General features: G+C 27.6%; 2 protein-coding genes and 1 long non-coding RNA gene across 7 annotated transcripts; all 3 read left to right on the top strand.

The window, feature by feature from the left end:
- Positions 1-8,931: 8,931 nt before the first annotated feature.
- On the top strand, positions 8,932-49,130 carry LOC135928884 (mitogen-activated protein kinase kinase kinase kinase 5-like). 4 transcript variants are annotated; one of them, XM_065465343.1, is made up of 28 exons: positions 8,932-9,063; positions 12,244-12,301; positions 14,201-14,291; positions 17,599-17,663; positions 18,621-18,724; positions 19,257-19,299; positions 20,066-20,138; positions 21,705-21,836; positions 22,634-22,696; positions 23,332-23,413; positions 24,006-24,263; positions 24,364-24,457; positions 25,121-25,179; positions 27,110-27,150; positions 27,355-27,402; positions 27,725-28,257; positions 28,630-28,875; positions 29,737-30,143; positions 30,917-31,046; positions 34,316-34,456; positions 41,057-41,165; positions 41,276-41,441; positions 41,683-41,780; positions 45,784-45,869; positions 46,521-46,604; positions 47,049-47,162; positions 47,517-47,587; positions 47,828-49,130. In XM_065465343.1, the coding sequence occupies exons 1-28, from the start codon at positions 8,971-8,973 to the stop codon at positions 47,969-47,971; spliced, it is 3,633 nt and encodes a 1,210-aa protein (XP_065321415.1). In that variant the 5' UTR covers positions 8,932-8,970; the 3' UTR covers positions 47,972-49,130. The 4 variants fall into 4 exon arrangements, with proteins under 4 accessions (XP_065321415.1, XP_065321414.1, XP_065321413.1 ...); XM_065465342.1 differs by having other exon boundaries at positions 27,358-27,402; positions 28,630-29,028; positions 47,828-49,129; XM_065465341.1 differs by having other exon boundaries at positions 28,630-29,028; positions 47,828-49,129.
- A 14,938-nt stretch (positions 49,131-64,068) lies between these two features.
- LOC135928921 (uncharacterized) lies at positions 64,069-114,149 on the top strand. Of its 2 annotated transcripts, none has more exons than XM_065465373.1 (17): positions 64,069-64,168; positions 86,162-86,271; positions 96,627-96,681; positions 97,275-97,631; positions 97,939-98,033; positions 100,039-100,315; positions 100,513-100,665; positions 100,960-101,192; positions 101,907-102,117; positions 102,255-102,394; positions 102,462-102,776; positions 110,836-111,035; positions 111,620-111,957; positions 112,071-112,238; positions 112,358-112,560; positions 112,864-112,974; positions 113,310-114,149. In XM_065465373.1, the coding sequence occupies exons 1-17, from the start codon at positions 64,102-64,104 to the stop codon at positions 113,748-113,750; spliced, it is 3,474 nt and encodes a 1,157-aa protein (XP_065321445.1). In that variant the 5' UTR covers positions 64,069-64,101; the 3' UTR covers positions 113,751-114,149. The 2 variants fall into 2 exon arrangements, with proteins under 2 accessions (XP_065321445.1, XP_065321444.1); XM_065465372.1 differs by having other exon boundaries at positions 101,907-102,129.
- A 17,785-nt stretch (positions 114,150-131,934) lies between these two features.
- Positions 131,935-132,377, top strand: LOC135929073 (uncharacterized). Its single transcript, XR_010572477.1, has 3 exons — positions 131,935-132,063; positions 132,160-132,228; positions 132,325-132,377. It is a non-coding gene; the product is annotated as an uncharacterized LOC135929073 (long non-coding RNA).
- The last annotated feature ends 11,802 nt before the right edge of the window (positions 132,378-144,179 follow it).

The raw sequence follows: 144,179 nt of genomic DNA, 5'->3' as shown, positions 1-144,179 counted from the left end.
TAGTGTTATCCTGGGGAGGGTAATTTCTTCTAAAAAATAATATAAATTTTTTAAATCTAAAATGTCAATGGTTTTTAAAATGTTTAAACAAATATTAAAACATATTTATAGATTCAATTTTTTTGAGCATCTGCACAAATATGGGGGTTTAGACAATCTGATACAACCATTATACCTAAAAAAGAAACTTCTACTTATTTCCACTGGATCCCCTGTTATTTAATTTGTTATGTTTTATCTGATAACAAATAAAAGAAGGGGATTTTATACAATTAGCGGCCGTACAATATAAGGTAATTTGGAAAATATTCAAAATAATCATTATTAAAAATAAAAACTTCCCCCCCCCCCATCCCCCCTATATTTTAAAATTTGATAAAAGATTGTGCAACCAGTATTCAGTAATAGCATAATTTTTGCCTGGAACTTATTATAATATAAAACAAAATATTTGCCAAAAACTTTGTTGATTTTTTATTTGTTCTATAGCGTTAATGACGTATAATTTGTATTTTATTTGATATTTTAAAAATTTTTTATTTTATTTTCGTTATAATTTTTTTCAATATTTTTTTATATAAATTTTAACTTCCGGGGGGGGGGGGGTTACCTATTCTTTTTTATTCTAATTTTTTTAGGTTACTGCCACTCTCGGGGGGTATATTATTTTTATTTTTTTTGTTATTTTTTTATGTTTATTTTTTTATGTTATTATTTTATGATATTTTTTTACGATATTTTTTTTTATCAATTTTTTATTTTTATGATATTTTTTTTTATCAATTTTTTATTTTTAAGTTATATTTTTGAAAATTTTGCATACAAATTTAATTTTTTTTGTGGTAAAATATAGGAATTATTAATTCCGCATATTTAAGTTATATTTAAGAGAATTTTGCATACAAATTTAATTTTTTTGTGGTAAAATATAGGAATTATTAATTCACGTATATTTAAGTTATATTTAGGAGAATTTTGCATTAAAATTTAATTTTTTTTGTGGTAAAATATAGGAATTTATTAATTCCGCATATTTAATAATTTATATTTAGGAGAATTTTGCATACCAATTTAATTTTTTTTGTGGTAAAATATTTAAATTATTTTTATAGGAGAATTTTGCCTATAAATTATATTTTTTATTTAGGTCTACAAATTTTTATTGACCCCACCTTTGAAGTTTAAGTGATTTTTAGGAAAATTTTGCCTACAAATTTAATTTTTTATTTAAGATATTTAAAAAAGTTTTTTCTATAAATTTTTATTTAAGATATTTTGAAAAATTTTTTCTACAAAATGTTGTATTCGGGGTAAAAAAAATATAGAAATTCTTAATTTCGCATCGTTTATATATAAGGGAGAGAGGGCGTAGGTAATGGGTCAATCATTATCGAAATTTTGTTGATCCTAATGACAGATCCATCCACACCCAAAAAGTCGAAAGGCTGGGCGGGATCTAAAAACAAACTATAAAAGACATGGGGATCGCGATAATATTCATGAACTTCTTGAATATAGATATTTTAGAAAATATAAATTGTTAAATCGTTCTGACATTTTCATTCATTTTATAAATGATTGTATTAACTTTAATAATATATTTATTCAATGAATAAAATTGAGTATTTAATTTAATACTATATATCGTGTATAAATTTGAATACTATATTTAATTGATTCATTTAATACTATATTTCGATTTAACCCTTCATTAGAAAGGTTAAAATCACTTAAACTTCATAGGTGGGGTCAATTAAAATTTGTAGACCTAAATAAAAAATATAATTTGTAGGCAAAATTCTCCTATAAAAATATTTTAAATATTTTACCACAAAAAAAAAATTCTCCTAAATATAACTTAAATATGCGGAATTAATAATTCCTATATTTTACCACAATAAAAATTAAATTTGTATGCAAAATTCTCCTAAATATAACTTAAATATACGTGAATTAATAATTCCTATATTTTACCACAAAAAAATTAAATTTGTATGCAAAATTCTCAAAAATATAACTTAAAAATAAAAAATTGATAAAAAAAAATATCATAAAAAAATAACAAAAAAAAATAATATACCCCCCGAGAGTGGCAGTAACCTTTTTTTAATGTTATTTCTTTTCTATGTATTTTTTTTAATGTTATTTCTTTTCTGTGTATTTTTTTTAATATTGGATTCTGATTGGTTAATTATTTTATTTTAAAAATAAATATATCTTTTTATAGATATTTTAAAATAATTATTTTCTAAAATTTGTATACGGCGTTTATATATGGAAGGTGAAAGGGGGATGGGGCTGGGGGTTATCAATTACATTTTTAAATGAATGTATTTGATCAGTCAAATATCACATTCAAATCAATGTTTTTTAAGACAATATTACCTATATTATTTACATAAAAGTAAAAATAAATCTAAAAATTTATTGTAATTCGATAACTAATATTTCGCTCTCCCTGGCAGCCTTGTTCTGATTCAATATTATCATTTTTTAACATTTTTTAAGCAATCTGTTTGTCGAGATCTTTATTCGATTTCTGTTTTAGTAAAGATATTAACCCAATCTAGTAGTTTTTAGTAAAATGTCACTTCTAATGAACATGGTGAGCAAATCCCATTCCACACTAACTTGAGCCCGGAATCTAATAGCTTCTTATGGAAAATACTGCTTTCCACATAATTTGCTATTAAACTTATAAAATGCCTAATTCTTGTATTATATCATGTATTTTATTATATTCACTACTAGTAATTGCTTCCCTTTATATGGGACCCAATAAATAAGCGGGATTGTGATCATTCGATCGTGCATTGGTGCCGAAGAGCGAAAACAAAGTTGGACCAGATTCTCCTAATTATTCAATGCAAATCAATGGTTACAGGGAGACAAGGAATGGTGTCAAACTGCATTCGAATACAAAAATTCCAAAAATAAAAAGGTAAGAAAAATATTTAGAGAAATGTAATTAAGAAGGACATATATTTTTTAAAAAAAAATATAAGAAGAAAATTTATCGTTTGAAATTAAATTTACTTTGGGTATGAACGATTATTTAGAGTTATTTAAATCAAGTTTTAAAGACGTATGTTGAAAAGTAAGAAATTATTTTATGGCAGCTCATATAGATATCGGTAGTGTTGTTAAACGGCTCGATTTGAGCCGATTTTTAAAAACGGCTAACTCAATATTTTAGCCAGTAAAATATTGTTTAAGCCTCGATATTTCGTTAATAGATATTCAAACCTTTGTGCTACCTATGCGCAAAATCTTAAGGCTTCTTACTAATAAAATATTGAGTTAGCCTATTTAAAAATCGGCTAAAAAATGAGCCGTTTAACAACTAGATATCGGACTATTTTTACGGTTAAGATACAAAATAGCAATAAAATAAAAAAAGATAAAAAAAATATAAAGGTATCATTTATAGTAGATAGGATACTAAGAAGTTTGAGTTATAGTTACTTAAAGGTGATAATTTATGAAATTAACAGAGAATTTACTGGTAAACTTAGAAACTTACTGAATCTAATTGAGACTATAAAATGTTTTAGATTTTAAAAATTATTATAAGTTATTAAATAATTGATCACGAGATAACTATAACAAAGAAAAAGGAACATAAATTGTGGAGATTAAATAAATTTATTTGTAAAAACATAGTAAAATTTAAATGCGAAGATTAGGATTAAAGACTGAAACTAATACAAATAGTTTGGTTAAAAGATACTGTAATTTAAAAGTTTTGGAGAATAAGATTTTGTTAGAAAATGGTTGATGTTGAAATTAAATTCTTATTAAAGATTTAGGTTTAATTTTTATTTAAGTTAATAGTTTATAGTGAAATTAGGTTGTTTAACAAAAATCTTCAGGAAGAGAAACGACTTTCATCATTATAAAATTTATGCCGCAATCGAGTTCATTTAGAGATCACATCTTTATTTTTGATCATTAATAAGATTTGAGATTAATTATGCAACATTATTCTCTAATAATAACAGAAAGAAAAACATGCCTTAGAAAAATATGTTAGCTACTTTTCAATAACGGGTGTATGAAAAACTATAATGATTAGAGTCGAGTGGTAGTTCAACAACGTGCGAAAACCATAATGATTAGATTTCATTGATTTTTCAACAACGTATGTGCGAAAAGAGATATATTTTTTAATAGTTTTTTTTTCACAACGGGTGTTAGCTGCGTAGAGGAGAAAAAAATAAATAAATATTATGTTTATTCTTAAAAACTTGAGCGTCCAAAAGTGCATAAAGTATGAGGAAATTTGGTATATAGATTTAGAATTTAGAAATTTTTTTTATTTTAATTCAGCTGTAATGAAGATAAGGGGCTAAGCTAATTGTGGGTAAGGGGTGGTAGGATTTGACATAATTATATAATTTATTTAGTATATTTTGAAAGGGAGCAAATATTTCAGGAAGTAAGAGAGGAGTTAAGCAGAATTAGATTTAAAGGTGATAACCTTATACATTAAGGTGAATTTGTCATATTTATATATTTTATTTGTATATTGGACCATGTATTGTAAATTTAAGAATGAATGTGAGATAAAATGATAAAATTTTTCAGAAGTTATGATGATTTTAATAGAATATTTTAGGTAGAAATTTAGGAAACGACTTAGATATTAAGACTAAGATCAAGTTAGGATAGGCAAACAACAGAATCGATATATCGGCAAAGGCAAACTCTAGTATAAGATCCAGAAGTCAGCGATCACAGGTACAAGAATTCGTGAAAACAATAATTAATAGCTCAATTATCGCCAATCGCTTACAGAATAGATAAAGAGCTAATCGTTTACCAGGGGTTGGCAAGCAACAGAAGATGGGATTCAAAAATCAAGCTTTTACTAAAAGAAATAAACTTTGCAAAGATAGAACGGTTATCAGATACAAACAGTCGTTAAACCTAAGAATACTAGACAAGGGACAGCCGCCGTTAGAACTTAGAAGACATAAAAATTAAGAAGACTAATTGGGTGGTAAAGCCAAAATCGAAAGGAAAGTTGGTCGTTTACAGAATGTTCGGCCTAATTTAAGTGGAAGGGTGTTGTGATATTCAAATGAATACCTTTATTTAAAAAAAGATGGTTTAAAATAGACTATGTAAATGAGTATATTTCGAAAATATTAATTTTAAAATAAAATGATATATATATATAGATTGTTGATAGAATTCAGTCGTTATTTTTTTGTTGAGTAAAGAATATTTTTACTTTACTTTATTTTAATTTTTTTTAACTTATTGCACCCCATTTTTTTTGAATTTCGAATTTCCCGTCTGAATTTCGAATTCTTGCGCTTCCGGTGGAAAATTTGAAGTGATAGAACGGTAAATATTATTTTATTTTAATCATATTTATTTACAGATTCTATGAACATTATATCTCAATATATAACTTACACTAAAGAAATTAAGCTTAAAATCAACCATCACCCACCTTTAAAGTAATTAAATTATACTGTAGTTTTAGGGTATAGGCTTTTTCTTTATCCCACTCCTTTTAAATTAAAGCCTATAGAGGTTTAAGCAACATTTTTCGAAATGTTGTGCCTACAAGTACGTGCGACTTGCCCACAAACGTGTGGAGGGCTCCTCATATTTTTACTTTTATACCCAAATTAAATTGTTCCAATTAGATGGAAATGAGGAAAACCTAGCGTAGCTCTGTTGAATCTTCAACGTTAGAGGGCAAAAGCGCTATATATCACGTATCACGTAATATATTTTACTTTATAATTTATTAATTTATATTTAATGGAGATGAATACCATAAATATTTTATTGTTTCAATTTTCATATCCTTCATTATTTAATCTATATATATATTTTTTTTTATTTAGATTCAACTTTTTATCTTCTACAATGGAGTTAAAACTTTTCAATTATAATTTTTTTTTTAAACTTGGTGTTCCTCGGAAAAATTTTTCAGGGCTCATCTTTATAACGGACCAATTGAGAGTAAATATTAAAAAAGCGTTGGAAGGGCAAATTTAATTTATCGATTAGGTAGATATTATAATAATTTTTGAGAGATTTTGTATATATCTAAATGTAAAACATTCATATTTGGAAAACTATATTTTCGGTTTATTTTTTTAAATATTAGATTTAATAAACTAAACTGTTCAACACATATGTTGAACACGATACTTCGCAATGCATTCCAGTCAAATTTTATTTTGGGAAATTCTCCAGAGATTAATAATATTTTGGCAACTGCAAAGTTGACCACATATTTCAAACAAAGTGGCAACGAAAAATATCTAAGCAAGTCGTTACAATAACATATTTATATGAATCAGAATACAAAGCATAAGATGCTACAAAGTATTTAAATAATGTATGTATGACAAGATTATTTTGTTTCACAATCTCGTGATATGAATGAAAAAATTGAATCTATGGGTAAGGAATTTTTAAAAGATTATTTGAAGCCATATAAAGATGCAACTAATGCTCTTGAGGGCGACTACAAGCCTGCTCTACTTAATAAATATATATTTTGCGATTTATGCATATTTTTTCTTTATAAGAAAAATTAAGTATAATCTGCTTCTACATGAGCATAATCAAATAAATATAGATATAATGGAGAGAAAAACAAACTTCGAAAAAGAAATAGATTCAATAAAGAAGAGCTAAAAATTTTTATAATTGAGAAATTTAAAATCCATATGCAGCATAAATTTTCAACATTTTTAATACCAAAGTTCCGACAAATGAGGATGCTGTCGTCGAAAACCTACTTATTAAATGCTATGTTTGAAATAAATAGCACCCGCGTCAAAACCAAAACAGATGGGAGGATAAGATTGTTAAGAGGAGAGTACCGTACCTAATGACATAATATAATATTTAAATTTTAAAGTAACTAGTTTTGATATGCATAATTTGGCAAAATTTTTGGCTGTATATTACAATTAATTTAAATTTAAATTATCTTTAAAATTTATTATTATTGGTTTAACTTATATTTAATGATCTCACGTGAGGAAGAGGATATACTTCAAACGGATTTCCAATGACTGGAAAAAGATTTACCAAAGTTATCAAGATTAGCAAGAAAAATATAGCCAGTTCCTACAACGAGTGCTTCGTCTGAACTAGGATTTAGCATTGCTGGAAGGTTATTAGAACAAAGAAAAACGTGTTTAAATCCAGAAAATGTCGGTTTTTTTAAATTATTATTTTTGCATTATAATTATATAATATAAATTTAATATTTATATTTTTTTTCATAAATATTTTATTTGAACAAATAAATTATTCAAAATTTAAATTGAATATTTTATTATGCTTAATATAGTAATTTACTAAATTATAAAACTTTTTATAGAGGTGTAATACTGAAACTGAATTATTTTTTCTATTAGATGGTTAAAAAATTATAAAAATGGTCATAATTAAATTTTATAATAGCGAGTTTGGGTAAAACTTTTTAAAAATAATGGCCGGGTGGGTATTTTATTAAAAACTATGGGCGGGCGGGGGTGTTAAATTTGTTTAAAACATTCGTGGGCCGGCTAATGAGTTAAAAACCCGCCAAATGACCTCTAATATATAAAATTACCAGGCCTTAAACGCTTTTCGAAAAGAACAATTTATTTTTACATAAGGATGAATTACTCCTCCAAAATTTTAATAAAAACACATTAAAAAAAATAATTATTTAAAGATATACTAACATATTACCCTAAAACACGATTTCTTTAATGCTAAACGTTACTAGAATGTATACTCGATAATATTTTATTTTTTATTCTAAACATTTTATCGATGGATTGATAGAATTAGGGGGTGCAGGTTAGTTAAGCCGAAGCGAGTGGCTCAGAGGTGAGAAAGAGTTGACGGGATAGAAATTAAAGATCTGCGAGGCCCATTTGACCCGTTAAGAATGTTTGTATATGTTTTCGGGCCTGACACGGCCCGCTAGATTTTTTGCTCCATCCGGTCCAAAGCTTATTGAAAAATCTGCTCGGAGCCAGGCGCAGCCCAAAATTTCTTGTGTGCATTTTCTATTAGATGATTAAAAAAACACATGTCATTCATGTGAATTTTTAAAAACACTTTCTTAAAAATTAGAAAAAATGGGCATGAAACATTTAAATATTGCTCTGATTTAAAAATGTGGTGGCTCGATAATTCGCATAAAAATATAACAAGATATATTATTTTAATTTAAATGATATAATCCTATAATATAAATCTATAAATGAAATTTTCCAAGCACCAAAAGATATTTGAAAACCACAAACTATTGAATGAAATTAAAATAATACTCCATATATTAAGCTACTAAAAAATCTAGACAAAAGTCTTTACCTTGATTTTTTAAAGTCTTTTATGAATATGAAATATTAGTTTAACAAGGTAGCGACGTGGTCATAATTCAATATATTTTTTTAAAATAATTTAATAAGAATAAAACCCATATACAAAAGTTTTTATGCAGATTATAAATAACTCTCTATTTATACTGTTTCGAAATATTTGTTGTTAAGTTTTTCAACAATCACGAAACTTAAAAATCTCCCCAAAAGTGATATATAATGTGACCTCTGCAATATTGACCGTTTTCAATCACCATAATAGAGCCACATCCCATTCGCCTCATTTTTTATTCTATTTTTTAAAAGACCTTTTAGTCGCGTTTGCTTAAGAAAGATAATAAGCTTAAAATAACGACTAGGGTCAGATATTAAAGAATGGATAAATAAAATTTGATGGTTATGTACGAAATCTGAATGTGTTATTAACATTAGTTTTTATATCTTATTAAAATATCCTTTTTTATTTGGAAATAAATATATAAATAAAAATATAATTAATTATATTTTTATTTACTAATACTTTATAAACTTTCATATGTTTTTAATTCAATTGTTTTTTGTGGAAGCTTATTTTATTATCAGATGGAATTTTATCATTAAAAGATGAGCTTTTTAAATGGCTCATAGTGAGTTGCATAAGAAAAACCCTCATGAAGATTTTGAATTAATTCAAAAAGTAGGTAGTGGGACATATGGTGAAGTCTATAAGGTAATTTTTTTAAATTTAATTTTTATAAAACTAATCTCATTAACAATAAAAATTACGTGATACTGATATTAAACGCTTAACCCTAAGCATCACATATATATAACAGTTATATATGCAACAGGGTAAAGCTTGGTTCTCTCATTAAAGCCCATCAGACTGGGATAAAAAATAGAAATAATGAGAGGACCATCCATGTTTTTTGGGCAGGTCGCAATTACCTGTGCACGCAAGAGGCAAGGCCACTTAATTGCCCATGGGAAATAAGAGGGGGTAAAAAGCCCATGCCTGATTAAATAAAATTTTATTATGGAAGAGTTATGTTGGCTATGTTAATTTTACTTTTGTTTAGCATTGTGAGAACCTAGAAGTAAACATACATAGATTAAATAAAATAGGAAAACTGATATAAATATCACAATAAAAGCTAATTAATATGAATTATTGTTTTGATATGTCACATTCAATTATTTTAATAATAATATATTAAAAAATACAATAAACCACAACATATAGTTATATCTTTAAATTTTTAATTTAAAAAACAGATTAATACTCTATATTGTTATACTTGTTAATAAAATGTTGCCTTAATTAAGTTATCCTAGATTTATCAGTATAAATCTAAAAAAATTAGTTAAGAAAATGACATTAAATTAAGTACACTAAAATCGATTGTATATCTAATATAAATTGCACTATGTTTTTGTATATAAATCATTTTTTTATAGGGCTGTGCTAATATAAAAATGATATGGTATAAATGTATATATATTGAAATTGGCAATAGACAGTAGAATGTTAAACAAAAATTATTTTAAGGATAATATTGACAAATCAAATCTGAATATTTTTTTGCCAGTACAATCCTAAACAAATTGATTTTTACCAATTATTGCCTCCTTATAATAATTTTGTTTTATAACCAGTTTTAATGTTATACATTATTCCAAGATATATTTATGCATAATTAGATACAAACCTGATGCCAATTCTGTAATTTAAACATTTATGACCAAGCTATTTTAATATTGGCTTAACCCTAATTATTATTTTATCTTTTTAATTCTTACAATACTCTTGATATTTGTTAAAATTAATTTTGTTGTATAATTTTATTGAACTTGATATTTTATTTAAGTTATTACCTTGATAAAAATAATAAGATTTTATTAAATTTAGAACAAAGAGAAGAAAATATTGTTTTATTTCGACTTATATTTTGTAATAAAAAAAAATTAGAGTAATGTCAATTCTTGTGGAATAAATATTGTATCACTATAATAATAAGACAAGACCTATCTGAAAAAATAAAATTAATCAAGTTTTGTCCAACCAACCCTTACAAAAAATCAAATTGGAACTCATATTTCTATAAAAATAAGTATTTTATGAATAAGAAAAATACAATTTTTGAGGAAAGTCAAACAATTATAGCTGAGCTCATGGAAAAAATTTTTATTCGTGAAACGAATATTTTATAAATCACATTTAGGAAAATAAAATATTAAAAATGGTGGGCAAGGTTTGAGTCTGTAGTTCATTAAGGGCAAATTGGAAATACCAAAAGTGAATGAATGTTTAAATGATCGATCATCTGATTACTGGCTAATTTTTTAAAATACTTTAGGCTCAGCCAACCTATTTATTTATTTTTTTTTAAAAAAAAAATTCTAATTTTGTCGAGTTTAAGGCGTTAGGCCAATTATCTTTATTTACCTTATATAACATTACGTATATTTATTACCCTCGAATAAAAATTTACAAATTTAAAAAGGGGGGAAAAAAAAATCAAATTAAATTAAAGAAAAAAATAAAGTAACAAAATTTTAGAGAAGATAATTTATTTAAGTTAATATAATATAAATAATTGTAATGTAATAATCTAATATTTAAAAAAAAATATAAATAAAATTGAAAACATTTTTGTAAAACTTAAATAGGTTATTATTTCTGTTGTATTTATTCATTATAGATTTTAAAATTAAGCACAAACCTTTATTTTCCTTTTATAAAACTATTTCTAATAAATTAATGATAATAATCTCATTTTCTATATCGCGTAAGCTAAACAAAGAAATTTTGCGTTTTTAAAAAAGAATTATAATATAAAATTTCGACTTTTTTGAAAATAAAATTATAAACAGTATATAATTACTACAATAAGAACAAATTAGTAATCTTATGGACCAATCAAATAATCAATCAATATTTGAGATTTGAAAGAAATAATTTTATATCTGAAATATTCGGATTTTAATCGATATTCGCGAATCTCGAATAATGAAATATTCGATTTTTTTTTAAAAAAAATCCCTTATAAGCAAGCACTCCTGTTTTTATATTAATTTGTTCACAAATTCTCATTATTTTCTTATTTTTTATATCGATTATCGTATAGTATTTACAAGGGCTATGCCGATCCACAAATTTTTCACCGATCCGATATTTTGACAAAACCAATCACATGACCGCTACCGATTCCATATATAAATTGATTTTATTTACCATATGCCTTTCAAATCAAATGTCATTTAAAAAAATAATTGATATATAACTTTTCACCAATCATTTTTTAAGTGTATTTAATTTAAATTAAAGTAATTTAATTTAGGGCTATGTTTATGGCCGAAATGTGCTTTGTTAAACAAATTGCTCAATTTAGGCGATTTATACAAAAAAAAGACCATCAAGGTTTATAATTTAGAATATTATTAACTAAGCCTCAAAATTTCAACAGATGCCCAAATCTTTATACCAACTGTGGAAAGAATTTTCCAAGCTGGATTATTGACTTTTTTCTAAAATTACTAGTTAGCCGTTTAAAAAAAAATTCTGTCGAAATTAAGTCGCTGATAATACTGGCGTAATGTGACTCAATCCTTTTCTCGTTGTAGATATAACAAAAAAATTAATTAAATTTTTGCTTTCTATTTTTTTTTCAAACATTATACGAATAAATTGAATTTTAATGTCTTTTATGAATTTAATGTATAAAAGATATTGATTGTATAATTATACTTATACACAATAAAAATATAACCAATAGCAATGAAAATATTGGTGGATCGAAGCTGTTTTATCGTTCCTATCCTATTTATCACAGCCCTTATGTATCCACTTTATATATATATATATTATTTTATATATATACATTATTTTATATATAATAAACCAATAAAGGGTATCAATATGCATAGTTCGGAATTGGCTGCCATCAAAATAGTTAAATTGGAGCAAAGTAATTTTAAAAATTGAAAAATTTTCATTTTTATATTTATTTATTATTATATTTTTCAAAACCATAATTTCAATATTATAATAAAATTTTTTATATTATATTTTATGGAGAAAAAAAAATAAAATAATTGAATTAAATTCTACTTTTCTGGGGGAAAAATTGTAATAAGATAAACAGGTGAGAATTGTGTAACATATTCTCGTTACTTTTTTATAATGCCATTGCCAGGCCCATTTTTTAGATAATTCAATTTTAAAAACATATTAAAGAATTAAAATATAAATTGCCGAAAGCTTTTTCGTCTATCCAATTATTTTTGGGCAGATGGTGGTGGGAGGGGGGGTGTGGTAATTTTTATAATTTAATTAGAATATTGTTTAAACTTTAAATTAAAATTTTAAAATCATTCTAACTGAGTGCTATTTTAAAATAAAAATATGATTTGACCGAAAATGAATATAAAAATGAATTGTGAATTTTTTGAACTTTTAACTTATGCGAATTATTTTATGTCCAAAGTCGTTATTAAAAAATTCGAAAAGTCAAAATTTTCGCAAAATTTAAAATTTTTTGAAATTTATAAAATTTTCTAGAATTAAGTTTTGAACATGTTTTTATTTTTATATTTAAAGATAGCTTTATTTATTTATTTTCATTAAGCTTCGAAAGTTTGAGAATTAAATTTTTTGATATTACTGAATTCCGTAGGGTAGGTACTCTTCACCAATGACAACTGACGATTCATCTATTAAAACATTTTGAAACGTCATTAAATACACGTCAACACGTGACACGCCATTTTGGTTTCCCATATAATTTTAAATGAATGAATCGTCAATCTAGCCACCTATGACACGTGCTAAAATACATTTCCGGTTCCGGTTGAATCATACTGTTTTAAAGATTAAAAATGGCTATCATAAAATTGGGAGATATCGAAATTCTTGTAGAAATTGGATATCCCAATTGCTAAAATATAATTAAAAAATCCATATTAAAAAAAAACACTTTGATTTAAAAACGAATTTTTTTTTTTTATAAAAATAATGTTTTTTTTAATTGGCAAAAATTTAATCAATAATTATTCAACTAAGTATTAAATCATACACGCTAAAAAATTTTTTTTTTATGAAAGAATGAAAGAAAGAGTAAAAATAAAACGCCTGTTTATTTCATAGCAGAATAGAAGACGTAAAACTTTGCAGAAATATTTAATTTGTTAATAATTTTTTAAAATTATGGGTTTGTAGCTATGACCCGCTCCTTTAAAATTCAAAAAAATAAAAATATAAATGTAATCAAATGACGTAGTTTTCTTTTAAACGTTTCCTTTTTTTTTCATTTGTGACAAGATTAGAAATTACATCCTCCCCCCTTTAACAAGGCAATATTTATGACCTCCCCCCTCTCATTCACAGCAATAGATAGGATTAAACTTTTTACATTTACAATAGCGAAGATCTACTCGACCGATTTAGGCTGCAGATTTTTTTGCGAAATAATTAGATTCTATCTGGTTTCTAAACTCGACTTGAATGCTGCCGAACATTTACAAAAAAATGGATTCTGTAGTGACCTGAACCGGGTTCGATTGACGTTGACACCTTCCGCTACCGCTACTCCTTTACTCTCGTTATAGATATATTTGTCTATCAGAATAAAAAAAAGGGGTTAACTTATTCTAGAACACACTATTTATTGTTAAAAAAAACCCATCATCTTGTGACAAGTGGTCTCACTAACCTTTTCAGTTTACCGGGGCTCAATGAGCTCTTTTGTGAGGGGTGGGGTCCAAATTGTTGTTATGGGGCTAGAACAGCTGATTACTCTTCTTTGGTGAATCGTGAACTTTAATATTATATTATTTGTATAACATTTAAAAAAATATATATAAATAAGGCGATGACCTTAGAACTATACAGCAAGAGATTTTGATGATGAAGGAGTGCAAGCATCCCAACATCGTCGCCTATTTAGAGAGTTACATAAGGTTTAAACAATTAATATTTATTTTTTAATGATTCTTATTTTTTTCTCCAATAATAAAAAATTGTATTTTTCAGTATTTTTCGGTAAATTTAAACTGATTTTCAGTTGTTTTTAAAAAAATTTTTGCCAGTTAATATATGCTAGCGGCTGTATGCGTTTTTTTCCCGGCAATGTGCTATTTTATTTTCTAAATCGTTTTTTAAAAAGCAAAATCTTAGCGAAAATGTATTCCATCCTGTTTGAAAGAATACCCAATTTTAGACAATTTTGCCATGTACGAAAATAATATAATTTATATTCGTTTTTTCCCATAGATTTTTTTAAAAATATAAACTATAAATGACTCAAAGGTTAATGGTAAAATTGTCTACAATGCAAAAAAAAAATGTATTTCTAAACATGCTGGAATACAATTCCGTTGAAATCAGATTTTTAAAAATAATAAAAACGCGCTCAAAATATGATTTTAAAAGTCAAAAAAAATATTACATTGCCGGAAAAAAACATAATATTTTCTTTTCAGTCTTTTAATTTATTTGCCCTCTAAAAACATTTTTTTTTTCTCCATTATTTTAATCATTTTTTTACGAGTAAAAAAGTATACATCATTAATTTTTATTAAATTTACTTTGCCAGACTATCATAATTAGTTATTATTTATAATATGAAAATTTTGAGATTTTTTATCTGAAAGATAGAAATTGCATAATTCCCATAAAATTTTAAATTGGCCAGTGTTGTTTAAAAAGCCCGATTTTGGGTCGATTTTTCAAAACGGCCCGATTAAGATTATTCAAAGAGTTAGATGGAGAGAATTCATCGTTAATCGTATTTCCAAAATTGGACACTTTTTCCTTAATTGAGTCAGATAAGTTATTTATTTTATTTTTGGGTTTAACTAGGACTCTAAAACAAAAACTAACCAGGTCTAACCAGAAGGGTAGTGAGGAGAAATCTGAATTCAAATTATTTATAAGTGACGTGAGGAACCTTGAGATAGACTCTCGAGCGGCTATAGAGATCCTAGAAAGAACTGGGGGCTTATGAGAATTAAGGAATAAATCAACAGATTTCTCCCTTTCAAAGCCATCCCATGGTTAACTCTTGTTGTCAAGTATGCTTAAAAATAATTTCGCTTAATTTAAATGGCGTGTTTAGGAAGCATGGTTCACCCGCTTGCCACAATTCTGGAAAATTTTCCCTCTCTTACGGCCCAGATCCTTTTCGCTCCTCACTCGTATGACCCCAGTCCACCTTGTTCCTCAAGCTCTGTTGATTTATTCCTTAATTCGCATAAGCCCCCAGTTCTTTCTAGGATCCCTATAGCCGCTCGAGAGTCTATCTCAAGGTTCCTCGCGTCACTTATAAATAATTTGAATTCAGATTTCTCCTCACTACCCTTATGGTTAGACCTGGTTAGTTTTTGTTTTCGAGTCCTAGTTAAACCCAAAAATAAAATAAATAACTTATCTGCCTCAATTAAGGAAAAAGTGTCCAATTTTGGAAATACGATTATCGATGAATTCTCTCCATCTAACTCTTTAAATCCCAACTCCTTCCGTTGCAAATTGATCTCTGAAAAATTAGATCTTGGAGATATTAGCAGTGCTGCCCGAATATTGTCTTCCGATGATTCTATTTCACCTATCAACGTTACTATATTTAAACAACTTCTTGAAAAACATCCACTAGCGTCCCCTTTTAACATTCACCCTGCCTCTTCCCCTATTCCTTTTACCTGTGATGAAGTACTTAAGAGCTTAAAGTCCTTTAAAAAAGAGACGACAGGTGGGTTGGACGGCTTCAGACCTGGTTTTTTTGTGGATTTAATTCAATGCTCTGATAGTGGCTTCATTGACCCTTTGCTGAAAGCATTAACCGAACTTTGCAATAATATCCTCGTATGCGAAGTTCCTCTCTTTGTATTCGTCCTATTATTTTTGGCGCACGTCTTGTTTCTTTAACCAAACCGAATGGTGGCGTTAGACCCATAGCCATAGGGCCATTCTTTCGTCGTTTAGTCGCCAAGGCTATTGTAAATATGATTCGGCCTAAGACTAGTTCCTAAAAATTTTTTTTTTCCAGTTGTACTGCAAGTGCGCCATGTTCCGTCCAGTTGCGGGCGATGATCTAATATTAGATTAAATGAAGAAGATTTTTATTGGGGTTGTGTATTTATTTAACCGGTCAAATATGATTCGGTAAAATGACCGATATTTGAACGATTATATATGGTCATTGAAATAATTGTTTTTAAGACAATTTACTCCTTTTTTTATATATATAATAGCAAACTGAATCTATAATATTAATTTTTTAATATTTTTTAAATTCATTGTCATTTAATAACTAAATTTTCACTCTCCTTGACAGAGTCTTGTTCTTATTCATATTCAACAATATTATCATTTTCTTCAATATTTTTAATCAGTTTTCCTGTTGTCGAAATCTTTGTGTTAGTAAGAATATTAACCCAATCTCGGCCAATTTATTTCTGGAGAAGATGTAGAAATAGGAATTGCTAGTAAAATGCCACTTCTATTCATGGGCATTAAAGCCCATTCCACTAACTTGTGGTAAGAATTTCTAAAGGAAGTTACTCATGCCGCTCTTACTTCTGAAATTTATTATCAATTGAAATATTTTGATCATCACCACCTTGTAAAATGCCTAATTCTTGTATTATATCACCTACTTCATTAAATTCACTTCTAGTAAGATATTCCACTTGGGGACCCAATGAATAAGCAGAATTGTGATCACATGTATTTATATCGTTTTTTCATTTTTATCAAAAATATTGTTAATTTTTTAGAGTATTTGACCGTATTTGATCAGGTCAAATACTCTTCCGGTCAGTTGACTGAATTTGACCGATTTGCCAACCCTTAATATTATACCTTTAAAACTTAAATTATAAAGGCTAAAGAGTGCATAAATTTTCGGTTTATCTCGGGCATTTATAGTTAAAAAATCTCTCTTACCTTTTAATTTAACCTGCCCTAACCTCGTTCAAAAGATATGTTTAAGAGCATTTCCTTGTTCCTCTTCTGGGCATCAAACGCCATGAGATATTTGCGGAAAAGGAAAATTGTTTTTAGGATAATCAACGACTTCTATCACTACACTAGCCAAATTCCAATTATAAAAAAAAATCTAACTGATCAAGAAAAATAATGATATAACGAATATTAATTTTATTTTTACTTTTACTGGTAAAAAAATAATATTATTCACACTCTTGTTTTAAAGTTACTTCTCTCAAATTATATATATATATATCTCTTTACTATTATTATTATTAATAGACGCGATAAATTGTGGATTTGTATGGAATATTGCGGGGGTGGATCGCTGCAGGACATTTACCATTGTATGCACAATTTTTTTTTTATATAAAAGATTTTTCAACTTTGAAAATTAACCCGATTCAACAAATGATTTCTAAGTTTAAATGAAAATTGTAACCCATTTGCCGGAGAAATTACTGTTTATTGTATATTATATTAAATATTAAAATTTTAATTATCAATTGAGAAGAGACTATTTAATTATCAAAATACACTCGTTTATACTAATGGTAATGTGTTGTTAAAGGACCCTCGAATTTAGTCGATTTTTTAAAAAATGGTTAACTCAAGATTTTAGAGCCTAGAGATTTTGTTTACAGAGAAAATCTATTAACGGGAATTAACGTAGCTAAGATGATATAATTTTTTGCGAAAATCTCGAATTAACCCGTTTTTAAAAATCGGCGACATCGAGCCGCTCGTTTAATCAACACCACTAACTAATGGTAATTTTATTTTTCTTTCTATTTTCTCCACTTTTGGTTTTAACTTAAGTCGTAATAAAGAAAGAAAGAAAGAAAGCTTTTACCTCTTTGCTATTTTACTTTATAAATACATTAAAACAAAACTCAATATAGTGTATAATGATAAAAATTATACTTCTTACCAGTGTTGTTAAACGGTTCATAGCCAGAAATATATTACCTAAACCTCGAGATTTCGATAATATATTCCTAGACCTTTGTTCCATCTATGAGCAAAATCTTCTGGATTGCGTAATATTTTTCTGGATGAAATATGGAGTTCGCCGTTTTTTTTAAATCGGTTCAAAACGAGCCGTTTAACAACACCACTTCTTACTTTCTTACAGTGTTAGCCTGATCGCAATAGTGTTTTTTTAAAAAAAATCTCTCCTGTAAAAATTGATGGAATTGGAATATTATTGCTTTTTAAATCTAGAAAGTTTAAAATAAATGCAATATATATGCCTAAAATCTATTATATTCTTTCTTTTTTTTTCTCTCCATTAAATTTTAAAGTGATCGGACATTTAAACGAATTACAGATAGCTTACGTTTGTAGAGAAACTCTTAAGGGGCTAAATTATTTGCACAATCGGGGTAAAATGCACCGGGATATAAAGGTTTGCTCGGATATTTTAAATTACTTTTTTCTTCCTTCCTTTTTACTATATCTACGTTATAATATTATATTAATAAACACTCTTACTATTTTAAATATTATAATGATTAGTTTGACATTGTTGCCATCTCTACCTCTAACCATAAATTTAAAAAAAAATTTGCTCTCAATGATGAGCTGTTAAAAGTCGTCCATGCAGTGTTATTAAACAGCTCGAATTTTAAAAAAAAACGGCGCGCCCAATTATTTTAGCCAAGAATATTTACCTCAAGCCTGGAATTGCGCTCACAGATGGTAGAAAGATAGCAAAATCTAGAAGCATGCCTACTATTTTTTGGCTAAAATCTTAGCTTAAAATCGGTTAAATCTAAACCATTTAATAACACTGCATCCACGATCAGTTTATTAATATTATTAAAATTGCTGAATTCCTAGTGGAATATTTTAATTTTAATTAATTTATTTTTTTATAAAAAAAAACAAAAACAAATTACTCGGTTTTTGCGATTCGTGAAAACAATTGAATAATGAAGGGAGCCAATATATTGTTAACCGACGATGGGGAAATTAAACTAGGTATTTTTTTATGAACGCAAATTTTATATATAATCGGTTGAGTATTAAAGTGTTCTATATTCACTTTTTTTTTGATAAATGAATTATTCAGGCTGTCTCCTAGGTCGACTTATTTACCAAATAGCCAAAAAAAGAAAATAAATTACGGAAAATAAAAACGCCTTTAAATACTTAAAATAAACTAAAATAGGGTGTCCTAGTTCAAAAGTCTTTTAGTTTACCCTAAAAAGCGATTTGGTATCAAAATTAAGTCTACCCAGAACACGGCATACCTATATTCTTATAGGAAAAAATTGTTAAAATATAATTGAGGATAAGTAATTTATTTAACATTGTATAATGCAAGTAATCCATTTAAAAAAAAAAAAAATTACTCACTTGAATAATTTTTCTAAAAAAAAATGGAGGTAGAACACTCTAAAACTTTGCCGTCAATATGTATATCGAAAGGCTCGCGTCTAATTTATTGCGTGATTAGTTATATATTTAATAATGTTATGAGAAATATGGGTAGAGATAATTGATCATAATTGTAAAGTTATTCTAAACCTAAACATTTGTCCCAAATAATATTATATTAATTTAAGTATGACTAATTTATCGCTTATTGAACAAATATTTTTAAAATAAAAAAATTAATCCCTTTTTTATGTTTAAATTAAACTAGATTTAGATATCGATGATTTTACCTTCTATTATTTTTTTTGCAAATTGATTATTATCTAAATTTATTCTAATATTTCAAAAAATCTACAAACATCTTTAGCCGACTTCGGGGTCTCCGCTCAGATAACCCAAACTCTGTGCAAACGAAAATCCTTTATAGGCACTCCTTATTGGTTAGTAAAAAAAATAATATTGTTTTTTCAAATATCAACAATATGTAGATTTTATATAAAATCTAAAAGAAAACAATTTAAAAAGTCAAAATAACAAATATTATTTTTTAAAAAATATACATATTTATAAATTGAGTTCCTTAAAAATAAGCGATAATTTAATCTAGAAATTCTACTCGGATCTCTTTACATATGATATAAAAATTCCCTGGAATCATTTTGTTGAGGTTCCTTATTTTTGATGGTGTAAAAGTTCTTGAAGTAGATATGATTGTTGGAGGAGTGAATTAATAATTTGTTAATTTTTTGATATTTAATTTTTCTAGATTCTCTGCTAAAGTAAAGATTGCTCTTAATATTTAATGACGAAAGATGATATACGAAAGTAAAATAAAATCCCCATTAGGAAATTTTCCTAGAATCAATGGGACTGTGATTAACCCATCTGTTTTTAATGCGTCATTCATCTGTAGAGAAATTAGTTGGCTTGATGAAAGTTGAAACACATTTCGTGACTTTCCCAACATTATTATCAATTAATCCGTTTACTTTAACGGAATCTAAAAAAAAATTAATAGAAAAATTAAGATACTTATTTACTCCTTTAGTCATTATAATATTACCTAGACTGACGATGCATTCATAATAATGCATTTGAAAGCAGCTGGACCCGCCATTTTGGTAACCTATATAGTAATTATTCTCATGTTAAAAACTACTATTAAATTGACAACTTGCTTCCTTATTATCTCGATGGTCAGACAATTCTTTAATAAAGTTTGGGTCAGACATAGGAATAAATTGGCCTCTCGTTTAAATTTTTTAATAATGATATGGGTAATCAAAATGACATCCCCGGCTGTTTTCATTGGTATATACTTTTAATGAATGCAGCATCAGTCTAGGTATATATGATATGTCATTGTATATACTTTAGAAATTTTTTCAACTTTATAATTCAAAGTTAAAAAATTAGGGACCTCACAAATGAATCCCAAAAAATTTTACGTATTCTAATTGGGCGTAAGAACAAAATTTAAAATTTGATTGTGGGAACTCAATTATAATACAGTGAAACTTTCATAATATATTGATAATTCTGGCAGTTCCCTAATTTGACTAAAATTTAGAGTTCCAATCAAATTCCTATTGCTACTATGTATTAAAAAAAATGCCTTGATAAATTGTGCAACTACCTAATTTGGGCAAAAACTTCTGTAGCAAACGGTGCCGAAATAAGACAGATTTCACTCCACCATCTTCCTTGTTGATTATAAACTATATATATTTTAATTTTAAGTTTTATTTAGTTTTAGCCACCCGATCCTAAACGGGATCTCTAAAATTGTCGTCGAATTTATAAGCCATTTATTCGCTTAATTTTCACCCATCGTAATTTTCTCATTTTTTTTTCCTATCACATAATTTAACATGGCGGATTAGGGGGAGAGCGATTCGTCCAAAACACGTGTTTTTAATTTTTATACATATTGAACAAATATATATTTTTTTTAAAAATGAAATGTTTATTAGTTAAATTATTTCTTATAACACGCACATGTACAGGATGGCTCCAGAGGTGGCCGCGGTGGAAAGGAAAGGTGGTTATAACCAGCAATGCGATATTTGGGCGGTCGGTATCACTGCCATCGAATTGGCGGAACTGCAACCCCCTATGTTCGATTTACATCCCATGAGGTTTTTTTATATATATAAATTATATATCCCTTTTCATTTTCATGACGAATCGTTTAAATCTTCGCATTTTTTTTTATGAGAAATTATTTTTCGTTATTTTGACAAATTTTTTCCCTGTTTTACATATATATTACAAATTTTATTTTAAACGAATTTACATATTTTTTCAAAAATTTGGACTTTTTTACAGTCAATGAAATGGTTTCAAAAATAAAATATAAATTTTTTTTGACTTACTTTTTTTTTTAAAAATGATTTGATTTGTTTATATAAAATAAAATTCCTGATAGATCTCTAACATATTAAACGAATGTTGTATATAATTTTTGGCGCATTGTGGGAAAATATATTTTATTCATATACTTTACAATGATATCAAAAGTAGTTATGATATACTGATGAGACCTAACAAAGGTTTGCCGAACTCGCAATTAACGCAAAATTCGCGGCGAAGTACACAAAATTAGTTTCGAAGAATACAAAAATACAGCTTTGTATAATTCGCCGCTAACTCTGAATTTAGGGTAAACCGGTCAATAGTTACGAGATTAATAACTCATCTTTATAAGAATTATTTAAGCACCTAATTTCTAGCCAATTAAATCGTTTGCCTCCCTATTATATGTATAAGAGATCCAATGGCTGGAATATAGGCGAATAGTATATATAACTGGTATTCGCTAAGGTAACCCCAACACTTTTGAACCTCAAATAAAAACCCTGATTATAAAGCAAGAGAATTAATTATTATTCAACAATAACATATAAAATATTTTTTTTTGTTAAACAATATTTAGAGCGTTATTCATTATGTCCAAAAGCGGATTTAAGCCACCCTGCCTGAAAGACAAAATAAGATGGTAAGAATATTTACATTTTGGAAATTTTTTTTTTAATGCTTAATTATTATTTTTTTTAGAATATAATAAACTTTTAGTCGCAACCAATTTAATGCGTCGCAACCAATTTAATGCGTCGCAACCAATTTAATGCATAAATGTTTTATTTTTTCAAATATTTTTTAACCTAATTTTTGTCTAAAATAGTATACAAGTATTAATATATTTTTTTATATAACATTTATATATATATTTTAACGACTTTCTTATTAAATTGTTTAATTTATCCATGATTATTGTTAAAAATATGATATAATTTTTTTTAAAAAAAAAATGAAGAAAGGTTAAAATTATATTGAAATTTTTTTTACAGGCTAACTCGATATTTTAGCCAGGAAAATTTTGCTTAAGCCTCGAGACTTCGCTAATAGATGTATAAACATTTGAGCTATTTATGACCAAAATCTTCAGTCTTTGCGTAACATTTTTCTGGCTAAAATATTGAGTTAGCCGTTTTTAAAAATCGGCTCAAATCGTTTAACAACACTACTATTATGCTTAAAGAGAATGTTTAAATTATTTTTTCATTAAAAACAAAATGACTTGAGATTAGTTTAAATGTGTTTTTTTTTTAAAAAATTTTGATAATTTCATAGGTCTGCTGTATTTCAAAACTTCGTCAAAATAGCCCTCACTAAAAATCCGAGAAAAAGACCAGCGGCTGACAAATTATTAATGGTAAGGTTTCGTGTATAAGATTTCACTATATTATAGCATTTTTAAATTTTTTCAATCTTGCAGGGTTATTTATTAAGGAAGAAAGGGAATAAAGGAAAAGGAAAAGTTATCAGATCGTCAAGGTCTCTTCCAATATTCTAAAACGACATAGAAAGAAAGAATGAAGAATGAAAAAAAGAATGAATGAAAGAAAGAAAGTGCTTAGTTGTATGAAAATTAACCTTAAACCTGTTTAAATCATCAAGTTATCTTAGTTACATCTGCATAAATTAAAAGTATAATAATATATATTTAAAATAGTCTAAAATTTATTTACCCAAGTTAATGTAATCGTAATGTTCAATATATTTTTTATGTAACGTAGCAACCACAATGAAATGTTATAAATACATTAAACTATGCCTTCATCAAGTTTTGGGAAAAGTTGGCATCTTTTGTTACCCTGAGATTAAGAGATAATAAACGCGCGAAGGATAAATATGTGGGAGTGTTGGGTAGGGAGATTATTATTATAGGATAACCTTTAATCTAATTTTAATTTGTCCCTAGGAAAGGGAAATACCTATTTAGATTTTATTTTTCCATAAAAAAGCATTCATTTGTCAGGAACCCTAGCTTGAGCAAAAAATTGGGTAAAGATCTCCTGGACAAAGTCAACAACCCAGTCTCTATCACTAACAATCGCCGCAATTCTAGTGTGCCCCATCCTTCCGACCAACCTTCGAATAACGAGAACGGGAGCAAAAATGATAGCGCATCCCTGAAAGCGGGTGAGGAGCATGTTAAAGATCGAATTTGTGGCAAAATCACGTACTCCGACATTAGGGAGGAGGGTGACACCGACGAAGATGTAAATGCTAATAATTAAATAATTAATGGCGGGCTTTAGAATTATTATTCTTACTATTCATTTAAATTTGTTCCTTCTTCTTCTTCTTTTTATTCTTAAGTATTCGCCCAATTTAAGCGTACCAAGGCGTATAACTTCTCATCAAGCGCCGAACGGATTGTGCAGGGAACTCAGAACCAAGTCTGAAGCTGAAAGTTTGCCATTTTTTTTTCTTCTTAATAATCATTTAATTGTCATTCATCTCTATTTTTTTTTGCGTGGATTGATTTTACCTCATCATGACTTTTTTCTTATTAAGATAGATATTTTCCAGTCACCCCCCCCCCATCTATTCTTTTCCTCATAATTAGACAATCCTGAACATCGCCTTTATAACTTTTTTAAAACATTTCATGTCCCTTTACAACCTTCAAATAATTTTTCTTTGGCAACTTCTGGGTATTGATTCTGTACACCTTTTATATTATAAATATATTAATTTATCCCATTTAATATTTCTTCACTTCGATAGTATAGGGTTCTAACCATACCTAGATCAATTTTACAGCAAACCATCTTTTAAAAAAAATTCGTCGTGTCATTTGCTTGAAATGAATACATTGAAAAAGAAAATTGATATTAATTTTGTTTTATTAAAATGAAAAGTTGATAAGGTTTTGATCCTAATTCAGTTCTCAACTACAACCGGTGCTTGAGTTGGAACCTTATAATATTATGAGCTATGATTTTTTATAAATATTCCTTTTATTTGGTTCATTTTTTAAATCCTTATATCTCATTAATTCAATAAATTAAAATCGTATTAAGTTTATACAGCGTTTTAATTGTATTTTTTATTTTTTTGCATCGCCTAAAAGTGGAAAATTTGAAGTTTTGTCCCCCTTTGCAGAAACAAACGGATGTTGAATTCGAAGAGGTTATTTTATTTTTTAAAAAATAAAATATATTATTTTAATATTAAATAATGCCAATTTTCAATGCTGCTAACTAACGATATTTGATAAAAAAAAAGTTTGCTAATCTAAAAAATAACTTTGCTATAATATAGCTTGAGACAACTGCCTACTTTTTTAAAAAATAAGTGTCTCCGCTACTTCAGTTAGTTATAATTTTAAATTTAACTTCCTGGTTTGCCCTTTAAAGGCAAATAAATTGAAATACTGTAACCGCTGTGATATATATAAGTCTATTCTAATATATTCAGATTGATCTAAAGTCGGTTTAAGTTTGAAGTGTAAAGAGAAGTCCAATTTTACACAAAATAAAAGATTTTTAATAAATATTGATTCATTAATTAATTTTTTTAAAGAATGAAAGTTGTATTGAACCTTATATTTTAGAAGTAAGTTTTTTTCAATCAACAATAACTAAACATTAATTAAGTCATTCTCTTTAATAATTTTTTTACCTTTTAAGGAATTTGTGCTGAATATTCCATTACATATAGTTATAATTTCTTTTTATTTTGGCCAGTTCTTCAAATCATTTATTTGGGTAAAATAATAAAATAAGAGCATTTCAAATGTTTTATTTATAAATTAAAAGCAGACGGTATTTTAAAATGATAAAAATTTTTTATCGTTTGCCCAAATTTGAGAATTTAAAAAAAAAATTTATTAAAATTTTTAAGAGATTTTGATGGGATTTTATTGATGCACAAATAAAAACCTTTAATGCATCTGGATTTCCTCCTCATGAAATATTTTTATCACATTTTACTAAAGGTTCTGTGCACTTGTAAAAATTTTAACAAGGAAATCTTAGAATCGTTTTATAAGATATATTTAATTTATGTCTTACCACCCTAAGTATGTTCGTTAATATACTTGTTTTCACCTGATGAAATAGAAAAGTTGAAATTTGATTTTTTTATATATTATTTCCCCCTATAGTACTTGCTACTTTTTAAATCGATTGTGTTGCGTTTTTTGGATTAAGTTTTTCACCCCATTTTGGCGATGATATATATAAATGATTTTTTTTGCATATTTGACAAATTTTTAGTGGGAAACCTTTATTTGAATCTTTAGATTCTATGAGATTTAATGGGTAACAACTACAGCTTCCTAATTATCCATAATCTATTTTTACCAAGAGGTATGAAAACAGAGCTGTAGCCATGTCACCCTAAACAGGTGCTTATGAAGAGATTACTAGCGCGATATATTATCCATCCTAACCCAACAAGTTAGAACTCAACATAAAATCCTGGTCAATTGATACAGAGCATATTGTTTAAAGAATAAAGTTAATGAAATGTGTGTGGGGACTTACATACCCCACCCCCACCCCTTTTAGCAAATGAACCCACAGATTCAATTTTTTTCATCTGTTTAACACTTTTATAGAAGTGGAACTCTTAGCGAATGCCCTAAATATAGATATCATCTAAGGGATAATCATAGATGCATGAGTTCTTATTACGATTCAATAATATTTCGGATTAGGGAGAAATGCAAACTTCCGAATACTGTTAACCCCCCCCCCCTTATTATCTAACATCTCAGATTTCACTGATTATTAAAACTATACGCGCTAAATAAAGTACATAGATAGATGTTGGTTAAACGGCCCGATTAAGATTTTGACCAGAATAATATTATATCAGGAGATTTTGTTTATAGATGGGCAGAAAGGGTTGGACATTTATTTGTCAAACCTCGAAGCATACATAATATTATTTGGCTAAAATTTTGATCAAGCCTCCGATTCGATCCGTTTAACGACACTAGACAATAAGATTTAATTTGTCGTTTAAAATAAATAGCTATTTGCTAAAAATTATTGGTAGGCGTACTACTCACCAATCTCAATTTAAATGTAATTTATTATATGATTTTATTAAGATAATATCCCCATGTCAAATGCGGGTAATTTCTGACGAAAGGTAAAGAAAAGTATTTTTTTTTTTTAAAAATCATTTTATTTAAAATTTATCAATTTTGCCTATCGCTAAGGAAAAAAAATAGATAGAAACATAAAAAAGAAAGTAAGAAAAAAGAGAAAGGAAGGATGGAAGGAAGGGAAAAAAAAGTAAGAAAGAAATGTTTATCATTTTAGCATTAATATGACTCTATTAAATTTTTAAAAGCAGCCTCACTAATGGTATCAAAACGTTAACGACCAAAGAACCTGAAAGGTATTTATTATAAAGTTTTAATCCCCCCCCCCACTTCTATTGTAAACCTAGATGATTTTTCTTATTATATATTTAAATATTCGTTCATTAAAGTTTTTTTTAAACCGTGTTTAATAACCTCTTAATTTCTCACTTCCTTCAAAAAAAAATAAAATAAATAATATAGATCAATCCATGTCATTCATTCATCTAGGGGCCTTTATTTTGTTTTCTACCATCCCAAAATTTTGCATAACTTATCTTCCTATCCATTTTTTAGTCATGATATCAAATAAATACATAAACTGGGCAAATTTTTTTTTTTGAAAATTATATTTAACAGCTCAATATCCAAATCATCGACCTCGTCCGCCTCGGTCCTATCTTCCTCGGGTAGCGAAGAGATTCGTTCCCCGGGTCTTAAACATAAATCTAACGACAATCATCACCACCCTCTTCTCGTCAACGATCTCCGTAAAAATAATTCGCAAAATTCGCAGCCGCAAAATTTGCAAAAAACGCGCGTCTCTATCTCAAGCAACGCCAATAATCCCGGAAACAAGATCATATCATTCTCCAATTACCCGGACCTTTCGTTCGACTCCTTTTCCGCTTACCTCAGCAAAATACTGCCCAACAATCGGAAAAATCAATCGAAGTTGCTCTTGAATATCGAAAGAGAGGCGCTCAATGGGCGCGACGGATCCAACGTGCGCAAGAACGACTACGTGAACTGGAAGCTACCTTGTCAGCTTAGCGTCGTCGATAAAGAAAATGATGACATTCTATCATCCGCAGAGCCTAAAGAAGTTAGAATAAGCAAATCCGTAAGATTTACTCCGCTTACCTCATCGAGTGCAGAAAATGGCGAACAAAGTATATTTTGGGAGAATCTTTAGGATTTCTTATTATTCTTGGGGTTTCTAGTTAGCCTTAAATATTAGGGTTATTGAAGGCTGTGTCCGAAATATCAAAAATTTAAACTCTCAAACTTTCGAAACCTTAAATGAATTTAAATAAATAAGCTATTTTAAATATACAAATAACATAATTTATAAATTTCAGAAGTTTAACATATGATTTCATCGAATTTTTAAAATTTGCTAAAGCTTTAAAACTTTTGAAAAAGATTTTGGACATAAAAAGTTTTTTTTATGAGGAATCGCATTTTAAATAGTTTTTACCTTTGAGTTTTTGAAAAATCGAATATTGATTTTTTTTAAATAAAAATCCTTTTTTTATATTCAGCCTCGCATATAGAGAATAATTTTCCAGCCGCGATTCGTGCTAAAGTCGAAACAAACGGTTGTTTGATCCCACCGCGACCCTCCCGCCTAGTCAAAAAGAAGAATTTATCCAATTTTTCTCGGGTCAACCCTAACCAGGTTAAAACTAGCAACAACCCTCATATAATATGTAGTCAAGCGCCGCCTAGATTACCGCCCCCGCCTCCGCCACCTCCCATCGTTACGCTTTCCTCGTTACCGGAAGAGGGTAATATTTCGCCTATAGCCAAATTGAATGGTTCTTCGAACCCTTCTTTAAATGAGTCCGAAGAAATGGGTAAAATGAATTCCACGCTGGAAGGCTTTAATAACGTCAGGAGAATGATCGGGATGTTAGAGGGTTCCAAGAAATTTAATTTTAGTAAGCCAATTTATTTTATAATATTATAACAAAAAAAAATTAACCTCGTTAAAGTTACCACTGGAGGTTTTTCTAGTTTGAATTCGACACCTTCATCGGTCCTTGATTTTCTGATCAGGCCGGTCAGGCCCGCAGTAAAAAAAAATTTATAGATCCGGCCCTGCTCATATTTAATATTTAAAAAAATGCCGATCCAAATTTCAAAATTTTTTTATTAGCCCCACACAATCCCATATATTTGTTGTGTTCATTGAAAATAAACAATATTTCTGTATATTTAGCCGATAATTTTGTTTTGCCAATACCGAATTTTTTTTCGGATTTTTTAAGCCCCTAGACTATTACATTTTTTTTTCAAAATCCAGGGCCTTACACAGGCCCGCTAGAAAATATAATATTAGGTCTATGGGCCACAGGTCGACATGGCTCATGAAGGTCTTATGGTTTGGATAAATATAATTTATTTTTTTTAATAAACAGCCCGCTATTTTTAAAAATAAACAAATAACCAAAAAAATTCACTTTTCAATTTTCTTTGTTTTGTTAGTCATCATTTTTTTTTAAAAAAAGGGTGTGCACTTATCAACTCAACATAATATTAAAATATTTTGAAAATGTTATAAACAAGAGATAGTGTTAAAATGTATACTCCACAAATTTATGGTGTAAAATTATATTCTTTTAACGCGCCTTCTTTTGGCTGATTAGGTAAGGAGATGAAAAAAGATTTTTTCGCAGCTGACCATTCCATCAACACCATCTTGTACAATAATCACGAATCCTACTCCGGATTCAATCTCTCCGAGAGCACGGAACCTACCGAAGATAACAAAGCAATTCTCGATTCCCTATCAAACGGTTACGAAAGTTCGTGCCTATCTAACCCTTATACGCTTCCCGACCACGTTCTCGCCCTAACGACCCCTTACAGCGCGGAATTAAAATTCTCGGAAGCGTGTTCTCAAAATTCGAAAGCTACCGGAAACGCTTCGAATTTACTAAACTCTCACCCCGTCGAGAACCATAAGCCTGAATACGATTCGGATATAGATCTCAATGCAATTCCTCCCCCTGTCCCACCTCGCAGAAAAAAAATGGATAGAAATCGTTCCCAAGTAATAATTACAACTTCTATATGAAAGAAAGAATATAACAAATATAAAAAAATATTATAGAAAGAAAGAAAGAAGGAAGGAAGGAAGGAAGGAAGGAAGGAAGGAAGGAAGGAAGGAAAGAAAGAAAAAAGAAAGAAAGAAAGAATTATATATGTTTTGAAGTATTTTACGGTTAGATATTCATTAATGAACATTGACATTAGGATGTTGCGTATATCTAAGTGATAAGTTACCAACTATTTTAATCAACATCAAAAATAGAAATTTCATATTAAAATTTTAACATTTCTTCGATCAATCTATCTCCTCAATATTATTTATTTGCCGGCTTTTCTAACATTGGTGCATCATTCTGGCTGCGCGATCTTCCCATTCGCAACTTACTTTTCATACAATGGGGCGATAGTTTAATGCGATCGTGGTTCTAAATTTTGCGAAGAAAGAATTTATTTAGTCATTTCTTAAAAATCGGCTCAAATCAAGCCGTATAACAATAACTGTACTCCACAATATCATTTTTTTTCGCCAAAATATTTGAACTATCGAATGAGACGTGAATCGAAATTTGTTTTTATCTACTGATACAGTTTTGCCTGGAAAAATAATTCCAATTACTCAGTAAAGCTAAGAAAATTTTTATTGAGAGGTGGGTGGAGAGGGTGGGGAGTGATGCAATATCCCAAAGTTTTTTTGCATAGGGGAACTACATTATATTCTAGAAAATTCCTAATGTTAATGTTAAATAATAATAATAAATATATTTTTTTGGTTAGGTGGCGGCGGAATATAACGGTTTACCGCCTACGCCCAAGGTCCACATGGGAGCTTGTTTTTCGAAAGTTTTTAATGGGTGCCCATTGAATCTCAATTGCACGTCGACATGGATCCACCCTGAAACAAGAGGTGTTTTTTTTTGCAGATATTACGATTATAATACGTTTGTTATAAATAGTCTGGAACAAGGACTTCTGGACTTCCGTTCTAGTTACGGGCGAACTGTTCCGTTAATATTTTTAGGAATATTCCTATAGATTCTTTTTTTACATTTTACGTTGTGAATCTTAGAACCCGCTCTCTGGGTAAATACCTCAGACCCTCTCTCTCCATAATTGTACCATTTTTTTTGACACGGGCTCCAAGGAAAAATCCTTGTTACTGAAGTAAGGAATAATAAGTGCTCAGGTGATATTAATAAATCTTGACCTGATCAGTTTTTTTTGCTAAATATTGTATAATAATATCAGTTTTTGTAAAGGAACAGAGAAAAATATATTTATAAAATATGGTAAAATGTAAGCGCATTTATAGTGAAATTCCTTTTTTTTTTCACACAATTTTTTTAGGCTTTTTTTTGCCTTTGATAGCATTTAAATAAAATAATTATGCTACATTTTTTATAAGTTAAATGGATTGATCAATTAAAGATCTTGATCCATTAATAAAATCAATTTCCCCCGACGCGTATTATATGCATAATACACTTGCACAGAAACATCTTAGATTATTTGAGGAAACTGAGGCAAAAACAAATGCCGCCGACATTTTTCGAGTCCTCTTCAATACTTTTCCCCAAAGAACTTAAAAAATTCAATAATTTTTGATAGAATTATATTTATAATTATTTACTCAAGGCTATTATCGATTTCCTAAATCTCCATAGGCTTTTGGAAGTAACTAAATTTAGAGAATGCTCTTCACATTGCACATAGACTAAGGGCACTCTTGATTATTTTAACTATTGTTCCTTTTTAGGATTCCTAATTATATTTTCTTTTTCTTATGTTGCGTTGCCCTGTAACATCTTTGAGCGGAATAATGTAGTAAAAATTCATTAATTTTTTATATCCAATCCAGGTCTAATAAATCTTATGGCCAAAGACATTTGCTGTTGGCTCTCAAATATCGGTTGTTTCGTCTGCCATTGCAAAGATTAAATCTAATTTTTGAATTATATAATTGTTGCGCATGTTTGAATATCTAGAGAAATATACGAGGCATTTGTTACCCACATTGTCGAATATTATTTTGGTAGCATCACTACCTAGATGACAATTAGGATTATAGTAGCTCTTTTAAGTTATCCTCATTAACTAAAAATTTTACTACTGAGTTTCCCACTATTTTTTTTTTGGTGGCCTCTTAATGGCATTCCCTACCTTTCTACGTGTAAATACTTGCCATTATTTATGGCCGCTATCGCTTTTAGATTGGATAGTTATGTGAGCATCTGAATTTCCCCTTTGAAAGTTTGAGCTGACTCAGTCATTTTTTGATATTTTATGATAACTGACATTTTTGGTAGTTAATTTCTTTATTTAATTATTTTATTGACAAAAAAAGGATAATAAAATATTAACCAAATACATGATTATCATTGTAGAAATCGATGAAAATTCAATAGTATTTTTTTTTTTTACAAAAATATAAACACCGGAATGTAGTATATGGACGCTATTTTATTTTGTATGATTATTTTAATACATTTTTAGAACATGTATTAACAATTTTAATAATAATTTGAAAGAGTATTACCAATGGCTTTAATAAAATGATTGAATTTAATAAATTTTCGGATACTTTATACAGAATAATTGGTATAAATTCATTAATGATGTCTTTCCTTCCAGTAATATAAACATCAAAAAAATTTTAATATTCATTTTCAACAAACACCTTATATCTAAAATGTATTTTTTTTGAGCTACTAATTTGAATATTGAATAGTTACTTAATCTCCCCCCCCCCCGGTGGCTACCCCACTGCTTAGATAAATTTAGTTTGATTGGCTATTTTTAAATTGGGCTTGTATAGTGTTGTTAAACGGCTCATTTTGAGCCGATTTTTAAAAACTGCTAACTCAATATTTTGGCCAGAAAAATATTGCCTAAGCCTCGATATTTCGCTAATAGATGTCCAAACCTTTGTTCCTTCTACAAACAAAATCTTCAGGTTTGAGTAATATCATTCTAGATGAAATATTGAGTTAGCCGTTTTTAAAAATCGGTTCAAAACGAGCCGTTTAACAACACTAAGCTTGTAAAAGGCATATTTATGGGATACGATCGCCTATTTCATCAATAATATTCACCATCTATTAACAAAATTTCAAAGATTGCATAATATTATTTTGGCTAAGATATTTGGGTTAGCCGTTTTTGAAAATTCGACCAGTTTAATAACACTTAGGTCGGGTAATGCTTTTTTTTTCCCTACTGGTCCTTGTATCAAAAAAATTTGTCTTTCACAATTCTCAATTATTCCACCTAATTTTAAACTTAAATGACCACGGATAAGGGTTTCCTCAAAACGAAGATATAAAATAATTAAACTTACTTTTTTTTTTATACATACATGAATATATTTATCGAAAAATACTTTTAATTATTGAATGGTAATGTATCGGAAGAAAATAATGGTTTAATCTAGAAATTTGGATGATTTTGAGAAGGGTTACTTTTCTACACCTTTTTTTATTTCGTTTCGACACTTAAATAAATTAAAGACAAAAACTTTGAATTTTATTTTAACAAATTCCTTCCTTGAAGCTAATTTTTTTAAAATATTTATTCATAAAATACAAAACTCCACAACCGCACTCTCCGCCCCTGTTAAATATATAAATCCGTTTGTCTAATAGTGCACACAAATTGAGCGTTTACGTTTTGCCGTAATTTTTTAATTTAAAAAACCTAACGCGTCCCTCCCTTTTTAAATTGAGGTGGCCTTTTTATTAAATATCGTCGATTCGAAATTTTAAATAAGTTGTCTTGAAAATTAAATTATCGTCTGCCTTCTTATTTCTTTAATTTCTAAATATTCCTTTTTAGGATATAAGTAAGTTATTAATATATTACATTTTATAAAATATTACAAAGCGAAGAATAAAAAACTTATGCTTTTTTTTTGAAAATGGTTGCTAACGCCAAACGGTAATTTTACTAATTTGCGCGAAGCCATTTGAAATGCATTATTTGCCCTTGCAACGTAGCGTTTGAAACGCTTAAATTGGTATGCACTATAACTCCTTAACTTGAACATTTTTTTATATTGAGTCATTTGGACATGAGCAGGCAATAGAGAGCCGCCATTTATTACAACATATAGACGTTTATTTTTTCAAAAATCAATCATAGTTTTTTTTCTAATCTTAATATCATTTTTTTTTAAACAAGATCAATATGTCTTGCTGGGCGCCGAGGAAGGCGTATACACCCTAAATTTGAATCAGTTACACGAGACGGTTATGGACCAAATAAACGAGCGGCCTTGCAAGTGGATCCACGTCGTCAAAAACTCCCTCATCACCATTTCCGGTTATTTATTAAACTCCTTTATAATTCATTAGTCTCTTCCTTAGCTTTCTTTGCAAAATATTTTCGTTATTCTTTAACGTTCCAGTGGAATTTATATATATATATATTCCCATTGGGCCGATTTTTAATGACTGCTAACTCAATATTTTATCCAGAAAAATATTTCCTCAAGCCTGAAGATTTTGCTCATAGATGACACAAAGATCTAGACTTCTATTAGCAAAATCTCGAGTCTTAGGCAATATTTTTTTTGGCTAAAATATTGAGGCAGCCATTTTTTTTCCCCAATGGATATTTTAGGTTTTAGAAAGAAAATATTTTATTAAAATGCCCATTTTTTTTTATCTAAGAGTAATAATACAATTTTGAAACAATCTCATAATGACATTTTACTGGCATAGATGTTTATTCCTTTTTGATCGTTGATATTTAACGAATTAATGTTATCTAAAAAATAATATAAATGAGCCATAAAAGATTTTCCTCTACCCTATTCCATCAGTTGAGTTTTTCAAAAATATGTACTTATTTTAGGGTATTTGAACTTGATTATGGAAAAATTAGTATTTATATTGCATAGTAGGAGTTGGTTATGCTTTTAACCTCGACCCTAATATGAATGGAACAGTATATATTTTTTTATCTGGTGTATAATTCCTTAAGTTTCAAAGCACAGTATTTATCTCTCATTAAAATTTTTACAAACAATTAATTAACCTAAAAATATTGAGTAGGACAAAATTCTAGCACGAACTTAGCCTATAAATTCGTCAAATAGTATAATCAATTGGTGACCCCAAATCACCTCCCATTAAATTTTTTATAATTGTAGGAATTAGGGTTCCTAACCGGGTAACTCCGAACAAAAGCATTTTTGCGGTCGTGTTCCATTTCCATTCCGGCTAGATAAAAAAAATTGTGCTTTCCATTCTACGATATTCAATTTTATTTTCTATCCAATTCATTCATTTTACAATTATTTATATTTAAGGTGGTGATTGTTATTTTTAATACTTACTTGGTAACAAAATTATTCCATTTATAAAATCTGAAATTTTTAATTATAATATTATTTTTATACAAATTATTTGCAAGAACGCCTTTGCTTTTACTTTTATTATTCCTTGATCGGAATTAAGTATATCTGAAAATTTGAAAAGTTGAAGTTCAAAGATGATAATTCTTATTATCCTAAAAAAATATGTTTTTATGATATTAAAATCACTTTATAATAATAGATAGTTATAATAATTGTTTTTGTGAAGCAAACTGGAATTCAACATATTTACAAAATTAAATAATAAAAAATAATTTGAAATTATTTTTTTTAGAACCTTTCAGAAACTGTTCCGGGAAGGAATTGCCCTTCCAGTTTCCTTTAGCATTCTATGATTTTTCTCGCGTTCCATTTCTAGAACGTTTCGCTCCATGCCCTTGGGTTTACTTATCCATTCAATTCTCAAATTATTGCCACTCTTACATAATCCCATCAGTGTTATACTTTACTATATAAATATATTTATTTAAGATTTGATGACTAAAGTGAGATAAAATTAGTGTACATTTAAAGATTTTAGGCTGGCATCATAGCTCTCGCTTTATATCTTTTTATAAAATTCCAAATTAACTGTCCGTCTTTAAACCTTTATAAATATAAACTAAACTTAAAACGAATTATTCAATATTCGATTCGTATTTTATGAATACGAATAACCGAATCGAATACCGATAATGAAAATAAATTATCTATCAAATAATTTTTTTTAGCTATTATTCGATCGCGAAATTATTCGAATAACATAAAATAAATCCGTAATTTTTCCCTAAATATTCAAAATCATTTCTTGAAGTTTTATCACATGTTCCTTGCGAAACCTTTATCACCTTTTAAAAAATTTTAATAATCAATTTTTCAAAATATTTTAAAAAGAATTTAATTTATGAGAATATTCGACAATGTTTTTATTGTTCTCAAGAATACGTATAAGAATTTATTCGATATCTCAATATATATAATCCAGAAAAGTATTAAGCAAGGCCTGAAAATTTCTGCTCGTAGGTGGCACAATGGCTTGAACATCTTATAGGAGAAATCTTGAGGCTTAGAAAATATTTTTCTGACTAAAATATTGAGTTAGCCGTAAAATCTGCTTAAATCAAGCCGTTTAACAACACTAGGTATATTGAGCTGTCATCTCTCTATTAAAATAAGATTTTAATAAAAAGCTAAAAATAGGGGTCTCCCAGCTGTTTTTCTGAATGGTTTTAATTGAGAATCAAGGCGAACCGGAACTTGTATCTATTTTTTTTTATAATATAAAATGTATTTACATTAAATGTATTTTTTTACCTAATAATTTTATATTATAAGTATTTTTTTAATATATTTGCAATATTTTTATTTATTATTATTTACTATGTCACTAAGAACAATATATAATTATTAGCGTCAATATGTTCATTTCCGGCAATGTGTCATTTTTTTGAGCGCGTTTTTTAAAATTTAAAAATCTGATTTTACCGGAAATGTATGCCGTCATGTCTGGGAATACCTTCCAAGAACTTTTTAAAACTTAATATAATTTGTTATTAAATTCTTCCCTATATTTTTTTTTATAAAAATTTATAAATGATGAAAAAGTTATCAGAGAAGAGAAGAGAAGAGAAGAGAAGAGAATCTACGATTCACAAGTTACGTATTTTCTAAACATGCTGGAATATATTTCCGGTAAAATCAATATTTTGAAAAATAACACCTTGCCGGAATAAACACACTGACTCTAACATGTATATATATCAATCTAAATTGTCAAATATCTTCTCTTCTCCTCTCTTCTCTTATCTTCTCTTCTCTTCTCTTCTCTTCTCTTCTCTTCTCTTCTCTTCTCTTCTCTTCTCTTCTCTTCTCTTCTTCTTCTCTTCTCTTCTCTTCTCTTCTCTTCTCTTCTCTTCTCTTCTCTTCTCTTCTCTTCTCTTCTCTTCTCTATAATTATTTTATTATCTGATCCTAAGTGTATAATTTTCTATTTCCATATTTCCAAAAACACAAAATAATATATTTAAAATTGCGTAGCGCTTTTGCCCTCTAGCGTTGAAAGTTCAACAGAGCTACGCTAGGGTTTTCCTCATTTCCATCTAATTGGAAACTAATTTAATTTGGGTGTAAAAGTAAAAATTGGAGGAGTCCTCCACACGTTTGTGGGCAAACCGCACGTACTTGTAGGCACAACATTTCGAAAAATGTTGCTCAAACGTCTAAAGGCTTAATAATAAAGGAGCGGGGCAAAAAAGGAGTCTATACTCTAGAACTACAGTGTAATTTAATTACTTTAAGGGGGGGGGGTGGACAAATTTTAAGTTTATGATATCTCTGTGCTAGTTGATTACAAATCGGTGTTGAGAAGATTCCAGTATTTGATTACTTTATGCATTACTTTATGCATTGAAGAATTTATTGATTACTTTATAGTAATTTGTCTTAGTAAGTAAACTCGACTAGGGATGTGTTTAATTAATAATATTTTTCGTTCTTCGATTGGACGAAGTTTTAGATTGTGAGCCTTCATTTGAAATATCTCCCTTTAATGCAAAAGAGTTTTTTTGATATAGTTTTATAAGTTGTTTCATATTGATATTTAGTTCCATCACATCTTTATAGTTTTATAGTACTATAATGATTTATATTTCGTGTACTGTTTCTCTTTGTATGTGTAAAGCCATGTTATGGCATCGTGTACTTGATTTTGATCAGAGTTCCATATTATGTGGTTTAAGAACTGAATTCGGCGTTTTTTTTAAATTTTATGTTAATTGGAGTATGATTTGACTTTTTCCAAAGATTTGTGTTCGAGATGATTCTTGGGTAGAAAATACCATTAATTGTCCGGAGGCAATTATTTATGAAGGATTGCAATCTCCCGTTTTCTGTCTTATTTATTTCCTATATATCTTCTCCAAAAAGCAATATTGGGATTATTGTTGAGTTAAAGTTTCTTAGTCTGGTGAACACTGAGATTTCTATGGGTTTCCATATTTTCATATACATTATATAAAGCACCCCTCGCCTTTTGTATTTTAATCTTCATTTCTTCTTTCCAACTGCCTTTGTTATCTAACGTTACACCTAAGTATTTTATTTTGGCCACGATTTTAACTACATTTCCTCCAAATGTAAGATTTTCGAGCAATGGAGCCTTTGGGGAGGGGAGAATAAAAGTTTTGTTGAAATTTATTGCTAGTCCGACTCTATGACTCAAGATCTATAATAGGTAGAGTAAGTTTTTGGTTTCGTCTATACTTTTGGAGATTATCACGGTTTCATCTGCGTATGATATTATTCTGTTTGCAAAACGTATAGTATCATTAGACCCTAAATCTGCTAGATCAGCTGCACCCAGGGCTTCCTTTATGACTTTATTTATAATGATATTGAACAGGAGTGGCCATAGAGTACAACCCTGTTTTATGCCTTTTTTTATTCTGAAGGAAGGGGATATTCCATCTCTTATTTTGGAAACTGCAACCAGTTTAGAATAGTGATTTTTAAGGATGAGAATGATGTTGGGTTCAATTCCTCACTCTGACTGTGTTTCCCATAGTGCATCATGGTTAACATTATCGAAGGCTATGCTAAAATTGACAAATGTGAAGTAGGCAGGTATTTTATATTTACAACACTTCTGTATAGTTATTTTGAGAGCTAATATTGGCTCCAGTGTGCTTTTATTCGGCCTGCACGCTCAATTATATTTGGGTAAAAGGTGCGGTGTAGATGATATGATTCTATTTTTTAAGAGGACCATAAAGATCTTTGGGATAAAAGATGTGAAAGCTACGGCTCAGTAATCCGTAAATTTTAGTAAGTCTTTAATTTTGGTGAAGTTGCAAGGCAGGATTTTTTCCATTCCGCTGGAATGTGTCCTCCATATTTTGTTGAAAACTCAGTAAATTACAAACGCTGGAAGATGCAATACTTTTTGATCAAGCATTGAATCAGAAAATAGCTAACTTTCTAAATGTAACCATGCACGGAAACGTAGAAGAATGCTGGAAACTTTTCAAAAGAGATCTTGCTGAATCATTTGATGGTCTGCCGAATGCAAATCCTTTTTCAAGGAAAGAATGGTGAGAATTTGGAAAAAATCAATCACTTAAGAATGGAGAAGGGCCCTAATAGTGACTTATGGAAGAACATTTAAAAATTACTACGGAGTGACAGACTGATTTACATAGTGAAAAAAGCCTTCGCAATCGATTAAGACATGAAAGAGAACAGGATCTATGACGCCTATAACAAATCAAAATATTTCTGTAAACCTTGCAGTTTTAGGAAATTCCCCTCTATAGTTTTAGGAAACGGAAAGGTAATTATTGACCAGGATGAACAAATGACATTTTTTGATTATTATATGAGGGTCTTCGACTCGCGGAAAGCAACACTAACAAGCTTATACAAAACCTCGCCCCACCCCATCTGGCTTATCCATGAATGAAATATCAAATGTAATCAAGAAACGACGGAAAAACAAAATGCCGGGGCTAGATAATATCCGGCAGAATACCTAAAAATAGCATATTTGACAATATCTTCATTAACCCTCTTCAATAAAATATGGGCGAGCGGAAACACTCCGGCGGAATTGAACACATCCTGCCTATGTAACTTCCCTAAAATTAAAGACCCACAAAAATTTACGGATTACCGTTCCGTAGCCCTCACATCCTACGTCTCAAAGATTTTTATGGTCCTCTTAAAAAATAGAATCATATCAGCTTCGCCTCATCTTTTCCCCAAAGACATTTTTGCCTACATACCAAACAAAAACATACTGGAGCCATAGCCATAAAAATAATTATGCAGAAGTGTTATAAATACAAAATACCCTACTACTTTTCTTTTGTAGATTTTAGTAGAGCCTTCGATAATGTTAACCATGATGCACCATGAGAAACGCTGTCAGAGTGTGGGATTGAACCCAACATAATTCTCATCCTTAAAAATCACTATTCTAAACTGGTTGCATGTTCCAAAATAAGAGATCGAATATCCCCTTCCTTCAGAATAAAAAAAGGCGTAAAATAAGGTTGTATTCTATCGCCACTCCTGTTCAATATCATAATAAATAAAGTCATAAAAGAAGCACTGGGTGCAGCCGACCTAGTAAATTTAGGGTCAAACGATATGTTTGGCAAACAGAATAATATCATACGCAGATAACATCACGGTAATCTCCAAAAGTATAGGCGAAACCAAAAATTTACTCTACCTATTAGAGATCTTGAGTCAAAGAGTCGGACTAGCAATAAATTTCAATAAAACTTTTTTTCTCCCCTCCCCAAACGCACCACCGCTTAAAATCTTACGGTTGAAGGAAATGCAGTAAAATAGTAGACAAAATTATGTACTTAGATGTCACACTAGATAACAAAGGCAGTTGCAAAGAAATGAAGATTAGAAAAAAAAATTAATAAGTCAGTGAATGAATGTGTTTTTTTTTCTAACTTTTTTCACGGTCCTCTTGTTTTTCTTTTTTTCTAATCGTCACCTCGCATAGTTCTTTATATGACAGTTTTTTTTATTAACACGCAAAATATTTTTAGGTAAAACCACGACTTATTTGTACAAACACGATCTACTGACATTAATGAACAAATCCGGGCATCGCTTTTCACTCCCCATGGGAAAATTACCTGAAAAATTATTCGCCAAGTTTACTATTATACATTAATTATTTACTTATTTATCGTTAGTTTTTTTAAGTTTTGTTTTTTTTCCTACAATAAAAAATGTATACAATAAATTTAATTCTTCTTTATTAGAAAATTCAATAACCCCTCATGCAAGATAACAGACTCAAAAAACGTTTTCAAATGCTCCGTAGCCCGCAACCCTTATAATGGTAACAAGTATCTCTGCGCCGCCCTTCCCACCTCCATCGTCCTCATGCAATGGTACGAACCCATGAACAAATTCATGCTCGTCAAAGTTTGCCATTTCATTCATTCAAAAAAATCATATAATTCAGAGAACCGAATCGAACTTAAACAGTTAAATCAAGCTGCTTCTTGGAATCATTTTTTTTAACAACTAAAACCGTGACCTGACTGGGGCCGGTTTGGACTCCAAGGAGCCTTGGCTGATAAAATAATTTATGATTATTTAAAAAAAAATATATATATTTCGTTTTCTCATCGAAAAAAATATAATTTTTCTATAAATTTTCAAGACCTTTCCTTGTCAACTGTCGCCCGACCTTAAAGTGTTCGAGCTCATTATTGTTCCAGAAATGGAATACCCATTCGTATGCGTCGATGTAAGAATCAAGTAAGATAAATTTTCTAATATTTTGTCTTGAAGAGTATCTTTTCAGAGATCTATTTTTTAATGTTAAAGGAAGGGGTGTATGAAAAGGGGGACCTCTGAATTTTTTGAGTCTTAAATTTACTTTATACCAGAACCCAACTCTTATTCTAAAAAAAGGATTCAGGGTTGGGTTCTGGTTCGGTAAAATTTCTCTTGAACCGGGTTTTCAGGGTTCATGGTCCAAAAGTGAATTAAATAAAATATCAAAAATGTTATTGGAATTGCAGTTTTTATTGTATTTAATTAAAACTTCTATGTTATCGTACAACAAGAGCCTTTTAATTATTTATACAAATTATAAGTTATCAAGAACATTTTATAATTATCATATCAAATATATAAAATTTAGTAAATTAACAAATATAAATATATCAAATATTAGATTTAAAATGGAATTGTTATTGCACATTGTGTCATTTGAGAAAATCTAAAAAAAATAGGAAATTATTTATAAATGTTTATATCTAAATGATAACTAAAACTTACATGTTATTGTACAAAAGCCTTTTTTAACCTTTGAATTATTGAAGGTAATATTAAATATTTTTTTTAGGAAATTTTTCATAATCGTATTAGGTTTGAGACCCATAATAAAGTTTCTATCCTTAATTTTACATCACTAGGCATTTTGAGAATTTCAGTTTCAATAAGTTGACGAGTATGATATTGATATGTGTATGTTGCATTATCATTATTAGAATTATAAAGGAAATAAATTCTTGCAGCATATTGCGCTCCTCTTTTAAACTAGTTTACATCTAAAATAAATTTTCTTGCCCTTTTCTGTATCATTTGTATAGTACCCAAGAATTACTATTAGATATTCATGGAGACTTCAGCATTTTTGAAGATCTATTCCTTTAAACCAACAATATCTTTGATTTTTTTTTCATAAGTAATCAGATGAATCCGAACAATATTCATCAATTGGTTATCCATTTTAAAAGTTGGTGTAGAAAATTAAAACTGCCCAGGTAAATATAAAAAACTGACTAATTATTTATTAACTGACCAAAAATTTAAAATACTAACCATATGTTTTTTTACTACTACCCCATTTTTGATTTATTTTACTGCCCATTTCTTAATAAAAAAAAACAACCCGAATAATATGTCGTCAAATTAATGTATCAATTTTTTAATGCCTAACTCTGACAGTGCATCGCAACTTGTAATTAATAAAGCTATTTTACCCTGTGATTGGCTCCTTTTCTTTGGTCTTACTTTTAATTTGATAATCCAACAAAACAAAAAATAAATATTCCTGAAATATGTATTAATTTATCTATTATTTAAAAAAAACATATAGTTACAAAGATGGTAAAATTTTTATAATTTTTTACATAAAATGGAGTAACTCTAAAATATAACATAAAAAAAAAAGATTCCACTAAAAATATATTTAATTTTAATATAGTTTTATTTATTTTTTTATATTATGTTATTTTTAACATATTTTTTAAAAAATAAATTTAAATTTCATATTTAAGAAAAAAAAAAGTTTCGGGTTTGAGTTAAGTAAAATATTTAGGGTTCTCAGGGTTCGGGTTTCACAGCCCTGATTTATAGTGAGCACAAATTGAGCGTTTCAAACGCAAATAATGCCTTTCAAATGGCCTCGTGCACATTGGTAAAATTACCGTTTGGCATTAGCAACCATTTAAAAAAAACTTAAATAGGTTAGCTTTTACATTACTTTTTTTTTATTCTTCGTTTTGAAATATCATATTCTTCTTCTTCTTCTCCGTTTTATGGCGATTTCCAGGTTTACCCGGGTAGGCCAGTTTTCCCTCTGATTTTTCTTTTCCATTTTTGACGGTCCTGAGCATCAATACTTGTAAGATTCAAGCTTCTCATATCCGCCGCTATCACATTTGTCCACGTCATCTTGGGTCTTCCTCTAGGTCTTGATCCTCCTACTTCCATCATTGTGCATCTCTTTACCCAGTCATCTCTTGTCATACGTTCCACATGCCCAAACCATCTTAGTCTATTTCGTCGCATTACCATACCAATCATTTCTATACCTAATCTTGCTCGCAATTCCTTGCTAGTTTTTCTCTCTCTCAGAGATACCCCACACATCCATCTAACCATCCTCATCTCTGTTCTTTCTAATTTGGCTTCGTGAATTGCTTTCATTGCCCATGTTTCACCGCCATAAACTAAACAACTCCTCACACAGCTTACGTAAACTTTCCCCTTTAACTTCAGAGAAACTTTTTTATTTGTAAGAATAGACGACATCTCTCTGAACTTCTTCCAAGCTTGTCTGATCCTTGCAACAACAGCAGAATCTACACCACCATCTGCGTTTAGCATATCACCTAAATAACAAAACTTATCCACTTTTTCTAGGGTTAACCCATTGCCAATATCCAGACCACCATTTTTTAGGTTATCATTATTATGTATCCCTTTCATGCATGTTTTACAAATAAAGGTCATTCTTTCTAACATCAAACTGCCTTTTTTCCCACTACATCTTTTATGTACCCATTTCTGGCATCTGGTGCATTGGATAGAATTTCTAGCAACGCCTTTCCCACATACACCACAAGGCCACTTACCTGATTCTTCTATCTTTAGATTTTCCCCACCAATCATCACCTTTGTTTTTGATGCATTCATTTTCAGGCCCTTTGCTTCCATAGTCATCTTCCATTTACTAACTTTATCCCTCAATTCTCCCTCACTGTTTGCCATTAATACAAGGTCATCTGCATATAATATCTCCCAGGGAAGTCCTTCACGCATTTCTCTACCACATCCATTACTAAGATAAATAATAATGGACTCAGCACGGATCCTTGATGAAGTCCTACCTTCACCTCAAAGCTGTCACTATCACCATAATCCGTCCGTACTGCTGTTTGTGCTCCAACATACATTGCCATCACTGCGGTAACTAACCATTCCTCCACACCGGATTTTCTCAAGGCCCATCTTGTAATCTCACGCGGCACCCTATCAAATGCTTTCTCCAAATCAACAAACGCATAATAGAGTTTCTTTTCCTTCGCAAGATACTTCTCCTGAATTTGTCTCACCACAAAAATTGCATCTGTCGTGCCTTTTCCCGATGTAAAACCAAACTGCATTTCATCAATTTTGATTTGTTCCCTTATCCGCTTTTCTAACACTCTCTCAAATACTTTCATTGCATGTTCCAAGAGTTTAATAGCTCTGTAAGACCCACAATCTAAAGGATCACCTTTCCCCTTGTATACTGGGATAATTATACTTCTTCGCCAGTCCTCGGGAATAGTACCTTCTGTGACAATCTGATTTGCTAAATTCATTAACCATTTAATCCCTAAATCATCAGAACCTTTAAACATCTCTGATACCACCATCGTTAAACCCGATGCCTTCCCTTTCTTCATCTTTTTCACTGCTCTCCTTATCTCGTCCTTGCCAAATTTACACCCTGGACCTTCTACCTTTGCACAACTAATATTATTATTCCATTCATTTTCTTCATTCAAAAGTCCTTTCATGTAAATCTTCCAGGTGTTCTTAATACCACTACTATCAATCGTCATTTTTCCTTCCATATTTTTCAAACACTTTACACCTATCACATGCCTCTTTTTTGACATCTGTTTTGCCATTCTAACCATATTTCCAATTCCATTAGCGCATTCCATTTCTTTAGCAAACTCGTGTCTTTTTATATAAAAATGTAATATAAAAATTTTCAAAGACAAATCGACAAATCCTTTTTTTTTAGAAACTTATTTTAAATTTTGAATCGACAGATATTAATAAAAAGGCAATCTCAATTTAAAACAAAGGAATGCGTTACTTATTTTTAATTAAAAAATTACGGCAAAACTTAATCGCTCAATTTGTGTGCACTATTATACTCGAAAATGTCAGTTAAAACCTTATAATAATCAAGAGCGTCATGTATTTTATTTTATATAATTATATATTTTTTTTAAAAAATATATATATTAAGAATGGAAAATGACAATAACGATGTTGACAACGAAAAATTGACCATAAATATGGTGGATCTCAACGCCAATCCCTTGTGGTTTACCGGTAAATTCCATCGCGTTTGAAAATTTTATCGATTTCCTCAAAAAAAAATGAGAAGAATGTTTAAAAATAAATTGGCTCAAAACTATTGGATATGTTAAAATTTTTGCGAAAATCATACATTTCTGAAATCTAGGACCGGCTCAGCGGATCCAGTCGAGCTACTTGATCCTTTGGGTTCGAAAATAGATATCCGCATGCGACCGGCCCATTTTTTTGAAAATTCGTTCGGTCCGTGTAGCGGTCTTAACCGCACCGTTAACCTTCTCTTATAAACAGCTCTATAATATATTACTATTTTTTTTTATAGGGAAATATGTTTTGGCAATTTAAAATCTGGGGAAAACTGTCAAACCTGTCAAATTAGATGATAGATCTCTTGGGACCCGAAATCATAACGAAATTTTTTTTAACAAAAAAACGGGAAAATGTTATAAGAGGATTATAAGTAAAATTTAATAGCGTCTCTAGCTCGTTTCACCTAAGATGGCTTGCTCAAATAAGCTTTTAGGCCTTTTGAACACTCCCCCCACCCCTCCCTCAGCGACACCACTGACCTTTAATATATTCTCAAAATAATAATAATGTATAGGAAAGAAAGGAAATGAGATTATTTATTGTATTATATAATATATAATTTATTATTTTCGGCAGATAAAATTTCTGACAACGAAAGAAAAGTCGACATTGTCAATATGACTCAACTTGACAAAGAATCATTACTTTTGTGTTATAATCGTAAGCGCCATTTTTTAAAAAAAATTATTTATTCAAAAAAATAACTGGTCAATCGATAATTATCAATTATTTATACGTGATTTATTCAATTTAACCAAAATTAGATTACAATTTTTATTGACATAAATATAATAATTGAGACTAAATTAAAACTATGGGTGGGCGTATCTAGTGGCTATCTTTATAATGAGTATTACGGGCACGTTTAAATGTCCCATAAACATGCATGGTGAAGGCAATATATAGGGTAGGGGTTAGTATCTATTGGATCTACTCATTCTAAAAGCCGAATCGAAAGAGCTTCGAAAGGAGACTGAAGGTTATATTACAATATACGATCCCCCATTTTGATGATAATCGTTCTTTTTTCGGGAAAACAATTTAAACTGATACAGACGATATAATTTTACGCATATATTATCTGTATATTTATGCTATAAACAGGAAAGGTTAAGGTGATCAATCTTAGGACCGATTCCAATAGCGACGATCGAACCGTCGATAAAATATACTCCTATAATTCAAACTTGCAATTCGATTTTCAAATTGAATCCATAGGTAACAAATAAATCAAGATTTTTAATATCGACAATTTAATCTCTCTCTCAATCACGTTTCACGTGACACTTTTTCACTTTTTTTTTGGAACATTTCTATGCAAAATTAATACACCCGTTAGCTATAATCTTTTTGATGGAATTCGTTAACAAAGCCAACTTAACCCCTCATTTATAGTTACCCGCGAATTCGCCGGTAGGGATTCAAAATACGCGGTAATTTTGTACACCTCCCCGCGATATTCGCACTAACTCCGAATGCAGGGTTAAGACGGTTAATCAGCTGTGTGCCCGTAAATCTTTAAAAAGATGGATAATATTTTTATTTATTTTTTATTTACATAAAATAAATTAGTTTGTTTGACCGATAGTGTACTAGCGTTCCACAAACACGGTATGCAAGGTCGAAGTTTTTCGCAGAACGAAGTTAGTTTTTTTTTTAAAAAAGAATTATATTATAAATTTTTTTAGAAGAAAATGTTTTAGGTATTTTTATTTTTTTTGACTTTTTTTTTTATAGAAGATAATTATTCATTTTTTTTGTGTGACAATTTATTTTTTTAATCAATCAATTTTTTAAAAAAAAATCAAAATTTCTAATTATTTTTTTATATATTAAATTTGATATAATAAACTTTTTCATGTTTGGTTTTTATTTTATTATAGATAACTCAAGAGATTTGTGACAAAAGCCGTATTTTTAAGCTTTTAGGCTCCGACAAAACTGTTGTGTTAGAGAGCAGACCCTCCATAGAACCGTCCTCCGCCACTTGCAACCTTTATATATTGGCCGGTCATGAAAATAGTTGATTTAAAAAATTATATATAAAAAAGATAAAATAATAGGCACATCATTCCTTTAGAAAAATCTTATTTTTTTAATTTTTATATTTTTTTTATAAAAAAAAATAATGGATAAACTTCTAAAAAATTTAATGTATTAGATATTATATTTTTGATATCTAAACAAAAGACAAAATATGAAAGATAATTTTCTACGGACCCTTGTGGTTTGTTACACGCAATTATTAAACATATATATATATATTATTTTAAACTGACAATTTAGATTTAATTTTTGAAATATGATCTAATATTGCGAATATATCTTAAATTCGTAAATCTCTATAAAAAAAATATATTATTTTAAAAAACAATTCTACGATATGCTATTAAATCCAATCACGTATCCTTTTTAAAAAAATGTTTTATAAATCCTCACGCAAAAATGGCCTTTATTTTTTTTTCTTCCTACTTAAAAAAAACCATAAAATTAAGCGTTTTTAAAAAAATTATTGAGTTAGATCAAACGTGATAAAAGACTATTTTTAAAATACCCAAATTCCCTCCAAATGTAGAATTAATCTCAAAATATTTTTCGGGAGTTTAAATGTCTACGTATAAAAACATATGACTTAAAATGTGTATCCACCGTGCAATTGTAAACCCAATTACAGAAAAAAAAGAAGAGAAGATATTATTCTCTTAATTTACTGCATAATGACATTTAAATATTTTTTTTTTAAAATTTAATTATTTTCACTTATATAACAGCAATTTATATTTGCATATCTTCTCTGCGACATTTGCCCAACATATTTCCCATCTGGTTATTTGTATTATAAACATGCAACCCCTAAATCTCAAAATCAGTTTCTCAGAATCGACAAAACATTCATATAAATGCATATTTTAAAATAAACATATATCTCGTCCATTTTTTTTAAAAAAAAAATAAAAAAATCATAATAAGTTTTTAATTTACCATCGCCATTTTTTTTTAAAGCTTTTATCCATTTGCCCACATCGTCTGTATTAATGTAATTTGTATACGTGTCACACATTTATAGAATATATGTATTATTACTTCATTTTTTTTATATACAAAAATATTTAAATATAAATATATATATAACTTATAAATAATTTGTTCGAAACTTTTAGTACAAAAAGATATTCATTTTCTTATATCCGTTAGTCTGTGTTTTTTCTAGTATATATATATATATATAAAATATTAAAAATTTTGAAAATAATTGTGATTATTATTTTATCAAGAAATGTTCTTTTATTATAAAAAAAAAATGATATTATGGTAACTATAATAAAGACGAATGCCTATTTTTATCATTTCTTGCAATTAAATTTAAGGAAAAGAGAGAATGTATTGCTATTATATGAAGTGTAGCCCCCCATTCCGTGCCGATTCTGTTGGTCATGCCCCGCGTGATAGAATTTGTTTGAAAATCATTTTAAGATTGTAGGAAAACTGACTGAGAGAAGCGATCAATTCCTCAATCGATGTGGAGAGTGACTCTAAACCTATTTTTGTTGAAGAAAGAAAGAAAGAAAATTTTAAATTTATAGCGTCATATTTTATGATGGAACTGTTTATGATTTAATCTTACTTAATGCATTATCGCCTTTTAAGAGCTTGACATTAAAAATTTAAGATATTTTAGTCATATTAGTGTCATTATTTATTTATTTTTTTAAAAAAAAATCTAACTAATTTGAAAAATAACTCCGAAGCTATAAATAAATTATAATCTAATTTTAAAGGAATTGACCATTTTTTCAAAAATATTTGTCCTTTACTCTAAAATTTATATTTTACAATAAATCTCTAAATGATTGTTGGAACTTAGTGATTCAAAGTCGCTGCATTTGAGTCGATTTTTAAAAAAGGGCGAGCTTAATATTTCAGCCAATGCCTGAGACTCGAGATTTCGTTGAAGCAAAATCTTCATGCTTGCATAATATTTTTCTGGCTATAATATGAAGTGGATTTGTATCATTAGTTGGAACCACAATTCTTCATATTTTATAATTGTTAATATATCTAAGGAAGATAAATTCAACCTAGTTAAGAGTTTAAGTACAGTTTGGATCCTTATGTTTGACAACTCAAAAAGTCGGCATGACAGAATTTTCTTTGGAAGCCAACACCTTCTCCCCCCTTTTAAAATCTACCCGCCCCCTCCAATACCATTTAAACTCGATTATGATAATAAAAACATCCCTAGGATATTCCTTCATCCATCCAATAGAATCAGGCATCCATGATTTAGGATAGAAATAACAAATAAACATTGATTGGTGATAATCAACTGGTTAAGCCCCCGAGGATGTATTAAGTTTGCCAGTTATTTTGACTTAACTTTACCTTATCCCCCCACCCTAGCCTGCCTCTCGCGGATACCTAAAGACAAAAGACATTTCTAGGAAAAGTTTTTTTCATAGCCGTTTCCAGGGGGTTTAGTTCAAGATAAAAATGACGGTTAAAGCTCGGTTCGAAAAAAGGTGTTTCAAACTTTTTAGCGTACAAGCGTATATTAGAATTATGTATAGGAAAGAACATTTTTTTAAAAATTTTTACTACTATTCTCCAAGAAAAATATTATTGAGCGAGCCCGCATATTACAATTAAAATATTTAAAAGATTTTTCTTCTGTCGAATTATATCAATAAGGAGGAAGAATAAATTTTATGCCGAGAACAGCTGGCACCGTTCAAATAGAAATACAGAAAAATAGCGAAAAATTTATTATTAATACTTGCTTGTCGGTCAAAACTGATTATTAACCATCTTTAAATGGGTGAAAATACCAAAAGGTTGAAACCGGTTCACAGTCATTTTTGTGGGTAAGCGGAAAATAATTCCCCAAAAAATCCCCGAAAATAATTCCCCAGAAAAAAAATCAACCCGGAAAAATATTCCCCTGGAAAAAAATTCCCATAGAAAATAATTCCCCGGAAAATATTTCTTCGGAAATAAATTCCCCATTTTTTAGATTTTAAATTAAATATGGGGGATAAAATTAATTATCGGAAAAAAAACAGGAAAAAAATCCCCGAATAATTTTTTTAAAATTATCAAAAAATAATCTCGCCGCTATAAAATAAAGATATTTCTAAAAAATTATATTAGTATTTTCTGAACGTTGAGAGTATTTCTTTTTTAATTCCAAAAGGGCAATCTTTAAATGAGAATTGATAAATCGATTGGTAGTTTTTATATTTTATAATTTAGTAGATAGCATAAAAAGTATAGATTTGTGACGATAGATTTTTTATAGAAATATATGAAAATTATGAAAGAGGTTTTACAATTTAAAATTGAAAAGAAAAATGTGAAAGCAAATTTTTCTCTAGAAAGAGAAAGGTTATTTCCATAATCCACTTTTCATCTAGACTTGAATAGATATTATGAAAACAGGTAATTAAACCACATTATAATTACCATGAAGATGGGGGGGGGGGGTTATTTCTAACACGCCACTAAGGTTAAAATATATATAACATTAAAATGAATATTATGACACTATTCTGTTCCGTTCGTTTATATCAGTTTGAACCCCGGACAAAAATAACATAATGGAAATTTTTTATGTTTAATACTATTGATTTTAAAAATTGTATCTGATTATAAATTTTCAAAAAAAGTGTTGATCCTAATCACTGATTACACAAGCTTATTTAATTCAAAGACTATCTCAAGTAATTGAACGCTACCTATAGTATTTATTCTAAATAATATTTGCTTATTTTTATAAATATTATAATTTTAAATATATTTAATTTATCAAAGAAAACACAGGAGGTACTATAATCTTTAAAATACAAAACTTTTTTTATTTGAAAGTTTCCAACTCCGGAAATGTTATTACATAATCGCAGTTAGTTCCCTAATATTATTAATATTTATAACGTTGAAAGGAAAGTTATGCTCAAGAATAAATAAATTTATATATTTGGGTGGTATATTCTTTGTAATTTTGAAATAAACGATTTTCATTTAGTTTTTTAATTACTTTTTATAAAATTTTCTTTTACTATTTTAAACATTTTAAACATTTTTGATAATTTTAATAAATTTTTTATGTTTTTCCGTTAAGTAAGCATGCTACATGAGGGCTATTCCTACAATTATCATAAAACTACGAAAAATTTTAAAAGATACAAATTTACATCATATAATGCTGAAAAATGCCCAGTTATTTTGAAATAATACAATGAAAATGACTATACATTGAAAAATACGCCTCATATTCATCCTATAAACCCACATGAATATCAAATTGAAAACGCTATAAGCACGATGAAAAGAAGCATCTGAAACAAATCCAAATACTTGCCAAATATACGCAGAAGAAATGTCTAAATTGTCTCCCGAATCCAGAAAAAGACTTCCGAATGAAGATAGTATCAAGAGGACACTTAGAAATCACAAAATAAAAAGGTTTCCTCCTATTCCGGCCACATTGGAAGAATTAAGCAATTCAGGTTAAATCATATTTATGTCTATAAATAACTTTTTAATTGAAAATATCTTTACGAATGAGAGATTTCTTTTGCATGAAAATGGCGGAGATTCTAATGAACGAATAATTATATTTGCCACCGATTCTATGCTTAAAATGTTAGCCAAAACGAAAACTTGGTATATAGACGGAAATTTTAAATTGGCTCCTCATTTATTTTTGCAGCTATATGTAATTAGAATACCCTTTAAAACACTGTTTATTACAGCGGCATGTTTTTTGTTACAAAGAAAAACGTATACAACGTAGGAAGAAATTTTTGAGATTTTACTCGAAAAAGCCCATAGAACGGAATTTAGTCATAGATCCGATAACAATTTTTATGGATTTTGAAAAGGCCGCAATCAATCCCATCGAAAATACTCTAGGTTTCTTTTTACGATTTAATTACAACTATATACTAATCGAGATATGTTAGGACCTTGATTTTAAAATGTATTTTGGACCGTGGACCTTGAAATTTTTTTAAATTCTATTTTCCTTTTTCTGTTGTTTTTAGGAATATTTTAAACGGTTTTTTTATGAGTGTAGGATGAACGCACCAACCTCTAGTAATTAATGAAAATTGATAAAGACATAAATATTAAATAAAACAACCTATACAATAATTTAAATCTATATTCAACTTTTAGGTAGAGATATCATCATCCAAGGATGTTTTTATCATCTAACTCAATCCACTCATAGGAAGATTCAAGAATTGGGGTTAGAATCATCATATCGAAATGATCCAACGTTATGTTTATTTGCAGCTATGATCGATGGATTAGCATTCTTACCTATACACGATGTCAAACGAGGTATGGAGTATTTAAAAACCATTGTATCGGATGAAAACTAAGAATTATTAATTTATTTTGAAAAAAATTATTTGAATGGAGAATTTAGATATGGGAGAAACTCTCAAAGGCAAGTATAGCCATTGTTCCCACCTGAAACATGGAATGTGTTCAACGTTACGATTGCTACGATTGCTGGAAAAAATCGAACAAACAATGTATGTGAAGGATGGAATAATCGATTTCAGCATATTATAGGCCACAAAAAACCTAAGATATGGGAATTAATCGAAAAAATGAGGATGGAAATAGCCGTCGACATCGGCAAAATCGGCCAATGGAGTACTGGGACATACATTCCCCAAAAAAATCGTAGTTATGCAACGAAACAAAATATTTTAAAAAATGTATGTATTGATTTTTTAGAAGAGAGAAAGGGACTTGCCTAATTTTCTCTCTTCAATTGGAGAACATATACGTTCTAGAATTGTTTCATTTGAATATTATAATTTATTATTCCATACATCATTTAATAAAATTATAACTATTTCTTTTCTGCAAATTTTAAAAAAAATTCATAGGCAAAATAATGATTGTTAGATTCGAAAAATATAATAGTCACTGCTGATAATCACCTCTGGATGTATTTTGATTAAAATGGTCAGCATTTTTCATTACTTTTGGCAGTATTTAATTAAAATTGGGCAGTAAAAAATATAATTTTGCAAGTTTTATATTGATTTTGTGTTCAGTCAGTTAAATTCTTGGGGATCAGATTGAATTGCAAATTTCCTATTTCGCCACAGAATTTATAATTATATTATTTAATATTTAATAGCTCATCTTTATAAAAACAAAAAAGGGCGCTATTTAAGAGTTAGTAAATTGTGAAAAGCCTCTTATCTCCAACTGATATTTAAATTTTTAATATATTTCTAAAAAAAAAATGATTAAAATTTGTGTAAAGATAATTTTTTTTTAAAGTAAAAATTTGATTTTCAATAAATATCTAAAAGTTGATGAAAATGTGTAAAGGTGAACTAGATTTATTTAACTTTCGTTTTATTATTTAAAACCTCAAATCCTCGAAGGAATTTGACTTTAAAAAACATTTCTATTTAATTAAATAGTGTAATTTCCTAAATTAAGAGATATTGAAATTCAATATTTAGAAGAATATTGCAATATAATGGCCCCATTGGCTATAGCGATTGACAAAATACAGAGTGAAATCAATTGCTATTATGGAGAATCAGCTCCAATTTTAAATGTCGTTAAAAAAAATTACAAATTTAATTCAAACCAATGTACAATTTTGCAAACCATTAGCTGTTGCCATAGAAAATTATTTAAATAATAAAAGATTTAAAAATATATATAATTTTGATGAATTTTGATAACAATTTTAAAAGTGCATTTTTGGTAACTATTTCTCATCCCTATTTTAAAAATCGTTGGATTGATGGTGAAAAAGAAAAAAAATACCTTCAGGATTTTTTATTACATGAAGTTTTAATTGTTTTTAAAAATAATATTGAAATTAATACTTCAACAAAATCTTCAATTGATGTGATGAAGATGATGATTACTTTTGCCTTAAAAGTACCACATCCAATTCTAATAATTCAATAAATGATATTGAAATAGAGGTCCTAAATTATATGAAAGATGACAGGCGGATTATAAATATGTTAAATAGTTATAAATATATAAAAGAAATATTTATTAAATATAACACAATATTACCCTCCTCAGCCCCCGTTGAAAGATTATTTAGCTTTGCTAATATGGTTAATAGACCAAATCGTCAAAGATTGAACGAAAAATTAATAATATTAAAAAATAATGCTGATTTATGATGCTAATTTATTATTATTTACTAATTATATAATAATTAAATGGAATATCGCATTATCTTTTATAATAAATTTGTTATTTTCTACAATTTATTTTAAATATTTTTTTATAAATTTATATTATAGATAAGAAAATATAAGCTTTATACATTTTGATTTTGACTATTTAAAGTTTTTTAAAAAAGTATCTTGTATCTTTAGATACTTTTTTTTAAAAAAATACAAGTATCTTGTATCTTATTGAAATTTTTCTAAAGTATCTAGTATCTTAAATACAAAATTTTATAAAGTATCTGTATCTGAATACAATTTTCTGAAAATTTGCCCAACCCTGATTATTTTAATGATTTATATGCTAATTTATTTTGTATGCATAATATAATAAATGACAAAATATAAAATTCATAATAATTGTTCAGAGGGAGCAAATTTTAAAAAAGTATAATATATAATAAAAAACCCGGCCGAAGGCCTGCAAGAATGGGAGTATGAAGGGCTTTGCACCCCCCACTCTACCCCCTATAAATTATTTTTAGTTGAGCCCCCTGAGATTGTAAAGGCTAGAGACGCCCCTGCGCCTATGATGGAAATTTAATTAAGATCATAGGCATTACGCAAGTTAAAGTGACTTATGAAGGTATCTCAAAATATTTACAAGCGGTAGTAGTTGAGTCTGTTGGGACGTACATGGATTAACGCCTTCAAAAATATTTTAAAAAATTTATAGTAAATATTGACAAATTACGATAATGAAATTAAAAAATTGATTAATGAGTGCGAATCCAAATTGACTAACGGTCCAATTAACAAAGCAAGTGTCAAGTTACATTTAAGAAGAGATGTACAATCTAAAATTATACCACCTAGACGTATACCTTATTCAAAAATTGATCTTGTGGGCAAAGAACTTAAAAATGGATACATGATAAAATTATTGAGCTTGTGAATATGATGAGCAAGTCCTATTACCGCCGTCTACAAAGATGATGGGAGCATTAGACTTTGCGCTGATTTTAAGGACACCGTAAACCCAGCTCTAGAAGATTTCAGATATCCACCCACGAATTAATGATCTAATAGCTAAACTTTCAGAAGGAAAGAAATTTACGAAGATCGATTTTAAAAATGCTTTCTTACAGATCCAGATGTATTTATAAATCCGGGCCAAAATAAAAAATCTTAGTTGGTAATAATATTTAGCATAATATCAGAGAGACTAGGTATCCAATTCGTTTATTTTATAAATATTGCTTTGTTTAAATTTTTCCTAAACCTGGGTTGGGCATAAGTCCATAACATTATACATTATATTTATCAGTATTTAATTAATAATTTAAGTTTTTGTTAGGTTCAATATTAATCACAAGTACTATTTTATTTTGAAAACTTTTATTTGGAAAAATTTTACAGGAATTTTCGACGATTTTCTCAAAAAAATAATTTAGAGATTTTTTTTCTGGGGAATTGTTATAATTTTATAAAAATAATTTAATATTTTATAGGATTTAAAAAATGAGGAATTTTTTTCCGAGGAAATTTTTTCCGGAGAATTATTTTCTATGGGAATTTTTTTCCAGGGAATTATTTTCCTGGGGGTTTTTTTTCCGGGGAGTAATCTTCCGGGGAATTTTTTTCCCGGGGATTTGATTTCCGGGGATTTATTTTCCTAGATTCATTTTTGTGGTACTGGAGACAAATTTTTAAACAGTTCGGGTTCGGTAAATAATACCGGTTTAGGTTCGGTTTTGAATCCCTGGCCGTCAACAATTTATTTTTAAATATCCGAACAGAATATTTTTTTTTTGTATAATATAAAAATGACTTAATAATTCGCGGTTTTATGACGCCATTTAATCGATAATATTAATAAAAAAATTATTAACAATTGGCTTGATGTTAATTAACCAAATCTAGAATTCTAGAATCTACTGCTATGGAACATTTTTCTTAGTCAATAGCGTTGACCGAATTGGGCACTTGTTATATCATAACTTGACGAGGCATTCCTAAAAAGAGGCACCCCAGCTGTGTCCATTATTACCACAGGTAGGGTCCTTGTCCGTGATCAAATTCTAATATTGATTTGGGTCTCGCACTTAACGTCTAACGGATGATCACCATATGCAGTCAATGGACTGGTTGGCCTAATTTTTGGTCGTTCAATACTTGTCCATGTATCAATTTTTATCAATTACCCCTGTGCACTGGTGTCAAAATCATATTCAACATCTAACCCATTTATCTCTGCAGTTAGTTTTGCTCGATTTTGTTGAATTTTCCCTATATTATGAATAGAATCACTTGATGACACTCCTATATAATTAAAATTCTTATCAACAACAAGCTGCAAAATGACCTATTCTTTTACATTTGTTACATGCCGCTCATGTAGCTGGACATCTCACTTCTCGGTTATGAATAAACCCATATGAAAAAAAGAAGTTCTAACTGGAAATGGCTAAACAGCTGATTTTTCGCTGTGTAGGGGGGGGGGGGTCACAAAAATGAGAAAGTAAATCATAAATTGTAATTTATTCTTTCTTTTTTTTTTTTTACTAAACTATGCATATAAACAGGAAAAATTCTTTTGACAAAAACAAAAATCGCTAGAAATTAGGAATATCGCGCTTGTATCTCCTATAAAATTTTTAAAATAAATTTGAAATTAATATTAATAGACACTGAGAAAATAAACACTCGTGAATTGAATATTTTTTTAAAAAAATCGCTAAAAATATTGGGAATATTCATCCATATTTCCAAATAGACAATTCATACAGGGAATTTAGATCATATTTCCTCCATTGTGTTTATTTTCCTAACATGTTAATATTAATTTCAAATTTACTTTAAAATTTTCCAATTAGATATAGACGAGATATCCCAATTTGTAGCGATTTTTGTTTTCGCGATTTAGAAACGGGAACCTATAATAATGTTAAATCTAGAATTTTTAAAAATGGAAATACTCAAAGTTAGTTGATTGGAGAAATAGCTCAGGTAAAGTTCTGCAAAAACCTATAAAATGTAAATAACAAATAAATACAGAAATGGGTTTGCCACACCTATCTCTAAGATAGAATCTGATAAAAGGCTAAATGTCGGATAATTCCGCTCAATCTTCAGGCTCCTGTCGGAGAAAATCCGTTAACACTAAGGCGTTTTAACTAGTATTAGTTTCTTTCAAATCTGAACTGCTATCCTTTTTAAAATAAACCCCCCCGAGATCAAAGTGATAGCTTTTGAGTCAAAATAAAAAATTGACTTAAACCACTAAAAATATAGTAATTACCCAAAAACTATACCGATTACATAAACAATAACCTAACTAATTAAATTATGCAAGTTGGGTTTTGCCAATGTTAAAAGCTGATTTTAGATAAAAGGAAAAATAAGTTAAAAATTATACGAGTTAAAGAATCAAAGAATAGGGAGAAAAAAAAATACATGGATTGGATTTGCCTAGATAAAAAAAAATAGAGATATATTCTAGGATTGAGATCCAACTTACAAAAAAATCGGTCCTTTGAGGGAACTCCGGTATATTTCTAAACAATTATTTTTCGATAATATGACAAACCAGGCCACTCTACTCGATAAGAAGAAGAAGAGGGGGGGGGGTGTACTAATCAATTGTCTCACTTTATATCTAGGGTAGGGTGGGGGGGGAGGGGGTGGATACCCTATTCTCCTATATTAATTGAATTATTTTAACCTTCAGGTTGGCACATTAGCTCGGAAGTTGAATCACGTGACGAACAATGTTAATATTAGGGGGACACAAGTCTCGTATTTTAAAGTCGAATCTCTGTTCTTCTTTGTAAAAAAAAAAACTATAAAAAATATAGAAAAATAATTTCAAATTTAATTATCAATAAATAATTGGGACGATTTAAAATGTAACCTTTAGCTAATCAAAACATATAACAAATATAATTTTTCGTTATCATCAATTATTTTTTAGAAAAATTAAATGAAAAAAAATAGATTATTATACGAGTTTCGAGTTATATATATATAATATATTATAAAATGATAAATTAAAATCGAAATAATCCCACTCTTGATATTTTAAGCCTTTTTTTTAAAAAATAAAAAATATAAAAAATTTATATAATAATCCCCCCTTTAAAAAATACTTTTTGTAAAAAAATACTTATTTCAAAGTAATTGCAATTCCAATAAAGGCTAATTTCGAAAATAATTTTATATATTAGTAAAATAGAGTAAGGTTTTTTTTTAAAAAATGGAGATAATTATATATCATCAAAACAAAAAAATTGAGAGAGTTGAAATTTACAGTTTAAAAAGCTTTATTTATTAAAATTAGACAGTCTCGGTTTTAGCGATTGTTTAAATTTTCGTTATATAAGGTTAAACCGCTCATTTTGAGCCGATTATTAAAAACGGCCAACTCAATATTTCGTTTAGAATAATATTACGCAAGCCTGAAGATTTAAGAGAAGATAAGAGAAGAGAAGAGAAGATAAGAGAAGAGAAGAGAAGAGAAGAGGACACCCTCTATTGGCAAAATCTAGTCAGCCAATATTTTTCTGGCTAAAATATTGAGTTAGCCGTTTTTAAAGATCGGCTTAAAACGAGCCGTTCAAACAACACTACAAAGAACATATGGGTAAACTATGATATTATACATAAAAATTTTTAATAAATTTATACCTAATAAAACGAATCATTCGATTTTATGGAAATGTATTATAACAAAATTATTCGTTTATTAGAATTGAATATCTCTCGAATTATTAATTTTTTAATTATCTATATATTCGAAATAATTAGTATTATTCGAAATTATTCTTAAATATTTAAAATTGTTCATTAAATATTCAACATTATTCTTAAATATTTAAAATTGTTCATTAAATATTCAACATTATTTCCCAACGGGAACTTATTAATTTTATTTAACACTATTTTTTTTCCACATTTGTAAATCACCTTTTTAAAAAAATTTAAATAATCCATTTTTGAAAAATATTTTTTATGGAATTTAATTTTTTGAATATTTCGACAAGTCTAAATAGAATAAATGGTAATGATGAGAAATATTAGTTTCGTATTTTTGTAGGTATAAAAGAAGTAGTTTAAAAGTTCTAGGAAAAATTGACTGAAATCTAGAATACGAGAGGTTAGCAGAATTAGGTTCGCGCGCTTTTAAATAATTCAAAATTTTAAAAAAAATTAGTATGACAAAATTTATTGGCTGGTTCGAAATAAATTAAGCAAAAGGCGGGTAAAATGGGTTGAACAAATTATCTAGAAAATTTTAAAAAAAAAACAATCTTCCATTTTTCCTTAAAAAATATGAATCGCCATTTTGAATCTATTCATAACTTTGACATTGAGTTGATATATTTATTTATTTTTTTAAAATTTTTTAAAATTTTCAAAAGCTCACATCAAAAAATAAATATTTTTTTATTATGACATTTAATCGCTGGGAAACAAAAAATAGATTTTAATTTAAAATTCCGTAAAGTTTTTTTAGTTTCAATTCTTTCTTTCTTTTTTTTAATATTTATTTCATTTTAAAATTTATTTTATATTTTTTTTTTGATTTAAAATTTTTATTTTTTGTGATTATAGGAGAGAGGGGTGGAATAGTCAATTGAAAGAAAAAGAAAGAAAAAGGGTAGAAGATTCCTCCAATAATAATAATAAAAAAAATTATATTGATTGGAAACCATTATCGATTTTTATTGATTTATTAAATAAATAAATATAAAATATAATTATTAATGAAACAATTTTATATTTTTCGATTCCGAAATTTTTTATTATAAAAAAATATAAAATATTAAAAAAATTATCATAATAAAATATATATATATTTTTTTGTTTGATTTATTGAAAAATATTTGTGTGTTTGTGTTACAATGTTACAATTGTTGAAAAGGAAACGTGCTAAATAATAATCATTTAACAATTTATTTTTAATCTCTTCCTTTTTTATTATTGTTTGAAAATCATAATTGTTTAAATTTTGAGAGATAAAAAAATTTACATTGTTTTTAGTTGGGTAAAATTTACTACATTCTTTAGGCCGTTTAAGTCAAATTTTAGCCGGCTAAACCAAGTTTTTCAGTAGAAAAAAACTATCAACTTTGACCGCGGGTAAAAAGATAGCTGCTCAAATTTGAAAGAAACTGCTATAAAATTAAAACGCCTTAATGTTAACGGATTTTCTCCAACTACTGGCGTCCAAAGATCGGGCAGAATTAGCCGACATTTAGCCATTACCCAAACATATTTGAAATTTAAAATCATTTTTGATTATTTTTATATTTAGTTAAAAAAAATAAAATCGGATTAATTCAGGGGGCTTTGTCTACAAACCCATGCCGGAGAAATGGTGGCTAAACACGGAGGGTGTCTTTGAGCAAAAAATTCGAGCTTGACCAGTGTACCCCGAATTGGTCGCGGACCAGGTTATATCAGGCCGTGTCGGATAACTTGGGTTAAAGCATTTACCCGACCCACATTGTTATTATGGACCGATGTGCCAGAAATTTAAATGACATAATTAGGATATTTTTCGGACATCTTGCAGTTTAAGTTTGAAAAAAAAAAATTAACCATACATTTAAATAATTCTCATTTGTGACATAATTCCTGATCATCATTCTCTAAATCTCACGATTTAATATTTTACTAATGCTAAAGTAACGTAGATAAAAGTAACGATGAAAGTAACGTAGATAAAAGTAACGATAATGGTAACGTAGATACTAAAGGCGTTTTTTTTGAGTAACGAGATTTCTTAAAAGAGGAAAAATTTTATTATATATATTTTTAAAAATTTTATAAATAAGATTCTATTTCAAATCAATTCAAAGTTTTTCATATATTTTTTATATAATTATATTTTTGTTTATTAATCTAATCAATATGGAATGAATCAATCAAGGTATTCTAATTTTTATATACTTCTAATATCATATTTTATTTTTATATATGTCAATAGTACCTTACCTAGCTCTTCATACAAAGACGATTTAACTCTGCTCTGGCCCCAGCATGAAATTTTTCTTTAAAGGCTCTATAAAGAAAGTTAAGGGTAGAGATCTGCAAAAGTAAGCCCGGCCCGTACCCAGACCGGGCCCTAATATAAAAAAATTCAGGCCGGGTCGACTGGGGGGGCCTTGGATTTTTTTTTTAAACATATCTAAATTTATAAATAATTTTATGTTAAATTTTTGATGTAAAATAAAAATATTTGATTTTATTTATAAAAACTAGACGCCGCCATATAACATGTATCTTTTATTTTGAATAATTATAAAAATGAATTTCTATATTTAAATTTTTTTAAAAATTACGGGCCGGGTTGGGCTTTAAAAGCCTGATGCAGATCTTAGTTAAGGGTACTAGGTCTACACTTTGTAAGTGTAGATTGTGTCCTAGTTTCAAATATTTTAAAGCTCGAAAAAAAATGGATCTCGACAACTACAAGCAGTTTCTTTAAATAAAGGTGCATACCAGATTTAACCTCTGATAAAGATAAACGAATAATCCCGATAAAAGGATGTGAATGAAGATATTTTCGATGATCTAATTTTGTAAATATGGATCATTTCTTAAATATTTATAATAAATTCCCCATAATTATAATTTTTATACCCACTGTGTCGGTTAAACGTGTGTTAGGAACCGCGAACGCTATGTTAAGCACCGGGTGTTCCTGACCAATTAATCTGATCAAAATTTTTGAAAATCAATTTTTTTTAAAAAAATGAAAAATTTATATTATAAAATATAATATATTTAAGATATTTTTTTAAGTAACGCGTTACTTTTTTTTTTGAATATCAAGTGATACCCCCAATGACATATATAATACCTAGACTGACGATTCATTTATTAAAATGCGTTTTTAAGCGTCGTTAAAAGCAAATCAGCTGGAACCGCCATTTTGGTAACACATATAGTATAATTATTCTCATGTTAAAAACTACTATTTAATTCATAACTTGCTTCCTTATTATCTCGATGATCCGGTAATTCTTTAATAAAGTTTGCATGATATAGGAGTAAATGAGGCTTTCGTTTAAAATTTTAATAATGATTAGTGTAACCAAGATGGCGTCTCCAGCTGATTTGCATTGATGTACACTTTTAATGAATGAATGGTCAGTCTAGGTATTATATATGTCATTGGATACCCCTTCCTTTTTCACAAGGTATCGAGAATTGGTAGCCCGTTACTTTAAAAAAAAAATATGTAGAGAGTATGTTATTTAGAAAGTAATTTTTTTATAATTTTTCTATAAATTCATTATTTTAATTTTATAATATTTTAATGAAAAAAAATTATATTATAAAAAATATAAAAAATTTATTACAATATTATTTTTGATTCATTTTTTATATAAGATATTTTTTTATATAATCTATTGATTATTTTTGTTAAATTTTTGGCTTTATAATGCTTTATAATGATACTTTTTTATATAAAAATATATATTTTTTAAAAAATTTTTTTTTATCAATTTTAATTTAAAAAATTTTTTTTTATCAATTTTAATTTAAAAAATGATTAAAAATATATCTAATTTATTAATAGAGAAAAAAAATATTCGAATTTTAATCATATTTTTATATGAAAGAAAATAATGATTTTTTGTATAAAAACAAAGTTGAAAATTTAAAATCATGGATTCCTAAATTTATTCCATTTTAAAATAAATATCAGATTCCCAAAAAAATTCTTACACGGAAACAAATTCAAATTATTCGGATTATTACATTATCCCTTTCATTAAAAGACAATTAATAAAATTTGAAATTCTTAAGAATATCTTAGGATTATGGCGGAGAAAATTTTTTATATTCCTTTTCACTAATTTATAAAAAAAACAAATAAAACAACATAATTATAAATATAAAAATAAAAGCATAAATTACGTTATAAAACATATAAGACACAGAAATTATTTCTAAAAAAAATTTTTTTTATATTGGCTATGGTGGATTTAGGGGCATATGTTCTATTACTGATAGAAACCAAAGATAAAAAGATCAAATTATATGGTAAAATATTTTATTTTTTTTCATTTTCTTCCATTTTATTTTATTTTTCAAAGTTTCGCAAAAATAAATATCATTATTTTATCTAAAAAAGTGCTAAACTTTTATCTAATATGAACAAAACTGTACGGTCATAAGTAGTAGGGGTGGGTGATGGCCGAACAGCTTATCTAATATGAATAAACGGTCATAAATAGTAGGGATAGATTGATGGTTAAAAATGGACTAACTAATTTTGCTAAATTTGCGGATGCATTGTTATAAGGAAACTGAGTTTAATAGTAATTGCTTAACTATAAGGAATGTGGGGGGGGGGGGGAAGATAATCGCGCAGTTAATGACATATATTGCTTTAAAAAAGTTATTTAAATCATTGGATTGGAGGAACAGGAACGTGTTCTTATCCGGCATACTTGAATTTTATTTTGAGAAATTGGATCAGAGTCTTGCGTTAAATAAAATAACGATTCGGAGACTTTTATAACTGGCAGTGGGGCATGACGGGAGATCGTCATTTGGATTATATTTTATCTGGATTTCCATTTTTTTTTGCTATTTTTTGATAGGATATGGGCAAAGTGGCACGTGGGAATGAAAGTTGGGGGTAGGGCGTTTAAAAGTCTCTGAAATAGTGTTGTTAAACGGCCTGGACCAAATATTAGAATATTACCTAAGCCTGGAGATTTTGCTCGTAGAGGGTAGAATAGAAAGCATAAACCAAATCTTGAGGCTGGCGTAATATTTTTGGCGAATATTTTGGGTTCGGGCCGTTTAACAAAACTACTCTGAAACAATTCACTCATTCTTATTTTTTTTTATAAATTTATCAATATTTAATAATGTATTACATATTATACTAGTTTGTATTTTAATTAATAAGTAAGAGAAAGTTTTGATTATGCTCGATGTCATCCTAAGATCTAAGCATAAAATACGATTCAATAATTGTTACAATCTTGAATAATATTATAGAAGGAAAAATACAATTTTATCTAAGATCTAAGCAAACAATTAATTCATTCTTAGTTTTATAAATTTATCAATATTTATAATGTATTACATATAAATTATACTAATCTGTATTTTAATTCATCCTGGTATCATCCTAAAGCATAAAATAGGATTCATTATTGTTAGAGAATAATATTAGAGAAGGAAAAAAACAATTTTATCTAAGATCTAAGCAAACAAATTGACATTCTTATTTTTATAAATTTATCAATATTTATAATGTATTACATATTATACTAGTTTGTATTTTAATTCATCCTGGTATCATCTTAAAGCACAAAATAGATTTCATTATTGTTAGAACTTGAATAATATTATAGAAGGGAAAAAAAATACAATTTTATCTAAGATCTAAGCAACCAATTGACTCATTCTTATTTTTTATAAATTTATTATAACGTATTACATATTATACAAGTTTATATTTTAATTCATAAGTAGGAGGAAAGTTTTGATCATACTCGGTATCATCCTAAGATCTTAATCATAAAATACTATTCTTTATTGTTATAATCTTGAATAATATAAGAGAAGGGGGAAAAAAATACAATTTTATCTAAGATCTAAGCAAACAATTGATTTGTATTACATAATTATTTAGTTTATATTTTAATTTAAGTAAGAGAAAGTTTTGACTCTGCTCGGTATCATACTAAGATCTTAATCATAAAATACGATTCTTTATTGTTATAATCTTGAATAATATTTGAGAAGTAAAAAAAAAAAAGACAATTTTAATCTAAAATCTAAGCATAAAACAAGATTCATTAATTATTATAATAGGGGAAAAACAATTTTACTCTTATATACACTAATAGACTTGGGGATTGTTAATTATTACAACTATTTTTCATAATTTAGAAGAGCATTGCTCATTAAAGGAAAAACATAATCTTTTATCTTAAATGGAACATTCCTCAAAAATAAATATAACTTCCTCATAGAATAATAACCCATTACTTATTCCATCTCATATTCAGCATATCGATTTTTGTTGTTGTTGCTTGAATCACATATACTGTCCTTTTTTTTCAAAATTCACCATTTCTAATTGAAAGAAAGACTATTAAAAGTCCCTTTTTTTTAATGCGATTTTTTTGGATAAAAAATTAAAATTAAAATTTTACTTTTTTTTATATAAAACTGTTTTATGCGCCATTAAATTCAAATATTGATCTTTACACAAATCTTAAAACTTTATACTTTTAAAAAATCTTCAATTTTGTCATTTTACATTAAACCAATTCTTATATTTTAAGTATTTTATATAAAAAAAAAAAAATTTATTTTTATATAAATATAATTGATAAATTTTTATATTTTGTCGTGGATGTTGATGTCGCTTTAGATTTTCAAATATATAATTAAGATGTTCGCCATCTCAATTCAATACAACATTCACATTTAATTTTTATTTTCCCTATTTACCCCCCCCCCCCCCTCACATAATTATATACTCATTAAATTTTTTTATTTATTTTTTTTAAATTAATGTTATTAAAATCTTTTTTTCTCTATATTTTCCTATAAAGAATTTTGAAATAAAATTTATTAAAATATTGTATTTTATTTTTTAGTGAGCACGAATTGAGCCTTTCAAAGGCCGCTTTACAAGCGCAAATAATGCGTTTTAAATGGCCTCGTGAAAATCGGTAAAATTACCGTTTGGCTTTAGCAACCATTTTAAAAAAAAACGTAAATAGGTTTGCTTTTTCATTACTCATTTTATTCTTCGCTTCGCTTTGAAATATTATATAAAAATGTATTATTAATAACCAGAGTTGTTAAAAGATACTTTTTAAATGGATCTAGATAAAGATACATCGTCTAAAATAATATCTAGATACAGATATTTTAATCAAAAATCTATCTAGATACAGATACAGATACCACATTTTTATATCTAGATGATCTAGATACTTGTATCTAGATCCTTTAACAACTCTGTTAATAACTTACTAATAATCCTAAAAAGGAATATTTAGAAATTTAAAGAAATAAGAACGCAGACGATAATATAATTTTCAAAGACAATTCCTTTTTTTTTAGAAACTTATTTAAAATTTTGAATAGACAGATATTAATAAAAAGGCAACCTCAATTTAAACAAGGGACACGTTTTTTTTATTAAAAAAATTACGGCAAAACGTAAACGCTCAATTTGTGTGCACTTTGACACTGACAAATACTGCAGATAGAAATCCTGAAATCCCTGTTTCCCAACCTCATAGGATTTTCCATCCTAACCCTACCATTCTTCTCATAACGAAGAGGCTGGCTGCTAGCAGCCATATTGCTTCCCACAACCCCTATCTCTTCGTTAGTGACATTCATAGTTAATTTATGTATATACTTCGCCGCTAAATTTGGGATAAAATATGAATGCATACTATTTCAATTCGTCTTCATTATATAAATAATAGAATTTTACTATTCTTATTTGATTGATATGAGCGCGAATACTAATTTGAATACAAGTAATTCGATATACCTGAATATTCCGAGAAAGACACAAAAGGAGTTTAGAAGACTCAAATTTGTGTGCGGTAAAAAAACATGCAAATAACCGTGAATGTTTCAGTATGATGGACTATTTGAAGGGGGGTGGGTGTATGATTCTTATTTGAGAGAGTCAATAAAGGTACAGATTAAATAGAGGAGAACAAGTGTAGTGCTACTGAATAAGAGATAAAAGATTGCGGCTAAAATTGTAATTAAAGGTCTGGATGGCAGAGAAATCATTTTAAATACCTTAAATGCGGTTATCAGATTCTAAGGCAGTAAAAGGAGGATCATGCGTGCAATAATAAACAAATAAGGGAAGATTTGAGGTATGGGGGGAGGCTGGCTGAGATTGAGAATAAACTTGAGAGAGAGTGAGTTCTTAGTTCTGACATCTACAGAGAAAAACTATATTTTTTAAAGATGGATGCCCTGCTGGTGGAGAGCATATATTGTTCCTTAAGAAAAATAGAGAAGAATTTGAGATATTCTAGACTGCGAGGTGGCATCAGATGATACGGATGTCGAAAGGTTTTTGATCATCCTTAGGAAGGAGGGATATATTAATTCGCCGTGTCAACGAATATTCAAATTTGTTAATTATTTGATTTGCCATTTTACATGAAATAGGGCTTTAGGAATTAAATTTATTTTTAGAAATAAATTACAGAAAAAAAAATACTTATAATTTCTCAATAGTGATATGATTCGGTCTTCAGTTGACCATCTGTTTTATTGAAACGTGGATGGAAATAGAAGATTGGTATTGCATGGAAATAAGGTAAGTATGATGGGAAGCGAATTGCGTAACAAATTCCAGGTGTTACCTTGGGATTGGGGGTGGGGGGGGCATATTCTTTGGGTTTAATCGCATAGTCGGTAACCATTTTATAATTGATTAGTTAAGTCATCAGGGATTGGGGATTCTAGTTCTAGGCTAAGGAGAGTCTAGAGGGCTCATAGGGGTATTATAATGAAATCAATGTCAAAGAAATGATGTAGGGTAATGGCCATATAATTGATTTTTTGAAAATAAAAAAAAATATTAAAAATTTGCTGTAATAAACGTTACATGCGTGTTTTTTTAAAATTTTTTATTGGGGGTTCCTTTTGGAACTCTTGCTTTATTATATGAGTCCTTCAACGTTTTCGTTATGAAAATAGTTCTATACTTTATTTTTCTTTCTTATGTTAGGTCATATACCATTGGTTCAGTTCGACTTGACTTGATGATCGAACAACACTAATTAGTTCGCGAATCAAACACTTCAACCCTACATCTACGACCTAAGCTGTGAGACTCAGAATTATAAAATCTAAAACGATATATATAATATCCTATCCCCCCCCCCCATCTCCCGCCATTCTTCCAGCTAGAAAGATCCAATCTTCTTATTATCGTCTTAACGAAAACTTAAAACATATAAAAACATCAATTAATTTTTTTCTGAGAATTCTGACATACATATTATATTATATTATTTTTTTCATTTCGCTTGTTATTTTAAAGGAAAGCATCTTTGTTTAAAAGCGATTTAAATTAATTAATCCTACATCTTGTTTTTTTTATTTACAAAAAGAACAAAATTGAAATATATTATTTTACGGAATAAAGATGAGCATGGCATTTAATTAATAAATTATTGATCATACATAACATATTGATTTAAATTTATTGAATCCATATAAGTTATCTTATTTCGCGATCATTTTCGTCGGTCTGGAATAGATCTCGGCTAGAAACGGATCAGATAATGATATGAGTTAAAATATCCGGGCCGGGCCCGGCCGATTTAAATTCTTTTTTTAAAAAAAATTAATTATACCAAATAAATCTATTGAATATTTGTTTTGAAAAGTTATATAATTAGATAGCAAATTTACTGCTCATATTTTCAATTTAACCTTTTGAAGCAACTTGTATGATTACAAGCCAAAAAATGATTTAAAAAATTTCTGACAAGGGTCGTAAAATTATGGACCTCTAGCAGATTCTCTATAAGATGCTTTTACATAAGAGAGATACAACTAACAAGAAATGGGCGATTTATATTTTACAATTATCTCTTAAATATTAGGAAGATGGAGACCAGGGATGGTTGGCACACTTTTCGTTCAAGCCTAAATAAATAATATTGATTAATCTGAATAAATAATACACCTTCTGAATCCTAAAAGTATAGGCTAATTAATATATATATTTCATAAAAACAATTTTTTTTGGACCAACCATGTCCATACTATAGGAACTTATAGAGTTGGTCGTCCACACATAAAATAAAAGTCTAAAGTATAAAATGAAATATTTATTTTGATATTGTTTTAATACTACCAGATAATATTATAATACGAAATAATAAAAGTAAATTAAATATGGAAAGATTTTAAGAAATTTTAGGAATTTTTTGTAAAATAAGATATTATTTAAAGTATATTATATTAAAAAAAAATTAATATTTAAGATTGATAAATATTAATTAAAAATTACTGATATTGTTATAATAAAAAAAAAAATGTAATTATAAATAGGACCAACTATCCTATGACCAACCATGACCTATCCCACTAACTTTATAAATAACATTCAGAATCATATTAATTCAATTTTATGATTATGATAAATTATCGGATTAAAAAAACAGGGTCAAACTTTCCCTAAAAATTTATTCGTTAAGATTTTAACGATAAAGTTTAAAATTATTGGTATATAATAAAAAAACACATTTTCCTATGCAAAAATTAAAAATACTAAATATTTTACAAATATTTTTTTTAGCCAATCATGTGCCACGTAATTATCCGTATTGGACTTTAATTTCCAGCCTTACATATTATAATTGGAGTTGACTAACTTTCCCCTCTACTTCAACATGTCAAGGTTTCAAGGTTTCCCCCTATGTCTATATTCAAGCCACCCCCTCCCCTCCGTAAGAGGGTATGTATTTCTTTGAGTTGGATTTGTCAGTTCTAACGACCCTAAGGTAAGGCGTTTAAATAAGGGCAAACCAGTGTTATATATACTTCAGGGATATTTAATATGGTACCAGCAAATTATTCCTGGCAGGGGTCAAATATGGATATAGATATATCCGAGTTTGTTTGTCCTAAATGGTTCTCAACATAAATATAATATTATTTTTAAATATTCATATCCTAATGAATTTTGATATTTATATAAACAAATCTATTGGGGGGATGATGATACTACCATTAAGGGGAATGAATTTAAGGTTGGCTAGATTTCTGATATATCAAATTTCGTTTAAACTTGTAGGTTTAATTTAAAATAAATATCATAATCTTTCATAAAATTATTAGTTTACGTTTATAAAATTTGTAATATATATATATATACATGATGAATTAATCTTTCATTTTTTCAACCAAAGAAGATAATCTAATATTAAAAGCATAAATTTGTAAATTATATATTATTACTAAAATATTTTAATTTTTAAAGGGAAAAATAAATTTACAATAAAATACGACTTTATTTCATTTAATATAATCGGCAAACCCTCTAAACCTCCCCCCCCCCTCTTAGCAATGACGATGACTATTACATTGTTCACCAGAGACCCTTAAAAACGGTATAATTTTTAAAATCCGGGCCGGGTTGATTAATTATCAAATAAAAATCCGGGTTGGGCAAGAATAAATACTTTTAAAAAGCCGGGGCTGGGCATGAATATGAAAACAATTTTCAAATCCTAGCCAGGTTGGACCCTAATATTAGACCTCGGCAGGGCTCAGATGGTGACCAAGAGGAAACGGGCACCCCCTGCTAGTTACCTCTCCCCTGAGGCAGTGACGCTATGATATATCACCCTCCCCCCCCTCCCTATCCGTGTATAACTTATTATATTGTGATGCTTCCTTTCAAATATTTAAACTTTTGAACAAATTATTGACAACTTGGATTTTATAGAGAGTTTAGAACCTGGACTAAAGTTCCTTCCGGTTCTAAATAACTTTTGTTTCCGATGAGGGTTTCAGAAATCATTAAAAATGGCGCCGTTTCCTAGAAATTAAGTTCTGGTTCCAAGATTTGTTTTCGATCCCGATGGTTTCTCTGTTTCCGTTTTTTTTATAATTAAGAAGCGTCTTAATTTGAAAATAAAATTATAAATTTATTATCATCTACGTCATTTAGAAGAGAAAAAAAATGGTATCCCATATAATTGCATTAAATAGAATATAAAGTGACCAACAAAATTATAATATTTTCTTTTTACCCGAACCCAGTTTTCGGGCAGGGGTAACGCCAATCAATCACACTGTGCACTATTTATGACTGGCATTTTTGCCACCATTTTGGATTTTGATATTTAATTTTTTTTTTAAATTTTGTTTTGTAAAAATGATAAATAATTTTGATATTAGAAATTAGATAAAAAAATAAAAGTTAAATTTATCATATTTCTACTAATAAAGAAAAAAACAATATAAAAAGATATGAGATTTGATTTTATAACAATTTCTAATTTGAGCTCTCGATAATACTAGCTCCATAATAAATTGGGTAGCTGTCTAAGTTGGTCCAAAACTTCCGGTCTTAACAGTGCCTAAAGTAGACTTATTTTAATTGTATTTACTTGTGGTTTGTCTTAAAAATTCGCAAACCGTTTTACGCGATATTGTTTCTCTATAAATAATATGTAAAAAATAATAATATCATCAATCATGTAGGAGAAAGTGAGTAGAAAAGTAAATGGAATTAATTGCATATTATTTTATTTTTTTTGGTAAATCATATAGCATGGCAAGGTCAGATAACCGATTATATTATATCACCAAAACTCTTAATACGTCTTTCAGTGCGGTTTTAAGCTCATTGCCAGATTCTAAAATGTTTGTCCAGTTTCAGAATTTAGGTAGTATAGATTAAAGGAAAATAAGTTTTATTCGGGGTTTTGGCCCTATCCATCATTGTTATACGGCCCCATATTTTTGTACCCCGGGCTAAATTAGTCTGCCCCAACCTCTATTATAGATTATTTAAAAAAAAATAGATAACATTGACAAACAAGCTCGATTTCATCATGTATAAAATTGTAAGAAGATTTAATGTGGTAACCTTTATCTAGAAATAAGGGCTTAAAAAAATCTACAAACCTGGATCCTTACCAAACCCCTGCAAAATTTTTGTCTCTTCCATCTCTGGCATTTAGGGGAATATAAAATACTTTCCACTTTTCACCATTCAGAAAAATAATAAATTAATATGTCTGTGATTGCATTTGCGTTTTATTTATTTGGTAATTCCCCCCAAATAAAATCAATATAATATGATTTTTTCAAATATTTCTTATCCTATACTTAAAAATTACATTGAGATATTAAAAATTATTACATTCGCCTTTCCTTTATTTTCTTCCCAATTCTCCGCTTCACATATTTTGCTTTAACATTTTTTATTCCCATTTTTACCCTTTTTTCTATTAGTTAGAATTATCTAAAACCTTAACTAAATACAATAAATATAATTAATTTTTTGGTTGTAAACTGTTAATTATATTTTAAAATTAATCTTCATTTTATTTAATAAAACTATTTTTTACAAATTTATTTTTAGCTAATAAAATTTGATAGAATAATCAATATTAAAAATTTTTAAATTTATCAAAACATCTTAATGGATAATTTTTTATATATATATATATATTATATTTATCATTATTAAGATATTTTATAGCAATATTAATTATTTTAAAATAAAATTTAAAAAATTAATTACATACATACAATATTAATTTAATTTTATTATAAATTTTAATTTAATTTAAAAAATATATTATATTAAACTTATTAATTTTTTATGAGATTTCGTTATTTTATTTTTTAAAACGAAATAAAATAAATATAAGGGGAGAGTATGCATACGCAAAGAAACAGATGAGATTTATTCAGTTTTTTTTAGTTCTAATAATTATTATTTTTCCAAATCCAATTATAATCTAACATATAAATTCCTACCTAATATTTTATCGTTTAATAATATAAGCAGATTTGTGATTGGTTTAATTCCCTTAAGATCGCCTTTTTTTAAAATAAATTAACGAATGAAATTTCTGAGAGTTTGATTTTAAATTTGATTGGGTCGTAAGACCTGGTTAGTCATGACTAATGGAATTCGACCACCAGTAACATTCAATGATCATAAACAAAATATAGATTTATCTAGACAACGCAAGAGAACTTGGATTTTAGTAATATTAGGTTTAGGTAGTTAAGTCTAGATACCAGAACGGCAAAGGAATCGTTATGGATCAATAACAACTTAGAATGATATTGATTAAGGCATAGTGCCAGTAAAAGGTCCATCAAATTGTATTAATCTGGTCACCAGACTTTTGACACCTTCTTATCCCTGAAAAATTTCGAAGGCCAGCTGTTGTAAAAGTTAATGAATAATGGTTAATAGGTTATCACCAACTTTTCTTTAAAAGTTATTTATTTCTTGTTAATCGTCATATTATCTGATTGGGTTTATCATATTAGATAAAATGGGATTAAAGGATTCGAAAGATATCACGGGAGACGGGTACGACGATATGAAATGTATACGAAGGAGATGATATAATGGTGTTTGAAAGAAGGATAGGGGGGTGGAGGAGGGTTAAATAGTCGACTGCAAATACCAATTTAATTGTCTGCCGTCATGCGTAGATGTATAATTAAAAAAGTATCGTATCGATAGCCTACGCGAACTAGAAAAGTCGAAATTATTTGGCGACAACCCTAATGAGAAACATGATTGTGAATGATAGGAGAGGAGTTAGAAAAGAAGCTCTTATTCTATCACAAATATTTTAGGAGATCACGTAGAATGTTAGCTAGTTGAAAAAACAGGTGTTTATAGAAACTTGTTTGATAAAAAGCTGGAAGGACTTGTGCATATTCATTATAGTTAGGCAAAATGTAATGAAGGATTTAAATAAACATGAGAGTATATGAAGACGGTTAAATGAGGATTCAATCAACATATACCTTTATCGAGAATAGATAAGTTTTGCCATGTGTAACGAAAGGAGCTAAATATGTATAAGTTGGATAGTGAATAGAAGTTGGTAAAAGGTATAGGCATAGCCAGGGTTTTGCTAAGATGAGGGGAACACTGGTGGGTTTTCTCCCATAAATTTTATTGGAGGTTTTAAGGTCTACGTATTATAGATCTTTGGCTGTATTATTTATAAAGTTAATTTTTGGATTTTCACTTTTTTTAAATATAAAATTTTGAATAGTATTCGTTTATTATAAAAAATAATTAACTTTAATTATTATTTTATATTTTTATTTATGTCTACCTTTGGGGTGAGGAGAAAACGGATAAGGGAGGGGGGGGGGGGGTGTAGAGGGAAACTTTTTATTAGCTCGAAATTAATATTTAAAAGAACAGACATATTTTCGGAAGGGGAAATTTCCCATTGCCCCCCCCCCTTCCTCTGCCCCGCCCCCTATTTAAGCCTATGGTAAAAAAAGTAAAGAGTAAAACCTAAAGATACGGACCCGAATAGAAAGGAAAGTTTAATTTTAAAAGAAGTTGTGAATGCTAAAAGATCTGACCACTAGACTTGAGCAGCTGTAAGATAAAAAAAAGGGACATATGTTGAGGGAACTAGAGTGCTAGGAGGTTTCTAATAATGTATAGTGCGCATTATACATTTTTCTATCTAATATATTATATTTACTCAAGAATGATTTTTAACTCTCTATCTTTTTCACGTTCTCGATTTCACATAAAACGGTCAGAAATTGATATATAGATTTTTTTGGATATAGAAATCATCATAGATGGAAATCGATGCGATGCCGATTAGTGCTTCTTGCGTAGATTTATTTTTAAAACTTCCCAAACTTTATTTTCACTTATTTTGGATAAAGAGTTGCGGTTCATTATCCTCCCATATCGATCTTCAATTAAATCAAAAATAAATTGTTATAAGATATATTATAATAATATAGTATGCAGTTGTAGATGACCAAATTTCAGACAGATACCCCCCCCCCTCCCCTTCCCTAGTTTAAATAACGAGAATAATTATGATTTATACCTTATTAACAAATCTTTTCATTTGTTTATTTTTTTTATAAAAAAATAATAATATATATATTAGAAATAATAAGCATATATAAAAATATATTAAAATATAAAAAACATTTAAAACTATTTATAACAAATTTTTAAAAAACATATTTTATAAAAAATGTACGAAAAAAACAAATGAATTTAGGAAAAAAAACGAAAGAAAGCTCTCATTGAGATCTGAGAAAACTATGATAGTTACCCCAGAACACAGCAAATCCCCTAATTTGCGAATTTTTTTCTTAAAATCTTAAAATTATCTTTTTTTTAATAAATTTATAAATTTGTGTGGTTAATAGCAGATTTCTTTCTTATTTTTATATTCATTTATAAAGATATATTATATAGCACATAAATATGATATTTTAAAAAATTATTAACAGTTAAACTAGGTAAATAACAACGGTTAGCGGGTTTAGACCGGCTTGCCTGCATTGCTATATGGAACCATGAATAAGCGATGCATACTTTGATGAATAGCCATCATAGTAAGTTTGTTTGAAATAGATGGCTTCATTACGATACTCACTTGTTTGGCTTAATTGTGGTTTATTTAAGGAATTCCTCATCAAAAACATCAAGAGTATTGGACAACTGGGACATACACTTCGTTAGCGGTGTCTGAATATTAATTTATCTTCAAGATTTCTGTCGGACTAATTGCTGAGGCATTTCTGTTGGATCGTGATAGAAGCATCTGTATACCAAGCAACTGGAAGACCAAGGGGCCAAGGTATTAAGCTGATACCATAGGATCTTCTGTTATTGCCTGAGCATAAATGATTGGGCTTTAGGGTATTTGGGATATTGGCCCTCTTAAGAGATTTTGGGATTAAGTTATTTAGGTTTGTATGCAGTGGGAGGTGGACTTTGGAATATAGGCAATGTAATGAATTGTGTCCTTTGGAATCAGATGATAAAGGATAAATAATACAATTGAAAGGAAGCGATATATCTCACCCGAGATGAAGCGAAATACCTATACGAAATTTTTCATTCGTGAGAAGAAGACCTAGTAGACAGTCACTCGTAACCCGATTTAGAATTCAGAACAGCTTGTTTGGAACATTGTTTTCTAAGGAATCACTCGATAAGAGGAAATCAACGGAGTGAGACACTAGGGGATTATCCCATGCTTTCTGAAGGGATGGGTCTCATAATTGCTCGCCAAGTGTGATAGACTTTAAAATTGAACTGCTTTATCTTGAGGAGGTAAAAGCAGCAAAAAATGAGAAGGGATGCCGAACTAAAACTAATCTTGAAGATTTCATTTAAAAAAAAGAAGAAATTATCGATTTCACCTTGAAAGATTTTTTTTTTGAATTACATAAGATTTTACTTATAAAAGATTTTAGCATTTTTAGGTAGAATATCTATTTCTGTTCTTCAAAAGAGAAATCTTTTACTTTATTTTTATATGATAAGATTTTTTTTTTAGTCAATCACTAATTTTAGCCTTTAAATTAGTAAGGAGATATTTATTTTAAAAATCTTTAATATATAGCTTTTGTTTTGATGAAAAACTATATGAATATTCATTAGTTTTTTTTTGTTAAAAAATAAATTTATTCTATACTCTTTAATAGATTTAAATTAGTTTGAAGAAGATAAAAAAAATAAAATAAGAATTAACATATTTATATTAATATTGTCTTTTACATGAATAATTCATATAAGATTTTTAAAAAATGATCCTTGTTTTTTAAAACCATTATTTTAGGAATTACGTTAGAGCCGTTAAAATTTGAAGAATTAATTCATTTAAAATGACCTTATTACATATTCCAACAAATTTGATTTAATTTCATATTCGAATTTCTTGGTGAATAAAATATCATAAATATTTAACGATACATCAAAAAAAAAATATACATATTTAAGTATTTTTATATTTTCAAGGTAATATATCATTTCTACCACAGTATGCCCATCTAAAAAAAACATTCATTTTAAAATAAAATTTAACGATATAATACATAGACTATGCACATCCAAGATTTTCTCTAGATGGTAAGAGGGAGGGGGGGGCTCTGGGTGACTTTACCCTTTACAAATTTCATTGAACGGCGAAGCTAGCAATTTTTCGGTAACAACCTATGAGAACGAAGTAAGGGTTAGGATGAATATTAATAAACAATGACTCAATAGCTATTAGAAGCTTTGCGCGGAAAGATTCGAGTTAGTTCAACTCCAATCTCGAGCCGGTCATGCATAATCATTTCTAGAAAGTTCTTCTTTTTTTTTGTTAAAAATAAATAATAAAATAATGATTTTCTTTTAGTGACATTTGATTGATAGATAGATGGTAACTAAAATCAATTTAAATATCGGTTATCGGATCGGTTTTATAGTAATGTTGGAAAATTTAGGATCGGGTAGGTGAAAAGTTTGCGGATCAGCACAGTCTTAATTTTAGTTTTTAATCTACAAATAGTGTTTTGATTCATTTTACCCCTTTGGATGACTACCCCATTACAACCCCTTCAAAGAAATCGAAAGCAAATGACCCCTATTCCGATCACCACCCCCTCTCATACCCCTACTCCGATCACCACCCCCTCTCATAAGGACGATGGCTTCCCACTCCATATCTTTAATATATTAATGTCTTTGTTTTATTTCAGTTCCCAAGGCCTCCTTAACATATCCACATATTAGATTTTCTCACTCATTCTTTTCCTGTTCTATTCTCTCTCCCCTTCCACCCAAAATAATTTTTTAAAAAAAGAGGATATCACTCCGTTAGAAGTTCCTCGAGACTTTTTTAAAAATCCGCTTAAGCGTCTTCAAGATACTTTTTAAATCCAATTCTTATTGATTTGACAAATTCTAGCGAATTCAGAAAAACTTTAGATTGAATACCTTAGTGGGAATCTATACTATTTTTTATAAACCTGTCTGGCTCGAAACAATTTTATCTTGTAAATCCGGTGGGATTAATTTTCGTTCTCCTTTAATTCATCATTTTAAAAAAGTATTAAATAATTATTTAACGCTTCATTTAGACGGTATGAGATCGACAATAAATTCAGGATATATTTTAGAAAAGAAAACTAGAGAAAATAATATTAGTAGATAATACTTATACAATTGAGTTTTTTTTCTAAAAAAAAATGGGTAAAAGGGGAGTTTTCGTAAGTATTCTAAGCCAGGAAATTTTTTATTGAATGTTTATTAGTAATATCTCAGAAATATATATATTTCGCAATTTTTTTTAAAATCAATTGAAGTGTAAGTACATCTACCATATATCATTTTCCAGATTTTTTAGAATTTATAAGATATCCATTTTCGACATTCTCGATCGGGAACCTATAAAAATGACGATCTCTTTTCTCTAGAGATCTGTCGCGCAAATTTTCTGAGAATTCTTATTGGATAATATTTTTTTAAAATTTGAATTTCTTTCATGTGACAATTATTTTTTTTTGGATATTTTTACTTTTTATTACCGTTTTTATAATCCTTTTTTTTCCAAAAGTTTAATTTGAAAAAAAAGAAGAAATAATAATATTGATTTTATTTAAAGGGGAATAATATTAAAAAATTCGAAATTAAGAATTTCGGTTTTATTTATAAGAGCCAATTCATTTTTAATTCACCGTTTAAATTGGTGTTGTTACCTTGAATTCATAGTGGAGCGATTGCGATCGCAATTTAACAGCTGATTGATTTTTTAAAATCTGTTTATGAGATCAATTATTCTTTATTAAAATCAATATTTCTTAGATTATTATTAAAATATGAATTAAAGATAAAATTAATATTAACAAATAAAAATTGATCTCATAAACAGATTTTAAAAATCAATCAGCTGTTAAATCGCCATCGCAATCGCGCCACTATGAATTCAAGGTTAAACGGCTCGTTTTGAACCGGTTTTTAAAAACCGGTAACTCAATATTTTACCCGGTAAAATATTGTCTAAGCAGCCTCGATATTTCGATAGTGTATGTCTAGACCCTTGTTCCTTCTGCGAACAAAATCTTCAGGCTTGCCGAATATTTTTCTGGATGAAATATTGAGTTAACCCCTTTTTAAAAATCTGCTCAAAACGAGCCGTTTAAACAACACTAGTTTAAATGGTCACCTAAAAATTAATTTTCGCCACGACATCAAATATTAAACTCGAAAGAAAGGGGCAAACGTTAAAATTAGCACCTCCCCCTTAATTTTTTTAAAATATTTTTTCACCCCCTTTTCCTTGAATTTATAATGGCACCACTGCGATTTAACAGCTGATCGATTTTTAAAAATCTGTTTATGAGATTCAATTTTATCTTTAATATCAATTCAGAATAATAATAATCTAAGAAATAATCATTTTATAATAAAGAAAAATTTATCTCATAAACAGATTTAAAAAAAACTGTCAGCTGTTAAATCGCGATCGCAATGGCGCCACTATGAATTCGAGATTTGTTTTGGTAGGAATGCGATACCAAACGTCTAACGTTTTTAAATTTATTTATTTATTTGATATGAACCAATTTTTAAAAACGTGTAACTCAATATTTTAGCCAATAAAAATATTGCCTAAGCCTACAAATTTCGCTAATAGATGTTAAAACTGTTGTGATTGACGGTGGAGTGTTCAGAGACGTCAATCAACAATAATTAATTTTTTTATATATATCTTTATATAACGTTCGCAAAAATGTAATTGCAACATTATTGTCATTGGGATTAACATATATATATATATATATATATATTATTGATTATTATCATTGGCAATAAATTGCAACAAAAAACTTTGTGTGTCATTTACAGGCTTGCCTTATATTTTCCTGGATAAAATATTTAGTTATAGCCGTTATATAAAATAGGCCCAAATAGAGCCGTTTTTAACCACACTTAATTTAATATAAAATAATATCAAATAACAATAAGCGCTATCTATCGCATTAAATATTATACAATTTTATTTTCTTATATTTAATTGTTTTTAATTTAATTTCCAATAAGTTTAAATAAAACAGCAATTATTTATTAGAGTAATTGAAATATAATTAGAATACTTTATTAATAGATTTATCGATTGATTAAATCTTTGCGGTGTGCTTAATTTTCATTTTTGGTTTAAGTTATTTTTACAAAATTTTTTAATTTAAATTCAAACAATTTTTTATTCACAGATGAATATTCTTTGTATTTCAATGTTTTGGTATATTCTATCAAAATTTTTTTTAAAATTTTAATTCACGCAAATAATTAAAATAAGACAGATCTTGATACTACAAACTCTCAGTAAACATTAACCGGTCTAAACCTTTTGATAGTCTCCGAACTATTTTAAATATTGTTATCTCATATTTGATTGGTTGATAAACTTATAGGCAGCCATTTTATAAATATTTTTATGGTTTATATAAATTAGGTGTATTTTGAATATGCGCAATAATAATATAATAAAGGCTCCTATTTATTGCCTTAGATGAAACTGCTTCCTAAGCCAATATTACTGCTTAACAAGGCCCATTTAAAAGAAATTAAATCATTTGTTTTTATAAATATGATAGATGGAATAAGGATAGAATTAAACATTTTTTAAATTTATAACTCCCCCTGAAAATATTTTTATTTTAAAATAAATATTTAAACTCAAAAATCCATAATTTTTTTTTCTTTTCGCAAATTTAATTACTATTTTCTTGATATATGGTCCAGCACTCGTATAAAAAGTATGAATCAATTTTTGGATCATTCTTAGTTGTTATTACTTTTAAATCATATTTTCAAAATTATATTAGTTTAATTTAAGATCCATGTCAAGATATTATATTATAATTCCACCATGGGATTGGGGGTTGGAAGCGAGATCGTCATTGAAATCTAATTGGGTAAATAGTTATTTCCTTATCGTTATTGAAATGAAGAGGGGTTGGAACTAGTTTAAAATCTGATTTTATTTTGCTGATTTTAATTTGGTAAGGATGAGGGTAAAAATATTCAGGGTGATTAAAACTATTTCCTTAATGGGAAGTCCATTTAAAACCCTTCTCCCCGCCCGACCATCCTAGTTTTTTAACAATGAACCAACCGACGTAGGCTAGGGGGCTTAGTTAAAAATCTCCCCATAACAGACCTTTACTGTTTATAAATTAGAAAATATCAGTCGTGCCATCTATAAACAAAATCTTCAGGCTTGCCTGATATTTTTCTAGATGAAATATTTAGTTAGCCATTTTTGAAAAATAGGCCCACCTCGAGCCGTTTAGCAACATTAATTTAATACAAAAAAAATATCAAATAACAATAAGCGCTATCTATCGAATTAAATATTGTACAATTTTATTTTCTTATTTTAATTGTTTTTTGATTTAATTTTCTAATATGTTTATATAAACCATCCATTATTAGAGTATATCAAATATTATCAGTACTTTTGCTTTATTAATAGATTTATCGAGTTATTAATATTTTTGTGATTGTTATAAATAAGATATATTATATATATTATTAATGTTATAAATGTCATATACAAATCAATCAATATATATATATACACCAATTCACCAACTATTGCTGTTGTGACCGCTTATTACTCGATCAGCAAAATGAAAATAACTAAAAATGGAGACAAAATTTTATTTTCTAATTTTTTTTTACAATTTTATAATCAAAAAAAAATATCAATTAATTTTTACAATATTTCGCTTCCCTTTTATAGGTAAGCGCATAAATACAATTTCATAATGATCCTGCAAAATTTAATTATTATTTAAAAATAGAATATCAACAAAAATTAAAATACAATTTCACAATGATCTTGCCAAATTTAATTCCTATATCTAAAAATAAAATAAAGCAAAATATTAAAATTATTATTATACACGCGAATACGTATTTTCAAAAATTATCAAATACGTCTTGTCACCTCATTCATGACAGTCATATGATAGAATACTTGATTAATATTATTCGTTTCATTTGATATATTCAATTCACCACTAGTAATTGGTTTAGTGATATGCTTAATTTTTTATTTTCATTATAAGTTAATTTTACCAAATTTTTAAATTTAAATTTCACACAATTCAATTATTTCGCAGAAAAATAGCTTTTATGACTTTGTTGTTGCATTCACTAGAAGATATGTAAATGTCATTTCACAATTTTTTTTATTAAAATTTTCAGAAATAAAAACAAATTGTGAACAAAAGAAAAAGAGGGAAAAATAACAATCACGTTGAACTAAAACTTAAAGAGCATGTACATCTGTTTCACTTCTTTTATATGTAAAGCTTTGTAAACCGGTCTAAACCTTTTGATATCCTAACAGTTTTAAATATTGTTATCTCATATTTGATTGGTCGATAAACGATAGGCAGCCATTTTATAATTATTTATATGGTTATTAAATTAGGTATATTTTGTATATGCTCAATAATAATATAATTAAGTGCTCCTATTTATTGCCTTAGATAAGAAACTGGCTCGCGCGGAATTGCTCAGATTAAAAAATAAATAGCTCAGATTAATATATCAAACGCTTAGAAATTAGTCACTTAATTTAATTATTATTTTCTAGATATATGGTCCAGCATTCATATAAAAAAGATGAATAAATTTTTGGATCATTCTTAGTGGTTATTACTTATATTTTAAAAATTAATTTTAGATCCATATATCAACATATTATATTATAATTCCCACAGGAATGGGTGTGGGGGATGAATGACGTAAGATCGTCATTGAAATCCAAGTAGGTCGATAGTTATTGCCATATCGTTAATGAATTTAAGAGGGGATGGAGACCAGTTTAAAATAGGATTTTTTTACTGAGAAGTAAGGTATTTTTCTAAATGTCCTCCCCCCCCCCAACCATCCAATTTTTTTAACCCGCCCAATGTTTAAAATTTTTAACAATGGACGGACCAATGTGGGCGGACGGGCGTAGTAAAAACCCACCCATTACAGACCTCTATACTATTCATAAATAGTAGAGAATATATCATTCAAAATTGTAAATTCAAAAGATTTAAATATTTTATAAATGATCATATCCATCAATAAAAGATATATACTTCAGCATCATCACTATTAAATTGTATATACTTATTACATTTGTAGGAAAAGCACATTTGGTAAAGAAAATAATATTCAAAAATAATAGTCCATATCAGATTTTTTTTGGAATCAGCTAAATTCTGGTGTCTATAGAGGACTAACATAGCTCATTTTTATAGATAAATATTTTAAAATAAATATCACAAATATTGCAATAAATATTTTTTTAAAAATATCTGTCCAATATATTTTCATTAGAGTTATGCTATTTTATTTTAAAAAAATAATTATTCGAATAAAACAGTAAATTTTTTATATTCGTTTGAATCGTAAATTATTTGATTCGTTAAAATTATTTGAATATAAATAATGCACTATCTATTTCTTTCATATTCCTTCTTTGAATTGGCATTCGTCAAATAGGCTTCTTTCTGATCAGACTTTCCCAAATTTAGTCGTAAAAGTTAAATTATAATATTAAACACGTTTAATATTTTATAAAATAATTGGTTTGTTCTTTTTTTCATCTCTAATTTATTTTAATGCCTCATTCAATGCATTCCTTCATATAAAACTTTGTAAACAGTCATATTGCATCAAATCATACTTGGGAAAAGGGCTCACACATTTCTGTAAGATGTGACTAGCCTAAAATATTTATGAAATACAAAAATCCACTATTATAGCAATGCATTTTTTATTAACACACGTGATAAAATACTTACCGGACATGGCATTGAGTACAAACTAAAATATGTTAAAAGTTTCGCTTCAGGGATTGAAATAAAAGTGGTGTAAAGTTTGATAGTATTTCATAAGAAAATCTTTGCAAGTGTATTCTTTGACATTTCTATCTGTTATAAAATATTAATTTTTTTTGTTTGGATGTCAATCAAATTATCAGTAGTGGGTCAGAATAAGTAGGACTCGGCACATTTTTAAAATATTTTTCGTATCAGTTTAATAACCACCAAGCCAAACAACAAAGGGAAAAAGAAAATGATTATTGCAACTTTCTCTTGTTGCCTAAAATAAATTAAAACTTAGTTAAAATATGTAGTTGGTATTTTAAAAAAATTCTATTAAAAATAAATGAAAAACATACATTATATTTGTATTTATATATGTTAAATAAAACGCCGAAATCCTAAGGGACGAAATTTTTTTCCTCCGTTTTTGCAAAACTTTTTAAAACTATTTAAAAATAATGCCTCATGGACATCATTGATCCGACGACAAGATTTGGTTAAACTTTTGTAATTTAGAATAATTCGGAAACCGCCCTTGATAATATTTTAAACCACTCCAACCCAGTTAATCATACAATTTCGCGTATTCTTTAATTATATGAAAAAATCTATAAGATAAAAATTGTTTTAAAATTTCAGGGCCAAATTTTATGAAATTTAGTTTTACTTCCAAACTCCTCTTAGCTTGAATACCTCTTTTTTTATGAGGCGTTTTAGCCATTTTTCAGCCAGCAATATTGGCAACAGCAAAAAAAATGTTTAACGAGACCTGATAAATTGTTTTTTTTAGCCTGAGCCTAACCGAAGTCAGATGAAAAATTTAGATCATATGAAATTAGGAATATATCTCCCTCTAACTCAAAATATTTATTTTATTCCTTTATTTGCATTATATTTAAACTTCCAAAAATTATATTGATAATATAATAATGATTATCAATACAATTCTGTGGACGTGTTGACTCTTTCCTATGCAGATTTAGCTTCTATTCCTATAATTTTTTTCTAATATCATCTAATTATTTGATATATAAAAAATTACTTCAAAATCCATGGGAAAATAATTATGAACATATTTAAAAGGTATTTGAGAATAATATATAATATACGTTGCAATTGTGAATCAATATACAAAAATATACGATTCGACGATAAAAAGATGGACACATGGGAAAATTAGTGAATATAGAGAAAGTTTTATAAAGGAATATTTCTAATTTATTGAAAATAAATCTGAAAAGTGATATATTAAGGTTTGTAAATTGTTGAAATAAAATATAAATATGTCATGTCATATTTGAAATATAAATTGTTCAATTTAAGCTATATTTTATTAGTATCTAAAAATTTATGAATATTTTTAATAATAATTTGTATTTTTTATTCAACACTGTCTTGATTTCTCTTGGGAACATACATTGTTGTGATTGTAAAACCGTTTTTAGATATTTTATAAATCTAAATAAAAAATTTATATCTTAATTTCTATAATAATGATCTGCACATTAAAATTAAAATATCAGATAAGTAAAAATTTTTGTCATAATAATAAAATAAACCGGATATAAATAAATTATATTAAAATTTTAATAAAATATAGAATTATAAATGAATTATTTCTTATTAATTTTATAGGTTCTCCTGCTGAGAAGAATAATCTAGAAATAGGTGATGAAGTGCTTGAGATAAATGGCAGATCATTGGAAAACTATTCTCACGATGAAGCAATCGCTTATATACACAAAGTATTTAAAATAAATTTTAAATATTATTAAAAAATTTTAGATTTTTAAACTAAGTTTATTATTTATTTAAAAGATTTGGAAATTATATTACAATTCAAGTTATTAATTAAGATTATTGTTTTCCTAGAGGGATAAAATATACCACCTGTATACATTTACAATTCTTACCTGCTAAGGTATTTAAATTCATCTTAATTATTTTACATTTTTATATAAATTGTTATTTAAAATTACTTTAAACGCATGTTTTTAATAACATAATGTGTAATAAATTCTGTTTATCTCTGTAGTATAATTTAAAAATTTACAATAATTGTTGAATACTTTAATTAATATTTATTAAAATTCTTATATTTTTGATATTATATTAATTTCTTAATTTAAATTAGATTTGATATAATAGCAAAATGAAATATATTATCATAAATTTTAATACCATAAAATATTATAAAAAATCATTTTTCTTAAAAAACTGTATAATCCTATTTTATCTACCAACCTTTGCATAATAGTAATATTTTGAAAGAAATCATAAATATAAATACATCCAAATTTGTAAAAATCTGTGAAACCAGGGCAATTGCAATATTTACTATTAATTAAATTAAATAGCAGATCTAAGATTAAATACTAGGTTTATTTAAGAAGTATAATATAAGTTAGTAAAATTCATTAGTATAAATTGCTGTATTTATAATGTAGAAACTGATACTACCCTTGATATACCATAACATTTCTTCTTAATTTTATGGAGAATTGGAAATACAATTGTTAATTATAATTCATAAGCAAATATTAATTTTTAGATAGTAAATACATTTTCAAATAGGACGAGTGTCTTAGAGCCACTATTGTTAACATAATTTACTTTCTTCTGGGTAACAATAAAAAAATGAGGAAGGGCCTTCTGCATTTTTTACCTGAGCTTCCAATGGGGTGGAGTGGTAGACTAATTTGAAGTGAAAGAAATATGAAATTATAAATTATATTTATAAAAAGACTTCTGCTCATAATATGTATATTATAATTTTTAAAAAAATTGAATATACCATTTTCAAAATGTAAACTATTCAGTTGCATATTTCTCCAAAAATTTTTAAACTATATTTTAACTTTTAAATTGGATTTTAATTAATATATGAGATATTATGCCCTAACCCCCCTTATCTCCTCTATCCACTCCCAAAAATCTATTAGATTAATCCATGGTCAATATTCAAAAAGCCTTTCTATTAGTTTTTATCGACAAGAAGTATTTTGTAAATTGAATATAATAATTTAATTCCGATATAGTCAAGGATATAATTTAAAAGGAGTTTGAAAAATATTCTTTAAAAAATTTTGATCAAATTTTACCTAAAATTGCCAAAAATCTTTTTTTTTAAAATAATCATTTATAAGTAAATATTTTGTAATTTTTTTGCATTAAAAATCTTTCAAGTTGAATTTCAAAAAATTAAAAAAAAATTTTGCCCATAATTATTTTGAAGATTTTTTCACAATCTGATTTAAAATAAATCTTGTATTAGGTGCCTGAGGAAATCAAATTTTATGATAAAAATATGCTTAAATTTTTTATTATATTTATATCCCTCAGATAACTTGCTAAGGTATAAAAAAAATTGATACAGAAAGTATTTTTTTTGTTAAAAGCAAATATCTCCTATTCATTAATTGGAAGATGAGTAGGCTGCTTGATTTTAAAAGATCTACTATCCATATTGCCTACTCTTATTTATTCAAATAGAGTATCTAGCTAAACCCCAGGGATGCTTATAAAAATTTTTTATAGCTCTCTTATGATTTGAAATTAATAAAAAATTGCAAAATTGTTTCAAAGTATAAAAATTTTTATTGACCTATACTTTAGATTAGAAGATAAGATATGTAACTAAAAGCAATATTTTTAACAAAATAATATTACAATTTTTCTTTACAAAACCGGGAGTCAATTTTGATTGGCCAAAAATTATTTCCTATAATATATTACAAGTGCGAAATATTTTGAATTTTATACCCGTTGATTGGTTATTTTTTTTATAAAAATCGACCGGATCTTATTATCTTATATCCGGTAGTTATTTCTAGTTTTGATTTTAATAAATCTGTTTATTCTGAGACTCGCGGGCATGATATTTGATCTATAAATGCATTTCAGCTTCCCAAAGAATGCCGTCAAACTTTTACACATTTTGACTGACGTATCTCTTTAATAATTACTCAATACATATTTTCGCTCATCATTCCTCGCGACAACATTGACCGTGGCAAATACAAAACGTTATAAATGTTTTCTGTTTTTTTTTAAATAAAAACATTCGACATGCCACCCCCTAACAAACGTTGTCACTCATTGCCATTTTTTTTCAGAGCCAATTAATTATAAGTTTTTAAGAATTTGGTTGATGTAACATTTCAATATAAAAAGTTCAGTTTTTTTTCGCTAGTTATAAAAACGATACTTTTTTTTTAACAAATAATAAATAAATAATGAATGAATGAATCAGATGCTGATAACACACCAAAAAAAAGATTATATGAATTACGATATTTTATCATTTTTTTTATTATCCCCAACTTTGGCTTCGAGGTGTAAATTAAATTATCTTAAGAATTTATATATTTTTTTTTATTAGACAATTATTTAACATTCTAGTTTATAAAATATTTTCACTTTAATTTCTTCACCTTTTTAAATATATATATTTTTTGTACCTATTTTTTTTGTTGTAAGATAGTTGTTTTTTTTTATCAATGGAATGGGATAATAAAAATCAAATATCATATTTTTTTTAAAGAGGCAGGCATTTATATATATTTTGTCATTTTTTGTTCTATTTTAAATGATAAAATTATGATATATACCCTTAAAAAATTCAAATTTATTAAATAATTATTTTTTTAAGCCTTTGAAATCTCATTACTTTTGGATGTCACATTAAAAAATAATGATGGAAAATAATATATATTTTTACAACCGCCCGATTTGGGCCTATTGTAGTGTTGTTAAACGGCTCGATTTAAGCCGATTTTTAAAAAAGGCTAACTCAATATTTTAGCCAGAAAAATATTGTATAAGTCTCGAGATTTCGTTAACAGATGTTCATACCTTTCTGCCACATATGAGCAAAATTTTAAGGCTTGCATAATATTTTTCCTAATAAAATATTGAATTCGCCGTTTTAAAAAATCGGCTCAAAATGAGCCGTTGTCGATTGTTAAAGGGGATTGAGGAAGATTTTAACCAAAATAATATTAAGTAAGCCTAGAGATTTGGCATATAGAGGTCGAAACCCTTCTGCTATCTATGATCGAAATCTCCAGTTTTACATGGTATTATTTTAATTAAGATCTTAATCCGACGGTTTTTTAAAAATCGACCCAAATCGGGCCGTTTAACAACACTAGGTTTATATAAATCAAAAAAATTTCCACCCAGATTCTATAATACTTAATTAATGAGTTTTAACATGTCCTAAATAAAGGAAGTTAATTTTGAAAAATAAGTGCTATAGTTACAATTCACATTCTTAAAAAGGAACTTGTTACAATTACTAATTTACAGTTATATTTTTTATAAAAGTAACTCGTTACATTTTTAAAAGTAACTGTTTATAAAACAAGTTACTTGATAAATTGTTTTTGTATGTACATACAATCTTAATAAGGAAATATTGCACTGAAAAAAAATATAATATTTATTTATACTGGATCATCATTATTTATTACTTTTAATGGCAGTTTCTTTAAGTTAATCCGGGTAAACAAGTCTGATCCCCTTCTCCATTTTTTTTACTGCTCTAGGCAACGCTTTTGCCACGCATTTTTAGCTAACCCCTGACGTTTATCTCATTACGATTTTTGTGCTTTGCTTCCTTGTATATCTCTATCATCAACCTCTTTGCCATTACACCATCTTTTGTATTACCTCCTTTTCTTGTCCAGTACCTTAGCTACCTCCAAATTTCACATGTTAGAAAGAAAGAAATAAGGGAGGAAAAGTTTGACGTTAATTGAACCATTTATTTATTATTATTGAATTTATAAGACAATCCACTAAGTCTAATTTAATCATTTTTTTTTAAAAAAAAGAAGTATTATTGATAAGAATGGAATGTTTAATATTTTTTAAATGTTGTTTATGCTAATGACGATTGTTTTAATTTAAAAACTTATTTCGATAATATTTTGACTAAACAAATATTTTTCTCTCTCTCCTAAATTTGAGAAATAAAAGTTATAAAATATATTAATTAATGAATTAATCAATTAATTACCTGTAAACATTGTTTTTTTATACCTCCATGATGTCTAATCTATTTAAATTTCTTTTGTTTTTTTTTGTTTTATGTTAATCGATAGGACTGGCGGAACGCATAACTTTAAAAATGTTGTTTGTTAATGACTTATTTGTGCCAATTAGTGTTGTTAAACGGCTAACTCAATATTTTAGCCAGAAAAATATTGTCTCTAAGCCTCGTGATTTCGTTAATAGATGTTCAACAAACCTTTGTGCCGCCTATGAGTAAAATCTTAAGGCTTGCATAATAATTTTTCCTAAATAAAATATTGAGTTAGCAACCGTTTATTAACAACACTAAATGCCAATTATTCTAATTTATAGGCGTGTATTTTTATTTTTATATATAAGTTATTATAAAAAAATAAATTATAATTTATTCCTTACAAAAAATAATAATTTTTGACAGTATCCATATTCATTAAAAACTATAACATAATTTTTTTTTTGTCTCTTTTAAAAACTATCGTAAATTTTGAAAATCATTTTTAATCTTTACTAATTAACCTGTAAGCGTTATTGCTGTTTTATTTTTAAAAACTCATTTTGTGTATCCTAATATAGTTTAATTCTTGTAAAATTTTATTTATATTTTTGTAAGAAAAAAAAACTATTTGTTTAATTATCCTATTAATTATTCATGTTATTTTTTATTTTAATTTTTAATAATTAATTCAGATCATTGGATTTCACTTCACAATCGAATTTGAAAGATTTGGATGGCGGCAAATGTGTTTTTTTCCCGGAAATATCTTATTATTTTTTCAACTTTAAATCTTTTTTTTAGCGCGATTTTTAAAATTTAAAAATCTGATTTCCTTTCCTTTCATTTCCTTTCCTTTCCTTTCCTTTCCTTTCCTTTCCTTTCCTTTCCTTTCCTTTCCTTTCCTTTCCTTTCCTTTCCTTTCCTTTCCTTTCCTTTCCTTTCCTTTCCTTTCCTTTCCTTTCCTTTCCTTTCCTTTCCTTTCCTTTCCTTTCTAGGTATTCCAAGCATGAGATAGAATACTATCCCGGTAAAATCAAATTTTTTTAAATTTAAAAAAAAACGTGCTCGAAAAATGATTTAAAGTTGAAAAAATAACACATAGCCGGAAAAAAAAACGCATTGCCGCTAGCATATATTTTTTTAAAATGAAATCGATATTAAAAATATTTTGAAAATAGATTTCGTATTTAAAACTCTTTGAACAATATTTATTTTTTTAAGAATACTACGGCTACTGCCGAAGTATTCTGCTTCAGCGCTTTAAGCTCTAAGACCGTTTCCTGATTCGTTTTACTTTGGAGGCTAAACAGATTTTTTAACTAGGACACCCTATTTTGGTTTGTTGCATAAATGTGCAACTAGTTGTTGTTAAACTGCTCGATTTGAGCCGATTTTTAGAAATGATTCTCATTATTTAAGCCAGAAAAATTTTGCCTAATACCTCAAGATTTCGCGAAATATATGTTCAAACCTTTATGCCATTTAGCAACCAAAGTCTTCAGGCTTGCTTAATATATTTCCACCAATAACGCCTTACCGTTTACTTAAATCTAAAAGATCTCTTTCTTTTTAGTCCGTTTAGAGGAAGCTATGCCGGTTAAACATAACACAAAAAACCAGGATACGACCTAAGTATTCCCCTCCCCCCTAAATCTATTGACTTAAACGTTAAAAAGTTTGCTATTACTCATTTGTGAATAAAGGATTGGACAGAGGCATATCTCAAAATTAGCAAAATTTGTGTCATTCACGACGAGTCCTCCCAGCCCCGGTATCAAATTTGGCTTGGTCTTACCCGCAGGGATGTGAACCCTTCGACAAAGAAAAGGGTCCGGGTTCGGGTCCGGGTTCAGAGGAAACATAAAAATAATGACTCAAAATAAGACTTTTTTTCATTCATTTTTTATTACACTTCAATATATACACATTTATAATTCGAAATGAGATAATTTATATTTTGAATATTTTATTCAATCGCACAATCATGATATCTTCTAAAATATTATCCTTCAGATTTCCACGTAAATTAGACAAAATATATTTCAACGATGAAAATCCACGTTCTACGCTTACCTAAAATAGATAGTCATTTTTATAATACATAAATTATTGTACTTGTGTCGCCGGTACAGCCATGACGATTCTAGACAAGGTATATAATTCTGGATATATTGAAGAATTTTCCTCCCAGAATTTTAAAATGTTTGCATCTCTATTTATTCTAACTTCCGAGAACTTTTCTATTAAAGATACAATAGATATTTTTTGCTCCTTTCTATCAGATGATAATTTAATTTTTTTTCTCTATCTAATAGTAAAATTTCCAGATCATCAATATCGTTATCATTATCATTGTTATCGTTAAAACCAGTAGATATTGTTGTAATCTCCAATATATTGTAAATAATCGAGTTTTGGGTATGCCATAAATCTTCAAGATGGTCTATAGCCATTTGTTTTTGCTCACTACTTAATAAAACCTGATATCGCGGGTCTAAATATATCGAAGCATATACACACTATTTTGTAAATATTGTTGCTCTCTTATTTTCGTATTTTCCAATACTTCATTTGAAAAAGAACTTGTTAATCTCCCTAACTTTAATCTACATCTTAACCATATTCCATAAAAATTCGATAAACATAATTGTTCTGCTTGCACTCTTAATGTTGTTATTTTTAAAGGAACCAACATACTAGTAAGCTCTTTTACTTGATTCCAATCATCATCTGACAAAATGATTTCACATGCTCCTATGATTAAATCATTACAGAAATCTTTCAAACTTAATAATCGCTCTAGCATCATACATATAGAGGACCAACGTGTTGTCCAATCCAAAATTGCCATTTGCCTTTTCATGGATTTTAATATTCTAACAATTGTGGGAGTTCTTAAATATTTTACAACATCCCTTGCTTTATCAATTATAGTTTTAAAATGACTATTTTTTAGGGAGATTTCACGAAAAAAATTAATAAAATTATAAAAATTTTACATTATTTTTTAAAATTAATAAAATTATAAAAATTTTATATCATTTTTTAAAAATTAATAAAATTATAAAAATTTTATATTATTTTTTTAAAAATTAATATAACACCCTGACCCCTTGGACCCTCCACTTGGGTCCGGGGGGTTCAGCCAAAATACGAGGGTTCGGGCCTGGGTTCACATCCCTGCTTACCCGTACCCTTGAGGGAGTCTCCATCCAACCTTTTTTATTTATTGCCGAGTTTTTTTCTTCCTATCATGATTGAAATCTCCTCCATATATCTATCTTTCACCATATACCATCGGCCTTTACCGATTTTAGGCATCCATAACTGTCACTCATTTCTCACTTTTCTAAACATCCCATTTGTGAAAATTTTTCTTAACCGATCCCGAATTTCCTGAAAGAGATAGAAAATGCCTTTTAAAACTCTGGACCCAACAAATATTTAAGTTCAGTGCGACCTAATTGAGCTTTTGCGTTTCGTTATGCAAAACGCAAGCAATGCATTTCAAATGGTAATCGCGTAAATTGATTAAGTTTACGTTTTTTTTGTTTAAAAATGCTCAATTAGGTCGGTCGCACTTTTTTTTTTGAAATAAAACGCTAAACGTAAACGCCTCATTTGAGCACCATAATTCATTTTACTTTTTTTTTATACAAGAAACGAATGTAACATAAAACTTCCTACGCCATTTTTTTTTGAACAGCTTTTTAATTTTTTTTATAAAAAAATTTATTAACTGATAATAAGCACATTTTGATTTCTCTAGGAAAATATTTTTTAAAAATATTTTATGAATCAAAATTTTTAATTATTGTGGTTAATAAATAGTAACCCGCATTTTTTTAATAAAAGAAAGTTTTAAATTCCATGCCTTTTATTTTGGTAAATTGTTTATTTTTGTTTTCCTGGAGGAAAAATAGAATGCTCGTAGTAAGTTTCATACATGATATGACCTCTCCCCTCCATGGAACCTTGTTTTTTATTGGCCACTAGAACATAAAAGGTATATAAAATTAAATTTATAGAATGCGATTGGTTCGGTGTCACGTGTGTTAGACGCTATTCTTAGAGCTATCTCGTTCCCTTTTTTTTCCTCACGGAAAATTGAAATTGTATTAAAAAGAAAATAATAATATAACCGCAAAATTTGATTTTTTATATTGACAAATTAAATTATAAATAACTTGTATATTTTATTATTTTTTTTTAACCTAAAAACTACATAATTATATTTTAATAAAGAAATTGAAAATTATTAGTAAAAGAAAAAGTTTGTAAAATAATTTATTATTGCAAACATTTCACAAAAACTACAAGGAGAATATAGGAATATATGTAATCATAAAAAGAAAATTGAATTTATATTTTTTATTATACAATTTTCTTAATAATAATAATTATTATAAAAATTAATATAGTAAATATATAATAGTAATAAATAATAACCTTGGACACTTAAAATAAATTACGTTTTCCAATCTAAATTATGCATTAAATTATTATTTTTTAATACCAGATATCTATAGAACAGATAACCCGGTTTCACACTTTTTTCCCATTTTCAAAGCCTCGACCCGGTTTTTGAATTACTCGGCCCGGATTTTCGAAATTATATATTTTTTTCCGATAACTATTACACCGCTCCTTTATCCTCCCTAAATCCGATATATAAAATGGTTTTATTTTGAGAGATCGAAGAAGAAGAAATTTAAATTTATTGCCTGATCTGGCTTAGTTTAGGTGATCCTTGTATCCGGTTTATTCAGATCGAGTCTAGTCACATGACCGATCTAGGCTTCGAGGAAGGTTCGTAATGGACTTTAGCTTTTTAAAATTAGCTTAGGTTAGAGATGAGTAAAATGAAATTTAAAAGAAAAAATAATACATAATTTCTTTTAAAAAAATGTATAATTTTTAGAAATCTTCAGTTCGTTATTTCAACTTTAGTTTATTTTTTTTAATACTAAAACAGCTGTTTACTCTTAGAAGAACTAATAGTAACCCTCCGGTGTTTAGAATATTTAACTTACAAGTTTCTCGACAATTTGGCTCTTAACTTTTTTTGGGTGATATATGATTTATTATTTGTTTAAAAATAAAATCTATGGAAAAAAAATGAATATGAATTGTAGTTAAGTTCAAAGGTTCTAGGCAAAGTTTTTCTAAAGAAAAAATTATAGAGCAAAGCTTTTTACACATGCCGGAATATATTTATTAGGCCCAGCCCGGATATTGATATATTGTATAATAAGAATTGAATGTAAAGTGAAAACGAAAGAAACGGCCAGACAAACAGATGACGCTTGACACTTCACTTAACCCGTATTGACGTTTTCTTTGATACATTTTAACATCACTTATTTTATATACAATTAAAATGCCTTAAATTATTTTATTTTTAAAATTCAGTGCGATTAAAAAAAAATTCCATATTTTTTTATTATCTTCCCTTTTTGTTCATGGTGTTGTTGGGAATAGAATTGAAGGTATTTTTTTATTATTAAATATTATCTAATTTATATTAATCCAATCCCTATATATTTTATATAATACAATAAATATACCATTATTGTTTATTTTTTTATAAAAAAATATAAAAATTTTTATTATAACAATTATGCTGGTTTATTTTTCTTCTCTTAATTGTGTTATCAATTTTTCTATAGTTTTTTAGTATTATATATAATTTTAATTTTTCAAATATTTTTTGTTAATAATTTTATATTTATATAAATAGGTTTAAATTCACACATATCTTATTTATTTTATTTAAAAAAAAAATATTTTATATTTAAATCATGGATTAGGATTAGATGGATGAGGAGCGAGAAATCGAAAAGAGAGAATAGAGAAAATTTTATTTAAAAATTAAATTAAATTTTGTTTTTTATCTTTCTTTCTTTGCTTCTTTTTTTATTTCATAAATATATTTAAGATAAACAAGCTTATTATACATAATATTGTTTAATAATTAAATATTAATTAATTTTTAATATATTTATATATTTTTTTAAAGTAAATAGATTCCATTATATATATATATAAATAAATTAAATATTATTCTAGTGCATAAGATCCAAAACTATATGCCTCAAAGTCAAGCGGAAATCCGAATCAGATGGTAAGCAGTTTAAATGTTATATATATTTTTTTCTTCTTTATTTCACTAAAGTTTTTTTTTTGGCAAGTGTTGATAACTGAAACTCAATCTGAGGGGGGGGGGCGTAGATTTTCTTTAAAACTCCGTATAACCCTATGCATTTTTGGCAGCTACTCTAATAGTAGTTGGGTGGGGATTAAAAATCACGCTAATACGGCTCTATGTGCAGGCGCGTGTCCAAAGAAAGTCCGTGACGGGATTGAGACGCGTGCTAATTTAGTTAGGCCTTCTTCAAAGTTTAGTTATATTTTCGGGAATAAAAACTCAAGGCTATTGTCATATTTTGAAAGGATAAATAATTAATTAGCCAACAATTTATATGACAAATGGAATGACGTTATTAATAGTTGTAATCAAATTTGGATAAGAGAATCTTATTAAAAAATTTAGAAGCCCTGTAGATCAAATTCGAATCGAACGGAGACCTAAATAAATTTTTGAATCTTTTGACGGGAACTGGACCGGATATGCAAAAGCAGGCATATCATATTGATAAATTTTATTTGGTCAAATAGATAAATAAATAATACTATAATTGCGATAAAACCACAAAGATATCGATTCGCTCAACGATATAACTGACGCTTACGCTATCGCTGTCGAAAAAAAGGCCAAAGAAAGGCTAGAAAAACTCGCGGCTAAGCACAATTTTTGCCCCTTAGATATGACAAAATTGTCGGAACCTCTTACATCCCCATACTCTGACGATAATTTTGAATTGCCTACGTCATCCACTCACGACGCTAAAGATACTGACTATCCTATTCAAGATTCGCGCGCGAAAAAAGATATTATAACGCGTTCTTCTGCTGTAACGACAACTGTTGTTTTGGCGGCCTCCGATATAGCTTTAGCCAGGCAACCCTCTTTACAACTCCTCCAGAAACTGAGGAAATCAAGCGCGATTGAAAGTAAATTTATTATTTTTTTGTTTAAATTAATGCATACTCGGTAAAATTAGCCATTTTTTTTTGTTAAATTTCGAATCTCAAGTTATACGAAACTTAAATCTTAAAAACGTTGAGCCTATCATTGACGCGCTGATAGGGAAAAAAATTCATATGCACTAACTCCTAACCTAATGAGTAAAAATTGTTCCAGACTCAATCTCAAACCGAGATCAGCTGGAACCTATCTATTTTCAATCACGGCTTAGTCACGCGAGACCTAATATTGTTTGTTTATATAACAATGTTTATAATATCTTATATTTTCCAGAAGGTTCCGCCCCCGTAACATCCCAAAGAAAATACTCCACGCCGTCTTCAATTTACACCATATCCGGTCTCACGGAAAACGAGCAAGATTATCTAGTTTGCTTTTTTTTTGAACAAAAAAATAAACAACTTTTATTTATTGTTGAGGGAGGGTAGCTTTTGAGCAATTATTTTTAAAATTCAATTATTTAAACTCCACAGTTTCGAGCCAGATTTAAGAAACCCTAAGAAAAATGAAACGGGGGGGGGGTGGATTTAGGAATTTTCTTGAAAACTGGGTTTTAGAAAATTGCAATATAACATTGGAACGCGCGGAATTACATTAACTCTAAGAACGGAAACCGGAAGTCATTTTTCAAAATTGGAAGAACCCTAAACAAATTTTTTTTAAAAAAAATATATATTTAGAACCTAAACCTGAACTTTTTTTCCTAATCTCGTCCAATGAGAAGTTTATTTCGGACATATTGTTTTTCATTAGGGATCGAACTATAGAAGAAGAAAAAATACCACAGTAAATAATAATAATGTCTAGATAAAAACTACCCACTCAAAATATTTAATTTTTCTATTTTTATTCGTGTTAATATTTAACTTAAATCTAAGAATATAATGTTGGAAAGATTTATATAATTTTAACTTCTTTTTTTCCCCAAGAGGCTAACTGAAGGAGGGGGGGGAACGGGGGCGTACTTCGATTTTGTAATTATCTTGAGCCCACCCCCTTCTCTATCCTAATGACGTCATTGGATTTCCTTGCCAATCGTTAAAAATAAAAATCTTAAATATACCGATTTTCAGATATACGATATTATTAAGTATGATGACAGTTATCGTTTTTGTTTGTTTTTTTAAAAAAAAAACTTTTGTCTTTTTGTTTTAATTTTGAGTAATAATGATAATAATGGAAAGTTTATTTTTGGCAAAACATCATTTTTTTTTTATTAAAAAAAAATTTTTTGAAATTTTTATTAATTATAATTTATAGCTGTTATTCTTTATTAAATTTTAAATATAAATATTTAATATAAGAAGAAGAAAATAGGAAAAGGACTTATATTTCAAATTATTTTTTATTTTAACAAAAAAATAATGTATTGTCTTTTTATTAATGTGGTATCATTTTTTGTTTTGTTTAAATGATATGTTCTTTGCCTCATGCCTCGTTTATAGCAAGCGCGTCACACAATCGTTGGGTATTTTATTTTTAATTTTTTATAAAGCAAACAAAGTAATAGGTTAAAATGTTATATAATCTATAGCTATTCTCGCGATTATTTTTAAATTTTTAACCTATTATTTTGCTTGCTTTTTGAAGAAAAAAAATTACGCAACAGATAAGTGTCCCGTTGCCAGAGAAATACGCGCTTATACTGTAAATCGAGGCACCTTAGATGATGTATGGCTCGATTCTTAGAAACTCTAGCCAAAAAAATTTTTTACGCAAGCCTGGATATTTTTGCTCATAGATGCAAGAACGGTTTGCACATGCACATCTATTAACTAAATTTTCGACGCTTGCGCAATATTATTTCTTGGCTAGAATATTTAGAGATAACAACACTTCGGGATGAATATTAGAATGTTCTATATTCCATTTAAAAAAAAAAATTAAGGATTTCTTTGAATTCTTTTTAAAATTATCACGATGTAATAATGCGAATTAAATGATTATTCTCAATTAACTTTTGTCAAAATTTGGGGACGGTTGCGTTATTAATATCTTACCCGCGTAAAACGATTCATTTTTCAATTAAGAAAAATAAGCAATAGGCTCTCAGGCAGATTCAAAAAAAACTTTTTAACTTTCGATGCAAAAGGGTAAAAGATTGTTCCTTCAAGATCCTTAGCTAACAGTTTTCTTTTTTAAGAGGCGATTAGTTTCCTTATAAATCTATCCGCTTGTTTTCACTCGCGTTTTTTTATATAAATTACCCTCTATTGTTTATCAGATCTTTTAACATAATATACTGACCGAACCATCGAAACTGTTTCGCGCATGCTCTTTTCTGTTTCCTTCCAAACTCAATTATTAAGTTGGGACTTAATCTTTTATTATCGATTATCCCTCCCCACTTCCCCTTCCTTAATTACCTCGCAGAATCGAGATTACATAATGCAAACACCGCCTCCCGATCCATTATTAACCAGGCTCAATGGGACGACCGTTCCGGAAAACCGCGAGCTAAACGCTAAAATAGAAAGTTACAAAGCTGATTTAGGAAGAGCCGAAAGGGATAGAAGGTCCAGCCAAAAGGAGAAAGAGTTTCTGCGGTCTTCCCTCCGGGGTTCCAAGAAGCTGCAGGCCCTCGAAGAACTACAACAAAATAATACGAGGCTACCGGTGAATGACAGGATCGACAAAGAGCCCATTGATAGTATATTTTTATTTTTCTATTCTGATCTTTAAAATTGATTAAATTTGTTGTTAACCAGTCACATCTACTTATCTATTGTTATCAACGAATAAATCATTCGAGTTCGATTAGTATTTTACAATTACGATTATAACACGGTTATTTGAATCGAATACGAATAGCCAACTTACTCGATTCGTATTTTCAAATTATTATAGATTACAAGACCGGGTTTAACGCCAACGGTTTCGATAACGAGGCATTTTCCCCAGAAGACACCAACTTAATAAAAAATATAGTTGGCGGACCCCTTCCACCGTCATTCTCCTCGTCTTATAAGCCTAGAATAGCGGAACATTACGAAGATTTAGGTTTTTAATTCCTCAAATTAAGATTTTATATGAATGAAGATTTTTTTCAAATGATGATTTTTTTTGAGAATGATGATTTTTTATGAGAATGCTCAAGGAAGATTTTCGAGTCAAATTTTATCCGATTTTAATTAAAAAATATTTCATTGATTAAGATCAGTAAAATAAAATTTAGAAAATTTTGAATAATGGGTCTTAAATAATAACATGGTATATTAGTAAGAAAGATAGTAGTAACTCACCTGCGTAAATTGAATATCATATTTTAAAACCATATCTTGTCTTCTAAATTAGATATCGACAAAATACTAGCCAAAATGAACGAAATGCTTAAAAATGGCCCCGATGACTCCAACGGACGCAACGAAGATTACAATAATATATCGACTGTCAAGGCTTTTCTACAGGACCGCAAGTTTATGGAATCTTTTAATATTTACAAAAACGTCGTAAAATCCCTTAAAACGTCCTTGGATAGAACTAACGGACATAGAGATTCTATTAGCCTCCTTAATTCTACTCATCAGGTTTTATTTGTATATATGTATATTTTTTTTTATCATCATTTTACTATTAGTATTGCCTCATAGATTTTATAATTATTTCGAATGGGGTTTTTCCCCATATCATTCCATGTATATTATCCTGTCTTCTGATTTGCAAATGGCGAAAATATATATTAAGTGCCTTTTTTTAAATTTAAATTTATAGGCACTTATATATATCTATTGCTTTATAAGGATACAACACAAATGCGGTTAATATAACCGAGTTCTCCCCCCCCCCACCCTACCTCTTTCAAGATCGATATTTTTTCTGCGTTTTATTTTCCCTTTATTTACATAGAAAAAATATATATTAATCTGTATAAACAAAGAAGTTACATAAATGATTTGTATGTTATATTTTTAGAAATACACCTTAATAAGCAATTTGTAAATTCTAAAATAATGGATATAGGGGAAGATTAGTAAAAATTTTATAATTAAAATATACACGAATAATTATTCTTAAAAAATATAAAATATCATGTCCATTTAACAGAAACCCCCGCTGCTTAGGGAAGCCTAAGATAAATTTTAACAAATACAGAGGCCTTAGTAGGCGCCCTCGAATTATTTGTAGGGACCCTATAAAAATCTATATGCCATCTAGTTTTTTTTATTACCGATTACTATGTAACTCAACCTCATCAAAAACAAATATATATTTTTTTATTTAAAAAAAAATAATTTTTCTAGATCTTAAACAATCCTCAATTACAAAAACATTCCACGCAAAGTCAACTCAAAGACCTCTCCTTCCTTTTACAAAAACCGCCTTTAAAGGGTCTCCTTTCGGCTTACGATGACATTCTAACTAATCGTAAGTCTTATTTAAACGACAGAACATTTTCTCGAGCCTTGTCTTCTGATAAACGCGGTTCGACCACTGACAACGAAGATAATCGAGGTATGATGCTAAGTAAGATTAAGAACGCATTCCTAAACTTTGGAAAATTTACTGAACTATTTTTTTTATGGGGATGGTAGATAACCTCGACCATATTAAAATATTATATAAACATATGTTTTTTTTCTTAAATAAAGTTGAAAACCTCAGTCTTGGGATGACCAAGAGAGAAGGGTACAACACGGGTTCGGAGGAGTACTTAAGTCATACGCTAGATCAATATCCCGAAACGGCCAATATTAAAATCGTCAGAATAGAAAAAGGACTCGATCCATTGGTATTATATTAGCCATATTTCCCCCCTAATATTTGTAAATGTTTAACAATTGAATTACTAAATAAAGGGTGCCACGATCCGCAACGAAGGCGACTCCGTGGTGGTAGCCAGGGTGGTGGCTAATGGCGCCGCTGCTCGTTCTGGGTCTCTTCTAGAAGGCGATGCCCTACTTGAATTGAATGGGACCCCCCTGCGGGGAAAATCGGTACACGAGGTTTGCGATATCATTATGCGCATGAGCAGTGCTGTTGGGTCACCTGGGGATAGGATTACTGGAACCGAGCCTCAACAAGAGCTCGTATTCGTGGTTGATCGCACCAGGTCTAAGGTAGAAGGAGATGGTGTTGGAACAGCAGGAGCCGAAAATACTAATGAAAATGTGGTAAGGCCAAATAATAATGATATATAATAGCATTATATTCATATTTTGTTATAACCCCATCTCCCAAATAGATCGGCTTTGGAGGTCTATAGTAATTGTCAAACAATTACTTCATAAATACTTTTACTCGATGCACATGTTTAAAATGTTAAAAAAAGACTGTCATAACCATTCCCCCCTTTCCTTGCTAAGATATATTTTTTAAAATTTGATCCTCCTCATGATTTGTAGTGATGGAGATGATTAGCAAAACAGTAGCAGGATAATTTTATTTTAATTCATGTCGAAGTATTATGATATAATCTTTATTCCCGCTCCCTTTATGTTAGAAATATTTTACCCATCCCGCCCTCATAACTATGGTTCAGACTTGAAACAAAGTGTCTGTATCATGAATATAAGTTAAATATAATTTTTAAATTATCTTTCATTTAATATTCTTATAGAAATTTATTTTAAAGTATATTTTTTACACCGCCCCCCCCCCCTCACTACCCCTCCCCCCCCCTAAACCTCCACATATCATATTAATGAGATAGATCAAAGAACCTAGAGAGATAATAACATTCAAAAAAATATTTTTATTCGCTTTCATTTTATGTCCTTGTCGGTTAATTCTTGTAAAAGAAATTTAAATCTCTCCAACTGGATAATTTTTAATAGTACTCAAAATCATTTTCTTGGTTTCCACTTAATACCCTTGGCTGATTTACCTCCACCCCTTCATGACATAAACCAGAAGACATAGAGTAATGATTAATTTTAAAACTCAAAAAATCATATAGGCATAGCATGAATATTTTCTAAGAAAATCAATTCTGAGAAATTTTTTACTTGGCAAAATCATTTCTCGGGAAATTCGGTAAAAACATTCTGAGTAATTAATGAAAAAAAATAGAGTATATGTTGAAGCAATAACCCACATGTATTGTAATTAAGCATTACATATTATCTTAAACTTCAGAATTAGTTCTCCCAAAGTTTGGTAAACCTTGTGCTTAAGGCTACGTCTTAATAATTAGATTCAGATTCCTGTGAAATCTTTTGAAAATGTAACTAGTATTTTGTATCCTAAGTAAACAGAAAAGATAAAAAAAAATTATCTACAAAGATCGTAAATTTATAAGATTCAGAAATATTTTGAAATTGGGAGTTTATTTCATTTCGATGCAATTTATTTTTAGTCGCCATTCGTAATTCGATAAAGACAGAATGAGTATATAGTTTTTATATAACATTTAATTCTGTTTTTGGTTAGTTAGTGACTGGCAAAACTGATTAATGAATTTATAAGTTTTCATCAGACAATAAATATTGACGCAACCCAGATATCTTCGCCAATAAGGATTGTTTAACTAACGAAACTCAATGATTAATATAATAAAAAAGCCTGAGTTTTTTTGTAGCGATTCTTAATGAGACTTTGAGGAAAGACATAGAACAGGATTTCACAAGATTTTTTTTATTCCAACTTATATTAATCATTATATAAATTTAAAGGAAATTAAAAACTTTTATCATTGAATCAATCTTACACCTATTTTTTTAAAAAAAATTCAATTAATATGATTGTAAAAATAAATACTTTTGAGATACTCTTTTATTTTCCAAAATTTGAACTTTTATTTTCTTTTTTAAAACCAATAAAAAAAAATCAATAATATTTTAATACATGAAAAAAATCTATAATATTTTAATAATCATAAATAAACAAACATATGCCTAGAACAGTTTCAAAATAAAAAGGTCATTATTAGCAATTATTGCGATATTGACCTCTATTTTATTTTCGCGATTCTTTCGCGATTATTTATTAGTAATAAAAGTCTCGCTATAATGTATTCTAAAGGTTTAGCTATAAATAATTCGCGATTTTGTCTTCGAGGAATAGCATTCGTTAATGTGCGTGATAAAAGTTTCGTTATAAAATCCATTCGCTATAAACCATGTTCGCAATGAAGATTTTGCGAAAAAGTGTTTTCACAGTAAAAGTTTATCAAAAAAGTGTTTCGCGATAAAAATCTCGCTGAATTGACGTGGAACCAAGGAAAAGATGGTACATCATCTAACAGATTTATAATATGCTTTTAAGAAATTGCATAGAAATCATACGGGTATTGCAAAACTAATATAATACAATACATTAAAAATTAAATTAAACGACTGATAATCTATATCAAAATAAATTGATTAATATTTTTTATTAACTCCCCTAAAAATGGAATATTATTGAGGTATTTTTATGCTAGATGTAAAAGTCTTTTTTAATCCTTTATACAATCATTATATTTTGGATATAGTTTTGCTATGGTTATTATAAATATTGAGAATATGACATTATTATATTGGAAATATTGTAATTAATCTATGTAATGTAATAAAATAATGCAATAAAAAGATTTGCTTATTAAGATTATTTTTCATTTTATTATATTTTTTTTATACAAATACATATATCCCAGTGAAATTATTTTTATCTTTATGTAATATTATTATCATTTATTTTCCCAACTCTGCTAAATTTCTTGATAAATTATTAGAAAAAATATCAATAGTAAAGTAGGCCAAAATTATTTAAAAAAATATTTGGTTTTTGTTTAGGCTATATTTATTAAATAGACATGCATTAAAATTTATATTCAAAATCTAACATTTTAAACCGTAATATGTTTCAATCAATTTTTTTAGGTAATAAATAGAGAAAGTTTATATTTAAGAAATCATTTTAATATAATTTAAAAAAATATATTATATAATATAACAAAAAAAATTTTTAAATTTTTTTAGAATAAAACGCCATCTTGCGGATTTAATATTATATAATTTTTTAAATTTTGATTATTTTTAAATTTATTTATATTAAATATTATTATATTAAAAAATTTAAACAATCTATTAATTGATTATTTAAATTATGATTTTTAATTTATATTTACATTATTATTGAATATATCTAGAAATTTAATTTTTATAACTATATCTTAAGAATATTTCTCAACTAGTGTTGTTAATTTGCTTCGTCGTAACATATTAAATATAAAAATTTTAAATTTATTTTATAAAATAAAAATGAAAATGAAAAAAAAAATCTATTTAGAATTAGAATACAATAATGTATATTCTTTATTTTTTAGTTAAAAATAGATTTACTTTTAATATTTTTTAAAAATCACTAAAAATAAAATGTTAAGCTATAAAAAATTATTTTCCCAGATGGAATTCAAAAAATAATAATAGATTTTATACTATAAATAACTTTATTTTACATCCGTTTTTTTTATTTATAAATATTTATCCTTATTAAAAAATAAAAACTATATTTTCATTCCCCCTTCCATCTGTTTTTTTCCAAAAAATTATTATGGAAATAAATCATTTGATAATAAGTTATTTTAGTATTATATTTTTGCTTATTTCACAAGTATAACTAAACAATATAAAAAAATTAAAAAAGGTAAAATAGTTTTTACCATTTTTAAAAAATTATACCGGTTGATTTAAATAACAGTGTTTTTATGAAAACACCGCTAAACGCTTCTACTCAATTTGTAAGCAATTTTACTCATTATTTTCAAATAAAATGAAATTAAAATACATGTGAAACCGGGGCAAAATGAGTTAAGTGTTTATTTATTTACTCTTACATATCTTACACTTTTTTTTGGATAAGGGGGCAGGCCTATCTTTCAGCATAAGAGTTCTATATAGGCATAAATATCATATGAGATAATTCAAAATTGAGTGAAAAATCGTGACAATACTATTTAAAAAAAAATATTATTCATTTAATATAATTATAAAAAAATGTTTCGAAATAAATTAGTCATTATTAGCAATTATCGCTATAATATCTTCGCTAGTTGTTTCGCGATATTGTATTCGCGGTAATGTATTCGCTTTAAAGGTTTCGCTATAAAAAATTCGCGATATTTGTTTCGCTATATTGTATTCGCGGAATAGTATTTGCTATTATGGATTCGCGATAAAAGTTTCGCCATAAAATCCATTCGCGATAAACGACATTCGCGATAAAAGCTTCGCGAAAAAGTGTTTTACGATAAAAGTTTCGCTGAAATGTATTTACTGGCTATAACATATTATTTAAGAATTATATTATAAATATGAAATACTTGCAAAAGACCAATCTTATATATTTCTTCAATTTTTAGGTATATAAAAATTAATTATACACTAATTTAATTAGTGTTATTAACATATACACATTTTGACCAATTTTGAGAGAAATCGGTCCAATAGATAAAAAGTTAAAGGGTGGTGGCCAGTCTTCAAACATGGTCATTTATGGCACATTTCCCCTAATGGTAGAACAAAATTTTGACATGATTTGTCTTCTCCTATGTATGCAGAGCCTAAATAATGATTTCACAAATTTACACAAAATTGATATATATAATATAGATTTACTTTTTATAAAATAATAATATTCTTTAAATAAAATTCTTTATTATTTTTTTTAAAAATAATGGGTTTTTGTGCTGGGTCTGTGCTCGGGGTTCGTGCTCAGAGCTGGTTTAGTCGATATTTTCGACCCAAACCCCGGGTCTGGGCTCTACACAACCAACCAATTAACAACACAACTTGAGCTCTGAAATAATTTTTGTTAAATATTGAATTTTTACGTTGTGCCCTTTGGAATAAATCCGAGAGGCTCCTAAATAATTTATCTTTCTAATTTCTTATATTTTAATTTTTCAAACAAGTGACTTTTTCCAAAGATTAGGGTTTGTTTGAGATAATTCTTGGATAAAAAATGCCATTTATTGTACGTAGACAATTATTTACAAATGATTTCTTATTTGCTTCCCAAATATCACCTCCATATAATAGAATAGAAACTATCGTCGAGTTGAATAACCTCGATCTGGTAAATACCGAAATCTCTTTGGTTTTCCAAACTTTCATGTACTTATAGAAGACACCCCTCACCTTTTGTATTCTGATCATCATTTCCTCTTTTCCACTGCCTTTGTTATCTAGTGTTATACCTAAGTACTTTATTTTGTTCACAACCTTAATTGTACAGAAATGCTATAAATACAAGATATCCTCCTTCTACACTTTCATATATTTTAGCAGAGCTTTCGACAATGTAAACCATGAAGCTCTATGGGAAACGCTGGCAGAATGCGGAATTGAACCCCAAATTCTCATTTTAAAAAACCACTACTCAAAATTAGTTGCGTGTTTTAAAATAAATAATAAAATATCCTTTTGTTTTAGAATTAAAAAAAGGAGTAAAACAAGGATGTACTCTACCACCACTCCTATTCAACATAATAATAAATAAAGTCATAATGGAAGCACTGGGTGCAGCTGATCTGGTAGATTTAGGATCTAACAATTCCATATCTTTAGTCAACAGAATAATATCATTTGCTGAATCTCCAAGATTATAGATGAAACCAAAAATTTGTTATACCTACTAGAGATTCTAAGTCTAAGAGTTGGACTTGAAATAAATTTCAAAAAAACTGTTATTCTCCCCTCCCCAAATGCGCCACCGATGGATAATCTTACATTTGGAGGAAATACAATTAAGGTTGTGAACAAAATAAAGTACTTAGGTATAACACTAGATAAAAAAGGCAGTGGAAAAGTGGAAATGATGATCAGAATACAAAAGGGAGGGGTGCCTTCTATAAGTACATGAAAGTTTGGAAAACCAAAGAGATTTCGGTATTTACCAGATTGATTCAACTCGACGATAGTTCTTATATGGAGGTGATATTTGGGAAGCAAATAAGATAGAAATGAGACGACTACAATCATTTATAAATAATTGTCAACGTAGAATAAATGGCATTTTTTATCCAAGAGTTATCTCAAACCCTAATCTTTGGAAAAGTCAAATCACACGCCGATTAACATCACTTTAAAAAAACGCCGGATCCAGTTCCTGGCCCACATAATAAGGAACTCCGATCATAATCTAGCTCATGATGCCATAGCATAGTTGTACCCACATAAAGGAAAACAATATACAAAATACAAATCCTTATGGTACTATAAAACCATAAAAGATATAATGGATTTAAATATTAATATGAAACAATTCATTAAACTAAATAACAGCGAACATCAAAAAGCTTTTTTCGCATCAAAAAAAAGTTACCTCAAATGGAAATGTACTTCGAAATTCTTTGCTCACATATCATTATCTAAATGTTTCCACTCTTTCTGGAAGTATTCTTTTTAAAATTTCCTTACTATAACTAGTACTAATATAGTAAAATTTTCAAATTAAAAATGATCCATCGCTCACCCTTAAAGTAATTAAATTATAACTGTAGTTCTCGGGTATAGGCTCTTTTTCTGCTCCCTACCTTTTTTTAATAAGCCTATAGAGGTTTAAGCAACATTTTTTCCAAATGTTGCGCCTACAAGTACGTGCGACTTGCCCACAAACGTGTGGAGGGCTCCTCATATTTTTACTTTTATACCCAAATTAAATTAGTTCCAATTAGATGGAAATGAGGAAAACCTAGCGTAGCTCTGTTGAACCTTCAACGAAGGGCAAAATCGCTATATATCACTTGACATACGAAAAAAAAAATATTAATTAATTTTTACAAAATTTTATTTTCAATATATATATATATATATAAACTGACTCATGGATGAGTGAGTCTCACAATACCAAAAACAGATCAATGCGCTAAGGTTAACAAATCACAAATCGGATTATTGCGCGTGATAAAAATACATATAATAAATTTACAAAAAAAAAAACAAAATATATATACCAATACAATAATTTTTTTTTAAAAAAACGCCAATTATGACATATTGAATATTATCGATAATTTTCATAATGTTAATTAAGGACTCCATGGTAATTACCAGAGTTGTTAAAAGATACTTTTTAAATGGATCTAGATACAGATACATCGTCTAAAATAATATCTAGATATCGATATTTTAATCAAAAATCTATCTAGATACAGATACAGATATCACATTTTTATATCTAGATACAGGATCTAGATACTTGTATCGAGATCCTTTAACAACTCTGGTAATTACTATATTTTAAGCCAATTTTTTAGCCGGTTTGATATTGGGGCTTTTTCTTAAAAGGATGGCAGTTCAAATTTGGAAGAAATTGTTATAAATTAAAACGTCTCAATGTTAAGGGGATTTTCTCCGGCAGGCGCCTCATGATTAATCCGACTTTTAGACGTTACCCAACTATGTGATCACGTGTTGGTAATTAAAGAGAATATTCAACAATGGTGTTTGTTAAATATTAAAATGATTTTTTTTTTGGAATGTTAAAATTTTATTAGAACTAATCAATATAAAATTTGTTAAGAACCAATCAAGTTTTAAAAAAAATTGAAATTATAGAATCTAACAAGTTAATCTTCTTTTAGAACAGAGTAATCTTATAGATAAAAAGCTAATCTTCTTTTCGATTGCGCCAATTTTTCAATAATTTGCCAGTATTGGTACATTAAGTATAGCTAATCCATTCAATCAATCTTAAGATGTCATACCTTTTGAATCAGGTTTTTATTCTCCTTAATGAAGTTTATTTGTGCTAATATTTGTTATTGTTGCAGTAATATTTAATATATTTTTGCTAATAAGATTAATCTTTCATACCAAGATTTAAATTCTGAAATTAATTGGCCTTCAGATACACTTTATCCCCTTTAGTGTTTGTCAAACGGCACTATTTGGGTCGATTTTTAAAATATTAGCTGAACCGGAAATTCTTAAATTTAGACCCGGATATTTTCAATATTTAGGTCAAGAATTTTTCGAAATTTTGTCATTTTAAATAATCTTGGCTTGTATTTTGTAAAAAAAATTTTTGAAAGCAGTTGAATGAATGCTAAACAAATTATTTATAAGTAAGTTAACTAATTGATTGACGTCTGCCCGAATTTTTATAAAATAAAAATATTTTTAATCTCCGTCCCTGATTTTTAAAACTTCGCTATTTTAGGGCGCCCGCTCTGGGTCGGGTCTCCAGGTCTCCGCTAAAATACTCGACACGCGTTACTTTTAACCGAATTTTTTTTTTAAACTTAAGATGTCGGTCAGAGCCAATTTTAATTACGATCCAGAAGAAGACCTATACATTCCTTGTCGAGAACTCGGGTTGTCTTTCCAAAAGGGCGACATATTGCACGTGATAAATCAAGACGACATCAATTGGTGGCAAGCTTACAGGGACGGGGAAGATATGCAAGGATTGGCGGGCCTCATACCTTCTAAAAGCTTCCAAATCCAGTAATTACAACATTCAGTCTTTCTTCTTTTTTTAAAAAGGTTCAAAAATTTCAACCAAAATAAGAATAAAATTCGATATTTTGTTTTGTTTAGGTTTTAAAAAAAAAATTCTAAAAGTTTTAAAACTTTCGTAAATTTTTAAAATTTTAAATGAAATCGAATGTTAAATTTAATTCCCATGAAAGAGGTTTATTTTTTTAAAAAAAAAAATATTTTGTTAAATTTTTTTCTTTTTTTTCCCAAAATGAATAAATATTTTAGATTTATTTTATTAAAGAAGAAAGAAAGAAAAAAAATTCTAAACGTATAATATTTTGAACTTAAATCTTTTCATTTCAAACATATTTTTTTCCCTGACTCGTTTACAACTTCTCCGCTAATTGGCGCTAACTGTGAAGAATTCAGAGTTGGTTATGATTAGTCTATACAGATAGATTGGCAGGTCATAATATCTAATGTTAGTTAGTGAGATAAAATGTCTTTTCTTGATAAACCAAATAAATCCCTTCCTAAATTGATTTTAATCCGACCTTAAAATGTTTTATTTTTTTTTTCATTTTAATCAAAATTAATTAAATGAAAAGGCGGGAAACATTGAGAATGGCGCTATTCGCTTCCGAAGATCCCAAATCTAAAAGGTCACGTCAAAACCGCAAAAAACATAAATCCGCGTCCAAAACTCCTCCTGATGCTCAGTTATACCTTAACAACTCGCTCGCCTCAATGGATAAGTGGCGAGAGTATCCAAATTCCTCAACTTCGAACAACGTCGCCGCCACCGCCCAACAACACCCAAAAAATACGAATACTTCGAATGGCTTGTGTGGGCCCGAAAGTTTGGCCAGCAGGTTATGCCAGAACGCTGTCGATTATTGCAGCAAGAAGAAGGGGAGCGCTAACGATAAATATAATTATCCCGATGGTATAAATAAACATAAAATTTTTTAAAAAAAAATATGTGAACAAATTATTCATAAAGTAAGAAAGAAAGATAGAAAAGAAAAGAAATAACATTTACTCCCTCTAAAAAAACAGAATACGAATGCGACGAAATACTAACTTACGAGGAAGTTGAACTATGTTACCCGATACCCGACAAGAAACGGCCCATAGTTTTAATCGGGCCTCCCGACATAGGTCGACACGAGCTGAGACAGAAACTTATGGAAAATTTCCCAGAAAGATTTGCGGCATCCGTTCCACGTAAAAGCATTTCTACCTAAAAATTGCCTAACATTTTTTATTTACTTCTATCCATATTATTATAATAAAAAAATTTTATGACCAGTTTATTTGAGATTTCTTTCTCTTATTTAAATTAGACACCAGTCGACCCCAGAAATTCGGGGAGATTGACGGACAGGATTACCATTTCCTGAATCGGCAATCTTTTGAAGCCGATATCATGGCGGGAAAATTCGTGGAACATGGAGAATTCGAGAAATCTCTTTATGGAACTAGTTTAGCTTCCATTCGCCAGGTTATCGCTTCCGGCAAGAATTGCGTCCTTAATCTGCATCCACAGGTAATGTGATTTTGATAAGGAAACTAATTTATTGTTTTCGATATTTATCATTATAAGCTTGGAACATCTTGCAATCTTATCCTTAATTAAAGTTTATCGAGAATTGAAAGATATTTCATACAGTATCGATTGTCTTTTGACTTAAAGAAATCCGAGAGATGATATTTTAAATCCTTCACAATTTATCTTTTGAAAAAGTGGTTAATTAAGGGAAAGGAAAATCTGATAATCTTTAGATAAATGAAAAATTTGGTTTTTGATCTTTCATTAAAATCCTATTTTTTATTTTCTTCGTATTTCTAGTCATTAAAAATATTGTACGAATCGGATGTCATGCCATACGTCGTGTTCATAGCTCCTCCAAATATCGAAAAATTAAAACTGATTCAGGAAAAGCGCGGGGTTTTTAAAAAGGTAAATTTTTTTATAAACAGTTGATTTATATATTTAAGAAGCGATTATTTTTGTACATTAGGTTTTGGTATTTTATTTTAAAGTTGAATTCTCTTAATTTTAGGATATCAGGTTATCTGTTCCTGATTGAACTCGAACTGATGGTTGGCCTGTCTATCCAATTTAAAAATTCTAACCTAACCCTACAATTTTTTTTAAAGGTTTAATGGAGTACTGGAACCCTATGTTAAAGCTAACATATCACAATTATAAAATCTCTTAGATTGTTTATTAATTTTTTTGGGCAGCAAATATCTTCAAACCTTGTCAATTAAAATACAAATTATTTTTTACAGGAAGAAGAGCTCGCCGAAATTATAGAGAAATCCCGTGAAATAGAAGAAAATTTTGGCCATTATTTCGACGTTTTCATAGTCAACACAGACCTGGACAAAACCTACAATCAGCTGTTGGAAGAAATTAACCGAATCGAATGCGAACCCCAATGGGTGCCAAAGTTTTGGCTCCATTTAAACACCTATTCCCCCTCCCGCATTTCCGACGAATATCATATGCAGCAAAACTATGATCCTTCCTCCCAAGCCCACATCAACGGGGCGTATCAAAACAGCAACGTTTTTGACAGCTACAACGTAAACGGTAACGGACCGGCTAGCGGAATATACGACGCGGACTATTACAATATGGAGTCTAACGTGGACGACGAGAACGAATTTCGCAGGCGTACACCCTCGAGCGATTATTACGCTATGAATCAACAAAATTTCATACCTTGAAACAATGATTTATCTTTTTCTTTTTTTTTCAAAATTCATTTTTTTTTGTTATCAAACCAAACCAACCCCAGTAAAAAAAACAAAGCAAAAAATTATAAGTGCTAAATTCAAGAAGCTATTCGCTCAATGATGGGAATTTAGGATTTGATATCTTAAACTTCAACGCGAAATTTTTACGATTTCTATTTAAATACGATGAATTAAGTTATAATCCTAATTTTAGTGCCTTCGATATTTTACTCTTTAAAAGGCCTTTTAAAATGATAAATAAAACACGCATTTTTCTAATCAATTTGTTGATTAGTCATTTTTTTTTGTCACTGATAGAAATTATATTTTTATAAAGACCTAATTTAAAACGACCTTTTTTTCATTGGCAATACATTTAATTGCAAAATTGTAAATTTAAATGACGAAAGGATCAAATGTACCCCGCCATTACGAAAATGAACGTATAAAATTATTATATTTATATCATATTTTATAATACTTCGCCACGAATTCGCGCTAACCGCGAATGCAGGGTTAAATTAATTTTTACCCTCTCGATAAATGCGTTTTTTCTATCGGTTTCCCCTTTGGGAACATTTTAAAAATTGTATTAAATTATTTCATTTTTTTTTTAAATTTTAGGTGTAAAATTATTTTCGAGACAATATTTTAATGTTGAGCGCAAAGCAGGGCCCGAGGAAAATGCTGCCTTTATTTTATTTTTTAATTCATTATATTATAAATAATATAATTTTTATATTTGAAGAAATATGAATTTTAAAATAATAATCGTGATTTTAAAAATTATTGTAAATATGTAATACGAAATAATTATTATAATATTTTTTTATATATATATATAATTTTTATACTCGAAAATAAATGACCGAAAATAAATGACCACTGAAATAGTAATAATAAAAGAAATCGAAACAATATTTTTTTAATTCTTATCAATATCAAAAATTGTATAATTTTCTTTATCGTCAAAACAAAGGCAATGATAATAATATTCTCAAGATTCCATATAAAATATAAATATTATATCTTATAACATTTATAATTACCGTATAATATTTCATAACACTAATATTTAAAAAAATCACATGATTCAAAAACAATGATCATCTTCTCGAAAAAATATATTGAAAAACGTCCATATCTGTCAATTACGAATCGACAGATACAACAGAAACATTCAAAAATTTTGCTATAATTTTTTTTGAAAGAGATTTAGGGTTTTTTTTAATCGTACATCATTATATAAGTTAAACTGTTTAACTGTATCTGGATGAATGTTCAAGTAACTATATAGATGAATCTATGTTAAAAGTTTTAATTTGCATTTTTTTTCTCCCCAGTGGGAGCATATGTCCGTTTGGCAATTGCTTATGGATATAACTATGGTTAACCATGCGATTATTGTAATCTTATAATTTTATTAATTTTTAAAGTTCATTCCTTCAATTTTTTTTTTATAACCACTTTACGCAATAATGCCCATTTTGAGTGAAAGGAAACAATTATCATTTTTTAAAATTAAAAACCAAGATTTACTTAGAGATCGAAAACAGGAAATCGTAAGGCAAGTTATTATAAACATTGATTTACTAAATTTCCATGTCACTTCTGAAAATTAATGCCAAGTTCAATGTTGGCCCCTTTTTGTGACGATAGAAATTCAACTGTTTCTTGAAAAATTACATTATTAGTCCCTTTACGACAACCGAATTTAGGGTCTAAAAGTTTAAGCGATAATTTTTATATAATTCTTTTCATATCTAATTTTATTTTCTGCATAAGAAGGAATATTTTAGGATTTAATTCAAAGTCTCATAAAAAAATTAGGTATTTAAATGTCAGAAGAAGTTGCATAAATTTTGACAAAATTTATATAATTGTTTAGGAACGATAATAATCTTGATTCCTTTAATTAATGCTGTTAATGTAATTTGCTTTTTATGTCATTATCTCATTTGGAAATCTTTGTTCAATTTAGATAAATTTATCCTTTCATACTTATATTAAATCCTAAACTTCATTAAACCTGACATAATTAAAATGAGTATTTAAGGCTATTACTCTCAGTAGACCCCTAGTCTCTTGATCATTCCTTTCTTTATTTACTTTTCTTGTAATTCATGTTTTCATTTTATCTTGTTTAATTTTATGTATTTCGATAAAATCGCCCTTTAGTTATTTAATATTTAAGGAATGATTTTTAACAAAATATGTTTTTAGGTATTTTAAGCTGTAAAATTAATAAAAAAAATAATTTTTATTCTAGTGAGTTATGAGTAGAATGAATGGGGTATTGGTAGGAATCTAATGTTAAATTGAAAAAATAGATAAATTCAAATAAAAGATGAGTGGTAAAAATAAAGAAGGAGGTGGAAATTAAGATGGGAAGAGATTTGGAATGAATGAAAGTGAAAGAGAAAAGACTTATAGTGGAGTTTTAGTGTTGTTAAACAGCTCGTTTTGAGCCGATTTTTAAAAACGGCTAACTCAATATTTCGTCCAGAAAAATATTACGCAAACCTCAAGATTTTGCTCATAGAAGGAACAAAGGTTTGGACATCTATTAACGAAATCTCGAGGCTTATGACAATGTTTTTCTTGCTAAAATATTGAGTTAGCCGTTTTTAAAAATCGGCTTAAAACGAGCCGTTTAATAACACTAGGAGTTATAGGGGGTAAAGTGAGAGGAAGGGGGTGGGGTCTAAAAATTCAATATAGATAAAAGAGGAGAGTATGAGATTAGAGTGGGTAAATACTAGGAAGCAGATCTGGACTAAATAGAGCTGACTAAAATAAAAAGTTATGAAAGTAGAAAGTTTTGAATTTCAAAATTGATTAAAATTTTATTTTTTGAATTTCAAAAGCCAATATAAAAGGTATTTTCTCGAATATTTTCAAAACCAAATAATCGCATATTATAAAGCAAATATTTTAAAATACAAAACCAAAAACTAAATTTGTAATTTTCTTCATTTTTGTTACCCTATTTCTGTATATTTACCTGCTAGTCTGCTATATATATAAAACAAAAATTAAATTTTTTTATAGATTGATAAAACGCCATCTTGCGGATTTAATATTGTAGAATTATCATTTAAAATTTTAATTATTTTTAAATTTATCTATATTTAATATTATTATTAAAATATTTCTAACAAAATTATTTATAAAATATCAAATGACTCTATATTAATATTTATTATATATTTAATCTCTCCGATTATATATATATTCCTTAATATATTGATTCTCAATTGTTTCTCTTTACAATTTAATAATACTTGCTATTTATTCTACTTTATTTCCATAAAATTCATAAAAATTTATATATTCATAATTTTATATTGTCATAATTATATTAATTCCAACAATCTTGTCATAATTATAATAATGAGTACAAAAACATTCGTTTCTTTGTTTTATAAAACCTTCCGAGCCGATTATCATATAATAATCAATATAAACAAAAATCAATATTATTACTAAATAAAAATATATTTATAATGATTGACATCTATCAATCATTTAAGAATAATAGTTTAAATATATATAAAATATACATCAATTATATTATATTTTTTTTAAATTTAAAATAATGATTATTTTTTAATTAAGTGTAATTGAATCAATCAGGCAAAATTTATTTAAAAAATTTAGAGAAATATTTAGGAAACAAACATTATTTCCTTTCGAAACAATTAGAAGGGCTAATAAAATGCTTATCAAATATGACTTTATCTTTAATCAATGATTTCAGAATTAAAAAAGAGATATTTATAAATTTAATTTCATTTATAATATGCACTTCATTAATATCTTGTAAAAATTAATCTGAACCAAAAATAAATGATTAGCATATATAAATTTTAAAATCATTTTAATAAGTTCACAAAAACTGCCCTACATTTAACAATTTTTAAGTTAGATGTTTAGAATTTTTTAAATTAACAATATAATAATTTTTACTTTGATTTGTTAACCATTTTCTTCTAATTAATAATCTTTAAGAATAATAAGATAAAAATTTAAAAATAAATGGCGTAAATTAATTCAATTGTTTAAAATTTTTTAACACTCCAATAGGAATCGAGAATAAATTTAAAAATGGCATAAATGAATTAAGTTGTTTAAAATTTATTAACACTTCATTTAATTGGTAATTGGAAATTTGAAAATATAATATTTGTATTTACATATATTAATATATGATTTTAAATAATACACTGAACCCGGTTGAACCCGGGTTCAAATAAAATTTTTGGGTTCGGTTCGGGGTTTTGAAAATTTTATAAATGGGGTTCAGGTTCGGTTTGGGTTCAGAGTTTTTTTCTAAAAACCCGGGTTCACTTCTCCGGGTTCGGGTTTGGTTCGAATCCCTGGCTAAAGTATTGGGCATATATAACAATAAAAATTATTTAGGATCTATTTTCTAAAAATCATATTTTTTGTTTATATAATTTTTGGTGCATTATTTACTTTTCATTTATTTCTAGAAAAATAAAAAAATTATATACTTTTTTCTTAAATTATTTTTTCCATTTTTATAAAAAAAATACATATTACAATTTTAAAAAAAGTAAGAATTTTACATAAAATTTTATGAAATTTTTAAATTGAAAAATAATAGATAAAAATAAATATAATAAAATAATTTTATATATTACATCTAAAAAGATGAAAAACCATTATAGTCAAAATTTTCAAATCGAAATTATTAATGATAAAATTGTTTTATTCCATAAAAGCGGTAAATTAGTTGTTAAAGATGAAGATATATATGAAATACTCCATCAAGCTCATATAGGGGAGACCGGGGTAAAACGATAGGCATTTTGCATATTTACCATAAAAATTTTAAACAAGAGTCAAACACAACAAATTATAGATCAATGTGTAGCCCCATCTCTCTTCTACAAGATAAAAAAAAGTGTAGCCCTCTACCTATAATATTTTAGGAGCTATGATTAGTTATGTAAAACTACTCATTTTCGCCATTTTACCCTGGGTACTAGGGTAAAATGGATAAGCACTAGGGTAAAGTGGTTAAAATAATATTTGACACATATTTATTGTTTTATTTAACAAATATTACAAATTTAAGATTTATTTATGATTTTTATTTAAAAACTAATCGATACAATAAGGACATGTAAAATAATTATCATAATTAGCACATTTAGAATGTGCCCATTCAAGGCACATTGTACATTTTAGCCATTCATCGCCCTCGCGACTATTTTTATAGTTTTTATTACAAATAACACATAAACAATTATTTTTTGATATCTTTTTTTTTCTCTGAATTAATAATTTTTTTTTATAAGGTGTAGATGTTAATATTTCTGAATTCTTTTTTTTAGATATTTTATCCGATGAAATATTGAATAATTTTGGAATAGGTATTATAGATGAAGGATTGAATACTTTATTATAATTTTTTGAGCATGATGGTAACATATCATGATAAGGTTCATCAATATCATCTGGAACATTTTCGTTCAATAATATAGATAAATCACTATCATTATTTTGAGTCACTGTAAGATTTTGAGTCACTCTAATATTTTCATCATTATTTTCAAATTCAATATTTGAGTTAGCATTTGAATTATTACAGCAGATATAATCTTGTTCTGTAAATATATTTGGGTTTAAAGGAAATATGCCACATGCTAAGAATCCATTTAATATATTATTTGATGTCACTGCCCTTGGTATTTCATTTTTTAACACTCCTGGAATATCATAAATCTGAAATTGTTGCCCCACAGGATTTTTAGATTGAGCATTATTAAAATTATGAAATACAATATAATTCAATTGAGCATTTTTATTAAAGTCACCAAATTAATAATATTTAGATTGAGCATTATTAAAATTATGAAATACAATATAATTTCGATTGACATTTTTATTAAAGTTACCAAATTAATATTGATATTTAGATTGAGCATTATTAAAATTATGAAATACAATATAATTTCAATTGAGCATTTTTATTAAAGTTACCAAATTAATATTGATATTTAAATTGAGTTATTAAAATTATGAAATACAATATAATACAAACAATATAATTTAATTACTTGTTTAGGCGTTAATCCCATAAATGACCTACTTGCTTCTAATATGTAGTCACACAATCTAGATTCTTCTTCATTTGTAAATATTTGTTTATGATGATCTGAACTTTTAATACCAATTTTACATCTCCTACTCAACGTTGTATAAGGTATGTTAAATTTTTTAGCAGACAAATTTAATGAAGTATTATTTGTTATTTTATATTTTATGGCTTCATTTATTATATTTACATCTCTGTATATGGTTTTTCTTTTATAATTTCTCATTATTTGATTGATACAATAAAAATTATAATAAATGAATTAATGAAAAATTAATGTGAATAATTTTATATTTTAACCGTTTTACCCATAACAGCTTTACCCCTAGGTGACATATATTATAAATATCGTTATTGCGTGACTTCTAATATAGCTAAAGATGTCAGATAAATTTTATTTTATAGCTAATACATTAAGGAACATGTGTGCCAAATTTTGAATCCTGAGGATATGTAAATTTTACTAAAAGCAAAATATACTAGAGAATGATTTTTATATTTTTTGGGTAAAAAACAGTTTTTTGACAAAATATATAAAACCAGGTAAGTTTTTTAAAAGATGAACATAGGTAAGAAATTAGATATAAAAATACATCTTCACACCAAATTTAAGGTCTTTATACTCAATGGTTAAAAAGTTATTCGCGTTAACATTGTTACCCCGTCAATCGCTTTACCCCGGTCTCCCCTACCCACCGGGCATGGTAGTAGAGATATATTACACCATAATATGAAGTCGCACTACTACAATATTACCCGAGAAACAATTAGATGTTTATTTAAAATTGTGCAAGGAGTGCCAGTTAAAGAAAAGCAAAAGAAGTATTGGATGAGTTACCAATCCCATAATTTCAAAAGACCACAATTCTTGATGCCAAGTAAAATACAATTTTGCTAACGTTATTAAACGTCTCGTTTTGAACCAATTTTTAAAAAATGGCCAATTATATTTTAAAATCCTGGTTAAATTTGGAAAAATATATAATAGTATTATGGGAGATGCGCCATAAATGGCCATCTTTTTGTTTTAAAAAAGGCATGATTCAGATTTAACCAAAATTTTATATCAATATGTAGCCCAATTCTTATTCTTAATTTAAATCAAAGCGCTTCTAAAATAATTTATGAGGTTATGTGAAAGTTGTTTTTATGGCCAGTCAAAACTAATAACTTTTCTAATACCAAATTTTAAATTAATGTGAATTCAAAAAAAAAATATATAAACCGGCATTGAAAAACTATAATATAAATGTGAATTATAAAATATAAAGGGAATATAACCACGATATGAATTACTTAAATGACCCTTACTAATGGGAAGAGTTGCTAATATATATATAACCATTTTAATACATTGGGAATATAATCTAAAATGTGATTGAAATAATGCAAAGCATCCATAGCATTTTTTGGAACTGTATCAACCATAGTTAATCATTTAATCATAGTTATTCAGCTAATAAGGCATCATAAGATATTCATCTTGATAAAAATCTAACAAATATATTTTTTTCTATCACCATCTGAAAAAGGTTGGAAAGGCTTTTGTGGAAGTAATATCTGCGGATTTGTAAATGCTGCATGATCAATTAAAAACTATTCATTTATTTGGGTTATAAATGTATCTAAGAGAGGGGACATTTGTTTTATAATACTCTTCTACTGATCCTATATTAATGTTTTGACGATGAGCTTGCTTGCCGTAAGTCGAGTGAGGCAAATATTAAACATGTATAGCTCTGCCTTTGACTCAACAATAACATATAAAATATGAAATTCTTCATCAACATTAGCTCAAATTTCCTTGAGTTCTAGTAAAATCCTCTCCGCTATTTTCATCTTCTTAATCAAGCCAATGTCATGTTTTTTAAAAATATAACATAAAATAGTTGTATAATTAAATATTATTTTCTAATGAGAAAAAAAATTTGGAATAAGTTTTGAATCCGATAATTTTCTTGTTTATGAGGAATATTTCTTTCAAGCCATTGTGATATTTCAGTAATAGCATTAAAAATCGGCTCTTTTAACTCCATAAAAGTTGTTACTGCTGGATGGCGGAGACTCGATCTCGTTTGACAAGCTCGCAATTTCTTTCTCTCTGTTGGACAAAGAGTTTCTAAGATAATTATTATTTGACTAGAAATTTAGATAACTAATACGGCACTAAAATTTGAAAATAATAAGTAAATTACGCCAAGGAAAACTTGAAATCGAAATTAAATGATAAAATAACTTTGTAGATGAATGTGATAAATAAATGTAATAAAATATATATATGAGATAGGAATAAATATTAACAAATATAAATTAATAACAATAATATTTTAGAAAAATATAATCCGGCATCTGCATTTTTTGGCTTTTGTTTGTAGGGGGGGGGGGGAATTTGTCACCCCCTACCCCCCCCCGCTTCCCCGCTGCGTACGCGCCTGAATATATCTTATAACATCTATAATTAGCGTATAATATTTCATAACACCATTTTTAATAATCTTTTTTATAAACAAAAAAATCACGTGATTCAAACAATGTTCAACTTCTCGAAAAAATAATATCTGTCACAAATCGACAGATACAAAAGAAACATTCAAAAATTTTGCTATAATTTTTTTTGAAAGAGATTTAGGGTTTTTTTTAATCGTACATCATTATATAAGTTAAACTGTTTAACTGTATCTGGATGAATGTTCAAGTAACTATATAGATGAATCTATGTTAAAAGTTTTAATTTGCATTTTTTTTCTCCCCAGTGGGAGCATATGTCCGTTTGGCAATTGCTTATGGATATAACTATGGTTAACCATGCGATTATTGTAATCTTATAATTTATTAATTTTTAAAGTTCATTCCTTCAATTTTTTTTTTATAACCACTTTACAATAATGCCCATTTTGAGTGAAAGGAAACAATTATCTTTTTTAAAATAAAAACCAAGATTTATTAGAGATCGAAAACAGGAAATCGTAAGGCAAGTTTTATAAACATTGATTTACTAAATTTCCATGTCACTTAAATTAATGCCAAGTTCAATGTTGGCCCCTTTTTGTGACGATAGAAATTCAACCGTTTCTTGAAAAAAATATTAATAGTTCCTCTACGACATCTGAATTTAGGGTTGAAAGTCTAAGCGATAATGTTTTCTAATTCTTTTCATATCTAATTTTATTTTCTGCATAAGAAGGAATATTTTAGGATTTAATTCAGTGGCGTAGCTAGGAATTTTCCCTAGAGGGGGTCCATACATATAGAAGTCTGGGGGGCTTCGTTCGGCCGGCTTTATCTTAAAAATTATAACCATATCTTCTATGATATATTGTTGATTGATCATATATTTAAATAAATTTAAATAATTAATCTTAAATTTAAATAGTTAATCTTATATTATTAATTGATATGTTTGATATAATTTAACTATTTCAATTACCATAGTCGACTTTGGTTATTTTTAATTTACTTATTATTCACTAAACGTGATTGTAAACATTTGTTATATTATATATTTTTCAATTAACTTTTATATATATATACTGATATATTTTTAGTTCTTTTAGATATATAGAATAATAATAAAATATTTTAAAAAATAATTAATTTGAATAGCTTACTTCATATATAATAAATATATGCATCAATAATATGTTATTAAAATATTGTAGATTATTTTCAATGACTTTATAATAATACTATCCAGAATAATTTCAATAGAAATCTAATATTCTTCCACAAACATCAAAACTAAAAAAATACAAATATTCATGGTATTTATTTGATATAAAGTCACTTTTGAGTCTTTTGAACGTATAATCTTAAAAAAATTTTGCTCTGGGATAGTCTCATAAAAAATAAGTTATTTAAAGGTCAGAACAAGTGTACAAATTTTGACAGAATTTATGTAACTGTTTGGGAACGATAATAATCTTGATTCCTTTAATTACTGTTAATGTAATTTGCTTTTTATGTCATTATCTCATTTGGAAATCTTTGTTCATTTAGATAAATTTATCCTTTCATACTTATATTAAATCCTAAACTTCATTAAACCTGACATAATTAAAATGAGTATTTAAGGCTATTACTCTCAGTGACCCCTAGTCTCTTGATCATTGCTTTATTTGCTTTTCTTATAATTCATGTTTTCATTTTATCTTGTTTAAATTTATATATATCGATAAAATCGCCCTTTAATTAATTAATTATTTAAGGAATGATTATTGACAAAATTCATGTTTTCGGTACTAAGCTGTAAAATTAATCAAATTTTTTTTACATCCTATTGAGTTAGGGGTAGAATTGAATAGGGTATTGGTAGGAATCTAATGTTAAATTGAAAAAAGAGATTGAGAGGTAAAAATAAATAAAGAGGTGGAAATGGGGAGAGATTGAAATGAATGAAAGTGAAAGATAAAAGAAGTATAATGGAATTATAGGTGGTGAAGTGAAGGAGAGCGAAAAAATTAAATCTAATATAGATTAAAGAGGAGAGTATGAGATTAGAGTGGGTAAAGACTAGGAAGCAGATCTGGACTAAATAGAGCTGACTAACATAAAAATTCATGAAGGAGAAAGTTTTAAATTTAATAAACTGATTAAAATTTTATTTTTGAATTTCAAAAGCCAATATAAAAGATATTTTCCCGAATATTTTCAAAACCAAATAATCTCATATTATTATAAAGCAAATAATATTTTAAAATATAAAATTTGTATTTTTTTAATATTTTTGTTGGGCCCTATTTCTGAATATTTACTAAATTTGATATTAATTATTTTTTTAAAAAAAAACATTAAATTGTGCGAAAAAATTGAATTTACTTCCATCACTCCTAAATTTAGATCTCCTTGGATACCATAATTAGCAAAACTTTCGATCTCCACCTTTTCTTAATCTTCATTATTGTAGTTTGAATTGAATTTCTTTTGTAAATAACAGAGACCTGCAGGGCCGACCCTAAGCCCGGGGGCCGAAATGCGGGCGGGGCAGGTCTGCTATATATAATAAAACAAAAATTAATTAAAATTTTTTTTATAGATTGATAAAACGCCATCTTGCGGATTTAATATTATAGAAAATTTTATAAAAATTTTAATTATTTTTAAATTTATCTATATTAAATATTATTATATTATAAGATTTAAACCATCATTAATAGATTATATAAAATATGATTATTGATTTTTTATTTACCTTATTATTGAATATATCTAGAAATTTATATTATAACTTTATCTAAAGAATATAAATTCTAAACTTATATATGAATAATTTTTTATATTTTACTTTCATCTATTATTATCTTAAATTTGTACCATATATCTGATTTTAAATTTATCAGTATAAATTTTTAAATGTATATATGCCAATGACTAGTGTTGTTAAAAAGTCGAGTTCACCCACTCCGACTCAGAGTCTGAAGTCATTAGTCGTGAACTCCAGTCAACTCGAGTCATGCACTCAAGTCGATTTGAGTCGAGAACATGAGTTTTCCATTTGAGTAGTAAACTTAAGTCGACTAGAGGACGAATATTTCGAATAGGTATATCGTTCGTTATTTTTAAAATTTTGTGAAATTATTTAAAGCAAATGGGTAAAATATATATTATAAACATGTTAAATTAAAATTTCAATGGAGATCTACCATAGATAAGTGACAATTATCATTTTTTATTCAATTTTTTTGAACTTACAGGGTAAAATAATAAATTGTAAACATGTTAAATTAAAATTTCAGTGAATATGTACCATAGATAAGTGACATATCTAATTCTCAACTCCCTTTTGAAATTATTTTATTATATATATTTTGAAATTATCACATTACTCATATCCATTATTTTTAAATTAGGTTAATATGATCTTGTTGGGAAACACTTAAACCTCTGGGCAGATGATAATAGTATCATATAAATTTTTTGAGGCAACCGGAATGGAGTTGAACTAAAAAGATGCATTAATATAAACATGATATTTTTGGGAACAACAAATTTAAAAATATTTTTTCTTTAATCTTTAAAATCAATTAGAAACTACTATTTGGATATATCTAGTAAAATAAGCCCCCCTCTGATTATACTATTCATACAAAAAATCTATTTATATTGTTATTATCTAAATCAGTCATATATATGAATTTTTATTTATTAAAATTTCAATGTAAACAATAACTTTATAATGAAATAGGTTATATAAATAATGATTTAAAATATCACATTATTTAACAATGTACGATTAAGCTTTATAATTAAAATATCATCAAGTATATCTTTGTCTAATCTTGTCCTTAGAGAGGTTACAGTTAGTGCTAATGCACTAAATGCTCTCTCAACTGAGACCTGGGTGCAAGGAGCAGCAAGAATTATTTGACATAATATAATTCTGCATCTTATTTTTTTTATTTTGCATTATATATAAAAAAAAAATTTTGTAATTTTTAATTTTAAGTTTAACTTTCTTGTTTTTTCCTTTTATTTTTATTTTCACTTGTTTATTATATTTTGAAATAAAAAATCAGGAATTAATAATGTTATATAAAATAAAAAAAATGAATAAAATAATTGTTTTATAATAAAACCCCTATTTATAAATTTGGGTGGGATACATTTATTTAATGTTTTTTTTATTTATATTTATAAAAAATAAAGTATAAAAAAGGCATTTCATTTTCTTTTCTTTTCGTTTTTCCCATTGTCTCTTTCTCTCCCTCATTTATTTATTTTTATTTAATGTTTTGCCTTATGAATTAAATAAATTTTAATATTGAAAAGGCTAAATATATTTTAAAAAATATGAACCATAAAAATAAAAAGAATATTAATAAATTATTAGATTTTTTTTTGACTGTCTCATTCTCATTAATTACTTTATATAAATTGTAGCAAATATGATATTATTAAAAAATAATGGCATATAATAGATTTTTTCTAATATAAAATAAAGAGTAAAGACTCTTGGACAAAAAAGACACCATTTAATCATTTTTTTTTAAATGTTAAGAAAAAGGGAAAGTTTAAAAAAAATTTATTAATTTTTTCCATACATTCACTAAAAAAAATATTTGGTTAATAAGTTGTAGCAGTGTTCGCTGGTTTTAAAAGATGGTTCACATATGTGAATTAATGGGATATTGTTATTTAAAGTTTGTGACTACAAAATAAAACTCGTTATAAAGGCTATAATCCAAAATTTTTAAAAAAAATTCGAAAAATTTTAAAATTGTATGTTTAAGTATTAAAATTTAGAAAATTGTCAAGTATGTTTTGTAAATGTTTTTATTTTTATGTTTAAAAATATAGACTTATCTTATTTATATATTTTCAATAGTTTCGAAAGTTTGTGAATTTAATTTTTGAAAATTTAGGACACAACCCAATGAAAATTTTTTGCAGTTTGATAAATAATTAATAAAAAAGATACAAAAAAAGTTGTTATTTAATTGACATCTGGTAGGTAGTGAGTTCCGTCAGAAACTGTTTTTAGGGATCCCAATTTTCTGAAACTAGCCGGCACTAGCAGTTAGCAAAGGATTATCCCAAGGTCAAAGTGATAGCTTTATATAATTCTGCATCTTATATTTTTTATTTTGCATTATATATAAAAAAAAATTTTGTAATTTTTAATTTTAAGTTTAACTTTTTTGTTTTTTCCTTTTATTTTTATTTTCACTTGTTTATTATATTTTGAAATAAAAAATCAGGAATTAATAATGTTATATAAAATAAAAAAAATGAATAAAATAATTGTTTTATAATAAAACCCCCATTTATAAATTTGGGTGGGATACATTTATTTAATTATATTTATAAAAAATAAAGTATAAAAAATGCATTTCATTTTCTTTTCTTTTCGTTTTTCCCATTGTCTCTTTCTCTCCCTCATTTATTTATTTTTATTTAATGTTTTGCCTTATGAATTAATAAATTTTAATATTGAAAAGGCTAAATATATTTTAAAAAATATAAACCGTAAAAATAAAAAGAATATTAATAAATTCTTAGATTTTTTTTTGACTGTCTCATTCTCATTAATTACTTTATATAAATTGTAGCAAATATGATATTATTAATAATGACATATAATAGATTTTTTCTAATATAATTTTTTTATAATGTCTTTTATATTCTACTAAAAGATATATGGTCAATGGTAATTAATTTTACAAAATTTTGACTATATATAAAGGGAACTAGGTCTAGTCGAACCATTTTTTTACAAATCCCAGTCTTCCCTACCTTTTAAACCATAATATAATTATTTTATTCAATAATATTCAAATAATAGTTTTACAATTTTGAAATTTTAGTGATATAACATTGCATAATAATATATTTAATTTATATAGAATTTAGATGCAATTAAAGACCTTGGGAAAAAATATATGGCACCTTTCGATATAAATGATAGTGAGGCGAGATCTTTAAACGAAATTGAAATTTTTTTAAAACCTTTTTATAAAATAACACTTGAAATATCGTCAGATACTTCTACTATTGGAACCTCAGTTTTATTTATGACAAAGATAGAGCAGATTTTAGACGAAACTTCGAAAAATCATCTCGATAGCGATCTTAAAAATGCGGCTAGTAAAATGTTGATAAAATGTGCAACTTATAAAAATTTGATGAGTTCATTTAGCAATTTTGTATCTACACTATTAGATCCTAAAACTAAATTAAAATATATGCCTAAATTTATAGCAAAGGAGGATTATAATGAAAAATTTAAATCATTATATAAAAGCTATGGTTGGCCATCGCAAAGAGCGAATGTTTATGACTTCTCAAAAGATGATATGGAAACACAGCCCTATTCGGTTTGCATGCATAACGAAATGAGAAAGTAATTATAAATGTTTGATATATTAATTTATAATTTTTAGGGAGGCTTATGAATATCCAGATCTCAGTAGAGATGAATTTATAGATTACAGCAAAGAACCGGTTGCACCAGCTTCAACTAATATACTTGATTGGTGGGCCAAAAATAGTGATTTTTACCCAACGTTGTCGCTCATAGCTTAAGATTTCTTCGCACAACAAACAACAAGCGTTCCTAGTGAAAGAGTCTTTAGCAAGGCCGTTGATTTTTTAACGAAGAAACGAAATAGGATGTCGGGGACAACCGTTAAATATTGTATGTGCCTTAATAACTGGGATGTTAGAGATATAATATATAATATTTCATTTATTATCTATATTGTATCTTATTTATTGTATTATGTTAAAAAGTTATTTTATGTTTACAAAATAAATAAATATTGTGTAATTTATATAATAATTTGAAGATATGTGGTAAAAATCTATTTAATATAAGATTATAAGCTTTTTAACAGCTTTTATCTAAGGTTTCACAAATTGTATAAAATCAAAAAAAAATATCATTTCAAATGAACATATTTGATTATATTTTCTATCAAATCCAATAATGTTTTCATTATTCGAACCGATACGAATAAGGAATTATTTAATTCGTACTAATACGAATAATATAATTATTCGATTCGAAAACAAGAATTATGTAAATATATGATTTGATTCTTATTTTTGTAGGAGATTCAAAGAATTTTTTATATTTTTATGTAAATAAACAAAAAATAAAATATTATTTGAAAAAAAACATGATCTAACTTTGTCTGTTTATAAAATAAATATAAAATATAAAAAATGTATCAGACAGGACTTTGCAAAAAGTAAAAATAATTATATAAAATAGTTAAAAATAAATTTTATCCACGCCTTTATTTCATTTTTTTTCTGGAATTATTTAGAAGGGTAAATAAATGAGAAAGCCGTTTATTTTAGCTCGCTATAACACCTGGTTCTTGAGATATAGGGGCTCAAATCTGTAAAATTTTTAAAATGCTTATATCTCAAAAACTAATTATATATCATATTGTAAGTAAAAATATTCTCTAAAGGGCTATCAAAAAATAATAAAAATTGGCGCCAAAAGACAATTGTCACTTTTCTAGGGTACATCTTCACTGAAGTTTTATTTAAATGTTTGCAATACCTATTTTAGTCTATTTAGGCTAAAAAAATTAAAAATATTGAAAATAAAAATAACGATGACAATTGTCATTAGAATTTATTTAGGGTACATCTTCATAATTTTTAATTTAACATGTTAGCATTCTATATTAATGCCCATTTGCGTAAAAACTTTAAAAATAACGATTATGACAATTGTCACTTTTTCAGGGAACATCTTCACTGAAGTTTTATTTAAATGTTTGCAATACTTACTTTAGCCTATTTAGCTAAAAGAAACAACTTTTTGCCCATTAGCGTCACAAAAAAATCTTATATGTTTAAAAATACCTACCTATTATAATTATCATTTTTCCAGGGAACATCTTCATTGAATTTATAATATAATATCTTTACAAAATAAATTATATTATAATCCTTTTGTGTCCAAAAATTTCAAAAATCTTAAAAAATAACGCATATGACAATTGTCGCATTAAAAAAAAGTTTGACATAAATATTAATAAAAAAATAGAAATAAATTAAAAAGGAATAACTAAAATAAATAAAAGTTAAAGAAAAATTGACAAAAATAAAAAAAATATTATGATTTTCTTAGTACATCTTCAATAAATTTTTATTTAAACATGTTAGCAAAGCTTATTTTAGCCCATTTACGTCAAAAAAATTCGAAAAACTTTAAAAACAACGATTATGACAATTGTCACTTATCTAGGGTACAACTTCACTAAAATTTTATTTAAACATGTTAGCAATGCTTATTTTAGCCCATTTTCGTCAAAAAAATTCGAAAAACTTTAAAAACAACGATTATGACAATTGTCACTTATCTATCGTACATTTTCACTAAAATTTTATTTAAACATGTTAGCAATGCTTATTTTAGCCCATTTACGTCAAAAAAATTCGAAAAACTTTAAAAACAACGATTATGACAATTGTCACTTATCTAGGGTACATCTTCACTTAAATTTTATTTAAACATGTTAGCAATGCTTATTTTAGCCCATTTACGTCAAAAAAATTCGAAAAACTTTAAAAACAACGATTATGACAATTGTCACTTATCTATCGTACATTTTCACTAAAATTTTATTTAAGCATGTTAGCAATGCTTATTTTAGCCCATTTACGTCAAAAAAATTCGAAAAACTTTAAAAACAACGATTATGACAATTGTCACTTATTTATCGTACATTTTCACTAAAATTTTATTTAAACATGTTAGCAATGCTTATTTTAGCCCATTTACGTCAAAAAAATTCGAAAAACTTTAAAAACAACGATTATGACAATTGTCACTTATCTAGGGTACATCTTCACTTAAATTTTATTTAAACATGTTAGCAATGCTTATTTTAGCCCATTTACGTCAAAAAAATTCGAAAAACTTTAAAAACAACGATTATGACAAATGTCACTTATCTATCGTACATTTTCACTAAAATTTTATTTAAACATGTTAGCAATGCTTATTTTAGCCCATTTACGTTATTTGCAACTCAAGTTGGAAGTCTAAAATAAAAAAAAGTAATAAACAAATATCTTAATTAATAATAATTAATTTGAAATATTCGTCCTCTAGTCAACGACTCAGGTTTATAAAAATATTCATCCTCTAGTCGACTCAAGTATATAGACTTGAGTTCACGACTTGAGTTCACAACTTGAGTTCACGACTTGAGTTCACGACTTGAGTTCACGACTTGAGTCGACTTGAGTTCACGACTTGAGTCGACTTGAGTTCACGACTTGAGTCGACTTGAGTTCACGACTTGAGTTCACAACTTGAGTCGACTTGAGTTCACGACTTGAGTTCACAACTTGAGTCGACTTGAGTTCACGACTTGAGTCGACTTGAATTCACAACTTGAGTCGACTTGAGTTCACGACTTGAGTTCACGACTCGAGTTCATAACTCAAGTCAGTTTGGGTCGATTTTTTCGACCCAAAACTTAGACTCAGTTTTCGACTAAGTCGACTCGACTCAGTCGATTAACAACACTACCAATGACATATAATATACCTAGACTGACGATTCATTCATTAAAAGTATACATCAATACAAATCAGCTGGGGACGCCATTTTGGTAACCTATAAAGCAATTATTCTCATGTAAAAAGCTGCTATATATTTTCTAATTTTTTGGTATTCTTGAAGATGTAGATTTGGAGAAACCTGCTAGTCATGTAAGCCCTATTTATTAAAATTCTTGTGAGATTTATTATTTGTCTATATTTTAATATTTATTACAATATTTATATTATAAAACATATTTTTATAAGAATGTTTCAAAAACAATTGACACTATTAATATTCTTGAAGATGTAGATTTGGAGAAACCTGCTAGCCATGTAAGCCCTATTTATTAAAATTCTTGTGAGATTTATTATTTGTCTATATTTTAATATTTATTACAATATTTATATTATAAAACATATTTTTATAAGAATGTTTCAAAAACAATTGACACTATTAATATTCTTGAAGATTTAGATTTGGAGAAACCTGCTAGTAGTGTTGTTAAATTGCTGGGTCGGGTCGGCTTGACCGAAAACCCAGCAAGGTTTGAGCCGAAAAAAACGACCTTAAACCCGAGCCAACCCATTTAGCCATAGATCAGACCCGACCCGACCCAATGGGCCACATGAGCCGACCCATTGGGCCGACCCGATGAGTCGGCTTGCTGGGTCGGATTGTTGGGTCGGCTTGATGGGTCGGCTTGTTGGGTCGGCTTGATGGGTCGGCTTGTTGGGTCGGCTTGCTGGGTCGGCTTGCTGGGTCGGCTTGTTGGGTCGGCTTGGTGGGTCGGCTTGCTGGGTCGGCTTGTTGGGTCGGCTTGATGGGTTGGCTTGCTGGGTCGGCTTGTTGGGTCGGCTTGATGGGTCGGCTTGCTGGGTCGGCTTGCTGGGTCGGCTTGCAGGGTCGGCTTGCTGGGTCAGCTTGCTGGGTGGGCTTGCGTTAAAATTTTTCATAATCGTCATCTTTAGGTTTTTTCGAATTTTTTTGAAGCAAATAGGTAAAAATATATTTTGTGAACATGTTAAATTAAATTTTAGTGAATATGTACCTTAGAAAAGTGACAATTGTCATAATCTTCATTTTTAAGTTTTTTCGAATTTCTTTGAAGCAAATAGGTAAAAATATATATATTAACATGTTATATTAAATTTTCAGTGAATATGTACCTTAGAAAAGTTACAATTGTCATAATCGTCATTTTTAAGTTTTGTCGAATTTCTTTGAAGCAAATAGGTAAAAATATATATATTAACATGTTATATTAAATTTTCAGTGAATGTGTATCTTAGAAAAGTGACAATTGTCATAATCGTCATTTTTAAGTTTTGTCGAATTTTTTGAAGCAAATAGGTAAAAATATATATTGTAAACATGTTAAATTAAATTTTCAGTGAATATGTACCTTAGAAAAGTGACAATTGTCATAATCGTCATCTTTAAGTTTTTTTAAACTTTCTTTTAATCTTAGTGGTTTTTAATATTATAAAGTTCAAAAATTTTATTTTTTTTATCACCACGCTTGAAATGTAAAAATTAAAAAAACATTTTATTTATGTTTAAAGTCTTGTAAAAAGTTTTGGATATTTAATAGATTTTCTAAAACCATTGAATCTAGTAATAAGGTGTCACTGCAATTATATTTTATTCCAATGAGGAAAATTTTATTTAAAATTGTTTTAAGCCTATTTAAAAAAATTTTGATATTGGAAAGATGTTATAAAATATTTGGATTCAGTAAGAAATTTTTTCTTTCATTACTTTTTGACTCCACCCTTAAAAATCTAGAAATATAAAATAAATTATACTTATTTTCAGACTAGTAAAAAGTTTTTATAATTAGAAAAATATTTCTAAATCTCTAATATTGATACTGCTATTATATTTCATTCTTTTTTTTTAACTTGAACTTAGTTTATAATATTTGGTATTAAATATGAGTGGTATATCCTTTGAAACTTTTTAAAGGATTGCTAGATAATAGGAAAATACAGGGAAAATTGAGCAAGGAACTCATTTTTAAATTTAAGACATTCAGATATATTTTTTCTAATCTTATAAAAATATTAAGTAATATGTAACTACTATAAATTTTTTATATCAAATTTGATTTGAAACACAAGATTTTAATTATTATTTGATTTAAGATCATGGATATAATTCTTGACAAATTTTAAATTATTTTTCATAATTTCTGAGTTTTACAAATATTTTGTTTACATATCACGATTGTTAAAGCGATTGTTAGCGGGCCTTGCTAAACCCCCTAAATACTTTCTACCACTATTGCATCATTATAAATTTTAATTGATTTTTTTTCTTTGGTAATTGTGTGGATGACTTATGCAAAATCCAATTATTCATACTTAAGAATGAATATCATAGAAAAAATTTGGAAAACATTTAGATCTTCAGAGATACTACTAATTAGGAATTAAAAAATTTTTATCTATAAACCCCCCCCCCCTTTTCTTTTTAGAAATATTAACTATTATTTTTTTTAAAATGATATATTTATTATTCATTTATCGCAAGTAGGCTCTTATATTTTATAAGTAAAAATTTACAAATGCAAAATAAATAAGGCACATTTTCATATCTTTATTATTTTCATAAATAAAAAATAAAAATTATATGAAATCAAATAACAAATAATTGAAAAATAACAAATTATACAAAAAATTCGTCACGCAAATTTAAAACATTAACATCCCATGAATTTATACATAGGCATTGTTTTAACGTTGAGGCTGACATCCTATTCCTCTTCTTAGTAATGGTTGCGCCGGCTCGAGAAAAAATACGTTCGCTTGCTACGGACGTAGTTTGTTCGCATAAGTAATCCTTGGCCATTGTCGACAGCTTTGGAAAACGATTAGCGTTTCGAGACCACCAATCTATAATATCAACAGAGGTTTGAGCAACCGGATCTGTTAAATATTCTTCGATTTCTTCTCCGTCTAAATTTGGCATAATGTATGATTTCCTTAATATAAAATATTTAAATTAAATTAACTATTTATTATATAATCAAATCCATTGTAAAACCTTGTAACAAACATATTTTAAAAATGCCTATTTTGCAACTATATGCTTTATTAATTTTATAAGTTCTTAAGTCTCTATTTTTAAATGTTTAATAAATATTTATATTAACTCAAATAACTATCATAATTTTTGTTTAATGTAAGCATAATATTTAAATTTAGTCACTCCAATATAGCTTCAAAAATGTTTGTTAGAAGTTTTTATGAGTATTCTATATAATTAAGTATTTATATTTACCTTCTTAACTCATTCAGAATATTGACAGACATTAGATTGGATTCATTATTATCCTCCTCCTCGAAATCATATATTGATTTCGATGTACCATAATCATCAAATACTTTTTTGAATTTTTCATAAAACCCAAGGTTATTTATGAAATTTGGTAAAAATGTTTTCTTAATTCTTGGATCAAGAAATGATGATGCATAATTTGAAAATGTGGTGAAATATTCGATATAAATATTACATTTTTCTTTCATTATATTAGCAGCACTTTTTATAATTATATTTTTATGTGATTGGGCATTAAGCGATAAAGAATTCGCTATATTATCTAAATATAAGGCTGACATCCCAATTGTAGATGATGACGCCGAACTTATTTCACACGTGATTTTATAGAATGGATATAAAAATGACTCTAGCTCAATCAATAACTTAGCCTCCTCCTGGTTCAAATTATCTTTATTGGGTAAATATCGCCTACTTATATTAATGATGGCATCTATATTCTATTAAAATATGATTATAAAAAATATCAAATGATAAAATATTACTTTATTAACAGTAGTTATCATTAAATACATACTGTTCCATCTAGTGGCTATATCTAGTGGTATCCTACAACCTCCACTTAAATTGATATACTCTTGCATAAACTTTGGGCTTTTATGCATTTCTAATTAAAATATGTATTTTGGCAAGATGAGTAGATAAGCTGTCTAAGCCCGCTTGAACGATAATATTAATTACGTGTGCTAAGCATCTATTATTATTTGCATTGGCGTTACCATTATTTATGAAATAATCTACCAACAAATCGGCAGCTAATATAACATTTGCAGCATTATCATGGGTTATAGATAATATTTTTTTTTCAATTTGGAATTCCTCAAGAGTTGATATTATCAACTCAAATATATCTATTCCCGTGTGAGGATGCGGGAATTCTATTATATCTAGTAAAAAAATTTTCAACTTCCAATCCTTATTTATAAAATGGACTGTTAGTGCACAATATGATAGAGAATTTAGCCCAGTCCAGATATCTGTAGTTAATGATAACTGACATTCTTCTTGATTCAAAATGTTTATTATATTGTTTTTGGCACAATTATATAATGAGCCTAGGTGCTTGATGGCAGTTTGCCTGCATCATATTTTGACATTCTTATTTAAATATCTAAATATGTCCTTAAAATATTGACTATCTATTGTATGAAAGGCAATATTATTTTTTATCTGTTGGTAGATTATTTCATAAATAATGGTAACGCCAATGCAAATAATAATAGATGCTTAGCACACGTAATTAATATTATCGTTCAAGCGGGCTTAGACAGCTTATCTACTCATCTTGCCAAAATACATATTTTAATTAGCAAAATGCATAAAAGCCCAAAGTTTATTATATAAAAATTTACCTATTCGGTATTTTACCGTATTTTTCAGCGAGAATTATCATTTAATAAGCATATTTATTTTATCTTTTAAACAAATATTTATATTACATATTGATACTATAAAAAATTTGTTATATAATAAATTGTATTTGTGGTAATTTTAATTAGTTTATAAAAAATACATGGTAAAAAATAGTGTTGTTAAATGGCTCGATTTGAGCCGATTTTTAAAAACGGCTAACTCAAAATTTTATCCATAAAATTATTAGGCAAAACCGGAAATTTTGATTATAGATGCCACAAAGGTATGGAAATCTATAAGCTAAATCTCGAGGCTTAGGCAATATTTACCTGTCTAAAATATAGTTAGCCGTTTTTAAAAATCAGATCAAATCGAGTAGTTGAACAACATTAGTAAAACGCTAAAAGTTTGAGAATATATAATATTGTATTATAAAAGAAATAACAGTGTTATTTATAAAAATAAAACTAATATTCATAAAAATGTAAGATAAATTTTCTTTTAAATATTTTAGATTACATTGACAAATATAATTCATCGGGTATCTAAAAAAAATTTCAGGCTTAAAACAAACAAATTTTGATATTACAATCTATTCAAGGTATCTGTCATTTTCAATAAAATTGGTTAATTTTATTTTATTATACTAATTTTTAAAATTTATTTAGATTAATATTAATAGTGACAAAGAGGAAGAGAAAGAAGTAATAATCAATGAAGCATCAACAAGTTCCGACATTGTTTATCCATGACAATTTATAGAGCATATTTTAAAAAATATTTCAAAATAATGAAAACATATCTGCCATGTCTACCAAAAAATATGAAAATTTTAGTTAGCATTACCTCAACTTGCAAGTTGCAACACTGCAGCCATTTTCAGTTGTTGAAAATGTTTCATTTATAAAAATAATCAAAACATTAGCTCCACAAAAAAATATAATTTGCCGACATACAGTTGTTGGCCGATTTTTTCAGCAACCCATAGCAGCAGATATGATTGTTTAATGATTTAAATTTTGATACAAATTTTAAATTATTTTTTCAAAAAGTCGAGATTTTAGTATTTTTAAGCGCCGAAAGACTTAGTAGTATAGCTAAAAATGTCTTTTCAAATAAACGAGGGTGCTTTAATGACCAAAATTTTGAAAATATTTTATTACTGAAATAAATAATTATTTATAATCATATATTTCGATTTCCATATATTAAATTAAAATCTAGTGTTGTTAAACGGCTTGAGCCGATTTTTTTAAAAGCTGAAAACGAGCTGTTTAACAACAATATTAAAATCTAAAAATCATTATTTTAGTTATATTTTGATAAATATGATAACGAGTCAATATTTTTAGTTCATTTCATTAATTTTTACAATAGAATCTAATTTAAGATTATACAAACTATATTAGTAGTGTTTAAAGTCCGGTCGGACGTCGGGCCGACGGTCCGGTCCAAGTCGGTCCCATCATGCTCTTGTGTCTAATGGGACGGTCCGGTTCTACAACACGGTTCTGTGTTCCGGTCCGATTGACGATTAAAGAAAATAAAAGTTTACAATACTATGATTAAATTAAATTTTTGTGATTGAATACATAAATCCTAATATTAAAGTGTTCACTTATACTACCTTTCGGAAAAAAAAATTCTAAACAATTACCTAGGTAAAATGAGTCATAAATATTCATACTAGCAAAATTGCCAGGAAAAACTTTTGTAGCTTAATAAAAAAAATTATATGGGACCGACCGGACCGGACCGATAGTCACACGGTCCGGTCTCATTTGACTTAACGGTCCATTATTCCGATCTTATTTTAGAAAAAAGGGACCGGACCATTGCAAACACTATATATAAGAGTATAATAAAAATTGTATCTATATCTAGATAAATTTTCAGACGATGTATCCGTATCTAGATCCATTTAAAAAGTATCTATTAACAACTCTGATATAATTGATTATTGAGTAGGTATTTTATATTTAACATGTATATTTTATTTTATAGTGCTATATATAACTATATTTAATACAAGATATATATGTGCAATGAATATGAATTTAGATAATCAATTTAAAACAAAATATATAAGTATGATGTCATACTATTATTTTTTTAAAAATGTAAATAGTTAGTTATAAAAATCATATAATTTGAAGAAACCATTTAAGGGAACAAATGAGGCCGTTATAAATGAATGCCCACGAGGCCGTATCGTAACGAGTCCACCCCCTGCCGGCGCGGTTTAAATTTTTTAAATTATTAAGCCCGAACTAAATTATTTTTATAAAATAGGTCTCGGGCCAGGAATGTTTAATATATTAACTTGTAGTTATAAAGAATATTTGAGCAACCTAATTTAGCTAGTATACTCATGTTCTGAACAGGGTTGCCATGTCTCCCCCCATCAGTGGGGGTCTCCCACAATTTTTTAGTTTACCCACATACATCTCACTCCCACAAAACTCCCACAATTAGAAATCTCCCACAAAAAGCTCCCACAATTTTTTTTTTAGCATTTTAATGTTTTTAATATATAAATAATAATTTTGAGAGACAGTATGTGATTATTTTTATATTTTTTTTAAAATATTTATTCGAAAAATATGTCTAGTTCTTTTATTTTATTTTTCCGCTCTAAAATATATTTTTTATAAAATTCTCCAATTCTCCACTAGACATTTTCAAAATTTTTGTGTTAGAAAGAATAGAAGTTAGAACAGTATGTATAATTATTATAAATATATTTTAAATTACTTAATATATTTTATATCGTTATCTAGAATTGCAGTGCTCCACTTGACATTTTCAAAATTTTTGTGTTAGAAGAATAGAACTTTTAGAAGTGGATATTATTCTAATCTCTAATTCTTTTAAATAAATTTAGTGGATGAATAATATTGATTAAATAATATTTTTCACTACTTACTTTTATACTATTCCATAAAGTATATGTCAAGCAAAAGATTATAAATATAATTGATATATTATTCAAGAATTGAGGCAGCTCAATAATGAATTAATACCAATTGGCTGTATATGCCATATACTGCATAATTCTTGCAAGAAGGCAATGAATATACTATGTGTATATGTCGAAGTAATTGTGATGAAATGTTTTAACGAATTTAGTTCACCAACTAAAAGAGTCACTGAATTAAAAGAATTGGTGGAGTGATCTGATTTGGAATGGTGTGAGTTGTTACGATATGTACCTATCAGGTGGTTATCATTAATACCTGCCATCGAGAGGATTTTAAAATTTTCCGAACCCTTAAAGAAATACTTCTTAAATAAAGATTTTAAAAGCTGTCCTAAAATTTTGAAAAATTTTTTTGAGGTTGAAATGTCAGAAGCATATTTGGGATTAGTTTCACATGTAGGAAATCTACTTCATGTAGTTAATATTCAGTTGCAATCAGAAGATTCCTTATTGATAAAGATTCACAAAATCATGCTACAGCTCTGTTCATCTCTACAGTTAAAAATAGATAATAAATTTTATGGCGCTATTGCTAAAAATATTATAATAAAATGTTCAAATAATACTCTAATTAATACATTTTTAAATGAAGCAGATATTTTTATTAAGACAATTTTAGAATATTTACAATCAAAATTTGATTTTAATAACTCTATTTACAAATGTTTAAATATTATGACCTTGGAACAGAAGCCATCATTTGATGGTTTTTGTAATTTAATAAATATATTAAAATTACCAATAGACATTGAAGCCTTGTTTTAAGAGATTGTAATTTTTTCCATTTTTTATGATTCGCCAGAATACTTAAAGTTAGATGGTCTAAAAGCAGAGGAGAAATGGGTGGAATTTTTTTGTAATAACGATAAATCCCCATGCTTGGGAAAAATTTGTGAGTATGTTTTCTCCTTACCTCATTCTAATGCCTCATCCGAGCGCATTTTTAGCCTGATGAGGACTGCCCGGAGAAAGGAGAGAAATCGAATTGCTTAAACAACATTAGAGGCCGAGTTAATGGTTAAACAAAATTATAAAATGTCATGCCAGAACGACGGTAAACGTTTAGTTCCATTATTTAAATCTCAAATAAAATATAATTAACTATAACTATTTGACTTTCTATATTTTATAAAATCTTATTTTTACATTTGCATAAAATCAAATAAATTAATTTTTTACATTGTAAAATTAATATTTTGAATATTTTGGCAAATCATAAAAATAAAGAAGCATTACAATCTCCTCAAACATGACATGATATTAAATCTTATTAATAATTATCCGATAAGAGTAATAATATTCTTACTTTGGTATTTCTGCAGCATAATTTAGTGAACCTTTATTAAATTATATTCTTCTGATTGCAACTGCATATTAACAGCATATAGTAGATTTCCTATATGTAAAATTCCTAAATATACTTCTGCCATTTATTTTTGAAAATTTTTTTCAAAATATTAGGACAGTTTTTATAATATATTTATTTTTTAAAGGTTTGTAAAATTTTAAAATTCTACGATGGCGTGTATTAGGAGGAACCTGTCAACCAACATTATGCTGACTCAATTCTGTAAATACACTCTGGTTTTTGCCAAATTCACTGAGGAATTATCAGATCAGAAAGCTGCCATGCAATTCATTGGTATTGCCAAATCTGCCATATTTACCATTATATATGGTTAGCTATGTCTTTGGATATTTCATATCTGGAGAAATTTTTTTTAATAGTTTTATTGAAATGACATTAATTTTGTTGAAATAGGGGAGGATCAAGGAAAATGTTTTGACATCTCCTTATTAGATGCATTTGTTAGAATTGCATATGTTTGCACATCTTTCAAATCGTCAAGAATTGACCTTCTGGATTTATATCCTATAACATTGATGATAGCCTTGCTCATTTGTGTTCTACATAGTATACTTTTCATTTATATTAGTCGTTAAATATTATGGGGAAAGATTCTGTAGCTCTCTGAATGTTGTATTGCATGATAGGTATTTACCATTTCAGCAACTGTAGTCGCATCTGTATTATTCCTTATTTTTGAAGAATATTTTTGTTTTGCAATAGATGTTGATAGACTGCCCTGTACTGATTTATGCTTTGAAGATTTTTGATGCCTCAAAAATCATATTCCCTTCCCCCATTGTATTAACTAAATACTGTAGAACAACTTCCCCGCACTGATTATAATTATTTTTTACATTGTAAATTTAAAATTGTTTGTTTTTTTATAAAATCTTATTTATACATTAGCATAAAATATATTTTTTTACATTGTAAAATTACAATTTTTTTATAAAATTTTATCTTATTTACATTCTTTTGTATTTAAAAAAGATCGTTGGTTATTATTTTTAAACAAAATTAATATATTATAATAAATCAATATGTTATTTTAATAATAAAGATAGTATTTAAGAAATTTTGTGTCGTACTATAATTACCTATTTTGAAAAATAGTTGCGTATTATATTTTGGAAAATAGTTACCTATTTTATTTTGAAAAAGAGTTGGATATTTTATTTTGAAAAATAGTTGGTTATTTTATTTTGAAAAATAGTTGGCTATTTTATTTTGAAAAATAGTTGGCTATTTTATTTTGAAAAATAGTTGGCTATTTTATTTTAAATAGTTGGCTATTTTATTTTAAATAGTTGGCTATTTTATTTTGAAAAATAGTTGGCTATTTTATTTTGAAAAATAGTTGGCTATTTTATTTTGAAAAATAGTTGGCTATTTTATTTTGAAAAATAGTTGGCTATTTTATTTTGAAAAATAGTTACCTATTTTATTTTGGAAAATAAAATTTTTTTTTTTAGCAATTTTCATATTTCTCCCACAATTTTTATATTACTCCCACAAAATACCGAATTTCTCCCACAATTTGAAAATTTTGACCTGGCAACCCTGGTTCTGAATAAATTTTTTCACTCAAAATAGCGATGGCACACTATTTCTACATAATTATAATTTTTAACTTAAATCTGAATAAATTTTTTCACTCCAAATGGCGATGGTACACTATTTCTACATAATTATAATTTTAATTATTAATCAAAAGTAAATTTTTGCTGAAAAGTCGGCTAGAGCAACTCCTGAGCCAACTCATATGGCTTATTGAGCCAGCTTGTATCTGAGTAATTTTTCTACTCAAAAACTGTCTGAGTTCGGCTTAGCCCTTTTACAACACTAATATTTTATTACGTAAAAACAAAGGTACAATAAGGTAAAAAAAATATATTTAATTAAATCATTCGTTAAAAATTTTTATGCTAATTTTACGTATTTTATATATTAAAAAAAATTTACTTGATGATGTACTTATGCGATAGGTTTTGTTACACAAAGTACATTTTCTATTCCCTTTTCTTGATGTATCCAAAAAAATTTTTTTGACACAAGGATCATTGGAAGATTTCAGCGGAACCAAACTTTGATCTAATATCTTTTTAAAAAAAATATCATTTGTATGATTTATATATGGGTCAGGATTTAATGGTCACTTTAGCTAACTGCAATTAGAGACCTTCATGGGTCGGGCCGGCCCACGGCATTATAAATTTTCTAGAGGGCCTGGGCCGGGATCTAGACCCATGAAGGTCTCTAACTTAAATATAATTTTACCTGAAAATCTTCACCAAATTGAGAATGACTTGAATTTTCAAATGGGGAATCGTATAAAAAAGATAGAATGTCAGATGGAGAGGAATCCATAATAAAAAGTAAAAAAAATTTTTTTAATTTATAAGAGTAAGGAAAAAATATTATATTTTAAAAGTAATAAAAATATTATATTTTTTGAAATAATTTTGACGGGTTTCGTTTTGTTAAACCAAACCTTTAAATTAATAATACCCCCATGTGGGATTAAAAAAAATTTTCTATACCAGCGATAATAAAATGACGGTTTATGGTATGGATAAAAAGGGAAGATTTGAAATGTAATTTTGTTATTTATTAAAAATAAGTCATAAAAAAAATATAAATTGAATAAAATGATTATTTTTTTGTTGACCATTTTTATTTAAAAGAAAGGAAAAAAAGAAATGTGTGTTTTGAGATAAATAGTTACAATAGGTCATATTGAAAAGTGATTTGGTTTTTTGCTTTTTTTTAAACATATTTTTTTAAATTTAATTCGAGCCGTGCATGTGTTTGTTTTGTTGTGAGTATACATATAAATTTGATTGTCTTTTTTTTATTTTTTTTAAAAAATATGAAATGAATCCTTTGACTTTGTATTAATTAAAATTTATAATGAAAATAAACAATTCATCAATCTGGATGATTAATATATAATTTAAAAAAATTAATAAATTAATAATTTATTGTGAATTTTAATTTTTAGTTTATCAAAGATTAACTGTCAATGCAGGGTAAAAGAAACCCCCATTTTTCTCAAAAAAAAAGAAGATATATATATAGAATAATACCACATTACAATTGGCCAAACTACCCCTTCTACCATATATTTTCTTTTAAATTTCTAAAAATCTACTACCACACATTTTTTAAAAAGACAGAAAAAAATGGCTAATTTGTTAGTGAAAAAAAATATCAGATTTTACTTCGATTTTTATTTATTAATGTTGATCTTGATCTTTATA

The sequence above is a fragment of the Gordionus sp. m RMFG-2023 genome, chromosome 4, assembly GCF_954871325.1.
Source record: "Gordionus sp. m RMFG-2023 chromosome 4, tfGorSpeb1-WG-v2, whole genome shotgun sequence".
Classification (NCBI taxonomy): Eukaryota; Metazoa; Nematomorpha; class Gordioida; order Chordodea; family Parachordodidae; genus Gordionus; species Gordionus sp. m RMFG-2023.
The sequence above is the reverse complement of the archived record's forward strand: the minus strand, read 5'-3'. Positions and strand labels throughout refer to the sequence as shown.

Bases quoted from the DNA above. Each gene is read 5' to 3' on its own strand.
- LOC135928921 (XM_065465372.1), top strand. From the start codon at position 64,102: ATGGTGGATTTAGGGGCATATGTTCTATTACTGATAGAAACCAAAGAT. The intron at 97,632-97,938 runs GTAAATTTATTA...TATATTTTCCAG, and splicing joins GAAATCAAGCGCGATTGAAA to AAGGTTCCGCCCCCGTAACA. The intron at 112,975-113,309 runs GTAAATTTTTTT...TATTTTTTACAG, and splicing joins AGCGCGGGGTTTTTAAAAAG to GAAGAAGAGCTCGCCGAAAT.
- LOC135928884 (XM_065465341.1), top strand. From the start codon at position 8,971: ATGGCTCATAGTGAGTTGCATAAGAAAAACCCTCATGAAGATTTTGAA. The intron at 34,457-41,056 runs GTTATTTATTAA...AAATATTTTTAG, and splicing joins CTCCCTCATCACCATTTCCG to GTAAAACCACGACTTATTTG. The intron at 47,588-47,827 runs GTTAGTTTTTTT...ATTTTATTATAG, and splicing joins GAAGTTTTTCGCAGAACGAA to ATAACTCAAGAGATTTGTGA.